At 46.7% G+C, this 119,436-nt stretch overlaps 2 protein-coding genes and 2 long non-coding RNA genes across 12 annotated transcripts; 2 read left to right on the forward strand and 2 right to left on the reverse strand.

Moving 5' to 3' along the window:
• Nucleotides 1–908: 908 nt before the first annotated feature.
• On the reverse strand, nucleotides 909–58,981 carry Vdr (vitamin D receptor). Of its 3 annotated transcripts, none has more exons than XM_087200071.1 (11): nucleotides 58,878–58,981; nucleotides 53,438–53,559; nucleotides 39,059–39,137; nucleotides 36,227–36,374; nucleotides 26,967–27,097; nucleotides 19,929–20,113; nucleotides 19,628–19,730; nucleotides 16,210–16,384; nucleotides 10,180–10,331; nucleotides 9,870–9,986; nucleotides 909–2,125 (listed from the first exon to the last, which is right to left on the reverse strand). In XM_087200071.1, the coding sequence occupies exons 4-11, from the start codon at nucleotides 36,370–36,372 to the stop codon at nucleotides 2,118–2,120; spliced, it is 1,017 nt and encodes a 338-aa protein (XP_087056197.1). In that variant the 5' UTR covers nucleotides 36,373–36,374; nucleotides 39,059–39,137; nucleotides 53,438–53,559; nucleotides 58,878–58,981; the 3' UTR covers nucleotides 909–2,117. The 3 variants fall into 3 exon arrangements, with proteins under 3 accessions (XP_087056197.1, XP_012934531.1, XP_004863171.1); XM_013079077.3 differs by lacking the exon at nucleotides 909–2,125 and adding an exon at nucleotides 5,032–8,335; XM_004863114.4 differs by lacking the exons at nucleotides 909–2,125; nucleotides 53,438–53,559 and adding an exon at nucleotides 5,032–8,335.
• Nucleotides 58,982–59,002: 21 nt separating this feature from the next.
• On the forward strand, nucleotides 59,003–75,725 carry LOC147821505 (uncharacterized). The gene is made up of 2 exons (XR_015446949.1): nucleotides 59,003–59,531; nucleotides 59,853–75,725. It is a non-coding gene; the product is annotated as an uncharacterized LOC147821505 (long non-coding RNA).
• An 88-nt stretch (nucleotides 75,726–75,813) lies between these two features.
• LOC147821506 (uncharacterized) lies at nucleotides 75,814–110,764 on the reverse strand. 3 transcript variants are annotated; one of them, XR_015446948.1, is made up of 5 exons: nucleotides 109,941–110,764; nucleotides 108,984–109,139; nucleotides 107,135–107,223; nucleotides 90,849–91,011; nucleotides 75,814–90,706 (listed from the first exon to the last, which is right to left on the reverse strand). It is a non-coding gene; the product is annotated as an uncharacterized LOC147821506 (long non-coding RNA). The 3 variants fall into 3 exon arrangements; XR_015446947.1 differs by having other exon boundaries at nucleotides 75,814–91,011; nucleotides 109,941–110,763; XR_015446946.1 differs by lacking the exons at nucleotides 75,814–90,706; nucleotides 90,849–91,011 and adding an exon at nucleotides 95,518–105,861 and having other exon boundaries at nucleotides 109,941–110,763.
• A 5-nt stretch (nucleotides 110,765–110,769) lies between these two features.
• On the forward strand, nucleotides 110,770–116,090 carry Tmem106c (transmembrane protein 106C). Of its 5 annotated transcripts, none has more exons than XR_002388873.2 (8): nucleotides 110,770–110,876; nucleotides 111,436–111,647; nucleotides 112,523–112,586; nucleotides 113,124–113,283; nucleotides 113,374–113,514; nucleotides 113,948–113,997; nucleotides 114,419–114,506; nucleotides 115,358–116,090. XR_002388873.2 is itself a non-coding variant. In XM_004863107.3 (8 exons), the coding sequence occupies exons 2-8, from the start codon at nucleotides 111,464–111,466 to the stop codon at nucleotides 115,452–115,454; spliced, it is 750 nt and encodes a 249-aa protein (XP_004863164.1). In that variant the 5' UTR covers nucleotides 110,771–110,876; nucleotides 111,436–111,463; the 3' UTR covers nucleotides 115,455–116,090. The 5 variants fall into 5 exon arrangements, 4 of the variants coding, with proteins under 4 accessions (XP_004863164.1, XP_004863165.1, XP_004863166.1 ...); XM_004863107.3 differs by having other exon boundaries at nucleotides 110,771–110,876; nucleotides 114,453–114,506; XM_004863108.4 differs by having other exon boundaries at nucleotides 110,805–110,949; nucleotides 114,453–114,506.
• The last annotated feature ends 3,346 nt before the right edge of the window (nucleotides 116,091–119,436 follow it).

Here is a 119,436-nt window from a genome sequence, read left to right on the forward strand (position 1 = left end):
CAATGCCCCTGTTACTCTTAATAAATAGGTTTTTAAAATGTTTGTTTTTATTTTAATGTGGTAAATATTGTTAGGTATTACTTATATAAATGCAAGTTCTTTGGGGTTATTTTTTATTATTTTTATTTTTGTGGTACCGGAGTTAGAACACAGAGATTGAACCCTGAGTTACCTCCCCAGCCCTTTTTAAATTTTGAGACAGTTTCTCTAAATTGCTGAATTGCCTGGGCTTGAACTTTTAATCTTCCTGCCCCAGGCTCCCAGATTATTGGCATGACCCAGCATGCCTGGCACTGGGGTCCTTACTTTTAAGTCAGTAAGGAGGGTGGGTGCAGTGGTATATGCCTATAATCCCAGCACTCTGGGAGCCTGAGGCAGGAGGATCATACATTTGAGTCCAGCCTGGGCAGCTAAGTGATTCAGCTTGACCATCTCTCAAAATAAAAAGGTCTGGAAATGCAGCTCAGTGTGAAAGTCCTTAGTTCAATCCCAAGCCACAGACAGACAGACAGACACACACACACACACACACACACACACACACGCACGCACACGCACACGGACACATACACACAGAGAAAGGGGTCCTAAGACCAAACCATCTGAGAACTGGCAAACTGGCAAGCTGGGAGATGGACGTTCAGAGGTGGGAATAGCTGGACACGATGGTGGCTTGAGTTTCAACACCTAGGACAGGACACAGGACCCTGGAGAGACCGTGATGGGATTTCTACTGCAGTGAAGAAGCATGGTTCTACTAAATGCTGAGCTTGAATGAGTGAGAAATGATGACACAGCAAGTACACAGATCAAACCTGATCTTGAAATTTGTACTGATTCTCCCTTATCTGGGCCAGTCTTTATCAGAGAACACTAACATTAATTATGGGTCAGAAACGCACACATAGTGAAGTCCAGGTGGGGAGGGTATTTATTTATTTAGAGGTACTGTAGAGGATGAAGTTGGCAAAGAACATAATTGAAAGATTTGGGGATAGTACAGTAGTAAGTACAGTCCCAAGAGTTTCAGGTTTGTCTTCCCACGTCGGTCTCCTTCCCCCACCCCCCAAGCTGGTTCAGTTAGGGCTAATTCGGCTCATTAAGTAGCACACCTGCCCCCTTGTGGCCATATGGCCCAGTGACATTCCCCCGCCCGCTGAGATCAGGAGGCGGGGGCAAAGAGAGCAGTCCGAGATCAGTGTGAGATCAATCCAGAGTCCCGCAAAGATCATTGCTCAGAGCGTGAAGAAAATGCCACCTCCTTGATGGACACTTCTTTGACCATCCCTCGCTCTGCCATCCAGTAATAATGCAGCTGGCCATTCCGATTGATGACTACATGCCCTGTACTGTGATAGATGCTTTTCACAGATCACAGCACAACAGCAAACCTACAAGGTAGCTACTATGGTTGCTTTTTTGGGTGGAATTTCCTTCTTTTTTTCTTTCTTTCTTTCTTTCTTTTTTTTTTTTAACTGGGGATTTAACCCAGGGTCTTTGCACTGAGCTATATCTGCTCCTCCCCTCTTTAAATTTTGAGACAGGGTCTCACCAGGTGGCTAAATTGCCCAGGCTAGCTCAAACTTAGCCTCAGCTTAGCCAAGCTTCGCCTCCTGCCTCAGCTTCTTAGAGTGCTGGGATTACAGGCATACATCCACACACCTGGCTTATTGGCTCCAAAACTTGAAGTGGCCCAAGGTGATCTAATTAGCAAGTGGCAGAGCCAGGAGTGGAACCCAGCAGTTAAATGGTACACTCTGGCTCCCACTGGTACTGCCTTAGAATCATCTGTTTGGGGTCTGTCTTCTCCCCCCAGACTGTCTTATTCATCATTCTGGCCTCAGCACTGAGCCCAGTGGTGTGTGTCTGTGCTTAGCAACACTGGAAGACGACACAATCACGCGGGACTGCAGAGGGAATCTGCAGCCTCACTCTTGTGCACAGGTGGTTTCAGGAGGCCGGACCCCAGTATGTCAGGTGCTCCACTGCTATGACTCCAGAGGTGGCATGGGAAGCCAGACAGCAGGTCCCTTATTCATGTCGCTGGTGTGAGGAAAGATGAATACCTCCAGGTGTCCTCAATAGCAGGGATTCAGGTCTTCCAGGATCTGTCAGCATCACAGAGCTAGAGAAAGGATGTGAAGAAAGAGGACGGTGGGAAGCCCATTAGCTCAAGCATGTCCTTTAGGCCAGTAACACCCTCTAGTGGTAAAGCTTAGGATGATCTCAGAAAAAAAAAAAATCATAGCTGGGGAGATTGGAAATACCCTCCTGGGAAGGTAGCTCCTGAAACTTGCTATCTCCTTCCCAGAGTCACAAAGATGGGCCTAGACCTCTTCTGGCCTCTTCCAAAGTCACAGTAGCTCACTGCAAAAGAGCTCGCCTGGTTACACAAAATGTGAAGAGATATATCCCAGTTCTATTGGTCATACGCTGAAAAGAATGGCCTAGCTCGAGTCATGCTCTTGTAGGGACAGCCTGCATCCAGTGACTCCTGATACAGAAATAGAAAAGCTCATCTTCCTCACCTCAACTCAAGGTAATCTATGGAGCTGTCTCAACTTCAGAGCTCCCCATGAGATTGAGACCTTTGTTGAGACTGCACTTCGGCACAACTCCCTCTGCCTGATCTGAATTCCTTCCCTTCCACTAAAGCTGATGATCCTGAGACATTTTCCCAACAAACTCCCTGTATGTCTATCCGCAGTGCAGAGTCTACTTCCCTGCAGCCAAACCTGCAGCACTGTCCAGTGTAACTTGTATGCTACATGCCCATACAGACATTGAAAGCACATGTCTGGAGCAGTGAGCACCAGGATCCCCTCCCTCACCAGACACCAGCTCCGCACCTGCTGTGCTTCTTGGTGGCTCAGAGCAGATCCCCAGCATCCATGCAAGCTCTTTGCACACAGTGAGGACCAGTTGCCCAAAGGATGTTGGTATCATGACACATCTCCTTGGTCCTGCTGAATGTGCCAGAGGGCATTTAGCCTCCTTGATCCTGCAGGGGCCTAGGGGCAGGCAGACAGACCCCATATTGCACTGGCAGCCCCTAGGGAGTCCCTGCAGAAGTTAGAGGCACTGATCGTGGGGCTCTGGCCACTCCAGGGAGGTCCTGATTGCTTGTCCCCAGCACTGAAGACATCAATATGTTCCACACACCACTGACCTATTTATGCCTTCTGATGCTCTGGGTCTGTGGATCTCATGGCTGTGGGGTAGTTTTTTGTGTGTTTCTTGTGAGGAGAAGAACTATTCACAGTGGTCTAGGTGCAGCTTACCTGCTAAAGGGGAGGAGGTTCCTTATATATTTTCCATGTTATGTTCTGCGCATGAGATCAACAGAAGCATACTGGGTCAGTGTCCTCAGGGAATCACCCAAAGTTGATACTGGGGAAGACTGCATGGTGCAGACCAGTGCAGTCCAATAGAATTTCTGCAATGATGAAAACGTTCTGTGCCTCACTGTCCCTGAGGGTACTGAGCCCTGAAACTGTGGCTTGTGTAACTGTGAAGCTGCATGATCACTTTAATTTCAATTATTTTCAATTTAATAGTTCCACGTGGCTAGTAGCTACTCTATTGAACAGTGCAGATATAGGACCAAAATTTGGAAAATGAAAACTCCAAATAATTTTGGCCTAATTTTAAGAACTTCTGGAGGTACATTCTTCTCAATTTACCTGGAAAAATTGATTATAACACACAGCCTTAGACATTTTGTGTTTCTCTAAAGCATCTATTAATATACTGAATCAGACTCTCTCTCTCTCTCTCTTTCTCTCTTTCTGCTGGAGATTGAACCGAGAATCTCACACAATTTAGACAAGTGCTCTACCACTGAGCTATATCCCTAGCCCAAGATTTAAAAAATTCTCATATGTACATGTCTTCAGCCAAATACATGCCCACCCATCATCTATGTAGCTGTTGATTTCATTTCTCTGAATCCATACATTTTTTCCCATTACTGGGGATTGAACCCAGGGGTGCTCAATCCCCGAGCTACAATCCCAGCCCTTTTCTGAATCTTATTTTGACAAATAGTTTTGCTAAGTCAGTAAACTGCCCAAGCTGGATTCACAGTTGCAATCCTGCCTTAGCCTCCTGAGTAGCTGGGGTGATACAGCCTGTGCCACCATGCCTGGCTAAGCCCATTCATTTTTCATGACAAAATAGCCTAGTCCTATCCCCAATTCTTCTCTCCTTTCTAATCTCACAATGGCAAATTTTAGCCTGTGCTTTGAAATCTTTTCAGTTGTTTCTGAAAATTAACCACATGCACAGGTTCCTAGGCCAACTTATCTGAAATATATATATCAGTTGGGCATCATGATTCCATTTAAGATCACAAGGCTGTGTCCTCGGTTGGTGGTTCTCATTTATGCGTTTAGCCATGCTAGCCTTCATCACGCATCTTTGCACAGGGGGCTGTATGGGCCCTCGCTGCTCTGGGCCCCTTGGGAGTCCTACTTCTTATTTTTTTTTTTGGTACCGGGGATCGAACTCGGGTCCTTGCACTTGCACAGCAGGTGGCGAAACCACTGCGCTAAATCCCCGGCCCAGGAGTCCTACTTCTGGTTAGGAGTCACCTGCAGTCCTCCAAGTCACGGGCACAGCAGCCATCTCTATGCATGACACATTTTTGTCAACAGCCGTCTGTTTTCATGTTGAGGTTTTCAGGTAAGTGCCACACTTCATTGGGCCTGATGCATTGGCACAAAGACTTCCTGAGAGTAGAGCACTCTTCGATGTAGCATGTCCAGTTTCTCCTCTTGGTGCCCACTTTAGGAAGGGGAACCTCCCTGAAATCCTCTTCGGGAGAGTACTGGCAACACGGTCGTTTGTCAGATCCCCAGCTCAGTAGGACACAGTATAAGGTAGCAGTTAATGAACGGCCTCTGGAGCCAGCTGCCCAGGATCCAAATCCCACCTCTCACCACCAGTGGAGCCCGAGACAAGTCATCTCCTCCATCTGATGGAAGTAACAATAGCCCGTCACTCTTAGGGTTCTTGTAAGGATAAAGCAAGTTGGTTTTCATAAAGCATTTATTTACAGCAGTACTTGCACAAAGTAAGTACTATGTAAGTACAAGCCATTTTTATCACCATAAGCAAAGATTTTTTCCATTGGTTTATTTGACAAACTCCTGGCGAACACTTTTCTCTTTGGAAATCATTTAGGAGGCACTCTGTCCAGCCTTCCTCTATGCTTGATGTCTAGCGTTCACCGCATTTGGTGCACATTCCAACCTTCTCTGCTGGCTTCACTTGCTTTCCCTACTACTCTCATCCAGTTCACCAGCAGGAAGATTTCCCTGTCTCTGGAAATCTTGTTTATTTCCCTTCGTAGTGTATACTTTCCTCAATTTTCAGTAATATATTTTTAAAGTTTTAGCTTTATCAATGCCTATCTTCATTCATACTCTTATTCTAAACAGACTAGATGATACCATTTTCTCCCAATTCAGACCCCTGAAATGTCCCTTGTCCTGTTGTTCTTTTTTCCCAGCTCCTAGACTTTCCCTTTGGAAGTGGCCTGGGTGGTTATGGGTCCCTGCTCTGAGTACCTGATGTTCTCAGGGGTCCAGTGGAGTTCCCTGGGAGGAGAGGGCCAGAGAGAGATCTGGGAAGGTATTATAAAGACCAATGCACTTTATCGACAGTATCACACAGGGCTGAGGCAGAGAGCCCAAAGGCCAGGGCCACAGGGAAGGCCAGGTATCAGACTCACATTGAGCCAGAGGCTGAGTGTTCCTCCTGCTCCTTCTGATGGTTCCATGGAGCTACAACCCAGAGCAGGGGGGAAGGAGTCCCACACCTAGACTTGCTCTGTCTGAAACCCAGGCCTTCTCCCAGGAGACTGGGGCAGCCACCAGCAGAATGGGAAATGAGGTGGTCCCAGTGAAAGTGGGCCCTGGACCCTGACTCCAATTTCTTGCCAAATCCTGCCTAAACTTTTAACTGATGAGATGAGTTTGGTTAAGTCATGCTCTCCTCCAAGTGTCAGTTTCCTTTAACAAGGGCATTGGGCTAGTTTAGCAATTTTCCAGCTCTTCCTCCCACTGAATAGTAAGCTAGATCAAGATGTTGTGCAGCTAAAATCAAAGTTGTTTCCCTTGTAATACAATCAAAACCAATAATAATCACGAATGCATAGTATTTTCACAATGTAAGCCCCCCCCATAAACAGCTCTGAATTAGTGGTGCCTGCTACCCTTGCTATCTGAGCAGAGTACAGATGGAGTCTGATTCTGAAACAACTCAGACCGAATACATTTACTGTGAAGCCGCATGTGCACTATTCTATAACAGAATGTGGCTCTCAGATATTTTTCCACCTGAAGAATCATGAGAAATGCAGGCAGGACTGGGTGCACACGGACAACTTTTGCAGTGTTGAGTCTGATTCCTTTTGGGGTCTTTGGGGAAAAACAGGTGTCAGTAGTGGGGGGCATCTTCTGGGGGTTTGGTAAGGTCAGCTTCGTACCTCCCTATCGCCACCTCCAATGCCCGTGTTCCCCCAAATCAAGCCGTCACCCCAAGGCCCCTCCTGGAGTCCCCTTGGGTGAATCCCCTCTTCACAGGCCCCACATACCTATGGCAAGGAACTCACCCTGGGGTGAGTGGCCTGAAGGCTCCCATCTCCTGGCCTGGGCTGGCTACAGAGGAGAAGTAAAGTCTGAAGTGAGGTGGCCCAGGGCCCTACCTCACGGGCTCCATTTCACTTCTGGGTGATGGAGTGAGAACAGGAAGGGGATCGGCCCCATGGTACTCCACCACCATGTGCCCTGACTCGCCCTCCTACACCTACATCCTCTACCTCCTGAAGCTCCGACTGAGCACTAGCACCTGCTTTTGCATCTGCACAGCAGTCTTATGACTATATCGGGGCAGCTGAAAGCCCAGCTCCTCCATGCCACCCTGCCAGGTGGAGAAGATGTGGCTCCTGTAGGTGAGAAAGAGGGAGGGCCTGCTGCTCCAGACTTCTGGGGCACCGTGGGTGAGGGAAGAACGAGGTTGTTGGGGGCAAGGTAGGAAAGCCTGCTGTCCTTGGTGGGAGGTAAGGCACTGGCAGGGTGAGGAGTGACAGAGTGTGACAGGACTCCTCTGCCACCTGGAGATAATCCAGTGCTGCCATACGGACGGCTGGAGACACAGCTCCCCCTTGACCAGCTCCTTAGATTCAGGCCCCGGGCTTCACGAAAGCTACAGCCCAGGGTCACCATCTGCAGCCCTTCGGGGAGACTGGCTTTGTGTGTTCTCCACTGCCCAGGCCCTGTGTTCCACCCTCCTGTGGCTGCCCAGCAGATGGGTTCCCAGCCAGCGGATCCAGAGATGCGGAAGGTGCCCACCATGCCAGAGCTGCTGCCCACCCGTGAGAGGGTTACAATGGCAGAGATGAAGGGGGGACTGCAGGGTCAGCCCGGTGTCCCTGGGCCAGCGGGGTGGGTATGGGGAGTCGTGACCTTCGCTATCTTGGATTTGCTCATCCTTGGAGTGTCCCAGGCAGACGAGGGGTGGGGGGTGGTTTGTGTACATGGGGGGCCCCATGGTGCCCACTCGCCTGCGACAGAACAGCACAGATTAGCAGCACGGTGAGATGGGAGGAGGGGGATTGTGGGCTGGTGTGGACCCGGGGTGGCTGGGGAGGGCCACGCCCCCCAGGCTCCGGACGTGTGGACCCAGTGTGGAGGAAGGGTGGGCGTCTCTGTCCCTGAGGAACGGTGCATTTCTCCTGCCTGCCTTCCCAGGGCACCAGCAGCAGCCACGTCAGGAGTGCAGGGGCCTCCCTGGGCAAGGCCCTGCCTCCAGTCTCTGCCCTCTGGCCCCACTTGAGTTTCTTTGTCAAACAAACTCCTCTCCTCATGACTGACATCTCAAGGGACTGGGGGCTGCCAGTGGCCTGCAGGAAAGGGGGACCTGGTACTAGGCCAGGTGGAGAAAGGAGATGGCAGAGGAGGAGCTGAGCTCCAGGAGGGATGGGAGGAGCTTCCGGCCACTACCAGCCCCAGAGCTGGGTCCTGGGCCCTGGAGGAGCAGCCCCACCCAGGTGCCGCTGCAGACCATGCTAGTTAGGAGATCTCATTGCCAAACACCTCGAGCACAAGGGGTGTGAGCTTCATGCTGTTCTCCGGCTGGAGGGAGAGGGTTCGGTACTGCTTGGAGTACTCGTCATTGAGGCTGCGCACGTCAGCCAGCTTCTGGATCATCTTGGCGTAGAGCTGGTGGCTGCCCGGGGGCAGGTGGCGGCAGTGGATGTAGGCCTGCAGCGTGTTGGACAGTCGGTCCTGGATGGCCTCGACCAGCTTGGGATCCTGCACCCCAGGTCGGTCTGAGACACAGGAGTTGGGAAAATACACAGGGGCTCTGAGCTGGGTCCCTTGCTGCTCAGTGCCGATACACCCACCCACCTGGATAAGCCAGCTCAGCACCCCAGGGCACCCTTACGACTGCTGCCCTGTGATGTCACCATCATGACTAAATCCCCCAGTTACTTCCCACTGCATTTATGATCAAGTCCTTTTGTGGGCATCTGGTCCTGTCCCACCTCCTCTCACTCCTGCCTGTGCTCTGTCCTTGCACCAGTGCCCCGATGTACCCTCGAGGGTGTCACTTCTCCGTTACCTCTCCTGGGACTCAGCTCTTCTTTGCCTGACTGACTAATCCTTTGGGTAGCTGATTAAAAGGCCTTCTTCAAGCCAACGTGGTGGCAAATACTTACAATCTCAGCACCCTGAGACGCTGAGGCAAGAAGATTGCAAGTTCAAGCCCACCCTGGGCAACTTAGTGAGTGACTTAGTGAGACATTGGCTCAAAAATTTTTTTTTAAAGGATTAGGATGTAGCTCAGTGCAAAGGCCCTAGGTTCAATACTCAGGACTAAAAAATTTAAAAAACCATTCTTCAAGAAGGCTATTCTTGACAATCCTCTACCTCCTTGCCCCAGACTTTATTAGCTCCCTGCAGCTGTTCTACCTTTTCATAGCATCACATACAGTTTTATTTTGAAAGCTCTCATCATATTAGCATTAGTTGTTAAATGGCATTTGTTTAATGTTTCCTCCTAAGCTTCATGAGAAGAAGTCTGCGCCATTTGCTTCTGACTCCCTGTGCCGAGCACAGTGCCTGGTACCTAGCAGGTGCTCTGGAAGTCACTGCAGAGTCCATAAATGAATAAGGGAGCTGATGCTGGCTCCGAGTGGGTCCAGAGAGCATACATCTATTCCTCGGGCCCTCGGTCCAGGAAAGCATCCTTAAACAGGGACCACTAGCTTGTTCCCTGAACGTGGTCCACGCTGAGGTAAGGCTGCCCCTTCGGGCTTCATCACCACCAAGATAACATCACCAAGGCTACCGTAGCTTCTTTCTCAGCCTATTCTCCATTTCCCACCTCTAACAAGCAGAAAAGGTCAGGAGTCCAAGCACATGGCTTCCAGAATCAATCAAATTGTCCAGGCAGAACCACTCATCATTCCCCAGGGTTTTGTTCCCCGCCTCCAAGGAACCTCAAGTGACAGGAATGTCGAGCTCAGTTTGTGCAGCAGCACAGCCTGAGTGTTAGGAACACCCAGGCCTGTCAGTGACCTAGGGAACTCTGCTGGTGGTCTGGGGGACCCTGTTTATCTGGTTCCACAGAATCCTGTGCATCACTTGTGATCTCTGTAAGGCACAGCCAAGGGCAGTGAGGGACTCAACATACACACAGTGTATGGGTCACGCAAATGCAGCAAAGTGAGTGTCTCCTCACTCGCCTCTCCTTTTCCTCTCTGTTCCCTTGAGATACCCTGCTGGCCCTCAGGAGGCCTTTGTTCTTCATGCTCTCCACTTTCCTGAGGGCCCTGAGTTCCTCACTGCTGGGCTTCATACCTGGGGAGACAATGCAGATAGCCATGAGCAGGACGTGTTCCTCCTCATGCAAGTTCAGCTTCTTCAGCGCCATCTGGAACTTGATGAGGGGCTCAATCAGCTCCAGCGTGTGTCCAGCTATGAGAGAGAGAATGGCCAGGTGCCATGGGAAGAACTGAGGAGCCATCCACCCCACCTCCAGCCCCTGCTGGCCTTGTTCTCCCAGTTGTTGCCTAGCACCCTTCCATATGCCCCATTGGGACCTAAGGCCCTGGGGGGGAGAAGCCAGAGTCTGGGAGCTGGGAAAAGTGGAGGTGGAGTCCAGACGAACCTTTGGTCACATCAGTGACACTGTACTTGTAGTCTTGGTTGCCACAGTCCCAGGACATGTCCTCCACGTTGAAGGACTGGTTGGAGCGCAGCATAATGACCTCAATGGCACTTGACTTAAGCAGCACAATCTGGTCCTCAGCAGTGAGATCTCTGCCAGGAGATGGGTGGGGAGAGGTCAGGTTACTGTAAGTTGAGATCTTCAAGTTCCACAAATCAAGTTTGTATTTTGACAAGTATACACCTGCCAGGTGACCCGCATGTGCCTGGGTCCTCCACCTAGGAGTCGGCAGCCTGGTAGGAATGGACAAGAGTCCACTGAGTGCTCCCTTGAGGGAGAACAACTCAAGACCAGTCATGTGCCAATGTGAGCCATGAAGTAGCTCAGTTATGAAGATAAGGAAAACTCAGTGACTAAGCAGCCAGAGCTATTTGGGACAGGAATGAGAGCCTGGGGATGCTCCCATGTTGTAGCATGAATAGGGTACTCTGAGAACAGTATGGCCCCAGTCATTGTTAATCACTCTCACGTTTCCTTTTCCTCCCCTCCTCTTGTCCTCTTGTGATTCTCAGCCAGCTCTATCTCCAGAACCCCTCTGGAGCCCTTTCCCTTATTCCTACTATCATCAGGACTGCTCTGGGCCAGAGCACCTTTCTTTTATAAGAGCTCCCTACTGGGATCTGGACTCAGGTTTTTCAAGTCTCTCTTTCATCTTTCCTACTGCTCCTATGGGTAAATGTCACTCTCAGGCCTAGAAATCCTCACTGATTTGAACACCCCAAGGTCAAACCAAACTGTTTGTACAGCTCCAAACTGTCTTTCCCATTGTAGACTTCACCATTGGATTTCTTTTTTTTTTTTCTCCTGGTACTGGGGATTGAACTCAGGATCGTGTACTTGCCAGGCAGGCATGGTGCCACTGAGCTAAATCCCCAGCCCACCATTGAATTTCTTTATGACCCATCATATATCACTTGTGCTCTTACTTGACCATTCTCTCTCAGCTCTGTTCTTTATTTTATGCCTGTCTCTGATGCTTATTTGTAAGTTACATGAGGGCCAAACTCTTAGCTACCTTACTGGTGCCTGTATGCTGCTCACTAAGCCATGAATACAAGGGAATCAGTAAGTATGTGCCAACGGTATGAGAGGACAGTGGCTACTCCACTATTCTGAGTTATGTGCTAGGCTGTCTGAGTAACAGCATGGAAAGAGCAGAGCCCACAGATCACTTGCTTCGGGCTTTTCTTCCCTGTCTCTTCTCAACTGTCTGGTTCCTCCTGGATGTCCTGTGCACAGGCTGTCACCCCGCCAGGGCTGCACTTTGGTATGCAGCTACAGGATGCAGACAGGAACGGATGGGAGTTCTGCATCCATGGCTGAGACATGACAAGGATGAAAAAAGGGCATGACTAGGGAGGTCAGCAAAGGATGTGGGGTGAGAAGAAATCACACAGTGCTAAGGGTGGAAGGCCTCTCTGGAGGCCATGTGGGCAGCCTCTTCCTCTAGCCTGACTCACACATGGCTCTGGGCCAGCTCTGCAGGCTTCCCCTGGTGCCAGAGAGTGCTGGACCTCTGGAGCCAGGCAGAAGGTGGTTAGAAAGCTCTGTGCTAATGACCTCTTCCTCTCCCGAGCTACAACCCATGCGATGACACACTTGCCCACTGTTGTAATTTTGTACTCTGAAGGCGCCCAGAACCAGACTCCTCTGTTAGCCACGAGGCTTCCCTTTAACTGTGGCCAGTGGGTTTTGATTTTTTAAAACAAAACTACCATGTCCTCTCTTCATTTTCTTCAGGATAGATAGTCCCGTTACTTGGGATCTAAACTTCTCACCATCCTTGTCACTTTTTTCTTGGTGCTCGGGCTACACTTAAAAAATAAAAACTAACACCACCTCCAATTTGGTTCAAACTCAGTAAGTAAAACATTTATTATTAAATCTTTGGAAAACACAGGAAAATATAAAAGCAAATAAAAATTGCTTATAACCACAGTTAACATTTTGGTGTATTTCCTTCCTATCTTTTTTTATGCAAATAGAAACAACTTAGTTTATACTAATTCTATATTCTATACTATAACTAACATAACTGAGTTTATACTAATTCTGTATCACACTTTCCATAGTGTTAAGATTTTTTTGGGGGGGGCACTGGGGATTGAACTCTACCACTGAGCTACCCCAGCCCTTTTTTACTTTTTTTTTTTTTTTTAAATTTTGAGACAGAGTCTCTTGGAGTTGCCCCAGCTGGCCTCAAACTTGTGATCCTCCTGCCTCAGCCTACCAAGTCACTGGGCTTTCTTGTATATGCCACATGCACAGCTCCCTAATAATTCTTTTCCCTGGTTCTAAATATGTATAATGTTATATCAGTGTACTACAGGTTACTGAATCAGCCTCCCATTTATCTGTTTTAGGACAGTTTGGTTACTTCTAATGTTTGCTCTTTTTTTGGAGGGGGATTTGAGACAGGGTCTCACTATGTAGTTCAGGCTGGCCTTGAATTCCCTATGTAGCCCAGGGTGGGCTCAAAGATGCAGTGGCCCCTCTGTCTCAGCCTTCCGGGTGCCAGGATTACAGGCATGCATCATCATGCCCAACTTGTCAATTTTTCCTCTCATAGGTGATTTTGTGGGGGATATCTTTGCACACAGCCCTGTGTTCAGTGCCTGACTCAGGATGGAGGACCAGAAGTGAACAAAGATCTTGAGTCCTTGGTGCCCAGAGAGTTCAGTGAGATCACTGCTCACTGTGACCCAGACATGCTGCTCTGTGAGGCAAACCTACAATGACCTCATATTCCTGCCCACAGCCAGGAAATATAGGGACTTTCTAAGCGACACAGCCAGAACCAGGGATGGCTGTGGGGGGAAGCCAACATGGAGCCACAGGGCAAACCAGTGAGAGGCCTTGTTCTGTGGTGACAGGACCAGCCAGGGCTCAGTGCCTCTGCCCTGGCCTGTGTGCCATTCAGGTCCCTGCCAATCACACGCCTGTGGCTGTCTGAGGTGCCCTGGGTGGAGGTGTGTCCCTCTCAGCCTTTCCACCTCATGGGTAGAGTCACGCCCCTCCGGGCCAGGGCTTCCCACGTGGCCTAGCAGGTCTTCTTTCCTTTCTCTGCGGCTCTGTGCTCATGTTTGTTTATCTCTTCCACCAGACACCAGACCCCTGCAGGCTAGGGACTGCACCCTAGGCAACTTTTATCCCTCATGGTTTGTGTAAGAAAGCCACTGGTCCCATGGAGAAATAAACGAACGTGGAGGATGGAGGATGAGATGAAGGGAGCTCTGTGGCCCCTGGCTGTGACTCTGGAAGGGTCCCTGGAAATGGCGGTGGCAAGAAGGCTGGGGGCATTTAGTCCACAGAACCAGGCCCCAGCTGGGGTGGTCTGGTCTTCTGTTGCCTCAGTCGGCAGTGAAGCCTGGGGTGCTCGGCCTTTTCACCCGAGGCTGCTCTTTGTCATTCTCCCACCTGCTCCGGACACCACGTCCTCACACATCTGTCTTGCAGCATCCACAGAGAGGGAGGTTGGCAAGGGGAGCTGAGAGGTTGAAGGACAGGTGGTGGGAGGAGGGAGTGGGCCAAGGCTGCTCTGCAGTGCAGTCCACGCCCAGCACAGCACAGCCTGTCTGGCACCCACACAGAAGTCTCATCCCGCCTTCCCCACGCCCGCCGCTCCCACCCAACAGGCAGCCAGATCGAAGGCACCTGGGACACAGCCACTGTTCTTCTGCTTCCTGGGAAAACAGAACCCCTCATTGTGGAAGCCAGCAGAACCAGAGAGCTGCTGAGTCAGCCCCTCCTGGCCCCTGGCTCTGGCTCCCGTCCAGGTCCACCAGCTCCTCCACCTGTGCACAATGTCCACATCAGTGTCCTCCAAGCCCTCTTGTCAAGATCTGCTTCGTTTTTATCTGCTCTGAGATTTCTGAGGTCAAGCCAGAGAGTGAGAGAAACCAATCTAGGGATGTTTGGGATGATTTTAAACCACTTGCACCAACAGCTGGGCAGCTCCATCACCTGCACACACCTACCTCAGTTTGCCTGCTACTTCCAGGCAAGACTAGGAAACCCTGGGGAAAATGAGGCTCGAAAGGAAAGGACTTCAGCTCAGTCTTGGGGAGAGAAACTGAAGGTAAGAGACAGGGGTCAAGAGTACGGGACAAAAATGGAGACCAGGGGCCTTTGTGAAGGGAGCAGGCTCCCAGTGATCCGGTTTAACTAGGAACTTTCTTCTCAGGGCCCCTTACCCTCACGTGCGATCCGAGCTACTACTTAGCACCACCAGAACTTAGAATCCAGAGAGGCCTCACAGGTCAACTGTTCAGCTCCCCACCAGAGCAAGAAAAGATGACTCCTGCATAGGCATTGCTGCTCAGAATCAAGCTGAAGCCAGGTGCTACAATGTAGACTTGGCACCTTGAAGTGTTTTTTCTCTAGCTATTTACACAAAACAAGAATTTGGAAGACAAAGAGTCTGCAAACAGTAACACCAAGTGCGGAGGAAGGAGGTGGAATGTGTGCTCAAGGGAAAGTGTTGTCGGTTGCAAGGGAAGTCTCTGGAGGGTAAAACCAGGCCTCTCACAGCCTGAAGACTCAGTCCTTCACCCCGACCTCACTGCCAGGCTGCCCTTACTCCATTCCTGCCATCAAATGTGTTTCAGTCCATTTGCTGTATCTCTCTTCACTGTAATTTTTGCATTAATTCAACAGAAAAGCTTTAGAGAGTTTCAGATATTTGGGTTGGGGAGAGACATAAAACAGCACACAGTTGTCAGGGTAGAAACAAACCGAAATGGTTTCATTCCATCGTCCAAAGTGTGGGGATGGAATGGCTCTTCAGCGCTAGCTCGCAGAGTAATGCTGTGAATTACCATCATCTGGCTGGCAAAGTGGTTGTTTAGGCAATAATGGTGGCTTTTCTACACAGCAGAGAGGGCCTCAAAACAGTAAATGGCACCTCATCAGTTTTATCCAGAGCTGGCTAACACTAAGTCATTTTCCAGCTCCCAGGATCCTATCACTGAGCCTGAGCATTTCTAGAAAATATTCTGTCATTTCTGCTGCAACTACAGCTACTGCTGTCACTTGAAATGATGATAATATGGTTTGATATTGATTTATTTCCTTTTTATTCTCAAACACATCGTGTGTATACTTTATGGCAATGTACCCAGTGAACTTCTGGAAAGAATGAGGATTAAAAATATACATAAACACGTAACTATCAATATATCTACTAAAAGTGACAAAACTATTGTTCAATACGTTACATGAATTAAAGTATAAGTGTTATATATGCTATTATTATTAAAACAATAAAACACTCCAGTGAATGATTAAATTTATATGAATCATCTATAAAGGAGAATCCCTATTCTACTAAAACTCCTTCTATATCTCTATTTACCATTTGTTTGTTTGTTTTTGGTGCCGGGAATCGAACTCTGGACCCTGTGCTTGCAAGGCAGGTGCAGAGCCACTGGGCTAAATCCCCAGCCCCTATTTACAGTCTTTTTGCAAAAGGATTTAGTATGATTAAGAAATAGTCTTTTAATATAAATTTGGATGAAGAATGACCAGATTATATATGCCAGTAAAACTGCCTCCCTCGAGATTTCTAGATATTTCACAAGTCTACATGCTCTATACTTTCACTTTCTTCCGGGAGCAGAACAATACAGTACTGTAGGTTGAAATTAAAAGGCCAATTAGAGGGTTAGAGTCCAACTCGCTGGAGTGGACACAGCAGGGAAATGGAAGCTGAGGCCTCACTCTGACACTAGAAGGGGATCCTGCGTGGCCATTAAGGCTCTCTGAGCTTTCATTCCATCATCCAAAGCGTGGGGATGGAGCAGCTCTCCAGGACTAGCTTGATGGGCTACACTCCGATTCCCAGGACTCTCCTAGAGTCTGATTTAGAGATCTGGGCTATGGCTTAGGGGAAGCCACAGATTAATCTCCCAAGCCTTTTGCTAGCTCAGTATAGGATTCTGATTGTTCCAAGACATTGCAGAAGCTTCTTACCTGAATCCTGGGATCATTTTGGCGAAGCCGATGACCTTTTGGATGCTATAACTGACCAGGTCAGCCAAATGAGGCAGCATGGGGAGCTGGGACAGGTCCAGAGTCACAGAAGAGTTATCCGAGTCTTCTTCTTCATTCAAGTCCAGGTTGGAGAAGTTGGAAGGCTCCACCAAGTCTGGGGAGGATGAGGGGGGAGAAGGATCTGTCTGAGGATACGCAGGCCAGGCCTCTCCTGCCTGCCCCTTTGAGGGCTGAGTGAGTCCTAACAGCAGAGCCATCTCCAGAGCCCACAGTGACAGCCTCCCTTTAAAGGTCATTTTATAGATCCCGGCTTCCCTCTGGCTCTTGCCTTGTCTCTTGTTTCAGCAGTGTGAAACAGTCAAAATAAAAAAGCCAGAGACATGAAGAGAAATAAGTCTTCCTGGAGCCACACTTTTGTAATCCACGTGTTGTTCCTAATCTTAATCAAAGATGAACTTGGGACCTCCCTTGGGATCAAATACTACAAAGGAGAACATCTATATGCTTTGCCTGTAACTGAAAACAAATATGGTTAAGTGTTGATGCCAGTATTTGTAAAAATACAGGGAATTAGGCAATATTTATGGAGTGCTCAGGTGCTGCAGAAGTTGTAAATCTGAGCTGGTAATCTAAAAATCTATTTGACCTGAGGAGTCAAAAGGCCACAGGTATATGTAATCTTCAACTAGTAATCTTACTTCCATTAATTTATCATAAGGAAAAAATTTGGAATAAGCATATATATTTATCCACAAGCAAAGTATTATCTTACTAAAAAGCTAAAAAGCAATCTAGATATTCAATGATAGGGGAGTCATATATTTTATTATATCTCAGAGTACTAGGCAGACTTCAAAAACTATTCTAGGTGCATTTTAAATGACATGGAAATATGATACAATTTATTATTAAGAGAAAAAAAGTGAGTCACCAGACTACATAGCACAAATCCACTTCTGAATATAGATACGCATTATAAAAAGATGAGTTAATGTCATAGTATTGACAGTAAATTTTCTTTAGGCAGTAAAATTAAAGATTATATAATAAAGTTTATAGGTATTTTAAATTTTCTATGATGAATGTGTATTACCTTTTAAAAAATTTTTATTTTATTGGTACATTTTAGGTATACAATATAATGACATTCATCACTGGAAATTTGCACCTTTACATAGTCTTGGTTCTTATTTTTCCCCCTTCCCCTGCCCTCCCTTCAACTCCTCCATCCCTCCCTATTTACAAAGACGTTGTTTCCATTTTTTCGTTTTCTCATATTAATTCCATTCCCTTCTTTCCTTTCCCCTACCCCTCCCATTTCCCCCTCCCCTTTGCCCCTTTTCTTCCTATTTCACATTATCTATTATACCTTTTAGTCCTTATTTACACTTTCAGTTTTTCACACTAGAGAAACTATTCAGTATTTACACATGTGTGTCCTATTTATTTCACTTAAGAGTATTGCTTCAATGTGCATCCATTTAGCTATAAATGTCTCTAATTTCTCATTTTTTTATGGCTGAGTAGTACTCCATTTTACAAAAAACCCACATTTTCTTGATCCAGTCTCCAGTCAATGGGCGACTGGGCTGCTTCCAAGTTTCAGCTATTACAAACTGTGCTCATTTTTTATGGCTGAATAGTACTCCATTTTATTAAAAAACCACATTTTCTTTATCCAGACTCCAGTTGATGGGCATTTGTGCTGTTTCCAAGTTTTAGCTATTACAAACTGTGCTGCTATGAACATGGGTGCACACATATCACTGTGGTATGATTCTTTTAATTCTTTGGGGAAGATCCCCAGCAGTGGAATAGCGGGGTCAAATGGGACTTCCAGTCCTAGTTCTTTGAGGTATCTCCATACTGATTTCCACAGTGCTTGCACCAGGCTACACTCCCACCAGCAGTGGAGCAGGGTTCCTCTTTCCCCACAGCCCCACCAGCATTTGTTATTGGTTGATTTCATGATAGCAGCCATTCTACACAGTAAACCTTTGTCTGAGGAACAGCAGGCGAAGATTTTTTCCCACATTGTGGGTTGTCTCTTCACACTGCTGGTGGTTTCTCTTGCTGTGCAGAAGCCTTTTAATAAGAAGAGATCCCACTTGTTGATTGTTTGTGCTAGTTCACGGGCAACTGAGGTTTTGTTCATAAAATCTTTTCCTACAACGATGTCTTCAAGGGTTCTACCTAATCTCTGTTCCAACTGGTTTAGTGTTTCTGTTTTAATATTTAGATCTTTAATCCATTTCGATTTTAATTGAGTGCATGGTGAGAGATACAGGTCTAGTTTTAATCTTTGGAAAGTTGAAGCCCAATTTTCCAGCACCATTTGTTAAAGAGGCTATCTTTCCTCCAGTTAGGTATTACCTTTGTACACTATTATTTTAATTACAAATTTTAACTTGCTTGAAATTTTAAGTAAAAATATGCTATACTGAATGTACCATTGGTGGGGTGAGCAATTAACCTATGAGAAGTTATTGATCAATTAACCTATGGGGTGATTATTTAAAAGGGAAGTAGAGACCAATGTGTATCTTATACAAATCGACCCTCTTTGGTACAGATGGATATGGCATTTGGTGAAAAAAGCAGAATTTACACATGGCAGGATCCCTGTAAGGTGAGAGTTTCACAGGCCTGTCAATCTATGCAGTGGTCAGTGCTTCTCAGCCCCCGCTACTGTCCTCCTGTCACTTCCGGGTGGGTAGACACATGTGCTCTCACTGCTATCTCCATCTAGTTGGCCAGGTCCCCTCCTACCTCTCTGGATCCAGGCACAGACAGGTCACTGAGTCTGGAAGTACCCTAGCTGAGGGCTGCAGCTGCCCAGAGGGGAGGGAGGGGTTCTACCCTGCTCTCAGGCAGGTCCTCTGTGGAGGATACCAGGGTTGGAAGAGAGATAGAAGGAGAAAGGATGAGGGTAGAGGGAGGGTGAGGCAGGATGAGGAGGAAGATATAAAAAGGCCATAAGAAGAAAAGCACCATGCATCTCAGACTCTCAGCTGGGCGGGAGGAGGCAGGTCCTCCAGGGCCATGGTGGTCCCCTAGGGTTGGGCAATAGACCTACACATTCTCCTTCCCACTCCCGACCACCTCCCAAAATGTCCAGGGTCAGGGAAAGGAAGCAGGTGCCCCCAGGCAGGGAGCCAGAGCCTGGCTGAGCAGAAGGACCTGGGCTCAGAAGGCTGGGCCTGCAGCACTGGCATCCCTGAGAGGCCTAGTCCCCAGCACAGCCCTGTGCAAGTCAGCCCCCTTCTGGGAGAGAGCACTTTTCTGAGCGCACTGCCTGGCACAGGTTTACATTCCTGTCAGGGAGTTCCACTGGCAGGCATGCCTAAGGGCAGTGGGGTGGTTCCCCTCACTCAGTGGTGGCAGGACCCCTCCTTACCTAGAGAGGCAGTATAGAGATCTGAACCAGATGAGGAGGAGTTCCTGGAGAAGCTGGGTGTGGGCGGTGGATGACAGCTCCCTCTAGTCTCTCGGACTGGAGGCTGGGAGGGAAAGATAGGGTCTCAGAGGCCCCCGTTCTTTAGGCTCCCTTCCTGTCTTAGCCTTGACCTCTAATGGGAATGGCTTGGATGAAGATCAATGGACTGGGAGGCTTCCCAACATCACAGGCCCCTGGCCCTCCATCCCGACAATCCTGCTGTTCTACGTCATCTCACCCTCCCTGCCAGGAGGCTGTGTACCCGGAACTGGGTGAAGTCAGTGTAGGTGGGGTCATAGGTCTTGTGGTGGGCCTCTAGCAGGATGGTGATGATGTGCTGCTGTTCCTCTGACAGCTTGGGCCGCAAACTATCCTTCAAGGCCTCCTCCTCCTTCCGCTTCAGGATCATTTCCCGCTTGCGCTGCACCTCTTCGTCGGTCAGGATGACTGCAGGGAAAGGCGAGGGAGTCGGGAGGGCCGGCCAGCAGCACCTCCAGGACACCTAACTCCAGCACGACCAGACTCTCATGGCCGACGCTGGCTGTTTAGGGTTTGGGGCTCCCTAGGGGCCCTGCTACTATGGGTGATTCCATACCCATGTGGAGAAAAACTGCCTTTTGTATGTTGCCTGTAAGAGGAAAAAAGAGAATTTGAGAGGCAGAGTGGTCTGACGTTAGAGTCTGTTTTCTCAAGAATAAGGCATGGGGCCAGGTGTGGTGGCAAATACCTGTGATACTAGCTACTTAGAAGGCCAAGGCAGGAGAATCCCAAGTTTGAGCCTAGTCTGGTCAACTTAGCAAGACTCTGTCTCAAGATAAAATAAAAAGAGGGTGGGGATGTAGAATGCTTGCTCGCATGTTCAAGACCCTCCCTTCAACCCCCAGTACTACAAAAATAAATAAATAAATAAATAAATAAATAAATAAATAAATAAATTGTAGGGCATGGGGCTACCTGTTCAAACCTCTTTTTAAGTGTTTGTTGTCTCATTAATAAAAGGAGAAATTTGGATCGTATCATCTCCTCTGAGGTACATTTCTAGTTTCTTCCTCTATAAAATATCTGTGCACACATGTGCATGGATGTGTGTGTGCCAAGTGTGTATGTGTAAGGGGGGCATGAAGACACCTCCTTCAAAGGACAGACTGTTTTGAGAACTGGATGGCGCTCAGCTGAGCACAGATGCTCACTAAACCTTGGCCCTCTCCCTCCCCTTGCGCCCTACCATGGCCCATGATCCTGAAGGAGACATCAGGGTAAAGCAAGAGTGAAAGGGGAACCGTGTGTCACTTGTGGTGCGGGAATGATGCTAATTTCCCCACATGGAACCCAGGTATCTCTGGCCAACACAGAAGACTTTGCATCTTCGGTTCTCTGCCAAACAACCCCTTCTCTGGCCTGTCCAGTCTTGAAATTTCTGCTCCACCAAGCTTTGGATCCTCTTGGAGTGCCTGAAGTCTGACGCCTACAGCTCTAATCTGGGATGCCCTCTCCAAGTCACTAGCTGGTGTTCAATTATGGGAAACCCTCTGCCACCTATGGGCTTGTGCAGGGGCTTCTGCTGTACTGCTCTGGGGCATCTGCCCAGGAGGGCAGGGTGGAGCAGAGATGCCTGGCAAGGCAGCCAGGCAAACAGACCTCCTGGCCAGGGCTTGCAGACCGCTGATGGCAGGAGTGGGCACTGGGGCCCTCAGCCTGTAGCTGCTTGTTCTGTGTTGGAGCTGCCAGGGTATCTGCCCACAGAACTGGGGCATTTCACAAGAGCAGGGAAAGGAACCAGAACCCCAGAATGGGTGGGTTCCAGGCTTCGACAAAGGTGGGTTGGCTCAGGCCCCTTGGTAAGACAAGGCTCAGAGAAGTTAGTAGCAGTGAAGAAGAGCCTGCACTGTGCGAGTGTGTGTGTGTGTGTGTGTATGTGTGTGTGTGTGTGTGTGTGAGGGGGGATGGACAACCAAGCCACAGGCATGGCAGGAAGGAGAAGCCTATAGCTAGGTAAGGAATACCTAGAGGAGGGCTGGGAGGAGGCCATGCCCCAGTGAGTGACTCACCTGCCCAAAGAGCTGCCATGCCTCCTCCCACAGAGGGTATCTGCTCAGACCCTAAGAGGTCAAGCAGGGTGGGAGAGAAAGAAGCAGGGTACATCTCAGGCAAAGGAAGGGGTGAAGGCCCTTACTGGGCAAAGCCCAGATTAGGCATCTGATCTTTGCTGCTCATCTGAGAGGTGGAGTGCTAGGGAGGCCAGTCTCTGCCAGTGAGACCATGAGCGTCCATAGGCATGTTGCTCAGCTAACTGGGCTTCAGTGTCCTCCTGTGTTCTATGATATTACTCTCCTGCTTAGGAACTTTTGCTGGCTCCATACTGCTGACTATGTCCAAGCCAAAGTCAAGGCTGTCCATGATTTGGCTTCTTCCTAACTTCCCGGTCTCATTCCCTGCACTCTGGACACAACTTCTGCTTCAGGCTGGTTGTCGCAGCTGGCCTGTGAGTGTGACCTGCTCACACCTGTCACTGTCTTTCCACCTGTGTTGGGTGCCTGGACGGCTGGGGCCTTTCTCCCTGGTGGCTGTGAGAGCCCCATCCTTCCCTCAGTGCCCAGCCATCCCCTTCTGCCACAAAGCCTTTCTCGACTGCCCTGATCTGCACTGAGCTCTTGTTTCTTTTGCCTGACGCAGTCTTTTCTGCACATAGTGGCACCTAATTGTCTTCTATTCTTCAAGACTCATGATTAGAACAGGTTTGAGTAAATGCTTACAGAGAGAACCTAAGAAGTTCAAAATCTCCTTTACTATACAGTGAGTACTTAAGGGCAGGGTCCCTGACTTTCCATTCTTGTGTTTTCCCCACAGAGGTAGCCCAAGGGGCTTCCGGGCTTCCGTGTTTGCTGGGTAGTCTGCACGTTAAACACAGCAACACAGCTTGCATCCACTGTGCAAGCCATTTTCCCAGGTTCAGGGAAGGACGAGGAGTACCCCAAGCCACCTGCACCCTGTAACATCGGGTATGACACACACAGCAGGCCAGGCCACTGGGGAGCTGAGCAGAGCTTACTTCTTCTTTTTTGGTACTGGGGATCGAACTTGGGTCCTTGCGCTTGCGCAGCAGGTGGTGAAACCACTGAGCTAAATCCCTGGCCCTGAGCTTACTTCTTTTACTTAAATAATTGTGACTGAAATATTTGCAAGACAGACTATCATGTGATGCAATACCCGTAACATCCCATAACCTTTTCTCCATGACTCAGAGACATCATTCTGAATGACCATGGAACTTTGCAGGACCAGGTGATGAGCTCAGAGTCACAGCTTTGGAGCCCCTGTGCTACTTTCCACAGCTTCCAGGCTCCGCCTCTCTGGTAAGCTACAGGTCATCTCTTCTTATTGTTGCCTGCCTCAAGAAGTTTGCCTTCCTCCCCTTACAAGGGGCCTCTGATCTGTTAGGAGACAGAGATCCTGGTGACCAAGCTTGTTGTAATAAAAAGATGATAATGGGCCGGGGATTTAGCTCAGTGGTTCTGCGGCCTGCTGTGCAAGCACAAGGACCTGAGTTTGATTCCTGGTACCAAAAAAAGAGATAATTATAATGGATAATGTACAGGTTTTTTTTTTTTTTTTGGCTCAAACGCAGGACTTTACGCTTGCGAAGCTGGCGGTGGAACCACTGAGCTAAATCTCCGTCCACAATGTACAGTTTTTAAAAATGTACTAGACACACTTCTAAGTGCTTTTTGTACATCAACTCACATATATTTAGTCCCGGTAATAACCTCTTAAGGCAGGGGCTATTATTATTCCCATTTTGCAGATGAGGAACTGAGGTCTGGAGAAGCTATATATTGTGCTCCAAGTCACACAGCTAACAAATGGTAGTGCTGGTATTCAGACCTGGCAGTCTGGTTCTGGAGTCAGTGGCTGTTGCCACAATCCCAAACTCCCTCTGATTAAGCTAGTTGTGACTGCGCCTAGAACTCTGGCCCTCAGCCATGGAACCTGACACCCAGGGTGTTTCAGTCCATCGGAGAAGTATGAGAATTCAATAAAGCAGCAAGGTTTGTCAATGATTCAGTTTAAGAAGACAGAAGATTCACGGTTGAACGTGCACCATCCTTCTCCTGAACCACTTGCCTGCAGTAGCAGTCCAGGTCCAGGGGGGCGTGGGCAACACTAGAGGTGGAAACTGAAAGCCTCCCTCAGGCTGCATTGTGTAGGGACTCAGTGAGCCCTAAGTTTCATGAATATACAGACTGATTTATGAAATAATTTGGGTAAAGGGGTTAATTTTAGAGGAAATTTTTTATCATGTTCTCAAATAACTGATAACTAAAATATCATGTAAGAAGACACATGTTTTGAAGTGAAAATTCACTGACAGAATAAGCTAAGAGGATTTATTGTTTTGTGTTTTGAGTATTGTGGATTGAACCCAGCACCGAGGTATCCCAGCCCTTTTTATTTTTTATTTTGAGGCAGAGTCTCACTGTTACTCCATTACCCAGGCTGGCCTCAAACTTTCAATCTTCCTGCCCCAGCCTCCCATGTAGCTGGGATTACAGGCACACATAACCCACTGCACCCAGCAAGAGCTAAGACTAAAGAGTTTAATGGGCTCCTGACGGAATGAAGTGTGTGAGCTTTGCTACAGTATCTGGAGACCATGAAAGCAGTTCACTGTTCAACAGCTTTCCTGACTTCCTTCTAAGTTCCTTGTTGGGTGGGAAATGGCTTTGCCCAAGTTATTCCCACTCAAGACATGTTCCCTGACTAATGAAGTCTAGAATCAAGTTGGGAAGAGATCTATAGACATGAGTAATTTAAAAACATTTCAAGATGCCAGTGGTAACCTAAGGACAACAAGGAAGAGGACATAACATTTTTTCCAAATAAATGACACAGACAATATAAGGTTTGGGATAATCTTACTGAGCCCCACAAGACTGGCCTTGCAAGAAGACAGACCTATGTTACATGGAACACTGGCATCTTATTAGCTCCAAGATCTCATGCTTTAATTCCTTCCAGCTTTCTTAGCTACTAAGAAAAAGAAGTATTTATATATTTAGGGATTGTTGTAAGAATTTAGGAAGAAAATGCATGTGCTTGATACAGTATCTAGTGAGTGCTCAACAAATACTGCTCATGCCCTTTCCCTTCCTCTCCCTGAACCCTGGGTTTTTAGATCCCTCCCTATGGTTTTACAAATGTTGAGATACTCGATCCTCTTAGGGGAGGGTAGGCCTTGGGGACAAGAGCCAGCACCATGGATCAGTGAGCAGCCCTCCCAGGCCCAGACACACAAGTTGGGGTAACACAGGCAGGGTCTACATCTCTTGTGGGACACCCGGCCTTCAGGGCAGTAGAAAGGAGTGGCCCTGTGCTGGCCCCACAATTTATTCTAATTGGAGCTCTGGGCCCAGAGTGCCCAGCCCACCCACAGCTCAGCACAGCTCCCTTCACTGAGGTCATGAGAGCAGGTAGGCAGGATGCGTCAGGGGATTCCATGGAAGTAGGATCAGTCTGAGGCATTGTGCTGATTTGGGAGTGAGGTTCACTTCTGGACAGATACTCCCACCATGTAGTGTGGTATTCCTGGGGCAGGAACCCCTGATTTAGCACCTGGGGCCTGGTGGTGCTCCTCACCATGGATATCTTGCTCATTATGGGACCCAGAGGGGCCTAAAAGGGGGACATGAGTTGGATTCTAGTCCCAGATTGGCCATCAAATTGCTCTCTGACCACAGTTCTGATGTTTTCCTTTTCTGGGCCTCAGATGGTCTCTGTTTGTCCTCTTCTTGGTTAATAGGACACCTCCTCCTCCTGAGATACAGGGCGGAGGCATCTGGGGCATCAACTAGGATGGCCCTAACTCAGTGCTTACTGACCCACACGTGGAGCCCTTGCCATTCTTGGATGGCTGAAGCCTTCGAGGCCTAGGCCCCCTGCCCTGAGGAGGTACCAAGCTGAGTAGAGTCAGGGCAGGTGCTGAGCCCTGATGCCTTGGTGCCCACGCAGTGTACCCCATGGAGCAGGCTCCCTAAGGATATGTGCATATTCCATAAGGTATCCAGATTTTGGGCCTCCATATTCTTACTCTCTCCAGCATAAACACAGGAGTCGGGGTGGGGCAGGGCCTGGGTAGAATCATTCAGCATGTCTAGGCCTGTACATTCCAGTGGGAGTGGGGAGGAGCAAGGGCCTGGGAACTCCTCCTAGGACTGCCAATGGTGGCTGGGGAGCTGGGATCAGGAGTGAGGAGCCTTGGTCAAGGCCAGGAGGAAGCCCAAGATGAGGGCCCTGACTCTGCCTCTGTTTCCAGCAATAGTAAATTTTATTCCCATTAAGGAAGAAATTTCCCACCCCCTAAATCCTATCCTATGACTTTCCCCCTCTTCCTGACATCTGTCCTCACCCTACTTTTCCTAACACAGCCCCATAGTGAGGAGGGCTTCCAGGGGCCTGTATCTGAGCTACTCCTAGGATTCCTCAGGTCCACAGCTTGGCAGAACATGACTCTGTTCTAGAACTGGGCTGCGTTCACACTGCAGACAGGGCCATGTGTAGGGGCTGGGCAAAGATGAACGTGCAGAAGGCCCCTGCAGGCCTGACCCAGCCCCCTTGCTCCTGCCCAGGGAAGGCTGGCGAGCCCCTTCCAGTGCCTGCTGCATTCAGTGTTTACTCTGGTCACCAAATAACTGTACTAGAGCTCAGATGCAAGTGTCCAGAGATGCAACTGTCCAGAGCTTGTCTTTAGTGGTGGGTCAGAACATCCCTGTAAATCTGCTACATTGCTCCTCTTTTCCAAGCAGGACAAGCTGCACAACCCGGGGCTTGTCCTAGAGCCCTGGTAATTCCTCTCACAGATCTTTCCCCCTAGTTTCCCTGGGCACAAGTCTCCAGATCACTAGAGTCTTGAGTATCAATCACCCTTTCCTCCAGGAAACACCTCCCAGGGAACAAATAGGGAGTATGACAATGCTAGAGGAAGCCTGTGGCTTGGGGGTCACAAGGGAAGGGACCATCCTGTCCTCCCTTCTCTCAGGCCTCACTCTGAGGGGTCTTTCCGAGTCTCTGAAGCACAAGCACAAGTCCTAGAGAGGTTAACAGGAGCCATGGGTATATTTAACCCAGCAATTCCCAGCCTTGCCCCTGGCTGTTGTTCTGCTCCCACCCGAGCTCCCCGTATGGGACGTGCACAGCCACAGAAGAGAGGACACCTCTCTGGTGAGACTTGTGTGATAGTGGCCAAAGCCTTCTGGGGACCCCAGTCCAGCCCCAACCTCTGCTGGGCCCCTCCCTGGTCACTCACACTCCTTCATCATGCCGATTTCCACACAGCGCTTGAGCCGGCAGGCCTGGCAGTGCCGCCTGTTGTCTTTGGTGATTCGACAGTCCCCATTGAAGGGGCAAGTGAACAGTGCCTTCCGCTTCATGCTCCGCCTGCCGAGAGAGCACACACCCTGCACTGGGTCACTGACTTTCAGGCTCCTTAGCCCTGGCTATGAGTAGGTCCCAGATCTCTGTTTCTACCCTGGAGGATGTGGGACCCATCCCAGCCCCTGGGCTACTTGGAGTGACCTCAGCACCCTGATCTGGGCTGTGTGCACCAACTGGCCTCTCCTTTTTCCTTTAGAGCCTACTTGGCTCCCATCATTGCTTTTACTTACTTTTACAGTCCCCTGTCCCCCTCCCTCCTTTTTAATTACACAGGAAATACACAAGTGAATTTTCCTAGTAAAATTTTATAAAATACTGAAATCTGCAGAACAGCCCTCATAATGGCTTTTAATTAGAGGCAAACATGCTAGTCTCAGCTCCAGAGTCCAGAGATGTGAGACTGGAATCCTTGTGATCCCAGAATGGACACATGCATAGGTACACAGAGAAGGGGGAAAAGGGCTCACAGTCCAAACCATCTCTCTGGATGTCCAGACAGCCTGTCCGGAAAAAGAAGAGGCCAGGCGAGCAGGTAGGAGTCCTGAGGTTGGACCTCGGCTTTCTGCCAAGATGACTATAAACTGCAAGCACTGCAAAAAGGCACTAAATAAAACTATGAAAAAGTTTTTTAGGTAGGAAGAACCCCCCACCAAGCTGCCCCATTCTGTGTAACACTGTGTGTGCTCAGTGTGTGTGGGGAGTGTACAAGTGTACACCCTTGCATGCATATGTAAGCTCGAAAGCTCATTTCCCTAATTGCTCATTCTCTTCCACTGTGCTGTGGACTTTGGAAGGCTGCATAGAGGATGGATCCTTTAAAGTTTCTCACCATCCTCTTCTAGAGGCTCCTGGTACTCATCTCAGCCCCAGCAAGGATAGACCCCACCTTTCTCCCAGGGCAGGTAGCAAGAGTTAGCTGGGAAAAACAATAGCCTAAAACTGTGGCAGCATCCCTTGCAGCATGAGTGGCAGCATCTTCCAAGGAGCTGCTGAGTGGAGCTGCCCGAGCCTCAGGGGCAAAGGCCCAGCCCACTGCTTCTCCTTCCAGAGATGAGCAAGTGATGGCACCCTATCTGGTTGCTGGATGCTAGCTACGATCCTTGGTAAACAATCACTCACTGCTCAAGATTAAGGGGACACACTCGGGGTTTAAGACAACAGTTGACAAGCTCAGATGGGGATCAGAGACTAGAGCGAGGCTCTGCATAGCCACAGGCAGTCACAGACTCTTACACGCACAGTGACCCCAAGGGATGCTTAGTGTGAGCCCCTTATCTAACAGACGGGACTGCTGAGTTTAAGGAATTTATCAATCAGGCTATTCAGCACAGAGTGAGGACCTCAGGTCTGGAAGCCTTAGGGGTTCCAGGCTCAGCTTCCAGCTTCCTGGATAGTTTTCAATCCCAGAACTTCAGTGAAGTTCAGGTTATAGGCAAATAGTTTCAGGCAGCTCAGAGCCAAGAGGGACCCAGTGCCCAGGCAAGGAGCCACTGTCAGTTTTGGGTCTTGGCTCTGGTAGCCTTCTGTGATGACCCTTCTTACTCCAAGGCAGCAGCAGACCTAGGATGTGGGGAAGGTGGAGCAGTGCCAGACCATTAGGGACAAATCTATCCCAGCCTGGAGAGAGACTGAAGGAAGCAAGAAGCTTTTCACTTTCACCCCTGTACCTCTACTACAGGGATGTCCCTCTCAGAGGAAAAGAAGAATATGAAAGCACTCAGGAACTGTTAGGGTTACCCAGGAGTGATGCTGTCACTATTTCAGGCCAATCTGTGTATCCCAGGATGAGATCTGGGTACCTCAATGCCTTTCCCTCCTTTTTCTCTGTGGTTCTCAAGGCTTCACCTGCTACTACTCATGCCCACAGCACTCTACACCTACTCAAGACCAGAAGTTTCTAATTCAGAGCAAACTCTCATTTCCCTTTTTTTTTAATAACCAGGTATCTTGCCCACATCTGAGTGGCTGCTCTATCCTCAGACCCACCCACTGTCCTGTCTGGCTCCAACGCTTCCTGTGAAGTGTCCAGGCCATGGGACCAAGAGGAATACAGCCAGGGACACTAGCCAAACCTTCAGCCAGTCCCTTCTGGGGTCTAGAGCTTTCTGAGATCCCATGAGAGGGCCTGGGGCCTTCAGGGGCCCACCTGTCCTTCCTTGGGATTTAGGGGCCCTGCCTCTGTTCCTTATGGCAGGGGAAAAGCCCTCCAACCACAAGGTTACCAGGAAAAATATTTTCGTGCTTCACTGTCTTTTATTTGTTTTCTAAATCTTACTCATGTTTTAAATCTGAAGCCCAATTTCAGGCTTCCACACACCAAATGTTGGAAAGAGCCACTCAGCACAACTTCCCTTGAGGGCAGGAATGGGCCCTAATGAGGCTGGGGGTCAGAAGACTAGAAATGCAAAGGTGGGTTAAAAGAAAATATTTGGGGGACTCACACCAGTTTCGTGCTTCCAGTTATGAGTTGTAGTATGAAGCTCAAGAGTATCACAAAGGAGAAGAGAAGGGAGAGGAGGAACATGAGATGGAGAAAGAAGAAGAGAAGAACAGAAAGCCTGCAGCTTTCTGGAGCCCAGCACAGGAGCGCACAGTGGGGACTGGAGCAGAGGAAGATTGCAGCCTGTGCCCTTGGCCTTTGCATGCAGCCCCTTGGTGTGTCTTCACATTATTGGAGCAAACAAAAGCAGCCTATTAATTTCTGGAGCTTTAAAACTACTATATTTGAAAATACAGCAACCAGCTCTTCCCTATTACTCTCAAAACAGTACCAGAGCAAAAGAGATGGTGGCTAGGAAGATGGAGGTTGGATGTCCTGCTCTGGAGTGTGGGGTCAGTGTTTGGGGGATGGAAAGTTCATCCGTTGGCTTTAATAGCCAGTCCCGTGTTCTTCCTAGAACCAGACCTAGATTCCTGGGCTGGCCTTCCAGGTGTTTGTGGTGGAGTACGAATGTTTACTGGGCTACAAGTAGGTCCTGTTGGTTTACAGGCCAACTTATCCCCTGTCCTGCTGCCTGCCTTCTGAGGGTGCTTCCACACATGTGGTTGTCATCTAGTCTCTGCCCACAAGGAGCCAGGGAAGCCAGACCGCTCAGCCATGGGTCAGTGTTTTGTCCTGAAGATCCACACCCTAACCCACTTTCCTCCCAGTGCTAATTGCCTACGAGCTGGTTTGGTTTTGAGAAACAAGAGCCTTGGGATTTCATAGGGGCATAAGGTCTCATCGGCTCTCTGAGCCTCAACCCTGTCATCCTCTGGATGGTTGGCAATTATATCCTAGTTCAGGAAGGGCGACAGGGGTGGGGCAACCAGCTAAATATAGACATAGTTTCTAGAAAGCCAGGGGTGAGAGAGGACATTGACGATTCTCATGCCAGAGACCAATTCATCAAAACATGAAAGAGACAAGATGCTTACAAAAGTATCAAGTGCCATGGGCTGGGGCCTCAGGGATGGGACAGGAAGGCCTCTCCTCAAGTGGGTGGCCTCTGCCTGCAGCGTGGGGTCAAGTGGTTCCCGTGGGCTCTGTCTGTTACTGAGTATCACTGAGACCTCGGTGGAGGTGGGTACAGTGAGAAATTACCATTTGGCATATATTGGAGAGAGATTGTCTCCATTGCTTTTAAACAAACTTCAGGGATAGGCATGCCTATTTTACAAGTGATACAAAAAAGTACGGGAAAGTTAAATAACTCGCTTAATGTCCCTCCCACAGTTAATAAGTGCGAAAGCTGGGCTTAGAACCAAGACTGTTTGACTCCAAAGCTTCTGCTCTTTTTAATACTAAGGTCTTCACGAGAATCTGCCAGCTCTCAATCAAAACTAGAGCAGCAATCAAAAGGATGCCTCCCTAGAGCCAGGAGCAGGAAGCTGAGGCTGTCTGAGGGGTCCTCCTTTGTCTGAGGGCAAAGAAGCCCCTGGGTACAGGCAGTCCCGAGATGGTTGGTTTAGAAGTGTAGAGAAACTTCTAAAGCTCCACTGGCCGTATATTGTCTAAGCACAGAGCATAGTCTCAGAATATGCTGAGAGGGATTTGATGTAAAGAAGCCCAGATCAGAGAGTTAAATTCCTAAAGAAATAAAACAATGAACAAAAGGAAATGTAAGATATTCATCTTTTTGCAACTGTCTTTCTGTCAGTTCCCGTGATCTTCCCTTCCTCAATAAGCCTTTTGGCCTCCCCCCGTCAAGCTCCCACGAACTGCGCTGGACCAGCCACAGAGAACCACACTCACTCTCTCTACTTCACAGCCTCGAGCGTCTATGGAGGGAAACCACCTGACCTGGACAAGGTTCTGTCCCGCAGCCTGTGTCCATGGAATGCCCGTGTAGCCCTCCTCTCACCCTTTCTACTCACTCGACTGTCTGTCAGCACACGGAGTTTTAGGCCCTGGGCATTTGCTCCATCTCTCTGCTTCTTTTCTCATCAAAACTCTTCGAAGAGCTACAAATATCAGTTAGTTGATCTTTCAGAAAGCCAGAACATTCCTCATGTTCCTGGGTCCTCACCAGCCTGCCTTTCACCCCCTGTTCTCCTCAAGGCCCATAATTAGCAAGGTCCCTGAGGACCTTGGTGACTAGCAAAGAAAAACACATTTCTGTCTGTTATCTTGAAGTTTGTGCTGCACAGCTTCACAATGTCATAATTAAGAAGGTATGGACAGAGAGGAAGAAAAGAGAGAGAGACAAACAATGAACTGTTCCTTAACCCACCTTAGTCTCTTAGACTTCACCATGAATCTTTGATTTGTTTTTTGCTTTTTGCAGACCTGGGAATGGAGCCCAGGATCCTTGCACCAAACCACATCCCCGACCCTTTTTATTTTTTAATTTGAAGACAGGATCTCACCAAGTCACTGAGTTACCCAGGCTGGCCTCAAACTTGTGATCTTCTTGCTTCAGGCTCTCAGAGTGCTAGGATTATAAGCATGCACCTTCCATTTATATTGAAACTTAGATAAACCTATCCATGACCAGAGATTCATCTATCTATCTATCTATCTATCTATCTATCTATCTATCTATCTATCCGATTTTTTTAGTAGATCCACCCCTCCCCCAATTCCTTGGCCCTTATTTATGCTATGGTTAACATATAGCCAAGAAGTTCTAACCATCTACAAGTTTACTTGAACAGATCTTTTATTCACACTGAAAATATTATCTTTCTTTGACCATGTCTACGTGCTCCAGGGTAGTAGGAAGTTGATACCACATGAAATAACGTGTACAAGGAATTGACCAGAAATGCCTCCAATTCCTGAATATAGGTCAAGAGAACTGGGCTCCAACCTTCTAACCTTCACATTCACTCTCTGGTTTGATTATGAGTCTTGGACTTGCCAGTATGCCATAAGTAGCCCTCGGAGCACTTCAGTTTGACTATCTCAGGAGCTAAAACAAACATTAAATGACCAGTCTCCAGAACTTGAAAAGCAGCCAGTGACCCCACACTAAAGCAATACTCTCTCCTGAGAACTTTCATGATGTGGTTGAGGGAGCTCTTTAAGGACAAGGACTTGGGCACACTCATCTCTAGGTTCGCCTGACACAGAGAAGACACCAACCACTTCCTGGGATCAGAATTGCACAAACAAATATAAGGGACAACAAAATTCTTAAGCAACCATTTGTACTGGGATAAAATGGAAAAAATTGTAAATAAGATTTGGATGGAACAAAAGAGGAGTAATGGGGTGGGGAAAAAAGGAGAAATGATACAGATACAGTCTTGTAATTCACAGTAGTTATGATCTATAAAGTCACTGTGCACACTGGATTAGTGAGTGTGCTCCTGCAGAAAATATGGAGTTAGGTTCCTGTGAGCCTCTGGTGACAACATCTTCATCAACTGATGAATGCATAATCTTGGTGTGTATGCATTTTCTTCTAAAGAAACCTTATTTAATATATGTGCAATATATTTTGTTGATTTAGTAATAGTGAACCAACAGCCAATAGCTCATCTCTGAATAATGCTTCTCTAATATATGTGCTTCTCCATAAGGTTCATCATGAGTTTCTCGTGCTTAAGAACACTAGAGAGCATGTTGGCACTATGCTTGGGAGCCACTTTCAATAGTGAAATCACCAACAAAAATCACAAAAATACAAAAAAAAGTAGCACTAAGTAGATTGTTGAAAGGGTGCTTGTTTTAGTGTGAGAGCTGAAACAGAAGGCAGAGACATCACCTTGTGCAACTTCTCCTGGAGACAGGTGCCACCTCTGTTTGGGACATGGCCATCAGGACACTTAGCTCTTTATGGCTTTGCCCATGTTTGTAAAATGACCACAAAGGTGCTACAAGCTTTGATTTTGGTAAATTTTAGCAAGTTGGCAAGTTTGCAAATACAGACACCCCAAATAATGAGGGTGGAAGATAGGCATATGTGTATGTTTATTTAATTTTATTTATAGACAGACAAAATTGAAGCCAAACCACAAAGATGTTGGCTGTTTTAGAAAGGGTACCCTGGCTCAGTCACCTATACAGGGGGGTAATGAGAGAAGCTAGATATGAGTATTGAATGTTTAAATTAAAAGTTTACTGCAGTAAATGATACATTGCCATTAATTTCACTCAAAACATGCCCCCTCACTTCAAACACACTTATCCCATCATTCTTGCCATTTCCTGAACCATTTCTAGAAGTCCTCTTTGACAAGTGTCTTAAAAAGTTGCACTGTTGTGGCTGCCTCAATGTCCTGAATCTATCAAAACATTTACCTTTTGTGTCATTTTCACTTGGGGAAGAGTCAGAAGTCACATGGTTCCAAAAGATTCAGTGAATAAGGTGGATAAGGACACATCATAATGTTTTGTTTTGTTTTGTTTGGTACCGGGGATTGAACTCGGGTCCTTGTGCTTGCGCAGCAGGCGGCGACACCGCTGAGCTAAATCCCCGGCCCACATCATAATGTTTTTAAGAGCCTGCCTTTCCATTGGATGGCACTCAGCAGAAGCATTCGCTGTATTTTTGATTCTACCTTGTAAAGATAGTCATGAAAGAGAACTCCAGAACTGCTTCAGAAAGTGGCCAGAATGATGGGATATGTGTGTTCAAGTGAGGGGGAATATTTTGAGGGGGATTAATGGCAATGTGTCCTTACTATAACAATTTTTTTTAAAAAAAGACTAAACATTCACCGTAGTTTTTGGTCATACTTGGAGAAGGGTAACAAGACCACAGCACCGATTGCCTGTAACAGCAGACCATTCAGGAGTGGTGGTGGCCATCAGTTAACAACTAATTCTAAGGGGCCCTGTTGAGAGGGACTTGGGTGGGGGGTATAATAGTATCACACGCCCACAAGCAGCACTGCTGCACTATGGGTCCACAGTGACACACATGTGCAAACGTGCCATCATTGTCCACTCTGCCATCTCCAACACTCAGCCATGGGCATGACAGGCCCTGTCCTCCCTCCATTCAGATGCCTCCACACTCCTGTCCAGAGCATCATGCACCTAGTGGTCGGCCAGAGGGCAGCAACTGCAGGCGCATAGGAGATAGTGGTGCTGTAGTGAGAGATTTCTTTAAGTTTCACTGAGAGCATCAGTGTTGGCCTATCAGGCTCAAAAATAATACCTTTACATTGTACTTTATGCTCTTCAAAGCACTTTTATACCTGGCACCTCATTAATCCTCAGCTTACCTATGTACAGCAGAGGGGTCAGATATTACACACACAGGCAATTAGTTAACTAGAACACAGGGAAGTCAAGGAATTTGAGCAATGGCATATAATTAATTAATGGCATGGCTAGTTCCAGCCTACCTGTTTCTGGCTGGTTTTATGATGGGAAGCAGGCCCTGATGTGTATACCCATTATCTCTCCAAAGGCAGCTCCCTCGCTCTCAGGCCCTGGCAGGAAAGGATCCAAGTGGCACTTGGCACGCAGGACCCAGACTCCGGAAGGCCCACCCTACAGAAAGTGTGGGCTTCAGCCCTGAGGACTGACAGATCCTCAATAGGACATAGGTGCAGTGATGCTGCTGGTCTGGTTCCTCCAGGTAGGGTGTAGCCTTCTGGGAAGCCAAGCAGGCAGACTATGCCGGGCCACACAGGCAATCAGCACCCACAGCAACTCCACTGCCCAGGTACTGCTCAAGGCCTCGGAACCCTGGGCCTGCTGGCTCCCAGGTGGAGGGCGAGTGAGTTGGGACCCCCGGGCTGGAGTAGAGTCCCCTACAGGGCCTGCCCTCAGAGTGACTCTACCATTGAGGCCAGGCAAGCTCATCAGTTCAGACAGAAGCCGGGCTAGCCTCAGCTTCCTCCCTCTGGTCGGGATTCATTTCTGCCAGTCTTGATGTTTAGAGCTCTGTCTTCCTCTTTCCCCACCTCCGGTCCAGACTGTTACCAGCTCTTTCCTGGGTGCCCTCTTCCAGGCCACTTTCTCGCTCCAATACATGCCAGATGTCCATTTCTCATGGTCTCCCTTTTCCCCCTCAAGCCAACCTGTTTCTGTCCTCCCTCCTCAGTGTTAAAGAGGAACATCCTTTGGCCTTTCTAGAACTTCGTTGCAGTTTGTTTTTGGAATCCTGGACTCACGGGAGAAACACCAGCTGTGACCAATGGGCTAAGAATGTAGGTACCGTTCAGCACTTTCTGGGTACCTGCAGTTGGCATTCAGAACTGAGATAAGCCCGCCACACGTGAAGGGTTGGGCATAGATCAGGCATGGTGGCCTATCTAGGGGTACAGCCTCCTTTGTTTCAAGGAGCAGTTTGGGTTGGATGGGAAGGCAAGCATAGAACCCAGGCTTCAGGGCTTTTCCAAAGACACATCTGATTAAACTGCTAGATTAGAAGCTGCCATCATCATCAGGAAGGAGGCCCACTCAGAAGCATGGACATGCGTAAGTGCAGGGGTCTGGTGTTAGGGCTAATGGAAAAAACAAAACCTCCTAAGAAAGTGACTTCTGAGAGGGCCAAAGACTCAGCTGAGCCAAGAGGAGGAGGAATAAGAAACCCTTCACCAAGACCCCACTGCTCACAGTGGATGTGAGAGTTGACTTGTTCTGTGGACCTGGTCAGGAAGGGGTCATGAAAAGCACAGGGGTCTTCTTCCAGGGACAGTGGTGCTCTTGTCCCTCCTTTTCCCTCAGTGGGAGCCTGGCAGGAGACCTACCTGAAGAAGCCTTTGCAGCCTTCACAGGTCATAGCGTTGAAGTGGAAGCCCGTGGCTCGGTCTCCACATACCCCACAGATCCGGGGCATGTTTCGGTCAAAGTCACTAGGGTCAGGTAGGGAAGTGCTGGCTCCCATTGCTTCCATGTCTGCAAGAACATCAGAGAGGCCACAGTCAGGGTCAGTGTTAGTGCCAGGGCCAGCTTGCATCCCTTGCAACCCCATTCACCATCATGCTGGAGAGCTCAGCACAGCTGCATGGCTCCCTAGAGCCCAAGCCAGACTGCATGGTATGTCTTTCCCTAGCCAGCCAGTGCAGCACAGAGCAAGGCTGGAATCTAAATGCTGCATTTCTAGGGCTCCTGGAGCAGGGCGTTCCACTTCTGTGTACCTTCACTGTCCTCATCCGAAGAGGGATTCACTCCATGGGGTATGCAGTGAAGGGTGATCTTAATGCCGCTGGTACCTGTCCACCCCATAACAGATAGCAACAGGTCACAAGTCTCTATGTGGCTTGCTGTGCCCTCCAAGAAAAAACTAGAGTGTCTTCTAATGTCCAAACCCAAGTCCTGTCATTCCAGGTCTCGCTCCTTGAATCCACACAGCTCGGGACCAACTGGCCTAGAGTCCTTGGTATCCTGGTACCAAGCTATTTCCCCTTACTTTTTTGCAACAACCTTTGACATTACTTTGAACATCCTTTTGAGCAATATTAGTCATATACAATTAACTAATTCTGTTTTCAGAGACGGTGTTTACAAATAAGTTTATCATCTAGAGATGGATTTCACACTTGAGGGGAAGGGAGGGAAGGGGCAAAGTGTAACTGCTCTGGGAAGCCCCGCTCAGGAAACGGCTGACTCCACTCATCCATGAGGCAAATTGGTCTTGGCTTTGCCTGCTGCTTCTGATCTGACTTCCGGGGTTAGGCCCAGGGATGACTCTGGGACACCTCAGGCCTTCCCAAAGTGCTTTCAGACCCTGCTGCTCCCAGGACTCCATTTTATCCTAACCTTCGCAAGACTATTGTGGGTTTCAATGGCCCCTTTGACCCAAAGCAAGAGGGTCACCCAGGTCAGGAGAAATAGGAGAGAAAGCCAGGATTCCATTTCCTCCCACCCCTAGGGGAAAGAAGTGGACTGTGGGCACCTTTGGAAGGCGCTGAGCTACTTTTCAATGGCCGAGCAGCCCACGATCTCTGAGGCAGGATCTGCAATGTCAGAGCTCTTCAGAGTCTTGAGTCTACTGTGTCATCACAGCACCCCTCAGAGGTAAGGCCAGAACACCCAGACTTTGAGGCATCTCTAGTGGGTGCTACTGCCAAATGCACAGATACTTAATTGAAAACAATGTTGATAAAGAGCTCAGTGCCAGGGGAAGAAAAGAGGGCAGAGAGGCAAAGATACAGCGTTGGCACAAAGGGAATCCTGGTCAGACAGACATAGCTCCCCTAACATTTCAGCTTTTCTTTTCCTGGAAACTTTAATGCAATAATGGTGACACTGTTGCCTTTCACTGCTAGGTTTATACTTGTTAAAGGAGGGGAAAGAGAGAGAGAACCAGGCATGGCAGCACATGCCTATAATCCTGAGTTTTCAAAAGGGCAGCAAAAAGGTCCGTAGTGTGCTTTCCTAGCATTTGTAAGACCCTGGTTATCCAAAGCACTGCAAAACAATAAGAGTGATTAACAGAAACCTTTGAGGAGATGAGACTAGGGAGGGTATTTAGAAGCATTATGTATTAGCAATATTCTATTTCTTTGTGTGGTAGATATATGATATCTTACTAAAATACAACATCTGTTTTCTGTGCCCTTCTATATGTATATGAGACCTTAATTTAAAACTAATTAAAAAGAAAAGAAAAAAATGCTTCTGCATCTGTCAACATCATTCTTATAAATGAGCCCAGGTCCTAGCTGACTCCTTCAAATTACTAGAACACATCAGGCATCCAAGATGTGGCCAGTGATCCCAGAGCCCAATATCACTGTGGGGTAACAGCAGAAACTGTCTAGGATGCTTGTGGCTTAACCCTGGATTGACTGAGCTGTTGTAACTCCGAGTCATCATGATGCTGCTACACTGTCTGGATCACCCAGGCTCCCCAACACCCCATGGATTTGGTGAAGAATAGAATGGGAGGTGGAGAGGAATATCAGTCAATCAGTTTAACGAGGGCTAAGCCCCACATGGCCTCATTTGGGGACGTTATGATGCAAAAGAATTAGAACAGCACAAGCCATAGGATGGCCAAGTGCAGCCCTGCAGTGGGGTGAGGTACTGTCTTGACATCAGGAAGTATCCTAGCTGGGGACAAGGGCCCAGATACTGGGCTGGTCCAGACAGAAAGGTAGATCCAGTGGCCAGAGGCCCATAGTGAGCAGGCTCATTGTAGGGGAGCTAAGAGGAGACCCATCCCTGCTTGGGGTTATTTGCTGATGCTTGGAAGTGAACATCCAGAGCCAGAGTCCAAATGTGGAGGTGAGGCCCAGGACTCTATGGTCTGAGAGCTGAACGTTCCAGGAAAGACAGGCAGAGACTACAGAGGGCAGGGGAAAGAGGAGGAGGGAGCAAGAAAGGAAATGTCAGAAACACAGGACAGACTTCAGGGGTCCTTTCCTGGAGCCAGCAAGCCCCTCCTGCTTGAGCCCTCTCTGAACTCCTACCCCAGCCTGGATCCCTGTGGGTCCAGCTGCAGATTCTTCTGACAGGAGACTCATATATGCAAAGGCTCAGGTAGAACTCCCTTTCTTCCTCTTTCCTATGACCCATCCTTGCCCCTCATAAACAAAACAAGCCAGGGAGTTCGTGGCTGGTGGAGAAGCACCCACCTGAAGAAGCAGAGGACAGGTACAAGGAGGCCAGCAGCACTCCTCTGTGAGGTCACAGACACGTCCAACCACAAGGACTCTGAAATGAGCAACAGGAGACATGTTATTTAAAGCACTAGCTGACCTAGCCAGTCTTCTGAGGAGCCAAACAAATGTGTATAAGGTCCTTTCCAGACACCTTAGTCCCCAGACTTGACAGAAGTGAAAACTTGACAGAAGTGACTGCCTGGGAACAGGCAGGTCCTGTTGTTTGCAGCAGTAGCCAGCATGGCTCCCTCTGGGGCAGAGAGTGCAAGGAGCAGAAGGAAGAGGGTGAGGGAAGCACCAGCACTGGGCAAAAGGAAGGAACTTCCTGCAGACATTCCTCTTCCTCCCCCAGCCAGAGACCTGTCCCTCCCACTGCTCTGCTCCCAGATTTTGGGGATGCTCTGGGAAGGAGAACCATGGGGTGGCCTGACACACTGCGGAGAGCAGACAGAAGACAGCTGCCCTAGGCAGGACTGCTGAGGAGTCTCGAAAAAGCTGGGAAGGAGTGGGCTCACTGGAGCCCAGAACTCTGGCCTCCATGTCTGGGATCGCCCACCTGCGGACATTGGTGTAGGTCGGGCAGTGCTGCAGGGGTTAAATACAGTGATGCAGGGCTTTGAAACAGGATGTTTCTTGCCACTTTTAGCTCCTTACCAGACATGTTCTACACCCCCGGCCTTGGGGAAGGTTGAGGTAGGGCTGATCCTATGCCCAGGCTCTGGGTCTTTGGGGCATGACGGGTCACCAAGGTGGGGCTGGCAGAATTTCAGCCTTCCCACTTCTAACCATGAGACAGAGAAATACACACACACACACACACACACACACACACACACACACACACACACACACACTTCTGCCCTTCTCTGATGCCCACAGGAGGTGACTGGGGAAATACACAGATATGCAAGTACCAGAGCCCACACCTGGCAAAAGCAGTTAGGCCAAACACCAGGTAGGGAAGGTGTGGTCTCTCAGGTTTTGCTTCTCTTCAGAGCCCTTTCTCCTGAGGGGGCTGATTAGGCAGAGAAGGGGAGAGCCCAAGGAGCTTCCAAGACCTGGGCCCAGAGCTAGAACTGCCAGCCACTGAACCTGTTTGCCACCTGTCAGGTGCTGCCAGCCCTAGGGAACAGACAAGGAAAACACTGGTGGATGAGGAGCCAAGCCAAGTGAGGCTGGCCTGCTCCCAGGCCGTGGGTGGTAGGGTGCGCCTGCTGCAGACGAATGTGCCGCTCACCTCCAGCCAGGCTCTCCTTTGCTCCCTCTGCTCCCATAACCCATGTACCCCAGATGGCCACATTCTTCTTGGCTCTACTCAGGCTTCATGGATTTCTTAGGCTCCCTTCTTGCTCCTTAGGAAGGTGGAGGTGAAGGCAAAATGGGTACAGGAAGAATCAACACTTTCCTGTCCTCAACTCCTAAGGCTTTTCAAGTTTAGAGGTGCCATCTAGGTAGATCATTACCCTTGAACTTAAAAAAAAGGTTACAATATATCTACTGTGTGCCAGGCCTAATAAACGCTACATGATTTATTCCAAATCTTACCATAGTTCTGTGAGGTGTGTAACAGACCTATTTCACAGAGGGCAAAACCAAAGCTCAGAGCAATCTGGCTTGTCCAGAGCCCCATGGCCAGGAAACTGCTGGTACTGGGCAAACGAGGACAGGTTGATTGCAGCACCCCATTGCTTTTCTTGCCTCTTGCTAACTCCTCCCATTCCCAGTGACAGTCATCAGAGCTAGGTCCTCCTCCACAGTCTTCATTTAACCCTACAACATTGTCACGTTAGTATGGTTATTATCTCTACGTTAGGAATGAGAAACTGAGGCACAGGGAAATTGATTGTCCTTAGAGCCAGGATTTGGATCAAGGCAGTTAGCTGAGTCTCCACTCTATGGCATTTCCTGAGAGAAATATTTCAGCCATTTCCCCAACCCCAAGCCCTGGACATCCTTTGCTTCCATGAAGTCATGGAGCAAAGCAGATAGCAATCCGTAGGTCATGAGGGGAGAACACTGGAGCTCTTTTCCTTTGAAGGGCCTCCCGGCCTGGGGATGGCAGGCCTTAGCCAGGATCTGCTGTCAGCTGCCCAGCCCACATCTTGGGAAAACCCCATCAATGGACGATCCACTCCTTCCCACTAAACTTTTCACTATTGAATGATCCTTTAGGAGAGATTACCCTAGATTTGGACTCTGGTACAAGTGCAACTTGATAGGAAAGTACAGCAAAAATACAGGGTGAAAAAAAGGTTAAGTGGAAAAAACACTTTGTACCCACTTGCCATGTCATACATGCTCCATACCCACCAGCAATCATGTTCTGAATACTTAGGATGTCCCACTGCTTTTGCTGGGGCTGTCCCCAGAGCCACTCCCTCCTGACCCTGCTTTAGAAATACTGGAGTCCCCAGTACTGAGCCTTGAAGAAGCAGAGGGGAGGAGCCAACTCTGCAGAAAGCCCTCGCTTCCATTCTTCAGGGTCTACGTCCCACATCAAATCCCTGCCTGACTTTGACCCCAGTCCCAACCTTCCCTTAGCAAGGAATAAGATCATCTATTTCCTTCCAGTCACTGAAGCCACAACCATAGCCTCTCCACATGTCTACCTGCCAACTCACATAGTAGGGACCCCACCTCCTGGCAGCTTCAGTTAAACCAGTATCCCTGAGGAAAGCCTCACCTGGGACAGTCTTTTGGGGTATCCTGGGCAGATTCTTAGAAAGACAAGGATTAGAATCCTTGCCTCCCCTGGGGCTCAATTTGCCTCTACCACGTTGACTGAACCCTCCTTAGAAGTCTGAGGGTATAGAGCTGTACTCTGAGGAGGACCCAAGCATGGGCAAGAGGTTGACCATTAGTTTTTTCCAGCTCCAAAAATGTGCAACTCCAAGACCAGAGTTCCCATTACATCAAGGCCTTCAGTGAAATTCATTTTTCAATGAGCCCCCAACATACATGCTTAAGCAAGTGAGATCCTCTCATTTGCAGATGCTAATGAGCAGAGAAGGCACAACAGATATGGCCCCAATGGGCCCAAATGGAGTATGGGCACCCAGGAGAGAGGTCCTTGGTCAGCTTGAGACTGGAGTGATTAAAACTGGCCTTTCTAAGTGTTGGCATTAGCTCAAAGCTCCCACTCCTTCTAGAAAGAAATGGAAAATAAAACAATTTCCTTGCAGAAAAGAAAATTATTCTTTAAAAACTGACATACACAGAGTGAACCACACATTGGGTTCTCTGGAACAAGCAGGCCTGGATACCCACCAGCCCTAACTGCCATGTACTTGAGTGCACATGGCCTTTTCTTGGTGTTTTTCATTTCATCATCCTTTTGACTCTGCCCAGGAAGCACTGAGCACTGTAGAACCTACCTAACTTTGCACTTACCATCTCTTTATTCTAGCACATGATAGGCAAAGTGATATCATGGCCAGCTAGGATGACACTTTTTCTTCTTTATCCACCATCCCCACCATACACCCACTTTCTTTGTTCAGAACAATCTCAGTATCACCTTCTAGAAGCTGAGAGAAGACAGAGTGAAAATGAGGAAAAGGGGAGAGGGTTAACTGTATAAATAGACCAAACCCAGCTACTTCTTACCCCATTGTCTCCATAGCTCTTCTATACAAGCATTTTTAAAAAATGCTTAGAAGTTATTTTCTTTCTTTCTTTGTTTTTTTTTTTTTTGCAGTATAGGGGATCAAACTTAGGACCTTGCTCTTGCTAGGCAGGTATGGTGCCGCTGAGCTACATCCCTGGCCCCTAGAAATTATTTTCTACAGACCACAATGCCCAAAGTAAAATCCAATACATACCAGTTATCTCAGAAAATCTCCACACTGGAAGGTACCTTAGCACCACCAAGTCCTCTGATATAAAATCTCACCTAGAACAGTCTAGCCAAATGGTTTTCTAGCTTTTGCTTGAATATTTTTCTTGATGGAGAAATAGCACCCATGGCATTCATTCTACTCTTTTTGGATTGCTCCATGCTTGGCAAGTTCTTCATCATGCACCAATGATATGGTCCCTGTAGCTCTCAGTTAGTTGCTGGTCCTAGGCCAGTTCTTTGCAGCCATATACGATAAACCTCCCAAGCTATTCACAGGGTCTCAGAGGAAGGCTTGGATGGGCCACCACATAGAGTCATTGTGCAAATTAAAAAAGGGACCCATTCATTCTTCAAGACATTGTACTTCCATCAATTATAAAACTGTCATGCAAATGTAAAAATCTACAATGTTTATGTTGTGAATGGGGAAATAGGGGAGGAAAAGGAAGGAAGGAGCCTCATTCAGTTTGGATCGAGATCCCATAAACTTCTCAGATATGATCATGGACCCTGAAAGAGTAGGAAGGAAGGTGGTACATGCAGATGTGCCTGTCTCGTGGCCTTTACCTGGAGGGCACAGGGAGAGGGCCCAGGGTGGTGAGCTAGTGGCTGTCTATGCTCCCCCCAAGGCTGCCCAAACCTCTCTCTGCAGCTCTGTGGTTTCTGGGCAAGTGGTTTCCAGCACTGCACCACTAAGCATTTATCAGGCTTACCAAATAGAGTTATCGACCACAGTGGGGGAATAAGTGGCTAATCTCCCACTAATGGCAGGAAGGAGGTTACCCCTGAATGCTTTAACCCTTTTGGAAATATAGATCATCTTTGAGAACCTATAAAAGTCATGGAAGGCCTGAACAAAGTCAGGGGCTAGAGGGTCACTGCATACAAACCAGGCCACAAACTCATTCACTGACTGCCCTATCTCTCCTCAGATTCATAAGCAGCCATCCCCATCCTCTGGGTTATCAGTGAGGAGTGGACACTCCCCATGTGTTCATGAAGCTTCTCAGAGGTAAGGCCAAGTTGGAGCTGAACGAATGCAGAGGTGGGAAGCCCTAGGCAGCGAGGCAGGAAACACATGGCTTACTTAGATTGATATCCACTCCTTATCAACAATTATTCCTGCAAGCTGCTTTTTTTCCAGCGGAAAATCGGCCCTCAGCCCTGTCAACAAGATTTCTAGGCTGATTATTGTTCTTCAGGTAACAGGCTGGCTATGCCTTGTCACTGCTGGAAAGCGTGGGCTGCCACAATGGCCAGTAAAACATGGAGAACGAGCTAAGTTGTAAAACCAATCACTCTGGGGTTACAGCTGAGGAAATGGAGGGAATAAGAGGGAAAGAACTCATCCAAGGCCACATAACAAGGAAGTGTGCTTCCCCACCTCCACCCTGCTCAAGTCCTGAAAAATCTAATTGCCAGCCTAAGCAGCTCCCAGGGAGTTAATGGGGAGGAGCAATGCACAAGGTAGGTGTGTGCACATTTCATTCTTTGGAACAGGAGAGCTGTGGCAAGGCTCTGTAAAGAGACCCTACAGCATGATCACCAACACCGGCTCCATCCTTACACCTAAGACCAAGAATCAGAAAGGTGAGCGAGGTCACTCATTTGCTCCTGGCTGACCAAGTCCAGCCCCTGGCTCTAGGCTTCTTGGCCAAAGACATGGACCAGGACTCATGACAGTCAAGAAATATTTTAGAGGGAAGTGGGATATACCTGGTCTGATCCCTACTCTGGATGGGTTTTCCTGAGATACTACAATGGTAGTGTTTTCTAAGGAAAAATTGTGGGACAAAGATGAACTTGTCCAGTGACTTGGAAAGCAAGAAATAGAGGGCGGGCAGCACCAAGAATGTAGAGCCAAGAGATCCTACCTTCTCCTGAAATTTAGCCTCCCCCATCACCTCGTGCTTGTCCCCTGTCACACATCTGTTCTTACCCTACCGGGACCTGAAGCATGTGAACTTCTGAGATGTTTCCTGTTAGGGCAGTGGGAGCCCTCAGCCCACCCTTCCCCTCACTGGTGCAGCAGAAGGCAGAGCACAGGGAAAGGCTCAGGCAAGTGCCAAGGGGCTGGAATTGGGGTGTGGCCCTGCTGAGAGTCACCTGGATGCTGGATTAGCTCAGGCTCAGTGAGCCTGGATTCCTGGCTGCTCAGCTCCTGGAGGCCAGGGATAATTCTTTATCCCGGGGTACATTCTAAGCCCTGTGTCAGAATGGATGAAGGGTCCTCAGGTTCCCCTGGGATGGGCAGAGCTGAGAACTTCTGTCCCATTTCGGGCTGATCTATCTGAAGGCATTTTCCCCATTCTCTCAGTTATCAGAGAAGGGTGGACACTCCTCATGTGTTCATGAAGTTTCTCAGGGCTAAGGCCAGGTAGGAGGCTCCCATTTGTCCCAAGATAACACCAGCTGCTTCCTGTTTTCCAATTAGAATGATTTTTCCCTTTTCAGAGCTCCTATTTGGTCAAGCTTATGGCCATGATCTGTGTAGATTTGCTCTTGGGAACCATGTTGGGGGTCTGGGGAGGCTGTGGGCATTTCTTCTTGAACTCTCACTGTGGAGGGCATTGGTTCAGGCCTCGGCTGCCTATCTTTTTTTTTTTTTTTGGTACAGGGGATCGAACTCGGGTCCTTGCGCTTGCGCAGCAGGCGGCGAAACCACTGAGCTAAATCCCTGGCCCTGGATGCCTATCTTTGATGGTGACCTCTGCCTGGTTTTAAGCACTGGCTACGTGGCAAGGCCTGAATTAGATGCTGGTTGCTCGCAGTGGTGAGCAAGACATAGATTCTTGAGGTTTACAGTATCAAGAGGGAGTGGGGAGGGACAAGCAGGACCCACCGATTCATGAGACACATGCTGCAATGAAGATAGACACAAGGAAAACTGGGAGTGCATCAAAGCCTTTGCCTTATCCTGCTAAGAAGGGACAGGAGAAGGCTCTCTGGAGGAGGTCACCTCTCCACCTGTCAATGGAGACAGAAAGAAGCAGGAGAGTTCAGCATGATAGTGGTAAGAGGGTAACAAGGTCACGGGAAGGGGGTGGGTACTACATGTGCAAAGGCTGGGAGGCAACAGGGAAAAAGCATACTGGAGTGAGTCAGAGGCACTGGGAAGAGAAGAACCACATGCTTTGGTCCTGGGGATTGAACTCAGGCCTTTGCACTGAGCCACATCCCTGGCTTCCTGCCCCCTTTGTAAAGTTTTTAAATTTTGAGACATTGTCTCACTAAGTTACCAAGTTGTCAAGTTGTCCAGGCTGGGTATGAGCTTTTGATCTCCTGTCTCAGCCTCCCAGAGTTACAGATATGGACTACGGTGCTGGCAAGAGCCCATTCATTTTGGAGATACGTAGGAAGTATATTTCAATCTTTCCTTTACTAAGTACTTCTAGGGAACTCATTGTCCTGGCTGTGTCCAGAGGTCCCCCCAAAGCCTCATGTGGTCATAGGTGGGGCTTTTTCACAGGTGGCTGGATCTAGAGTGTGTGACACTGGGGGTGATTCACGGTGCAATGCTAGGCTCAAGGGCACTAGGATTAAGGGTGTGGGTGCCACCCACCCTAAGTAGCCTGGATAAGATAAAAGGGCCAGAATGACACTGTTAAGGTCCCTTGTTGCTTTTGCTATCTTCTGCCCACCATGAAGGGTTCTCCGTGTGCCACCCTGCTGTGGAGCCAGCTGATTATGGACTGAAACCTCTACAAACTGTGAGCTAAATAAACCTTTCCCCTTTCACTTTGCGTGTCAAGTAGCCTGTCTCAGCAAAGAGAGAAAAGTAACTAAGACACCCACTGAGTCATGAATACCAGGAATTTAAAATGACTGTAATGATACTTTGGAACTGAAGAGCTTCAGATTTCCATCCCAGCCTGACGGTTGTGAAGAAAATAAAAATGGGGCTTCTCTCTCATTGGTTCATTGGGAAAGGACCCCAGGGGTGAGCCAAGCAGCAGGGCTCTTCTGCAGCACAGCTGAGGACCCTGGGTTGTACACCCAGAGGGTGTACAAGCCCTTGGGGGAACCCTTAACCTTGGGGATAGGGTCATCAGTAAATGAGCTTGAAGGAGGAGGTGGAGGACAGACTTCTGGAAAATTCAGCCCATTTCGAGGGGGGAAAAAGGTGTTTCATGAAAGAAAATCAAAAGAACAAATGGTTCGATGAGGGCAGACAGAGTTGGTGAACAACACAGCTGCCATATCACCAGCCAATCCTTCCTTCATTCATCAATCTGTCCAGGGTGGCCAGATATGGTTGCTGGGCACAGGGAGAGATACCACATAACCTCTGGGTGCCCAAACCTGCCTCCACCAAGCCACTCAGCTCTCTGCTGTCTGTGCCAACAAGGTCACTTCCGTGTTGCCAGGAAATGCTCTAAGGAAGGGCATCAGGCACAAAGACATGATGGTCACAAACAAACTGTTCTACGGTCACAGGTGGAAAATCTCTCATACATAGAGGCACAGGCCAATCCACACCCTGAGACCAAATGTCCAAACTCACTGCTGGCCAGCCCTGCACAAGCCTCACATTACTCGCAAAGTCACAAATGAAGATAATGCTCTTATTTCTACACATCAGGCCCAATATTATCTCTCTGGTCTGGAAGGTTCCTCCTCAGGGCCACAAAGTGATGGGAAAGAGCTTCGGCTTTCCTAATCCACCAACCTAAAGCTACATCTTTCCTAACTCACCCAAGGTGGTGGGTCCCACCAACCCTCTCCAAACCACAATCCATCTCCCCAGGCCATATCCCTTTACTCTTTTCCTCTTCCTTGTTTTTCCTTGGTACTCAGGGGTGAAGGTGGCCAGATTAAATTCACAGGGCAGCTTTCAGTGAATGCTGCCTTGGGGCAGAGGAGGAGATCAGAGAAACAACTTTTTGTCTCAGGCCTGCTGCCCACCTGGGCCTCTGTGCCAGGTAACAGAACTGCCACTCTCCTCACTCAAACTGTTCCCAGCAGAGGCAAATGTCTATAGAGAAAGAATTTGATGGAGCAAGTCAGCACCTGGCTCAGGTAAAGGACTGGTGTGTGAAAGCCAGCTGCAGGTGCTGGGCTGGGCTCCACCGTGTCAGCTGGAGTTGGTGCCAGCCAGGCAGCTTCTAGAGGTGGAGGCCAGTGGCTGTGGCCCTTCTCCACCGCAGGGGGAGAGGTGCCTGCCCCTCTACTCCTACTTCCCCGTCTTTTCCAAGAACTCCCCCTGACCTAAAAAACAGCTTTGCAGCCAGGCTCTTCAGGATTGAAGTTTAACAGAGACAGAAACAATTCCCTTGAGTGAGCTATTTTCTGCCCAGCTTTCAGAATAACAGCTCAGTGGACAGGCAGTGGGGGTGGGCTTGGGGAGAAGGCTGGCCTTGGGCAGCATCTGCTTAGGGGCCTTCCCATGCTCACTCCTTACTCGCCCTGGAGATGAGTTTTTCAGAGAAGTGAGGACCATTATCAAAGGCTCTCAAGGGCACTGTCTACCCCACCTACACCCACCTTGGACTCAAGGTGGGGAGGGAGGGCACAGGTTAGGGAGTGCTCCATGGCTCCTGCTGTCATAGAACAGAAGGAAAAGAAAGAGGGAGAAATCACTGCTACTTAACCAAGTCGCAGAAAAAGGACACTCTACCCATTGCCCGTCTCACAAGACTGTTCTATCTGCTGAGATAAAATATTTAAAATGCATTATAAAAACTGTTACCCTATAAAACATTAGTTATTATGTTACTGTTGTCCCAGATATTCAAGAGTAGTGGGGGGAACACGTTAGGTGTAAAACGAAAGCTGACAAAAGATTGAAGGCTCCCACAGAACATGACTGTGGCTTTGCCAGATGAGGTCCTTTCAGCCTGGGAGAGCCAAGAATACAGCCCAGGAGTTGGGGGTGGGGCTCAGTGGCAGAGCACTTGCCTCGCACCTGGTCAGCCCTGGGTTCAGTCCCGAGCACCACGTGAAATGCAACACAGAGGGCTTTCAGAGCCGTCTGCTAAGCACCAAGTCTGTTCTGAAACCCTCTACTGGTTGGTTATCTTTGTTTTGTTTTGCCTGGAGACTCTTTTCTTGTTTTGTTTTTTGGTACTGGGGATCGAACTCAGGTCCTTGCACTTTCAAGACATGCAGTGTGATCACTGAGCTAAATCCCCGGCTGGGGACTCTTTTCTTAATTGTTAGTTTCCTATTTTTCCCCCACATGAATTTCCTTCTAATATCTATGAGGAAACCCATGACTGGGAAGACTGAGTATAGAAAAAAAAACCGAGAAGGGATAAAACTCATCTACAGGATATCACGATTCTAAAAGGTTTCTTGAGGGCCAGCGGCACCATGCCTGCCTTGCAAGTGCAAAGTCCTGAGTTTGATCCCCAGTATAAAACAAAACAAAACAAACAAACAAAAACAAAAAATAAAAGGTTTCTTGATAACTTACCATAGAGAAACACTCTACTTACAAAGCTATGGCAACTTGCACAGAGAGCAATCATTCATTCCCCCCTTACAGGGGATTTCTACTCTATGCCACAGTCACCTGCTAGAAGAAACCAGCAGAGGACACTGGAAGCTGGTAAGCTAAACCTGCCTCAGATGTGTTCCGATTGCTCATCCCCATCACCAACAGTGATTACAGATTTGTAAAGTTCATTATCAATGTTTTGAAAATCAAGAGATTTCACTTTTCCTACAAAGAAATTGGATCAAGTGGTCACATTGGGTTGCAGTGCCAGGGACAATCCTGCTGGCCTAAGGAGGGCAACCTTGATAGATCAGGCTTGTGCCCTCCAGCCATTGTGCCAGGGTTTGCACCCCTGCAGCCTCACTCACTACCCTGGCTCCGGCCCCTGCCCCAGCCTGGGCAGACACAGCCACAGAGCTGGGTGGTCAGGGAGACACAGCCAGAAGGACAGGCTCTGGAGGCAGCCTACCTGGCTGGGTCTACTCCCTGTTACATGAGCTCTCTAAGCTTCTGTTTCCTTATGTGTAAAATTAGAAAAATAATAATTCCTACTTTCTTGGTCTGTGAGGACTCAATGAGATCCTGCACATCAAGAGCCTTGCACTGTGCCAGGCACATAGCACCTGTTCAGTATATGCTGACGCTTTCTATTGTGCACCTTGCTACAATCACTGGCAAGAATCCATTTGAGCTGTAGCCCAGCTCTTTAAGATGATTTACCAACACAGAGAAACTTTCCTTCAGCTCTGTTTTAGTTCAGGGGACCCAGCCTACATACAAACATATTTTCGTCCAATAAACACCCTTTGAGTGAATCTGAAGTTTTAGGTGTTGAGCGGTGGTGTTTCAGTGATGATGTTGGATCTGTTTGCTCTGAGGGCCCACAGTGGAGTGGGGTGATCACAACACTGTCAGGTGGACCTAACCACCATGCTCTCCCCACTCAGCCCTGCCAGGAAGTATTCAGGCACTTGGCATTCAAAGAAGACCTGGGTGGGTCTGACTGTTTTCTCCTACTTCTATCCTCCAAACTTTCAGGGGCTTCACTGAGATTTCCAACAGTGAATGGGCTCCACCTCACCTCCCGTTTCCCAGGCTGCTCACTGGATTTCCACAAAGCTGATCAGATCGCAAATGCAGTTCATTATAATGGAATTTTACCTGGGGCAGCCTATCCTCCACTTCTTAACATCATGGCACCCAAGATGTGAGTGTGCTTGCCAAATAGGCTGGGCAGAGGCAACTTCCCACCTTTGGCAGAAGTCCGGAAATTCAGAGCAGTTTGGAACAAAGAACTCTGCCCTGAAGGTGTTTTCCAGAATCTGCCCGGCCAGCTTGGAACTTCCTGGTTCACCCTGGCCGGACACTATCTGCTGCTTCTTCTCCAGCCCTCCTCAGACAGCAGGGGAGGGGAAACATAGCTGAAGAACTGTGGCACTGCAGGAAAAGGCAGTGGACAAGAGAAAAAGGGGGCATCCACAGCAGACTGAAAAAGATCTGAATTGCAGTTCTGGGTCTGACTTAGAATCTCAATGGCTTTGAGCACTTCTTAATTTCTCTGAACTTCAGTTTCTTCTTCCTAAAATAGGGATAAACTTTCCTACCTCATAGAAGTATTGAGGGCTATACATGAGAAAATCCATGGAAAACATTTAACACAGCCCTGGAACATAGTACGCTACAATAGCCACTGGCAAATACAATTTTCAGCTATTATATAAGATGGCAACTCCATAAGGGCCAAAGGTTGTTATAGAGACAGACATGGGGTGGAGATGGGGGTGGTGGTGAAGACAGAAGGTTAGGCAGGGCCCTGCACAGGTCTGATAGCCAAAGGAAGGCACAAGGCAGAGGCACTAGCCTGCCTCTGGAGCTGACAGGCACAGACTGGCTGGGTAATTACAGAGCTGGGGGGGCCCACGCAACTGCCTGGCCAGCCACATTCTTTTGACCTGTGGGTGGCTGAGTGGGCGGGCAGCTGGCTGTTTATGTGGCTACCAGGATTCTGGGTACATCCAACACCTCTTTTCCCCAGCACGCCTAGGCAGGGCATTCAACTTTGGGAGGGAAAGGGGTTCTCTGCAGGTATTTTCAATGGCACCTCCTCTGTCCCTCACCTCAGCCCTCTACCTGCTCCCTGGTTCTCAGATGGGACAAGTCTAAAGGCCAAAGAACAAGGTCCAGTGGGGACTATTAAACTTCAATCCACCTTTAAATGATCAAGAACCCCTGGAGAGCTGTGAATCCCATCATAGCCCCAACCCCATCTGCTTAGATTAGCTAGCACACCCATGGTTCTTTTACTTTATGTCCTATTCTCAGAATTCATCCTCCAGGGAAAAGAATGTCTCTCCCAATCCACTGGACAGAAAGGCAACTCAGGTTCCCAGTGCTGACACCAGGCTCTTGGCTGAATTGAAGAGACTCCACTGAGCAGTGGGGAGGATGAAGAGCCATGAGATCCCTCAGCCACTGGTGGGGGAAGCTTCCTGTAGACAGGAAGGGCTTCAGCTGCACTGGGGTCTAGCACAGGAGTCTCAGAGTCAGACGGTTACATGCACAAGGTCACCTATGGGCAACAGACATCAGACAGGTGTACATGTCAGCCAGAAACCAGATCCTGGGTCATGGGCAATACCATCATAGTTAGGAAGGGTGGTAGAAACTCATCTAATACCTTTTCATTTTAGAAATGAAGTCTCTGTCAAGTTGGAAAGGATGGAGAACAATAGGAGCCTTCATGCACTGTTGAAAGTAGTGCTTTTTGGTATAACCACTGTGGAAAACACTTTGGGACTATATAGGAATGCCAAACATGAGAGTCCATGTGAGCCAGCAATTCCATTCCCAGGTGTATGCTGTAGACAGACACTTCCACGTGCCTCGGGAGACAAGCACATCATGTTTCTAGTGGCATTGTCATATCATAGAAGCCCCAAACTGGAAACAAACCAAATGTCCATCAAAAAGAGGGAGGACATGCACATTTGGATATTTTTTCAAATGGAATACTACACAGCTGTGCAAACTAATGAACTGCAGATACTCATCAATATGAATGATTCTCAGAACATGGTACTGAGTAAAAGCAGAGAATACATGTACGTCAACTTCAAAGCCAGGTAGAACAAAACAATATGTTGTTCTGTAAAACATATATAAATGACAATTTACCAAGAAAGGCAAGGAAACAGTTAAGCAGAATTCACCTGGAGGTAGGGAGTAGGGGGGAGCAAATAAATGGGGAGGAACAAAGGGGCTTTTAAAATACTGTAAATGCTCCATTCCTAACGTAAATGATGAGTACAGATATGTATTATTCTGCAATTGCTACATTAGTATATTATATACTCTTGGGTGTGTGACATATTTATTTCACAGGGTTTTTTTGGGTACCGGGGATCGAACTTTGGACCTTCTGCTTGCGAGGCAGGCGGTGGTACCACTGAGCTAAATCCTTGGCCCTTTAGTTCACATTTTTAAAAAGTAACAGAGAAAAAAACCCTAAAGACCAGGAGTCCCAGAGAAGTTCAGGAACTTTCCCAAGCTCATTGTCTAACAAATGGCAAAAAGAGAAATCAAATTCCCGAATCTGAACTTAGTCAGGTGCCAGGACAGCCATTCCTGGATTTTCATGAGCCTCTAACAATCAGGTTTCTGGGTGAATCACTGTGAAAATAATTGCAAAAGTCTTTTTTTCCCTACTGTTAAATTTAAAATGTCTTGAACAAAGCACGGTGCATAGTAGGTCCTCAGCCCGCACCTGCTGAATCAATGTCTACCTGTGTGTGCCTTTCAGGGGCCCACTGTACCAAGCACTTGACTTACTACCTTAATCCTCACACAATCCAACAAGGGAGCTATTATTAGCCCCCATTCACAGGTAAGGAAACTGAGATTTGCAGAGATTAAGAACCTTGCCCAAGGTCACTGGCTAGAAAGCAATGCAGCCAGGATTTGAAGCTGTCTAATTTAGACTCTGTTCCTCTCGTTCTGCCAGGCTGCTGGCACGGCTTCTAACAATGCTACCTAAAATTTCCCCCTCCGACATACTGGAGACAATCACAGCACTTACCTCAGGAGAAGCTATGCAGGTTAAAGGAGACAGGAGACAGGAGATGGGGAGGGTCTGTCAGAGGAGGCCAGAGTCCATTTTTCCTTCCCAGTGGGCTAGGTCCAGCAGCCTTTAAGGGACAGCTTCCAGGAGGGGGGAAAGGTAGGCAGGGTGAGAATAGCTCCTGGTTGGCCAATGAGACAATGGTCTAGTTTTTTTTTTTACCTCATTACACAGTATGTTATCAATTAAGTGACTTTTGAAGTTCAGAGTGTTTATTTGCCTTCCAGATCATTCAAATCTTCCTTGCTTCCACACAACTCTCTGCACAACATTATGCCTTTTGCATTCTTTTATCTATTTATTTTTGTCATTTTGAACCTAAGTAATATTCCTAAGACTGCCAGACAGGCACCAAGATTGAAAGGTGCTGGCAGAGGGGGCCTTTGGAGATGCCACTGTCCCCTGAGCAACCTTTGGGCAAACCAGGATTGCTTTCAGGTCAATTTTTTCGAACTAGTTAGTAAATCTAACCTGCTCACAAACGTTTATTGCAGGCCTATAACAGGCAAGACATGGCACTAAGTACCCTGTGGCTGCCTTGCGAGTGCAGAGGTAGTAGGGTTCTGTGGAGACTGAAGAGCATGGGCTTTGCTTGGGAGGCTGCAGCAAGAGGATTGCAAGTTCAAGGCCAGTCAGGATATCTTAGGGGGACCCTGTCTAAAAAAATTTAAAATAAATACATAAATAAGTAAATAAATAAATAAATGGGGATTTAGCTCATTGCTCCTTAGGTTCAATCCTCAGTGCTAGGGAAAAAAAAAAGAAAAGAAAGACAGAGGCAGAGAGAGACAGGAAGAGAGATCATGGACTTCAGCATCCTGCACACCTCGCTGCAAGTCCTGACTCTTCCTCAATCTGTCATCTTGGCATGTGGCTTAACCTCACTGAGCCTCAGTTTCCCCATTTATAAGGTGAATAGAGCACTGGTTCCTGTCTCACAAGGTGGTGGTAGGCCCAGGAGGCAGTGTTTGTAGCATGGCATCCAGTACTGAGTGTTCGGTGAACCACTGTTCCTGGAGCTACAATACTAGTGCCAGCAGGTGGCACACACTGGATGTGTCAACAGCAAAGCCAGAGCCTCCTGGGTGCTCCAGTGCCTGGAATATCTCACTTTGCAAAACATCTCAAAGCTTCAGCTTGTCACCCAAAGGCCAGTGAGAGGCAGCAGCTTCCCAGGAACGGGCTGCCTGGCCCTGCCCAAACTCCACTTTCCCGCTGGTGCAGCTACCCACACCCTGTGCAGGACCAGGACTCTCCCCTGTGCAGAATGAGGACTTTGTGTGGCATCTGGTTCTGGGAACACTGCTTAGTCTATCCTTGGCACGGGACCTGCAGGGCAGGTTTGTAAATGCATGACACATACTCAGACTCACAGAGCACCTACTGCTTCTGCCTCTCCCTCCTGCCATTTACCCACCAGCCACTCCTACCTGCCTCTAGCCAGCCCAGGGAGCCTTGCCACCTCACATCCCCACAAGTTGCTTGAAAGGTGGGATTTCCCAAGAGGCCTTCACTTGCTCTTTCATTTGTCTTGATGAGAACAACTTCCTTCCTGCCAGACTAGAGGAGTCACTACAACATCATAAAGGAGGCTCCACTCCCCTGGTGCCCCATGCCTTAATCACATTGGACCTCTGGGGACTCTCCAAGGAGCCTTCCCTAAGCATCTGATGGACCACAAGGCCCTAGGGCTGGGGAGTGGGAGGGGGCAGTTTCTCTTCCACATGTCACCACCACAGGATGCTGTTGCAGCCACCAACGCTTATAGCTTGGGTTGAGCAGGAACTGTCTGTCCCCACCCCAGACCATTTCCCCAACGGCCAGACCACATTGGAGAGTCAAAGGCTAGTGTCCCAGAGGACAGACTCCATGCCTTGCTAAGCAGCTTTTCTCTTCCCCTGGTCTCCACTTTGGTTGGCATTTTCCTGGACCTTTTTGGTTTGTTTGTTTTTGTTTTTTGAGACAAAGTCTCACTATGCAGCCCAGGCTGGCCTTGAACACATGGCAATCCTCCTGCCTCAGCCTCCCTAGTGCTGTGATCATAGGCATGTGCCACCACGCCCAGCTTTTCCTAGTTTTTTTTTTTTTTTTTGGTGCTGGGGATCGAAGTTGGGACCTTGGGCTTTCAAGGGAAGAACCACTGAGCTAAATCCCCGGTCCCCTCCTAGATCTTGATTACAAATGACCTGTGCCTTTTATCTACATGGGCAAAGTTTGACTACCTTTCTCCTTCTGGTGGTAACCCACTTTAGAGCCAGATTTTCCCATGGGTTGGTGTGGAGCTCTAGGAAGCCAAAAGGACAAAATGAAGAGGATGCAAATGGGAGAAAGGAGAAGGGGAATCATAAGTATGAGTCCTGGCTCTACTGTGAATCCAGTTCCCCCGAGGGAAGCTGAAGAAGAATTGATAGGCCTTTCTGTCCCAGTCTGAGGTAGGGGTCGGGCAGGAAAACCGAAGGTGATGCCAATTACAAGTCAAGGATGAAGGGAAGTTGCACAAGGGTAGGCTGGGTCCCTGGACAAGGTGGCAGGAGAGGCGCTACTCCTAGGGAAAAGACTGGAATTGGATGATGATCCCCGGGAGCAGGTCGGAGTGGTGGAACTACTCTCAGAATGAAACTACCTCCATTTCCCCTCTGCATGAAGCCTCCCCCTGCACTACCATGATTCACTGTGTCTCACTGCTGCTAGGTTTGGAATGGTATTCTCTACGGTGATTGAATGTTCCAGTTTGCCCTGGACTGTTTTGGTTTGTGTCCACTGTCCTGGTGCAACCATGCAGAGCCTCATATTCACTCTCAGAAGAATCTGTGTGGATGACATATCATACAGTCATTGCAGCACATCCAGCAGGGCATTGACACAGGAAAAGGTTAGGGAGAAATCAGAGAAAAGAATAATTAGAAGTGAGACCATGGTGATTAGGAATAACAGCCAGGCTGGCTTCAGTCCAGTTGGGTCTTCTCAGTGCTGGACAGTGGTAGAGAGAGACCATGTGCCTGGGGGCTGTTGCCTGTCCTAGGGCTCTATCCTCTTGGGAGCAGAGGCCTGGTTTCCTGGGATATGCATCCTGATATCCCTTCAGAGGGCCTGGCACCATGCTGGGCACACAAAAGGCTCTGAGCCAATCTGGTCATTTCTTTGCTTCTCTCTACTTGCATGCCAAATGCACTTAAGGCAGTGATAAATGAAAGCTATAGCCCTATAAACCTCTACCCACCAGCAAACCTAGTTGTCATGCAGGCGCTCCTGGCCATGCAGGCACAAGACCCCACCCCCCACCCCCTGCTGCACAGGTAGCAGCAGAGGTCCAGAGGCTGACCTTGGCTAGCATGGTCACTGCTTCTGTAGAATGTGGAACTCCCCCTGTCTTGGGTCACCACTTGTTCTAGCCCACCAGGCTTTAAGCCTTCCCCCATTGAAGGTGTGGGCTTTGCACACCTGCTATCTGTTCTGGAGATAGAGGTTAGGGGCCCAGGAAATCTCTTGGAGCTTTGGAAGCATCCTCCAGGACTCTATCCCAAAAAGACATCAATTTGGAGGCCAAATAGGGGAAGGAGACTGAGAAACCATAAACACAAATAACCATGCCACCTCGAACACCACCGAGACCTTTCATAGTACAAAATCTGATGGCCTTGACCAAAGAGGACTGAGGGGGTCAGGAAACCTTCCTAACTCTCTTCCTTTCCTACTTCATTTTCCAGCCTCTCCTTCTTGGTAAGGCACCAGGTCATAACTGCTAAGGACCAGCCAAACCCACAGCCACAGGACCCAGGAAGAGCACAGATTGTGAATTCCCCAACTTCTTGCAATTTGACTCAGCCCCACAGCCTGGTTGGCCTTCCTGGATTCTTTTCAAACAAGTCTTGAGAGGCCATGTGCTCTGGGTCACCCATTTCTGTTCAAGGATGTCTAGAACTCAAAGCAAAACCCACAGAGAAATTTTCACTCTTACTACCTCCTGAACTGGCTGTACGCCAGTCCTGAGAGATCTATGATTATATCAGAGAGATTTATGATTCTCTCCAGCATTTGAATGGGGAAGGGATGGGTGAAAACCCCTCAACGTACAACACTCTCAGCTCATGTTCCAGACAACCCATCCCCACCTCAGCAAACATCCCCAACTCCCCAGCTTGGGTTAAAGCATTTGTTTCATTTTCTGGCCCCAGAACCTTTCCAATTTCTTCTCCATGCCCACCTCACTAGTGGAGAAGGGCAGCTAACAAGATCACTAGGTGGAATCGGGATGAGGGATGGGAAAAGTCTGCAATACCAAGATGCACCTCCCAATCCTACAGAAGGATAAGAGATGTGAATTTACCACAAAGCTACAAATCCCTTTACAGTCAACTCCTTCTGGAATCAGCCCATAGCATTATCCCAATGATCCATAGCTCCGGGCTATCTGAACCCCTGCCCCTTAGCCCTGTCTCTGAGGAAGAACACCTTCCAGTAGGGAGCTGCAGCAGAGCTGAACTCTGCCCAGAACTTCTGCAGTGCTCAGAAAATGCCTGCCCAATTGCTTGCCTGGGCTCTGGCCCCTCTGGCTGTAACTGAGCCCAGACAGGAGGCTGGCTGACTCACTCACCGCACAGAGGAGAAAGGGGAGGAAGAGGAGGAGGAGGAGAAGGGTGGGGGGGAGAATGGCCTAGTCTCAGAGATCCAAGGCTCCCCCAGTGCATACTGGCTGGGTCTCAGCCTCTTGTCCATGGGAGAGGGTGCAGCTGTCCACTGGCCTTGGAGACCATACACAATTCACAATTCCCACCTAAATTCTCCCTCTGAATCCTCACCCACCACCCACAGACTCCCTCTCCAAATAGAAACTGTTCCCTAAGTCTCCTCTTCGATTACATGCTTGCCCTTGAGTTCCTCTGGACATCTAAGGACAAGCACTCCTGAAAATATAAATCTAGTGACTACAGCCAATTAGGTGTCAAATCATTGGTGGTCCACCATCACAGGTGGCCATATGGAGCTCCTACAAGATAATAAGCAAAGCAACACACTCTCCACCCCCAGAAGACCTTGGCACCCTCGGCAGCCAATCACTCCCTTCCTTACTCCTCCACTCCAAGCCAAGGCGCCGGACAGAGGAAGGAAACAAATGCTCCTTTGGCTGCCCAAGTGCTGAGCACGGTGTTGGTGGAGCCCTTCTGTCTTGATCCTTCCTCATCACCCTAGCACAAACTTCAGTTTTCCCAGACCTCGGGGTCTGCTCAGTGTCTCAACCTCATGGTAGGACAGCCGGATCTCAGCCAACAAGTTTGCTCCTAAGACTTTGACTCCAGTACTTGCACCCGGGAACCCAGACCTCGAGACCCCCGACGCCCTTACCCCCAGCCTAATCCCTATCCTAGGACCTCCTTCCCCACTGCTACCGGGTCCGCACCTGGTCCGGTGGGTGGACACGCTGCTCCGTGCTCCCGGTGCCTCCGGCTGGGCTGCTGCCTTTTGACAAGCAGAGACAACCCAGCACCTGGCCCCGCCTATCCCAAGCCCCGCCCAGAACCCGCCCATGCCGATGGCCACGCCCACATGCCCGGTCCTCTCCTGCGGAGCCTTCCAACCGCGCTCAACCATCTTGACTAGGAACCAACCACCGTACTGTCTCCTTCGAGCCTGATTTGTGAAACTTTCCACTGCTGCCGTCCGTAGGGCACGACGTGTTTCTGCCCACCATGGGCCAGAGTTTTCGATGACTTCGTGTGTGCAGATCCAGGCTCCTGCCTGCGATGATTGGCGTCGCCTTCCTGCCACCCCCGCAGCCGTGGTTCTACCCAGCCTCCCGGGGACGCCTCTGCCAGGTGCGTCACTCCCACCTGGGTCGCGGCCCCGGCCTGGCCGTGTGCGTGGCGCTGCGGGACGCCTGCAGAAAATAGGGAATTCAGCCCGTGCCCACAAGTGAGGATAAAGGAGCACGCGGGCCGAAGTGGAGCCTGGAGTTGTTTCGTCGCTGGCCCGCCGAGACTCTCGATCAAGTGGACTTAGTCTTTGCTTCCGTGGTTCCTGGTCCCCAGTTCCTCCTTCCCACCATGACGCTGGGGTAAGGGGAGGTAGTAAAAAGTACGTCCCGAGATGTGGAATTGTGGATGGCCCCATAAAATTCGCCATAGAAAAATTTGGCTAAAATGACTTTCCTCTCTGCTTTCCTGTATACGCACTAGATGCTAGGAGAGAGAGGGAAAAGATGGGGTTCCCTCCTTCTTCGAGTTCACTGTCCAGCGGGTTAATGTATAAATAGTAATTGCAGCTGAAGTGCACATAATATTCCAGAGTAAAGATGCCCACAAGGTCATCCCTCATTTGGTGAGCTCCTTCAGGCAGGGAAGATACTGCATTTGCATTTACATGTACATTTTTACAGAGGAGAACGCTGTGGCTTGAAGGGGCCAGGCCGAACAAGTGGGAAACTGAGGAAGAGAGAGGTGAAGTTATTTGGCCAGCATGATTCAGCTGTTCCATGAAGGATGAATACTGAAGCCCAGCAAGTCCACTGGTGCAGGGAACTATTTGTGAGACAGCTATGCCAGGCTGTATGATAACCAGCCTTTCTCAACTCTTAATTATTAGATCCTGAGAAAAGGACTGAGGCTAAATAGAAAGAAGAAACTTAAACAGTCAAGTTCTGAAGCGAAGCACTGAAGCAGGTGATTAAGGTGATAGCAGGGAAATTTTCTTCCTGGGAAGCCTTAAAAAGACGAAAACCAGAAGAGACACATTGTCATGCTATAGACTCAGTGATCTATACTGAAACCAAACGGTCCTGCTAAGTGCATCCTATCTGGAAGGAAAAAATTTAAGGTGCCAGTTTTAGGCCATACCTGTGCACTTCATTTCACAGAATTGGGGGAAAAGCAGAGCCCGGCATCTTGGCCTCTCTGTCTGGCTCTGTGTGCCCGTAAGTGGCCAGGGCAGGTATGGCTGCAGTTGGGCCACAGGCTGAACCTTATCTCAGCCCACGAACCTCTTTTCTGCAGCCTGGCCACTTTCCTCCAGGCTGGTTGACACACTCTGAACCCCTCACCATGGTGCCAGAGTTTGAGTGAATCACCTTGTCCCTTGGAGGTTCCCAGAGACCCTGTCCCCTTGCTTAGGTTTAAGCTGCCCAGAGGCTGCTTTCCAGGTAAAAGTGGGCCCTTTGAGGTCTCTCTGAACCACTCCCATCTTACTGTTTGCTTTCCTTTCTTAGGACCTGTCTTAGTTACTTTTCTTGCTCCTGAGACAAAATACCTGACCCCCAAAGTTAAAGGAGGAAAGGTTTGTTTAGCTCACAGCTCGTAGAAGTTTCAGATCATAGTTGGCTGGCTCCAAGGCAGAGTGGTGTGGCAGAGGGCATCACAGAGGAGAAACAGTCCACAGCAAGCAGGCAGGCAAGAGCAAGCTGGGAATGACCACAGCTCTTTCTATCCCTTATATTTTATCCATGCTACTTAAGGTGGATAGTATTCACATCCTTAATCCTCGTGCCCTTGATCCTAGCATTGCACTATGAATCAATTCCAGCATCACAAATTCTAGACCCAGCCACTTCTGAAAAAGCCCCACCTATGACCACATGAGGCTTTAGGAGGACATCTAGACACAAGCCATAACAGGGCCTTTTTCCCTTTAAATATTTTATGCCTATGGGTCTAGGAGGACTGAAGGAAAGGTTGTCTCTCAATGAATCCCCAAAGAACAATCTAAGGGACAGCGTTGTGGGGTCATAAAGGAGGAAGGGACCAAGGTATCCTTTTACACTTAGTTCCCCTGTTTTCAGTACTTTTTTTAAAAAATTAAGCTCACAAAAATTAACTCATTTATTTTTAGGATGAAAAAGGGCCTAGGACTGTTCTTTTTTATTTTCTAGATGGTAGAAATGGAATGAATGAATGGAAGACAATGTAAAAAAGGAAAGTAAGTCAAAGAAAAGTCCTCCCGGGACAGTGTTTTCAGATTCTAGTAAAATATGAATTGTTACCATGACTTAGTATATTCATGCATATAGATAAATTTTAAGAAACAAGAAGTGCCTCGTAATATTTTCTATTATTTTCTCTATCGTCCCTCCCCCCTTTCCTCATTTCTTCCTCTCTCTCTTTCTCTTTTTCGTTTTGGGGTCTACAACATTGATTTCTGGATTTTGACCCAGTGTTTTTTTTTTTATTTAAATATTAATTAGTACCCTTTAGGTATACAATTCGTTTACATTTATCATTGGGTGCTTGTACCTGAACATGATGTATCTTGGTTATTTTTTCCCCATTACCTGTGCGCCCTTCACCCGCTCCACCCTTCCCTATTTCCATAGGCTTTGTTTCCGTTTTTTTTCTTTCTCATAATTTTTCCTTTCCCTTCCTCCCTTTCCCCTTCCCCTTGACCCAGTGTTTTTAAAAATCTTTCCCTTGGTCATGGGTTATACTGAATGGACTGTTCAAGTAACTGATGGAAAGGCTCCATCCCAGAATTTGATTCTAAATAACATGAACAAATCTATCTTGCCACGATATCCTCTTATTTAGAAACTACAGATGAGAGTCCCAGAAAGGCATTTCTGGGACCAGCATGACTTTCAAGGAGCACCTTCAGAACCCCACAGTGGCTCCATGCTGGCTCCAGGGCTTTGGAGGCTTCTACCCCAAAATCATATGGTTAGGGTGAGGCCACCAAGGCAGCCTGTGTCACCCAGAGTTTGCTTTTGTGACCTTAAATCAGCCCTGGCATTTTCCAGCTCTGGGAGGCTCTTTTGCCCTGGTAGATCTTATGGTGTTTCAGAAATCCTGACTTCTCCAGGACAGGACAGCTCTGGGAAGTCATCTGCTATGCCATGGGAAGTGAGAGTGCCATTCAGCCTGCTGTGCACTGCCAGGTATTTGCTCCTAATCCATTTGGCCCCGGGGCTCCATTCTCAGTAGCCCAGCTCATGTCTTCATCCTCTGGGCTTTGGCACTTGTCTTTCCCACCTGCTCCCACAACCTCAAGCCCCAGGTTGCCACCCTGCTGCCCGCACACAGCGTCTGCTGGCAGGGTAATGTAGAGCCCGGGGGCCAGAGAAAGGCAGACAATCACCTGCACCTCCAAGCAGAGGCAGCTCAGAGCTCTCCCAGGCTCCCAAGCATTTGCTGGTCTCCTGCCCAAACTCCAGCAAACAGTGATGACTCTTCACCAAGCCCAAAGCCCATCCACTGAGGCCGGTGGGATACACCAGATGCTGGGGCTCTTTTCCCCTTACAGTGGGTTCTGCAGAGACTGTGATCACTCTCGTGACAGGTCCAGGATTCCCATTCTGGTCGTCTAGGACAGAGTGCCTTTTAGAAGGGCCTAGTGATGGAGGGAAGTGGAAAGACTCTGGGATAGGAATAAGCAACTCAGGAGCAGGTAAGAGGGGAGTTAGTGTCACAAAAGTGCCAAAGAGATCAGTAGGGAAAAGCGACAGACAAAAGAAGCCCCCTTTGTAGAGGAAAATCTTCAGGAAGGACGATTGGGAAATAATCTCTTTTTCTTCATACCAATGAGCAAAGCCCCACAAGCCTTGACCTGGGCACGCCCGTTTGTTTCTCCAGAAGAACAGGAAGGACATTCTGTAAGCAGCCCAGGAATTTGTTCAGTATCTTTCCCCTGGGGCCCCAACTCCAGAAACATGTGGCTGTTGACAGTTCTCCTTTGCCTTTGGCCTCTGGCCTGGGACAAGCACATTGCAAGACAAGGCTGCCCCTTTCTGTGGCATTTGCCTCATTGTTCTCTGTCATTTAAGATGTCACTATTGTTGAAGTTTTTGTTTCTGGTGTCCACCCCCCACTTCCAGCAGAAGTCACTCTGAACTGAATGACAGTGGTATGGGGTCACTGGGTGTCATCCACATGTCCTACAACCTCAAACGGTTTTTGATTGTAAAATCCTATTGGCAAAAAAGAAAGCTGCTATTTCCACACACAAATAGTAAAGTACCATCATTAGCTAATAGCTCAAGTTACACTCTACACTTTGGGTGAGATTCATCTACAGTAATGAATATAAATTCATGGTTCAGGTGGTATTCTTGATACTCTCTGAAACCTTTTACTGACTTCTCAGACTTTCCTTCTTTAAATTCAGATACTTTCCCCAGCGTACCTGCCAGATGATCATGCCACAAGGTGATTACCTGTGGTGCTCATGATCCTCTGGATAGTCAACATATTAAAGCTTCATGTTTTGAAGATAAAAAGCAAATAGAGAGGAAGCCATAATATCGTCTCCCTATCCCCAGGAGATTATGCAGCAATCCTCTTGTGGAGGCCACTGCTTGAGAGAACAGCAAGGGGGAACTCAGACCCAGAAGGTCCAGCAAGCTTAGGTGGCTCATCCAAGGTTAGTTCGTGAGCCACCAAACGGGTTCTTAGAGACAGAGTCTGCTGCCTTCAAACAGGGGTCTTGCTCTTTCCAACTCCTTGTTCCTCAGTGGAGCCACTCATCTGAGGGAAGGGAGCGAGACAGACTGCTTATGAGCTGCCGCAGCGCACCCTCTCTGGAGGTTCCTCTCAGCACTGTTGCGTTTGTATTCAGGACGGCCTGGCAGGGGACCTTGTCTTTAGCCTGGGCCTCTATCCACTTGGGTTTTGAATAGTTCTACCTTTGAAACATAAATGAATTTGGATCAGTGATCTCTCTGTGCCTGATAAAGTCCCTGGCACATTACAACAAGGTCACAGAGACTGAGACTTCAGAGAGTAGGAAGCCAAAGAGCTTGGACTTGTCCTCTTCCACACTGGCTAAGTGAATCGGGGCAAATGACAGCCTCTCTGAGCATCAGTTTTGCCACCAATAGAATGTGGATAAAAATACTCACAGATTGTTGACTTCAGAGAGTTGTTGAGTAGATAAAGTGAAATTGCCCATGTAAAACCTTTAGCACTCTGCCTGGCACATGCTAAGTATTCAGTGAATATTAACTTACTTCCTCATATCTGTTCATTGTAGTTATTAGTTGTGGTCGGTTAAAATTGTCATGGGCCTTGAAGTCTCAATAGGATATTGTCCTTTTTCCTTGGTCTTTAATTCTTATATCACTGAATAGAAGGAAAGGGAGGATGGAAGGAAGGAAGAGAGGGAGGGAAGGAGGGAGGGAGGAAGGAAAGGAAATGAGAGGAATACTTGGCCTTACTGTGATTTTTAAGAAATCTGTAGGTCTGTTAGTAATACTGTTGGCTATTCTTAAAATGATGGCATATCCCATCACTGAAGAATCTATCGGTCCATTTTGAATTTGTTTTTGTGCAAGGTGAGAGGTAGGGATCTAGTTTCAGTCTTCTCCAAGTGGCATCCAGTTTTCCCAGCACCATTTGTTAATATACATTTTTCCGATGTGTATTTTTGGCTCCTTGGTCCATGTTCAGATGGTTGTAGTTCTGTAGTTTTGTTTTTGTGTCTTCTGCTGTGTTTCATTGTTCTGTGTCTATTTTTATGTCAGTACCATGCTGCTTTTTAAAAAATTTTTATTCATTGGTACATTTTATTGGTACATTTTAGGTATACAATACATTTACATTTCTCATTGGGAACTTGTACCTTTACATGATGCATCTTGGTTCTTATTTTTTCCCCATTCCCAGCCCTCCCTTCACCCTCTCTACCCTTCCCTATTTACAAAGACTTTGTTTCCATTTTTTCCATTTCTCATAATTTTTCCTTTCCCTTCTTTCCTTTCCCCTGCTCCTCCCACTTCCCCTACCCCTTTGGACCTTTTCTTCCTATTTCGCATTATCAATTATTAATTTTAATCATTGGTACATTTTAGGTATACAATATAAGGACATTCATCATTGGAAATTTGCACCTTTACATAATCTCTCTTGGTTCTTATTTTTCCCCCTTCCCCTGCCCTCCCTTCACCCCTCCATCCCTCTCTATTTACAAAGACTTGGTTTCCATTTTTCCATTTTCTCATATTAATTCCATTCCCTTCTTTCCTTTCCCCTACCCCTCCAACTTCCCCTTCCCATTTGCCCCTTTTCTTCCTATTTCACATTATCTATTATACGATTTAGTCCTTATTTACACTTTCAGTTTCTCACATTAGAGAAACTATTCGGTATTTATACATGTGGGTCCTATTTATTTCATTTAAGAGTATGGGCTCAATGTGCATCCATTTAGCTATAAATGTCTCTAATTTCTCATTTTTTATGGCTGAGTAGAACTCCATTTTATAAAGAAAACCCCACACTTTCTTTATCCAGTCTCCAGTTGATGGGCATTTGGGCTCCATGCTGCTTTTGTTACTATGGCTTTGTAGTTTAATTGAAATTGGATATTGTGACACCTCCAGCCTTGCTCTTGCTGCTTAGGAATTCTTTGGCTAGTCTAGGTCTTTTGTGTTTTCATGTGAATTTTAGTATTATTTTTTTCTATTTCTGTGAAGAATGTCATTGATGATTTGATGGAGATTGCATTGAATCTTTAGGTGGCTTTTGGTAGATGGCTATTTTAATAATATGCTAATATGCTAATCCATGAACATGGGAGGCCTTTCCATTTTCTAGTGTCACAATGATGGCTCTGGGTTGATCATACATGGCCTTTACTATATTGAGGAATGATTCTTCAATACCTAGTTTCTTCAGGATTTTTAATCATACAGGGATGTTAAATTTTGTCAGAGGCATTTTATGCATAAATTGAGATGATCATGCGATTTTCATCCTTGATTCTATTTATGTGGTGTATTATATTTCTTGGTATGTGCACGTCGAGCCATCCTTGCATCCCTAGAATGAAAGCAACTTGATCTTCATGTGTAATCTTTTTAATATGTTGAATTCTGTTTGCATGTATTTTATTAAGAGATGTTCATCAAGGATAAGGGTCTATATTTTTCTCTTTTTGTTTTATCCTTGTCCAGTGGATATAATGATGATGTCGACCTTGTAGATTGAGTCTGAAAGCATTCTTTTCCTTCCTATTCATGAAATAGTTTGAGAGCATTGGTGTTCTTCTATTTTAATGGTAAAATTTTGCAATGAACCCATCTGATCCTGGGCTTTTCTTTGTTGGAAGACTTTTTTTTAATCACTGCTTCAATCCATTCCTTGTTATTGACCTGCTTACATTTTTTTACATCCTCAGTTCAGTTTTGGAAGGTTATATGTGTCTAGAAATATATTAATTTCTTTTAGAACTTCCAATTAATTAGAATATAGGTTTTCAAAGTAATACCCAATAATACTCTGGATTTTGGGATATCAGTTGTAACGTTCCCGTTTTATCTCTAATTGTATTAATTTGGGTCTTCTCTCTCTCTCTTGATTAGTTTGGCTAAGGGTTTATCAATCTTGTTTATCTTTCAAAGAACCAACTCTTTGTTTTATTGATCCTGTGAATTGTTACTTTAGTGTCTCTTATTAATTTCAGCAGTGATTTATATTCTTTCTTTCCTTCTGTTAGATTTGGTTTCAGTTTCCTTTTGTTTTTCCAGAACTCTCAGAGGCATCATTAGGCTATTTACTTAGATCTCTCTGGTTTTTTGATGGAGCTACTTATAACTATAAACTTCCTTCTTAGAACTATCTTTCCTGTATCCCAGAAATCCTGGTATGTTGTACTTTCATTTGACCGTAGGAATGTTAAAGTATCCTCCCTGATTTCTTCAGTGACCCACTGATCATTCAGAAGTGAGTTATTCAATCTCCATGTGTTCATAGAGTTTCTCTTATTGTTGATTTCTTGTTTCATTCCATTAGGATCTATTTCAATTTTTTTATCTGTTAATTAATTTAAAATGGACTGATGACCTGTGTATAAAACCCGAAACTTTGAAACTACTAAAAGAAGACATAGGGAAATACTTGGAGCCATAGGCACTGGCACAGACTTCTTGAATAGGACTTGCATAGCAAGAATCAGCAAATGGGACTACATCAAATTAAAGTTTCTGCACAGCAAGGGAAACAACCAACAGAGTGAAAAAAAAGCCTACAGAATGAGAGAAAATTTTTGTCAGCTACTCCTCTGACAGAAGATTAATACCCAGAATATATAAAAAAAATAAAAAAACTTAATACCAAAAAATCAAATCACCCAGTCAATACTTGGGCAAAAGAATTGAATAAACACTTCTCAAGAGAAATACAAATGGCCAGTAAGTATATGAAAAATGTTCAACATCTTTAGCCATTAGAGAAATGCAAATCACAAGTACCTTGAGATTTCATCTCTTCCCAGTCAGAATGGCTATCATCAAGGATACAAGAAACAATAAATGGTGGTGAGGATGTGGAATAAAGGAATTCTTGTACACTGCCGGTGGGAATGTGAGTTAGTACCACCTGCTATGGAGGTTCCTTAAAAAACTAAAAATAGAGCTACTATTTGATCCAGTTCTACTATTCCTTGATACATGCCTAAAGGAATTAAAGTCAGCATACTATTGGGATAGCTGCATACCATGTTTATTGTGGCACAATAGACAGTAACCAAGATATGAATCAGCCTGGGTGCCCATGAACAGATAAGTGGGTAAAGAAAATGTGGTATATATACACAGTGGAGTATTATTCAGTCATAAGAAGAATGACATTTTGTCATTAGCAGAAAAATGGATGGATATAAAAATCATCATGTTGAGTGAAAGAAGCTAAGACTCATAAAGACAAATATTGCATATTCTCCGTAATATGTGAAATCTAAAAAAGAGGACAATAGGGAGACTAATTAGACAAGAGGAAGTAAGGGGGAAGAAAGGGGTAGAAAGGGAGAAGTAGGGGGATGAATATGATCAAAATATATTATACATATTAACCCCCCCATGTGAAATTGGAGGGTGGGGCAAGGAGTGTTGAGAAGGAATGATGAAAGTGTGTTATGTCCATGTACAGATCTGCCAAAATGAAGCCCATTGATCTGTATAAGCAACATGCCCTCATAGAAAATGTGGGAAGAAAAAAGAATGTATTGATCAGGTGTGGTGGTACATAGCTATAATCCCAGTACTCTGAGAGGCTGAGACAGGAGGATTGCAAATTTCAATCAGCCCAGGCAACTTGGTGACTCAGTAAAATTCTGCCTCAAAAAATAAATAAATAAATAAATAAATAAATAAATAAATAAATAGGGTAACAATATAGTTTGGTGTGAAGGCCCTGGGTTCAATTCCCAGTACTGGGGGAAAAAAAAAGACTTTGGGTAACTCCTATGAGATCCTCAGCTTGATGTGTACCTCTATTCCTTATTCATCACCAGACTTCTCACCTGTTAAGTCACAGGGCGCTTATGAGCTGTCAGAGCTGGTCATCAATGAGTCTGTGACTTGGACTTTCCCAGGAAGGAAAATAATATCCCAGAATATTATGTCCACCAGATCCTCTGTCCTCTCCCTTCAGTAAAATCCAACAATGAGTAGTACTCCATTGGGTATAAAAACCATATTTTCTTTATCCATTCATCTGTTGACATCTCTGCCATAAAGAAGGATAAACTTGAGACATTTTTAGGTAAATGGAGGCACCTCAAGACCATGCTTTTAGATGAAATAAATTGGACACACATGTTTAAATATCACGGTGTTTTTCTTGTATGAGAAACAGAAGGCACAAATAAGGACCAAAATGGATGACAGATGTTGAGAAGTAGGAAGAAAATGTTCAAATGGGAAGGAGAACAAGGGAGAAGGAAGGAGGAAGGAACGGAAGGGGATAAAAAAGAATTGAGATGTGTTATGTACGTGTACCAACTCCCCATGATGAATGCAGTCATTATGGACTGCATACATATACTGATAAAAAATAAAAAATTTCAATTTTCAGCTGCAAAAACAAAACAAACATACACAACAACAACAAAAAAGCTTTAAGACCTGGTGAAGAAGGTGCAAAGAACATCGAAGCAAGCCATTCAAGTGCCTGAACATGAGAGCCCAGGCTGTGGCTTCCTCACAGGGCCAGAATGGAGGTTCTGAGCACATTGCTGGACCAAAACAATGAATTCAAACAGTGTCACCTTTTCTCTGTATCCTTGACATAATCTTGGTGTCCCAGTTTCCAGCCTTCTGTTTCTTTTTCCAGGAACTTTATTCTTGATCTTAATTTGAAGTGACTCTCAGAGGCAAATGCAAAAATCTCCACTGTTCCTTGTAGAGATATTTGAAGGAACCCAGCCATTTCCACCATGTTGGGAGTAGAAACTAGACAATCGAGTGTCTCTACATTCCTGACCCACCCCATCTTCTCCTTGATTCCTGGAGTCTTCAACCTCAGGTTGATCTGGCCCATCCTGGAGGTTATACTAGTGCATCCTGGCCCAATAGAAAGGCTCCCCTGGTGCCTACAGCCGGTTACTTCCTTATCAAAGCCCTCTGGGTGAGGAGATACAATGCCTGCTTTGTGGATAATAATGGTCTCCCTCTACTCATTTGTTATCGTCTTTCAATAGGTGATTGATTGACATTTGATCCCTGATAATTCAGAATTTATTGCATGTTTCTTTGTCCCAAGTAGCACACATCCTTTTAAGGAGAGGGCATTTGGGTGCAAGTGATGTTGGAGCAGAACGGACAAAGGATTATATGTGTCATGGTTGCATTGCCTTCATCATAACCCCAGCCTTGAAAGGGGTGTTTCATTTCTAACAGAACAATGGATTAGATACCTGAAGGATCCTCCCAAGTGAAACAACTTTCTAAACTTTTAACTTTATCACTAAACTTGCACTAAAGAAAGAAATCTGCAGAATTCAAAATGAAGTGGAAGTGGCCATGCAGATTGATAAGTCAGACCAAAGCTCGGCTCCAACCTGAGGGTTTCTGTGGGACTCTGAAGACTCTGAGCTTTCTTTTCGATGCAGTTGAAGGGCATGGGCACAGAAGACAAAGCCAAGGAATCGTTCTGCATCAAGCTGGACCCTCAAAGGGTCCAGAACTCTGGAAATTGAGAAATAAAGGTCCATACAGATAGGGACATTAAAGAAACTGGCCTGAGTCATTCTAGGTGGTGGGAATGAGAATATATATTCCCTTAAGCTTACAGCCACATGCCTGTGTTTCTCCATGTGTGCAGTCCAGATCCATATGGCATGCAGTCCAAAAAACTTCAAGTATGAAATTTATTTAAGGTGATGTATGCTGGTGCTGTTCAAGTAACTGGCAGAACCAAAAGTATCTCTTCTCTGCTGGTATCCCACCCATGTTTCAGTACTCAAAGACTTACTGTTGATGAAATTTCAAGGATAATTACAGCTCACAGTCAAAGTTGCAAAACACACACGGAAATAGATCCCATTGAGAGAATTAGCAGGACACCCACAAAAGGCTTCAGACACTAAAATTTTCAAACACAATATAAAAAAAACTAATAGGCTTTGAGAAATAAGAGAACTTAGAAAACAAGCAAGTAACAAGGGGGCATAAATCATTAAGAAGACTTGGAAAGAACCAAAAATAATTTCTAGAAATAAAAATAATGTGTTGAATCTTAAAACTCAGTGGATAGATTAAGTAGAAGATTGGAAATAGCTGAAGAAAAAATAAGCTGGAGGTTAGAGCTGAAAAAATTATGTACCTATAGTGTGTAGATCACGGAGACAAAGACATGAAAATATAAAAGCTTAGGGATAAGACAGGGAAAATAAAATCAAATTATGCCTAATTAGGGTTCTAGGAGGAAATAGAAGGACAGAAGAGGTAATATTTAGAGACAATGCTTGAGATGTTTCCAGAACCATGGAAAACATGATCTTTAACTTCAGGAAGCTCAATGAATATTGAGAAGAAACATTTTTTGATCTTTTTTACTAGTGTATGTTTGAGACACATAATAGGTACATTTGTTTTGGGGCATTGGTACATGTTTATATCATATCTTGACCATTTTTCAACCCTTTACCTTATGTTCCTACCCTACATCTCCCTCCTTCTCCTGATCCCTTTCTCTGTCTCCAAATAGTCTGCCTCTCTGTTTCCTACCACCTCTCCCTTATTTTACTCTTTTATTATTTATATTTTGGGTTTCTCATTTAAGAAAAGCCATGAGATATTTAACTTCCGGTGACATCAATGTTTTAAAAGTCACTTTTAGCTCCGAGTTCGATCCCCAGTACCAAAAAAAAAAAGTCACTTTTAGGAAACTAACCACTAAAGGAGAAAGAGACAACTGTGAAAGCTGCTGAGGAGAAAGGTAACCTGCAATGAAACAACGGTTAGACTTATGGCTGAGCTTTCAACAGCAATAAGAAACAAAATCAAGACAAAGCACTCAATAAAGTGGTAGCAATAAATCAAAACATTACAGTAACCACCATAAGTTGTAATGAAACAAATGTTCCAGTAAAGGATGAAGACAGATTGAATTTTTTAAATTCAGGTCTATTCTAAAAGTCAACCAGGAAGCTAAAATAACTTTAAACTTGTATGCATTTAATAACATAGCCTCAAAAAAGACAAAGCAAAATGACAGGGCAATAAGAAGAGACATTTACTATCACAGTGATAAATTTTAACACATAGCTAGCTCTAGGGAAGTGACATATTAAGTAAACAACAAAAAAATTAAAGAAGACATTTAACAGGCTTGATTTAGTGTTCATGAATGGAACATTCCATGTAACAATTGATGAGTAAATGTATTTTGAGCTCTACATGAAAATTTGCCATATGTTAGGCCATAAAGCTAGTCTCAAGGGTTGTTTTCATACTAATTGTATTCTTTGACCAGAATTCAACTAAAAAGTAACAATATCAAATAGGTATTATCAAATATCAAATAGAGTGATCAAATAATCAATGGACTAGATTCTGCTGTGGCAACAACATTAAACTTGAGTGGCTTTGACACAACAAAATTCAGGTTGCAGACAACTCTCCCGGGCAGTTGCTGTCTGTGTGGCTCAGGGCTCAAGACTGCAACTTGTGTTTGCCCAGTCCCTGTGGAAAGGAAAGAGCACAAAGGCTCCTTTCTTACATCCTTTCACCATGGCTCACTGGCCAAAGCAAGTCACCTGCTCACCACTAACTTCAGGAGTGAGTGAACATTAGGAAACCAAATCCAGTAATGTGTAAAACATTACCAGATTCAGAGGTGAGAAAATTACATGGTTATCTAAAAAGATACATTGAAAAAGTCTTCAATAAAGAGCAACATTAGTTCTTGATTTAAAAAATATATTTACCAACTTGGTATGGACGGGAGCTTCCATAATCTAATGAAAAATGGAAAAAAAATTGTATTGAACAATGAAATTCAGAAATAATTCTGTCAAAATTTAGAGAAATATAAGAGTGTCCATTATTACTGGTTTTATTCAGCATTATACCTGAAACACTTAACAAGCTGATGTAAGAAAAAGAAATGGAAAATATGAAAGTTAGAAAGGAAGAAGCTAAGTTCCATTATTTTAAGGTGATGTGATTATGTATGTAGAAATCCCAAAATCACTTACAAATAAATTATTAGAATTAATAAGAATTTAGCAAGAATGCTGGATATAAAATTAATATGTAAAATCAATGCATTTCTATGTATCATCAACTATCTGATGATAATTTAATGAAAAGAAGTAAGTTGAAAACTTTGTAAAATAAAAAGTTCCTAGAAATAAAATATAACAAAATGTTTTCATGTTTTTCATGGATAAAATTCTATAGAAACTTCTTAGACAATCATGTAAATGGAAAAATATACCATGTTTTGGCTAAGGAGACTCAATATAACAAAAATGCCAATTATTTATAAAATTTAATTATGAATTCAATGCAATTAGAATAAAAATCCTAGTGGGACTTTTCTTGGAAATGGATAAGCTATTTCTAAATTTTTTGGAAAAGCCAGTGTCAGATACATACAAAACATTCCCTTTTTTTTTTTTTTTTAAAGGACAATGTGGATTACTCTTCTGCCCAACATTAAGTCATACTATAAAGTTATAACAGTTTATATCATGGGATATGAGAGCAACCAAAGTTTAACAAACCAATAAATCAGAATTGAGATATAGACACACATGTCGGCCTAATTGTAACACAGTGAGAAAAATGGGATTATCCAGTAATTGTGGCTGAAAACATATGGAAGATCTCCCATATGGAAGATGGAATTAGAGCCTCACTTCAAAAGCAAACCAAATGCAGAGTGATGAAAGACTTAAATGGAAAAATGCAAAACTAGAAAAACTCTTAGAAGACAATAAGGTAGGAGAATACTGATAGGATTTTGGCGTTAAAAATGGATTTCTTTTCTATTTTCAGTTGTAGTCTAACATTTCATCATTTATTTTGAGACTCAGATCATTCCAATTCTGCCCCTGGGGGGAACGCCCTACAAAGAGCTCTGGGCTAATCTTGAATATTTTCTACCCCTAAATCAGCTATTTCTTCAGGGAGCTCTAATTCCTTTTATTAGAGAATGGTATTGGGAATCAAGATGATGAGCACCAGGTATGCTTGTGGCCATTGGGATATTCTTGCTTCTAGACTTTATCAGGTGACAAAACTAAGGAATATGTATGTATGCCATTCATGTGTATAGACACATATCTATAATTATTTTTGTATCTAGCCATTAGTATCTATATTAAGCCAAACATAGATTTATGTTAAATTCTCTAATTCTCATCCAGAGCCATAAAATTCATCCCAACCTTGTTTTTTTTGCATATTTGTAACCTTCCTGCCTAATAATGAGATGCTTGTCTAAAGTCCTCCACTTTTCATAAATAAATATCCATGATAAACAAATAAATATCAGTGACAGAATAAGTAAGTAGGAGAGAGGAGACAAATTTCCTATCCTGAAGGGTTTCAGATAATTTGTGCAGCTACTTCCCAATGAGATGGAGCCATCACCCTACTCATTCAGTACAGGTGGTGCATTATGACTTTCTTCTAACAAGCACATCATAGAAAGGGGAGGAAAATGGAAATTTACAGTGGAGAAATCTGACAAACACTCCCTTAGCCAAGGTGGTCAAGGCGACAGTGTCAGCAGTAAGTAATTATATAATGGCATATGCCCTTGATATGATGCAAATGACACTTCACTACTGTAGTCTTCTAAAACCCATAATTTCTGTTTAAACATGAAAAAAAGAGCATACAAACTCAAATTGAAGGACATTCTAGTAAATACCCAGCCAGTTCTACTCAAACTATCAAGACCATCAACAGTGGAGGAAGTTTGAGCTGTCCTAGCCAAGAGGAGTCTAAGGGAACATGAGGGTTAAATACAATGTAGAATTCAAAATGAAATCCAAGGCAGGAAACAAAAATCCAAATGGAGTATGGACTTTAGATAGTAATTTTATGTCAGTATTTTTATTTTGTTTTATTTTTTGTACTGGGGATCAAACTCAGGGCCTTGTGCTTGCCAGACCGGTGCAGTGCCACTGAGCTACATCCCCAGCCCAATATTTTTATTTATAAGTTGTAATAAATGTATCATAGTAATGTAAGAGGTTAGCAGTACAGGAAAGTGGGTGTAAGTATATAAGAACTCTCTGTAATAACTCCTGCAGCTCTTCTGTAAGCCTAAAACTATTCTAAAATAAAAGGTTTATTGAATGTTTAGAAAAGCAGGGTTTTCTTAAGACAGAAAAGGGGGTAAATTCAAAGGAAAAGACTGACACATTTGACTGTACAGGGCAGAATTTCTGTTATAAAGGCACAAAAAAAATAGTGGAGAAACAAGTCAAAGAATGGAACGAGATATTTGCAACACCAACCAACAAAGGATTAGTATCAAAGATAAATAAAGAACAACTCTGAGACAAAAAGAATGATATAAATTATCACATAAAAAGATGAGAAGATTCAAATAAGCGTTTTATGATAAAAGACAAGATGTGAACCCTAAACGTGTTGGGGTAGAGGAGTCCAACCCTGTTAGTAGTCACAAATGGAAAGTAAAACCACAACAACATGCCACTTCACACCTCCCAGATTAAAAAAAATCAGTCAACCCCAAGTTCTAACAAAAATGTGGGGCAATGGGAGTGCTTATCTACTGCTGAACAAAGAATAAATTGGAACCACCAAAGAAAACAGCTCATCACTACCTAGGGAGGTTAATGTGCTCCCTCCACCCTATAGCTCAGCAGTTCCACTCTGACATATGCACTTCAGAGAAACTTGTTCATTTGCACCGGGAGACGAGTACAAAACATTCACTTAAGATTATTTATAACAGGGGTGGGGATTTAGCTCAGTGGTTCCGTGCCCTGCCTCGCAAGTGGAAGGACCCAAGTTCAATCCCTGGTACCAAAAAAAAAAAAAAAAGAAAAGAAAAGAAAAAAAGATTACTTATAATAAGCAAAATACTCTCTGGAAAAAGAATGGATATCCATCAATAGAACAACAAAGAGATAAACCATAGCATTTCAAACAGTGGAATACCATGTGGCAGTGAAAATGAAAGCACAATTAACATCCTGTATTCATTCAGTGAGTCTCAAAAACATGAAATTGAAGAAAAGAGCAAGGGGCAGAAAATTTATATAGAATGGTTTGATTTATTGAATATTCAAACCCTCCAAAATTGTACAATCTAATATTTAGAGGTATATACACAGATGACCAAAGTATAAAGGGAAGGACAAATACAAAGTTGAGAGTAATGATGAATCATGCAGAGATAAATTCCCTTTCTTGATGTGCATGTATGGGTATACATTGCAATATAAGTCTTCGTATTTATATGTGTGTGATCACAGTATGCCCTTTGTGTATCTGGTGTGTGCCTCAATATTAATAAAACTAACTTGCTAGTAAAGGGTGGACTGCAGAGCAAGCTACGCAGACAGAAAGCTGACAGATGTCAGCTGGGAATATTCAGTAGGTAGAATCCCTTTCCTATTTTCCACTAAGGTTGACTTGAATATCCAGACCACCAAATTTCTCATGTTAAATTTGTATTTAAAGGCCTTTCATTTTCCTCTGGTCTTTCCACGGGGTCCTTTTCATTTGCCATCCTCCAGCTTTCCCTGCAGCAGCCCACACTCCCTCCAGAGCCCACGTGATGATCACATCTCTCTCCACCATCACTATGGAGAGCAGAGCTGTCACTGTCTGGACCTCTGTCCCAGTTCCCAGGCCCCTCCGGCTCTGCTTCCTGATCTGTCCTGTTATCCAAGGCTGAAGATCTCCATGGACTCTTGCCCTCCCACAGCCACCTGTCTTTTTATTGTTCTACTGTTTGTGTTCTTTTCATCTCAAAACAAGAAAAAAAATCAGTTCACAAGTCTGCGTCTAGACCTAGATAAAAGGATTTCTTTCCCCCACGTTATCTCCAAATTCAACAAGTTAATGATCATTGTTTTGCCTCCACAGTTTGAGAATATAGAGTAATGATTAAATGCAATGGTTCTGGACTCAGTCTGACTCAAGTTTGAATCTTAGGCCTGTCATATATTAATTGCAGGACCTTGAACTAATTATTCAGCCACTCAAATCCCCAGCCTTCTCACCTATACAGTATAGTTTTTCTACCTCACAGAAGTCTCATGAAGATTAAGTAAGGTACAGAAAATATTTCACAGGTTTTCTGAAATGTAGGAAACAATAAATGTCAGTTGGTATTGCTTTTTTTTTTTAATGTTACTGGAAGCTGAGTTCATGATCATGAGCAAACTCTTTCTTGTTAACTTTCCTAGAGTCTTAAATAGTCCTTTCTCCAAATTTCTTGCCCTCCTACTTTCATTTCTACTGCCTTGAATCAAAATGAGAGTCCAAAAAGTTAACCCAAAATCTCCCCAGGTAGATGAGAAGCTTGTCCACGTCCTAAAAGAACATTCTGTACCATTTATCAGCAATTCCTCTCAGTCCTGTATTCTTCTGCAAGTCTTGAGGTTCTTCCTGCTTTTGGATTTCAATTCTTTTTTACCAGGCTTATACCTGTTCCTTTATATTCCTCAGAGCAGATAAAGCTTTATCTTGAACTCTGGGATACTAGCTGAAACCCCTGTCTTGCTCTTATCCCCAAGAGCAGAACCTCCATTTGTTTGCCCTTCCCTGTCATTCAGTCCGACTGTTTTTGAAACGTTTTAGGCAGTAATAAAAAAGCCAACAGTCAAGAAGCAGATGGCAATAAAATATTTAAGACTTACAAAAACAATCTACAGAAGTAACTTTTATAAACTTAAAAAATAACTTCTGATCATGAGGGCATGTTTTATGATGCAAAATGAAAGTCAAAAGAGGATAGGAGAGGTAACACTTTCCCGTCTGCTAGCTAAAACCTGCAGTTCTACATTAGAGGTTTATTGTTTCGACTCGATAGAGTGCAAATTCCTCCAAGGGGAGGCACTCATTCTGAGAGAGAGGGAACATTTCAAGTTAGGTTTTACGAACTGTTCTGCAGCATACTAGCTTTAAGGGATATTCATAGAGATTTTTATACCAGCTGATAAGGTCTTGGTATATGATCTGGCCTCTTCCTACTTTTCACATCTCACCAAACATGCAAAAGTTCACCTCAACCTCAACACCTTGGGATTTGATGGCCCCTCTGTCTGTGATGCCCTTCCCCAGATCCTCATGTAGCTGGCTTCTTCTTGTCATTCAGATCTCAGATCACACGACTTGTTCTCAGAGCCTCTTCCCTGTGTACCCCATCTAAAGTAGAAACACCCACCTATGACAATCTTTAATGCAATCTGAAATTGCAAGTTTTACTAGTATGTTATCTGCTTTTCTGATTAAAATTAAAACCTATACCTATCCTGTTCATTATCTTAGCTCTTGTACTTAGAATAACATCTGGCACATAGTAGGAACACAGTCAATGTTTGGATGAATGAAACCAATGCTAAATAGATTTCTTCAATACAGTATTTCTCAGGGCTTTTCATGTACAAGTCTGTATTAGAACTCTTCAAGCAAGAGACGGTGTATGCAGGGTTTCCCAAACCTATTGAAAATTTTTTATATTGTTCATATTTTTGGAGACACTGCTTTAGGTTTCATAAATGACTATACCTGAAATGAATTTTAGATTTTGTCTGAAAGCCGGTATATTGAGTTGGAGGATTGGGAGGATCCTGAGACTACAAATAAAGGTGTACAGTTCATGGAAATGATCCTAGAAGTAAACAGTGAGAAGTAGATGGAGATCTCTGTCTAAATTTGTCTCAAAGTCTAGCTAATGGATCTCCCCATGAATATGTCTTTGGGTTAAGGCCTGTCTTATCCATTTGTTCCTAATGTTGGACTTGTTCTGCTGAGAAAAGTTACCACCCTCAACACACACACACACACACACACACACACACACACACACACACACAGAACATATAACTTCAATAAGTGCTCCAAATCATATCCTAGCAAGTAAATTAGAATGTAACTAGCAAGGATGTTATTTTGTCACTAGCAAGGATTCCTGTGCCTGTGACATTGTGGCTGTTCTTCACCGTGTGTGTGTGTGTTAGTTGGGATTGGACCCAGGGCCTTCACACAGAACTATATCCTCAGCTCTTTTTTAATTTTTTGAGGCTGAGTCTCACTAAAGCATAAGTTGCCCTAACTAGGTTTGCATTTAAGGTCCCCCTGCTTTAATCTGCCATCGGTGGCTGTTCTCCACTAGAGTATCTCAGTAATTTCCTTCTTTCTGCATCCTTTAAGGGTCAAAGCCAGGGCCGTGGGGGAAGTGCAAAGGGGGTCATTGGTCTACCACTCTCTTCCTGGGGTCAGTACTGATATGTCTTTGAAAATGTCTGTCTGAACTCCTTGACTGCTTTCATCTGGGCAGGAGGAAGATGAGCTGGGAAATGCAAAGGGTCCTGGTGGTGGGGAGGAAGAGAGGGAGCGGCTGTCTGGGGGAATGAAAATAACACCTCATCTTTGTCTAGGATGAACTGCAAACAAGTTCAGTACTTTAATTTGCTTGAAAAATAGTTTTGCTAAATGATTTTAAATTGGCTTAACAGTTCAGAGGAAAGAAAAATGATTTTACAGAAATAAGATATTAAAAAAAACCCATGTACTAGGTGCAGAAGTATTATGATTAACTTTAAAATGCAGGCACCTTACATTCTTTTTTTTCTGGAAGGTGATTGTAGAACCTGTCAATGGTGAGCCTTTGGAGAGAGGAACTTGGGTTGGGTGAGGTGCGGAGGGAGATTTTTACTTTTCATCTTATCTTCCTGTTCAGCTTGGGTTTTTATTTTATATATGACTTTTTAAAAAAGTTAATACAACTAAAAAGATGCACTTTCTTAACTGAGCCACCTGCCTCCATTTTGGTACCTGGGCCTGGGGCAGGAAGAGAAAAGAAACATGGGGGGTGAAGCAGAGGCCAACTTAGAACCCTGGCCAAACCACTTGCCTTCCCTGAGGGGCAGTCAGCCAGGCCTTCTTCCTGAAGGCCGGGAAGGACTAGGAATGGGATCATTGGCCCCCTCCTTGGGTGATGGAATAAAGGCAAGAAATCTGGTAACTTATTGACATACATGCTATTTCAAATAGAAAAGGATTAAATGTGTTTCATCCCCTTGGCACTAAGCAGAGACCTTGCCTGGTTGGACTCTATCTAAAACTTGAAACACATTTCAAAATATGTTCTCTCTGGTCTGTTTTAATTAGTGCCTGCCCTGCAGGAGAGAACGAACACCTTCTAATCAGGTGACTTTTCCTTAAGTCATTGTATCCTCTCCCTCCTTTCCTTCTTTTCCTTTTTTCTTCCTTTTTTTTCCTTCCTTTCTCTTCCTTCCCTCCTTCCTGTCTGCAACAAGTTGAGTACCTATCAAGTCAAAGACACTGGTGCAATGAAAGATACAGAGATGAGTAGCACACAGTTCTTATCCCCAGACTGCTCACTGTGCACTGTAAGACACCGACTGAAGTGTCAGTGCAGTGGTGCAAGAGCTGTGCGTGAAGACAGCGAGACGTTTGCGCAGTGGTGGGAACATTTGTGCCAAGAAGGGAAGGTGCGGTGAGTAGATCTGGGCACGGCCCGTAACCTCCAACTTGGTGTCAACTTTCTTCAAGGTCTTTATATGGCAAAAGGGAGATAAGCCAGGTGGGTCTAATTTCATCACATGAGCCCTTTCAAAGCAGAGCATTTTACCTGGCTGGTGGCAGAAGAAATGTCCGAGAGATGAAGTGTGAAGAGGGCTCAGCCGGCCATGCTGACTCACAGGTGGAGGGACCTCAGGAGAAGGAAGGCAGATTATCTCAAGAACCTGTGAGAGACTTGGCTCACAGCCAGCAGAGAAACATGGGCTGAATTCTGCCAACAACTTAACAAGCTGGGAAGTAGATTCTGCCCTAGAGCCCTCAGATAAGAGCCCACCTGCCTTTACATCGATTTTGGCCTTGTGAGATGCTCAACAGGGAGCCTGGTGGAGCCTGCCTGGACTTCTGACCTACACAGCATGAGATTACAGCCGGGCGTTGTTGTAGGCATTTATTACATGACAATGGAAAACCAAGGGAGAAGAGGTTTCTTTTTTGTAGGGAAAACCATGAGCAAAATGACACAGAGTGCTCAGAGACCTTGAGGGACAGCAGGGAGCTCGGTACCTTAGGGTGAATGAACAGAAAGTGCACAAAACTGAGTTGGAGCCAGATTGGGAATGTCATTGATTTTCATGCATGCCAGGAAGATTGGCCTTTATTCTATCTATCTATCTATCTATCTATCATCTATCTATCTATCTATCTAATGGGGAATTTAACCCAGAGAATATCAAGCTACATTTACAGCCTTATTTTATTTTATTTTATTTTAAGACAAGGTCTCACTAAGTTGCCCAGGCTGGCCTCAAATTTGTTATCCTTCTGCCTCAGCCTCCTGACTACCTGGGATTATAGACATGTGCCACCATGCCCATTTCAAAGCCTTTATGTATTTATTCATTTATTTTGGTGCTGGGGATCGAACTTGGGTCCTTGTGCTTGCGCAGCAGGTGGCGAAACCACTGAGCTAAATCCCCGGCCCAGGGCCTTTATTTTTGATTACCATGTTCTATGGTCCTCTTTTCCCCTAGCAGCTACATCATCTCCTGCACAACACAAGAATATTTCTTTTATTTGATTAATGTCTGGGATACCTATATAGTTGTTTTTTGCATTTTCTTCCTTTCCTTTTTAGTCTTTTTTCTTTATTTTCATTCTCTCTCTCTCCTCTCAGGCATTGAACCCAGGGCCTTGCCCAAAATAGGCAAGTACTCTACCTCTTAGCTATATCCCCAGCCTGCTGTATAGTTTTTTCACAAGTCTGTCTATCTTTCTTTTCTTTTCCTTTCTTTGCTATTTAATATTATTCTTGCTTTTCTCCCTTAGAATTGTTCCCCTTCAGGTAGGAGGATGGCCAGGCCTTGATTGTGTCCTCCTGCCCAAGTCCACTAGCACCCACCACCAGGTCTGTAAGAAGGAACCGGCTGATGATGGGAGAGCAGAACAAGTTTCTCCAAATGGGAGAGAACGTGAATTCGAGCATAGGTGTCTCATTTAGGCAGTATGACAAGAAAACTTTGAGCACTAGCCCAAGAATCCTTTTGGTCATAGAAGTGCTACCTGGACCGGGATTTAGCTCAGTGGTTCCAGTGCCTGCCTTGAAAGTGCAAGGTCCTGAATTCGATCCTTGGTACCAAAAAAAAAAAAAAAAGAAAGAAAAAGAAAAAAAGAAGTGCTACCTGGGAAATGAAGGAGTTGAGATATATCAGTCAGGGCCCTAAAGGAAAATGGAATTCACCCCAGAGTGTTCAAATGAAGAGACTTTGAAGAAAGATCATTGGTCAGAGGTGTGGGCAAAGATATGGGAATGAAAATGGAGGATGGGAAAAGTAGGAAGGCACTGCTATCACTTTGACTTGGATGGCAGGGATGGGGAAGAAATAATACCAGAGCCCAATGAGAACTGGAGCCATGGAGAACACGGAGCACTTCACAGGAAGTGGCGCCATCTTTACAAGAATCGTTCAGCAGGGGAGCCCAGGGAGGTGAGTCCCAAGGGGAGAGTCTGCTGCCGCCCAGAGCAAGGCCAAAGGTGGGAGCAGATCTGAAAATGAGCAGGAATGAAACACAGAGAATGATTAGCATGTAAGGAAACCAAGAGGCTTATTCACCTTGTCGTGATGTGGATGGACCTCACGTGACCCGAGCCATGCATGGACTCAACCAGGACCAAGTGAACCCTAGGACCTTACTATGGCTATTCCCTTACTGGTGGGGACCAAAGAAGAAACAATCTAAAGAGGAAAAATCTCCTGTGACAGCAAAGCTCACTTCCTGGCCCTCTAGTTCAGGGACACTCTGTGAGTACAGTCACTTCCCATGATGGGAAAGGAAGCATCAACTTGAGGGTATCATATTTCATTGTGGGAGCCTCTAAGCTGGAGAAGTTAGGGGCTTCCCAGAGATCCAAGCCTGAACTTTAGGGTCTACATACCCAGAGCAGTGGGAAACCATGTCTGGAATTGTGGGCTGACTGACCACTTCTGCCAGGGCTCTGAGGCTAGGTTTGGAGGGAGAGGGGTAGCAAAGATATCACATAGGGGAAGGATGTGGTTGAGCCCTTCTTTAAGAGCACAGCTTGTTATCTTTGGGGTCAAGAAAATTATAGGAGACTGATAGATTTACTAGAACAGCAAGAATCACACCAGTTTTTTCAGCTGTAAATAAGGACATTCTTTTCTCAAAATATCCCCCTTAGTCTTAGAAGGATCCTAGGAAATCTTCAGAACAAGGAAACACTTACACGTCAATTTGGGGAAGAGCTATAGTTAGCACTATTGGAACAAATGGAACCCTGGAGTGGTCCAAATTTTCCCTTAAGCCCTACAAGGCTTCCTCGTCCAGCATGGACAACCCTCTGCCTCCTCTCAGTGTTTTGGCTCAAAAAAAGTTAAGTATTATTTGTCATCTCTGGTTTAACCTCACAGCCCCAGGTTCACTGGGGTGACACTTTTCTGGCCTTTGGGACATGAAGGACCAGCTCAGCAACTGGGAGCAAAACTAAGATAGACTGAACCCCCAGATACATCCTTTGGCCAAAGTGCGGCCTCTCCTCTCTCCAGATGATATTGTGTGGCCTGGCCCCAGACATGGGGCTCTCCTTCAACCTCAGGCACTGGCCAGGGCAGTTCTTCCCAGGGACTTGGCTTGTTTACTCTACCCTGTGGCCTAAACTCCCTAGTGAACTCAGAGAAACTCCCCCACCCCCACACAACTGGTCTGACCCAGAAATTGCACAATCAGGTCCACTACACTGGTCCCTAGACACAGGGAGACCAGGCGGAGTTAGGAGGTGAAGATCAATGTGGCCAGCAGGGAGGGGGAAACTGAACCCAAGACCATGCTGCCCTGAGGTCCCTGCAGTCTGCCACGTGAAGAGACTTCATGACCCAAGCCCTCCAGTCCTGCTACAGCTTCCCAGGGATGCCCGGAATCTATGAGCCTGGTATGAAGCCCTCAGCATGACCTTTGTACCCATTCACACAGCCAGGAGAGGTAAGCAAGGGGCTAGGGGCTCAGTAGGGATGGGTAGCCATCAGCAGGCCCTCTCTGGTTTGACAACCATAGACAAGTCAAGGAGCAGGCATGACTTAGGGTTTATTAGTGTTAACATCAGCAAGAGAAACCCACTGTAAGCAAGTGACCCGAAGTCAAGGATCTCTGCCCAGTGGCAGCACCTCTGTCCTTGCCATAACCCTAACCTAGGCCCCAAAGTGCTACCTTGTGCCCCCTGGAGCAAATTCTTCCCCCAAGAGGCACCAGGTGCAGGAAAACTTCCCGTCAAGAAGCCAGCTTTCAATTTCCTAAACTCGTTTTGTTAGGTTCAAGTCTGCCCCCCACCCCACCCTAGTGCAATTACACAGCTCACCTGCCATGGTGGTAATCAGTAATCGGGACAATTACCCTAACTGCCGGGTGCGAGGAGGAAGGGACCCACCCACACACTGCTGCTGACTTTCTCCCAGAGCTGTTTGCCTACCCTGCACTGGGGCTGCTGCCTGGATGCCCTCGGGGACCTTGGTGCACCCTCTGCTCCCAACGACTCCCCCTTCACTCCCACTTGAGGAGAGAAGGCCTGAGGGAGGTTGAGGCGGGCAAAGAGCACCTCCAAATCTCCACCATGCTACAGAAAGCCATGGGTGACTGGGTGACTGGGTGATACTGATGCACAGCCTGTCGAAAGATATAGTTTGTGTGCTGAACTGCTAGGAGAAAACCTGAGATCTAAGTGAGTAAAAGCACCCTAGAATTCAGACCCATGCTGCCCTGTGCTGTGGACTGCTGCCTCCAGCCCAGTGTTCTTGCTGCCTTGCTCCCAGGGCTAAGGAAACTATCCTTGTCTAGACCAGTCATGACCTACTAATGCTACCTGGATGGGTAATGTCTGGGCACACTTGGGGTTGAACAGAAGTAAAGGGGGAAGTTACCAAGATGTTCCCCATTCCTATTTCAGATGGGAGGGCTAAAGAGCCCACACTCTGGGGATTAGCACATGTGGATCCCATAGCAGTGGCAGATGTACAGATGTGCCCCCTGCCCCAGGTTACTACCTTGTACCACATCCTGAAGTACTAAAAAGTAGGATGATTGGCCACAAGACATTGTATAGAAATTGTTTCAATGTATTATTTTTGGTCACTGATTTATAAATTTGTATTTACAGATTTTTTTCACTTTTTATTTACTAGTACATGTTTGCAGTTCATAATGATTACATTAATCATGAGAAGTTGATACTTGTACATAACACATCTTTTTTTTCCCTTTTTCTTCCCTCCCTCTATCTCTTGGTCCCCTTCCCATTTGCAAAAGATCTCCCTATTTCCTATTATCAGTATTTTATTTTACTCTTTATGTTTTAGACTTCTCATCTAAGGGAAATCGTGCAATATTTAAGCTTGTATGGCTGATTTATTTCATGTAACATTATGGTCTCAAAGTGCATTCATTTTCCTATATATGACTCAATTTTATCCTTCTTTTTTGGCAGAGAAGTATTCCATTCTGTATAAATACCACATTTTCTTTGTCCATTCTTCTGTTGGGTAGACATACAGGCTACTTACAAGATTTAGCTATTATTGGTTGTGCTACTGTAAGCACAAGTATGCATATATTACTGTAATATGATATCTCTTAACTTTTTTAGGAAGATTCTTAGAAGGAGGGTATCTAGGTGAAATGAAATTTCTAGTTTTCAGTTTTTGAGGAATCTCCATACTGATTTCCATAATGGTGGTATTAGTTTACATTCCCAACAACAATGAAGACATGTTCCTTTTCCCCCCACAGCTTTGCCAGCACTTGTTATTATTTTATTTCTTGATGATAGCCAATTTTTCTGGAGTAAGAAGGAATCTCAGTGTTGTTTTAATTTGCATTTCTCTAATGGCCAGAGATGTAGAACATTTTTTCATGTATTTATTGATCATGAGTACTTCTTCTGAGAAGTATCTATTCATTTCAGTTGCCCATTTTTGATTGAGTCTTTTATTTTGGGGGGATCTAATTTTTTTTTAGTTCTTTATATATGCTACATATTAGTCCTCTGTCTGAGGAATAGTTGGCAAAATTTTTTTCCCATTCTGTAGGTTTTCTCTTCACTGTATTTGTGGTTTCCTTTGCTGCACAGAAGCTTTGTAATATGATATGACTCCATTTTTTGATTCTTGATGTTATTTCTTGTACCTTGGGGTTCTGTTTAGAAACACCTATGCCTACACCTATGTCTTCAAGAATTTTACCTATATTGTCTTCCAGAAGTTAAGTATTTGTTTTAATATTTAGATATTTGATTCATTTTGATTTTAGTTTATTACATGGTGAAATATACGGGTCTAGATTCAGTCCTCTGGGTGTGGATAACTAGTTTTCCCAGCACCATTTATTAAAGAGGCTATCTTTCCTCCAGTGTATGTTTTTGGCCTCTTTGTCAAAGATCAGATAGCTGAATGCCTAGGCTTCAGGATTCTCTGCATTCTCTATTCTGTTACATTGATCTGTCTGTTTTTGTGGAGTATCATGCAGCTTTTATCACTATAACTTTGTAATATAACTTGAAGTCTGAGATTGTGATGCCTCTTGCTTTGCTCTTATTACCCAAGATTGCTTTTGCTCTTCTGGCTCTCTTCTGGTTTCATATGATTTTTAGGATTGTTTTGTGTGGTTCTGTAAGGATGCTGTTGGTAATTTGATTGAGGTTGCATTAAATATGTATATCAGTTTTGGAAGTATGGCCATTTTGACTATATTGGTTCTGCCTATCTAGGAACAGGGGATTTTGTTCCATTTTCTTTTTCTTTTTTTTGGTACCAGGGATCAAACTCAGGTCTTTGTGCTTGCAAGGCAGGTGGCAGAACCACTGAGCTAAATCCCCGGCCCTTGTTCCATTTTCTGATGTTCTCTTGGACTCCTTTTAACTGTAGCTTTACTATACTTTACAGTATTATAGTTTTCATTGTAGAGGTCTTTCATGTGCTTGATTTGGTTAATTCCTAAGTGTTTAATTTTTCTTGATGCTATTGTGAATGGTATTTTTTTACTAACTTTTTTCTCAGTAGGTTCGTTATTAGTGTACAGGAATGCTATTGACTTTTGGGGGGGGTACTGGGGATCGAACTCGGGTCCTTGTGCTTGCGCAGCAGGGGGCAAAACCATTGAGCTAAATCCCCGGCCCAATGCTATTGACTTTTGTGTGTTGATTTTGTATCCTAATACATTGCCAAATTTGGTTATGAATTCTATTCTAGGAGTCTTTTGGTGAATTTTTTTGAGTCTTCTATGTAGAGGATCATGTTATCTACAAATAATAAATTAACTACCTCCTTTCCTATACATATCCCTTTTATTTCCACTTACCTGATTGTTCTGGCTAATGTTTCAAGTCCTATGTTGAACAAGAGGATGATAGTGGACATCCTTGTCCTGTTTCTTGGCTTTCAGATTTTCCCTATCTAACATGATGTTGGCAGTAGGTCTTTTATTATGCATGGACGTTGGATTTTATCAAAGGTTTTTTTTTCTGCATCTATTGAAATGATCATGTGATTTTTGTCCTTGCTTCTGTTTATGAGATATATCACATTTATTGATTTGTGTAGATTGAACCATCCTTGCATCCCTGGGATGAAGCCTCTTTGGTCATGATATATGGTCTTTTTGATGATTTGTTGCATTCTCTTTGCCAGTATCTTGTTGAGGATTTTTGTCTATGTTCATGAAAGAGATTGACCTTTAATTCTCTTATCTAGTTGGAGTCTTGTCTGGTTTTGGAACCAAGTAATGCTAGCTTTCAGGAATGATTCTGGAAGTATGCCTTCCCTTCAAATTAATTAAAGAGTTGACAAGTATTAGCATGTTTTTGTTTGGTTGGTTGGTTGAGTTTTTTGTTGTTTTGTTTTGATTGTTGAGATAGGGTTTCACTATGTAGTTCAGGCTGTGATTTAACTCATTATATAGCCCAAGCCTGCCTGGGTGATCCTCCTGCCTCAGGCTCCTGAGTGCTGGGATTACAGGCATGCACCACGATGCCTAGCTCTTTCCCTGAAGTATATGTAGAATTTAGCAGTGATACACTGGGACCTGGGCTTACTTGGTACTTTAAAAAAAATTTTATGTCAATTTTATTGCCTGCTATTGGATTATTCAGGGTTTTAAAATCTTTTTGGTTCAGTACTCACTTCAGCAGTGCACATATTAAATCTTTGTGGTTCAGTTTTAGTAATTCATATGTATCTAGGAATCTATTTCTTCTGAATTCTCCAAGTTATTGGAGTATGTGGACATACATTTTTAATAGATTAGTTGGAACAAAGGATATGCTTTCTGAGAAAAGGATATGCCTCTTGTTAACAAGAAATCTTGGTACCTGCTGTCATTTTCCACCAATTGGAAGGCTTTCAAGAAACATGAGCCACCTTGCCCCTGAGAAAAGTTCCTGATGAGCTGCAGTAGCTGCCAGTTCAGTGAAAGTTGGAATAGTGATGGCCCTAGTGAACAGGGTCCCTTTCATTTCACCCCTCAAATCACTCCCACCTCTCCCTGGATTCTTGTATGTCACCAGGGTCCTATCTGACCCAGCCCTAAGACAGTCACTTCTTGCAGGGCCAGAAAATATGTCAGCATTAAGAACAGCTAGTGTGCTCTTTCACTAACCTGGGCTAAGAATGTACCCACATTTCATCTCCTGCAGACTCCGGATTGCAAGTGCATGGCAGACCCCCTTGTCTCCTGCCTTCTAGGGCTTTATGCCTCAGCCTTCCCCCAGCCCACAGACACTTAGATGGCCTCCATGGTGCCCAATCTCTAAGCCAGGAGGCTGGGAACTTCACAAATGATTCGACCTCTCCTGTCAAGCCCAGTTCACCCTTGTGACGACTCCAAGACCAACCTTGTGGGGAGGAAACATAGGACTCACAACAGAGACACTACTGGTACTTCTTCAGTCTCCCCCAGGAACAGTATTTGGTCACCTGATCAGTGCATCTACCTATACTTCCCCTTTCCCCACTCTCACTCAAAAACTTCAAAGAAAAGCAGAGACATTCCTGCCAGTAGGACTCTTCAGAGCAAATTCCTCCATAGCCAGTTTATCTTGGAGCCAGCCTAGCAATCTGTGGATGCAGAATTACATGTGTATACACACGTGCACATACATGTGTCTGCCTGTGCAATCAAGGAGGAAGAACTTGGAAGGAACCATGAGACGGGAGGAAATACAGAAACATAGGGTCATAGGACAGAGGAAGGCTCAGGTGGACAAGTCCTTGGAGAGCAAAGAGTTTCCCTCAGATTTTTTTTTTTTTTTTGGTACCAGGGACTGAACTCAGGACCTTGTGCTTGTGAGGCAGGCGATGGAACCACTGAACTAAATCCCTGGCCCTTGATTCAGATTTTGAGATGCCAGTGGGGCTCACTGTGTGAACTGTGTTGATTCCTTATGCATTCCTCTCACCCGCTAAAGAAAATACACATCCAGGTAAGACCCATGTGTGGAGTGTATGAGCCCAGCAGTGGGGGACAGAAGTACAAGGGATAGATCCAGGGCTGATAGATGTTAGCAGCAGATGGAGGACTGCACTTTAAATGGAAAGTAAGGCCAGGACTCGGGAGAACTGTGAGAGAATAATTTATGAGTATTTTTATGGGGATGGCAATGACATCCTCAGCTCCTCTGGATTCAGCCTGTTTAAAACTCAGAAATACCAAAATCAGGGCCGGGGATTTAGCTCAGTGGTTTCACTGCCTGCTGTGCAAGCACAAGGACCTGAGTTCAATCCCTGGTACCAAAAAAAAAAAGAAATACCAAAATCAGTAAATGTATATAAGGCTAATGGATATAACACATCTACTGAAGGACAGAGATTCTCAAATTAAAATTTTCACAAAGTCTATCTATATTCTATTCATAATTTAGAATAACAGAACAATGTTGGAAATGAAATGATATAAGCCAGGCGTGGTGGTGTATACTTGCAATCTCAGCATTCTGGGAGGCTGAGGCAGGAGGATTTCAAATTTGAGCCCAGCCTAGGTAATTTAGTTACCCAGCAAGACCCTGTCTGAAAAAAATAAAAAATAAAAAAGGTCTGGAAATGCAACTTAGTGCAAAGGTCCTAGGTTCAATCCCTAAGATGGCAGAGAGAGAGAGAGAGAGAGAGAGAGAGAGAGAGAGAGAGAGAGAGAGAAATGATATAGAAAGTTGATGTAGCAATATTCATAAAAGACTAAAGGAGTTTAAAGCAAAAACAAAAAACAAAACAAAACGACAACACCCTCCCCCTCAAAAATCCCACAGGCATTATGGAGATAAAAATGATCATTACTGAAAGATATCATGCCAGGAAGATATAGTAATACTAAATTTACGTGCATTCAGCAATATAGTCTTAAAATAAATGCAGCAAAAAAGTCAACAGATTTACAAAGAGAAATCAATGAACAAATTAGAGTGGAATATTTCCGCCCATCTTTTTTATTTTTATTTTATTTATTTATTTATTTTGGTACCGGGGATCAAACTCGGGTCCTTGCACTTGCAAGGCCGAAAATTTAGCTCAGTGGTTCTGCCGCCTGCCTCCCAAGCGCACGGACCTGAGTTTGATCCCTGGTACCAAAAAAAAAAAAAAGTAAGAGGTCAGCTAGGCTTGGTACACTCCTATAACCCCAGCACTCTGGCAAGAATTTCTCAACCATGTATTACATGGTACTATTTGTTACGAATGGTAAGTAAAAGACTGAAGCTTAGGAGCACTTGAAAAACAATAATCTTAGCAAATCAAGATTATCCTTATAATAATTTTCTTCTCATTTTTCTTGGATGAGATTCACTGAGTAAAAGAGAAAAGAGCAGAGTTACAAGGTATGATAAAAATAAGGTTATACCTAATTTTTAAAAACCTTTATGACAGTAAAAGACACATTGCCATTAACTTCCCTCAAAATCCTCCCCCTTGCTTTAAACAGACTTACCCCACTGTTCTTGCCACTTCCTGAAGCAGTTCTGGACATCTTCTTCCATGTCTTGAGTTGCACTCTTCATGGCTGCCTCAGTGTCCTGAATCAACTCAAAATGTTTGCCTTTCATGGTCAAGTTTGACTTCAGGGAAGAGCCAAAAGTTGCACAGTACCAAATCTGGTGAATAAAGTGGATGAGAACCCACTGTAATATTATTAGGAGCCTGCCTTTCCATTGGATGGCACGCAGCAGCAGCATTCACTGTACTTTTGATCATACCTCCTAAAAACACTTGTGAAGGAGGATATTCAAAACCGCTTCAGAAAGTGGCAAGAGGAGCTCCAGTGATGCAACCAGTTAACTCATGGTTCTTACAAAGAAAGTGGCAAGAATGATGGGATAAGTGTGCTTGAAGTCATGGAGAGTATATTGAGGGGGGTAATGGGAATGTGTCTTTTACTGTAAAATTTTTTTTAATTTAAAAATTGGTTCAGTCACCTTTTGTATAGTTGCAGTGGGGTGGAGGGGTGGTCATTGCCCAGGACATGCCAGAGACACTTGTCCCACACATGAGCATCACTTGCCACAGTTGTTGCAGGAAGGAAGCAGGTAATCTCTGGTTGATAATAATGGCTGTGCTCAAGCTTCTACACAGCCAATAATCTGGGCCTGACAGATTTTTACAACAGTCAGAGGAGTTAGTTTTAGCTTTCACAAACACACCCACGGGATCAGAAGCAAGATCTCCTGATCTTGCACAACAAAGTTTGAACATTTCTGTTGGAGAATAGAAAATGGCAAGGAATTCAGATCCAGCACAAGGAAGGCTAAAATTCCAGGCTTTTCAAGCTCTTTCAAGGCTTCTAGTCCTAAACCAGACATTTGTAGTTCTGACTCTCATCTTGACTTTGTTCACTAAGAAAGGTCAGGCTTAACCCTTATCAGTCATTGCTAACTCAGCATGTATTCAAACATCAGCTGTGTTTTGAGTAGGACTTAATGGGGGCAGTCGAGCAGGTGAGCACAGAGGCCGTGAAGGATGGGGGCATGAGGGAACTGGCTGCCCGAGGAGAATAGAGAGGACAAACTGCCCAGTTCAGAGTTCTGCCCAGGTTAGCACTCAATGTGTGCTGAGCTAAAGGCAGAGGACACAGCTCAAACAGGGAGGGATGCATCCGAGATGCCCTAGCACAGCTGGGAGCCTTGTGGCCTCCCTGGGTCAGGGCCAGGGCACACTCAGACTAGCAATCAGAGGGTGGAGGGAGAGACATGAAGTATCTGGCTCTGCAAATAGCAGCTTCCAGGGAAACTGCTGCAGTGAGTGAGCCCTGAAAGGAATGCAAGGATACGAGCTGCTATCGCTCCATCAGCCCTGCCTGCCAGGTCAGCAGGCCTGCCTGGGAGGCTTTGAAGGCAAAGCCAGGCAATCCTAACAAACATGTTGGAGGGGGATGATATGGTGTAGAGAGAGCTTTCAAATATGTCATCTCCTAAGAGCCTCACAACATCCTCTGGAAAGTGAGTATTTAAAACTGTTTATTTTGCAGAAGAGGAAACTGAGGCTCAGCAAAGATAAACTGTGGACAGACCTGGGATTTGTAACCCCTGTGTGTGTGTGTGTGTGTGTGTGTGTGTGTGTGTGTGTGTGTGTGTGTGTGTGTGTGTGTGTAGGGGTGAAGGTAGTACTGAGGATTGAACCCAGGGCCTTTGCATTGAGCTACACTCCCAGACCATTTTTCTTTTTTTTTTTATTTGAGAGAGGTTCTTGCTGAGTTGCCCGGGCAACTTGCAATCCTCCTGTCTCAGCCTCCCTTTGCTTCTCAAAGTGTGCTCCACAGACCAGCAATATCAGCCTCTCCTGGGAGCTTGTTAGAAATACAGATCTAGTGAGCCAGAATCTGCACTTCAGCAAGATTCTAGGCAAGTTACTCTTGCATGCACACTGAAGTTTGCGAAGCCATGTTTCTACCATAGCAGACTATACTGCTCATCAGAACCTGTTGATCTATTTCAGTGCTGCTTGCAGGGCATCTCAGTATTTCAGAGCTAGAGGTGACCTCTCAGGACAGTAAGGCCACTCCCATCATGGCACAAAGGGTGACATGGACAGATGTTCAAAGCAAACAGTAAAAGTGAGTACTAGTAAAACAGAGAAAACCCAAAATCTTTTTTATTTAATCAAAAATCTTCAATTACACAGGCCCTCTTGCTATTTCTTTGTGATTTTACATTCATCTGTTGGTTTCTATTTGGAGTTCTGCTTAAAAGCAGGTTTTCTTCACCAATTATATGCAATGTAAGCTAATAATAAACCTCATCACACCATTTGAGCACATATTCATCAAAACCGAAAACAACAAAACCAGGTGCAAAATGGCCTTGAGACCATGCTTGCCTGTTCCAGCTTCTGTACCTAAGTGTCCATCACATGATAGATAGCTGTAGAAAATCAGCCTGGTATGAAAGATTCATCTTGGATAAGCTGGGCCAGTTACAGATTGGTTGGTTACAAATACATATTAGATGTAATAATATGTAGAGAGATATACTTAATAATGAGGTGTGCAGAGATATCTGTATATGTGCAAGGGTACAGGCCACCCTGAAATTGCGCCTGCCCAGCACACATGCACAACCTTGGCAATTTGCTGGTTAATTGGCTAAGTATAGATGGCCAAACCAGATGACTCAGGCCAGTGGTAGGTTTTTGTACCTAAATATTCTGGTTTGGCTGTCTTTGTTCATAAAGTTAACCTGATACTTGCCAAAACACAGTTTCATTTATGTTCTAAGAAGGGGAAAAACCCTCATGGAAGTATTAACACACCTTTTAATATGTGCATGTACATGTAACTCAGTTTTGTTGAGACGAGATAATATGGACTCACACATCATCTCATAAATGGTAGAAAATCCAAGATTCCTGCAAATATCTCTGGGAATGTTTGGAGTGAGGATGGAATTGGGCTTGTGTTTCTTCCTGCCACTTCTGGCTGCAAGTTCTTGCTTCTGTGGACAACAGATCTTTGTGCCGGTGTACATGTGTGAATGTGTGTGTTAGTCTGGGAGACACTGTGTGTATGTGCAAGTGTGTTGTGTGTGTGACTGTGTAACTGTGTGATTGTGTGCATGCATGCACATGTAGCCCTGGGAATTGGACTTCTTGAGATTAGGAAAATGTATAAATGAGTCTAAAATGTGTATTTAGACTCAGTAGGTGTGGGATCCATAGCCTTGGATCATGGGTCGGTCTCACGGGGGTTCCCCATGCAAGGGGTTCCCCACACCCAAGCTGCATCTGCTTAGAAAGTAATTAGAAAACAACATGGATACATGAAGGAAAATAAAGAGATAAAGCCACGAGGGATTGGGAAGACAGAAAAAGAATGAATTGAACAGCAATTTCTAAAGTCACCTTCATAGAGACTTGGGCCATAACAACTTGCCGCAAATGGCACTGGGAGGGACAGAGACGGGCAGGAGTTTTTTCTTCTTAGGAATGGAAGACTGAAGAGGGTGAGCAAGAAGCATTGTGCAGCCCTTCTTTTCCCTGAGAATGCTGAGGCCCAGGCTAGTCAAGCTGTCAACAGAGGGGAAAGGCCTGACCTTCTGGAGGGAGGAAGAGGGTGAGAAAGACCTCTGGGAGTTCAATCTCATGTGAGCGATTTCCAAGCCAAGGAGAGTGGGCCCAGACACAGCACCAGAATTAGACGGCGCAGGGCCCTCGGGTGGGAGGGCTGCTGAGGTGGGTTAACATTTCACTGACCCCATTTCCCACACCATTCCCCGAAACTTAAAATCCTTCACAGCATTATGGTCACTAGAGCATACATTTGCTGTCACCGGGAGATGCAGACAAGATGGGTACTGATGGCTTGTCCTACGGTGTCCAGGCAGCTCAGGTGGGCTGTTAAGAAGTTCGTCGCAGGGTGGCACCAGTTAGAGTCCTCCCTACACTTGCCTCCTCCAGCCCCACCAGACTCTGGCCTGGCTGGGACAGCTGCAGTCCTCTTAGAGGGACTTCATCCCAGCTCCATCACTTGCCTCAAGTGTGACCTTTGTCAAGCTGCAGAATCACATATCTGTTTCCTTGTTGAGGAAATGGCAGTGATAATTTTGACCGTGTGGGGTTGTTGGTGGGAGTTAAATGAAACAAATCCCAGAACCCACCCAGCCTTGTGTCTAGGGATAGTGGGTGCTGGTGAAGGTTTGCTTCCAGGATGGAATCATGTTGTCCCATGCTCAACCCCTGAGCACTTGCGGACTGGGCCAAGTCTCACTCATGTCTGTGCCTTGGCACAGTGTCCACTTGCTTAGGGTATCCAGTTATCAACGGAATGGGCTCCATTTCACAAGTCAGAAGCTCATGGAGGAGGAAGCAGCTGACAGGCTGTCTGTGACCTTAGAAGGGCAGGGATCCTGACGCTACCCCCACTCCAGGACGCCCACCGGAGCTTGCTCTCTGCCTTACCCTCTCAGGCTGGGCTCAGGCCCAGATGTGCACACCCGGGCACAGCTTTGGCATCATCCTCTGCTCCACCTGTCTCCAGAGGCTCTGTCTGCACAGATTTTTACTGTGGGGCAGCCGAGTGCCAAGCTCTCGGCCAGCATCTGCAGTACAACAGTGCAAACGTGGAATGTTGTCCCTGCCCGCATGGAGGTCACATTCTAGAGTGAGTGGCAAAAAAGCAGTGAGTAAACAGATAAAATCATAATGAGTTGTAATCTGCGATATTATGAAAATAAACAGAGGGCTGAAGTGGAAATAGAGGAGGCTGGTTTGGACAGGGAGTGAGGAAAACCCAACCCGATGAGAATGACGGGCAAGAATGGGGCTGGTGGTGGGGAGCAAGGAGGCTGGAGTCTGGGTCTAGGAAAGGAACTGTAACCAGTAGGAAAGGAAAGACGCCCATGCCCAGCCAATAGGAAGGGGCTTAGGATGAAGCTGGGAGAAGGGGGAAAGTCTAGACAACCTAGGGCCTCACAGACGATACTCATGTTCGGAACAAATACACATGGGCACATTGAAAGGCCACAGGAGAAATGGTGTCACAACCTGAGTGACATTTAAAAGATAATTCTTTTTTTTTTTTGGCACCAGGGATCGAACTCAGGTGCTTGTGCTTGCGCAGCAGGCGGCAAAACCACTGAGCTAAATCCCCGACCTAAAAAATAATTCTTAATGCTGCCTGGAACTTGAAATGGGAAAGCTTCAAATTGGAAGGAGGCAGACCAGTTTTGAGGCTTCTGAAAAGTAAGGAAAGATGGTAGCTTAGGAAAATTGGGGTGGTAGTGGCCACTGAGAGACATGGTGGAGTTAGAAGAATATTCGATGGTAGGATTTGATGGACTGGATGATATATTTAATATGCACGTAAGGAGAAAACAAAGGTCACTGTCTTTAGCAACCAGGAAGATGAAGGTGATAGAATCAAACCCAGGGATAACAAAGTGAGAATCGAGGGTTCTCTGGTAGACCTCAAGTAGAAATGTCCCACAGAAACTGTTTCTATAGAGCTCTTTGAGGAGGAATGGGCTGGAGTGGGAGCACAGGGCTTGCCACCATGCAGATGGTGTCTAAAACCAGGAAACTGTGGAGAGAGAAGGCCCAGGACTGAGTCTGGGAGCAACAGCAAGAACATCATCACCTCAAGGAAGCACCTGGCCAGGAGCCAAGAGGGAGTCTGCAACAAGGTGGGAAGAGGTTAGTAAGTGAGCAGCGTGTACAGAGCCAAGTGAGGAGAGGGCCTTAGAATGGCCGGGAACAGAGGAGGCAGGGAAGTAGCCCTGGTGTTTGATGAATTCATATGGACAACTGCAGTGTCCGTGCAGATGGTGGAGGCAGAAGCCAGCCGGGTTGGGTGGAGGAAAGTGGAGGGAAGCAGAAGTGGCAAGGGGTGTGGGTCTAGGTGAGAGATACCTCGAAGTCGAGAGGCAGAGCAGCCGGGCACTGATGGGGATGGGCAGGGAGATCGCCAGAAGGTGGAGAGGCAGAGGGGAGTGGGGTAGCCCTTTCCCCGAGATGCCCCAGCACCCCCACCTTGGACAGAGTCCTGTACCAGGTGGGATGGAAGGAAGCGCCAGGTCCTCAGGGGGAGGAAGCCTCGGAGAGCAGGAGGACCTGCTTCTGCTCTGGAAATTGAAAACCAACACTGGTCACTGAGTAACTCCTGCAGAGTGGGGCAAAGGCACTGACAGAATCTAGGGGAACATAAATAACCTGTCCCGCTTGGGCAGTGAGATGGATCGGATGTGAGGGGCACGGAAGCCTGGCCTGCGGGGCCCAGTGTGGCTCTTCTCAGTCTAAACTTCCACAGGCTGGAAACGATGGTTCCTGTAGGCAGAGCATCACCAAGGAGAAGTCACCAGCGCAGGGCCCGGGCTGGCAAGTCCCATTTCCTCTGCCCCACAGCCACTGTCTGCTGCAGACTGCAGCTGAACACATCACTCTGACAGATGGACAGAACAAGGCTCCTCTGAGCCCCAGCCACCCAGAGAAGGCCTGCGAACAGCAGTGCCCCATTCCACAGGCCCTCACCCCCACGTGTGCCTGCCTGCCAGCCTCAGCTCATCGCCGTCCCAAGAAGCAGGCCTCTCCTGAACTCTGAAGGCTAGAAGCCACATCTGCCCGCTATACACACACACCTCCACACACCAGATTATAAGTTCCTCCCTGGGAATGCTGGTTTCTATGGCACCAGGCAGGGTGGCACATGCTTGTAATCCTAGCAATCTGGGAGGCTGAGGCAGGAAGGTCTCAAGTTTGAGCCCAACCTGGACAACTCTTACCAAGACCCTGTCTCAAAATTAAAATGAAAGAAAAAACTGCAGCCAGGAATGTAGCTCAGTGTGAAGTCCCTGGGTTCAATCCCTGGTACTGCAGTCAATCAAGCAATAAATGTACCTGAGTCAAGCGAGTGAGTGGTTGGTTTTTGAGTCTACACTCAAAAAAAGCAACAGGATGAAGATCAGGCCTTCTCCCTGTTTGCTTCGGCACCACTGCCCTCCCTCACCGTGAGACCCTCTGGCTTCCCGTCCTGTTCTCAGGTCTGTAAGGTTGCAGGGCGTAGGGCACAAATCTCTCTCCACAGCATGATGCTGTGGGCAGCCAGGCCTGCTGTGGGTTCAGCTCTGGGCCTGCCCTCCTCCCTCACCCCGAGAACAGCAGGGCTGTGAGGTGGCAGGCCAGGGAAGGGGGGCTGGGCCCGCTCTCCTGAGCAGGAAGGAAGGTGAGAATCACTGACCTGAGACGTTTCCATGAACTCTGGCCATGAGGGAGAAAAGAGGGGAGCGGGCACCAGGAGGCTGGCTGTGCAGCAGAAAGGGCAACCTCAGTTTTCTTATCCTAAACTTTTAGTCCCATCAGACAAGAGGCAAGAGAGCTGCCCTGAGGAAGCAGAAGGGCTGGGAAGTGCTTGCTACCACAAGCACTAAAGGAGGTGGATGTGTCTGGAGCAAGAGGATTTGTGGCCCCAACCAAGGGGGCCCAGTCTGGGGTGAGAGGAGACAGCTAATTCAGGAAGGACAGCCCGGGTCACCCATCCTCCCTCCTCCCGGGCCTCCACGTGCTGACGGGGGTCACCTCAGTTCAAGGAAGTACCAAGTTCCTACCCTGGGCCGCTGAGCCAGTCACCTCCCCTCCCCCACCCACAACATCTCCCTCGCAAGCTAATGGGAACAAAGACACCGAAAGTTTCCAGTTATAAAAATCGGGGAGGAACAATCAAGAACAAAGATCAAGGCTTCAGATTTTCCATGACATTGGTGCAGGGGCGGGGCACCATGCCTACCTGGCACAGTCCCCATCCCCAGTGCCCTCTGGGAAGCAGGAAACCACCTTCTAGGCCTGGGCAGAGCTAGCCATTAACATGGCGCCTCTCCTGGGTCAGCTGTGCAGGAGGTTTGCTCATGGGCCCTCCAGGCTATCTGCACAGAGCCTTCTGCACTCAGAGCCCCTTGAGCCCTAGTTCCTCCCAGCTCTGAGAGGCAGCCTAAGTCCTGGAGCTCAGGGACAAGGTGCTCTAGAGCAATTCTGCAGTGCTGTGCAGGGGTTGGGGACCAGGAGGGACAAGGGGGACAGAAGACGCAGAACAGGTGAATGAGGTGTGGACTTTGTGTGGGTGGAGTCGTTTGGGATGATGAGAGGGCCAAGATCTAGAATTCTTTTGCAGGAGGTCAAAGGGCAGCTGCACTGGGCTGTTCGGAGGGTGGGGCTGACATTCTGGAGCCAGGCTCTTTGTCCCCCACGCTGCTCTGTCCCCTACCCTCTCACTTCTGGGAGACCAGGGGAGGCGAGTCCACCCTGTTAAACGCACGACATCCTGCTTTCCATACAGCAACACACACACACACACACACACACACACACACACACACACAACACACAGAGTGAAATAAATCCCACTTATGGGGAAGAAGACCAGGGTATATTGTCAAAAAACAAGCTGAAAAATAATAGGTAGATTCTGATATCATTCTGATATCATCATAAATAAACTTGGGGGGGGGGGACTTAGCTCAGTGGTGCTGCCACCTGCCTCGAAAGCACAAGGTCCGGGAGTTCAATGCCCAGTACCAAAAAAACCAAAACTAAATAAATAAATAAACTTCACAGTACTATATTTGAATTTGTGTGCCTAAATAATTTAAGTAGCTATACATTTGAATATGCTCAGAAAAAAGTATAGAAGGATAAATGCTAAACTATTGACTAGAATTGAAGAAGAGAGACCTTTTTTGACCTGGGGATTGAATCCAAGGCCTTCACACTGACCTACATCCCCAGCCCATTTTATTTTTTATTTTGAGACAGCCTTTTACTAAGTCACTAAGTTGCCCAGGCTGGGCCTGAATTTGGGATTATCTAATGACTTTTTATAACAAGCCTCTATAGTTTTATAGTTAGCAAGAAAAAGAGGTAAGGGTGGGGAAATGGTCCAGAACAAGTCTGTGGATGAGCTGAGCACACACACGCATGCCCACCAAGCACACCTGGTCCCCCAAGGAGGCACATTGCTAAAGCTGGCAAAACTTGGACAAGCCTCGGCTCAGGCGCATTCCTTTGGCTTGTGCAAGCTTGGGTCCAAAGCTCTCTCAGATGCTTGCCCCATCTGGATAAGTCCAGGTTCTCTTGCTTCCCAATTTCCAATTTCTCTCCCCTGGGACTCCAGCATCTCCACCAGGTACTTAAAGAGCAGGGCCCCTGCATGTCAGGAGAACCAACAATTCCCAGTGGGAGGCACTGGTCTAACTATGAAGATGGCCTTTTGCTTTTCTTGGGCACTGGAGTGCCTGTCTCCAGGGCTGAAGTTGTCCCAGGATTTCCGGTGAACTCTGGTTTCATCAAGGAACCACCCTAGGAAATCAGCCAACCCAAGCTATGATCCTGTTCTGGCATTTGCTTGTTGGCTGGGCTTGGACTAGTTATTTTAACCTTTCCAAGCCTCAGTCTCCTCATCTATAAGATGGGCATAATAAGTCTATTGTGAAACTCAAAGGTGATAATATCGAAAGAACTCTAAATATTTTGGAAGGTAAACAAGGAAATGAGATCACAAAAGTCAGGATGCCGGCTCCCTTTGGGTGGGGAGATGGGGTTGGGATCAGGGGAGGACACAAGGACTTCTGGGATGCTCATCTTATCTGGGCAGTGGCAGCACAGGTGTTTGATTTGTAATTATTTATTACACTGTACACATATATATTTAATGCATGTGTGTTGTGTTTCACAATAAGGGTAGAAAAGGTACATACTTTGGAAAACTTCATGCTCACTTTAGATGTAAAATAGCATCAGGAAGTCTGGAATTCCATTTCTGTACCCTCTTGGACTCTCAATTTTGCCTGGTTTCTCAGGGAAATGCAAAGGGGTGGAGATCAGCAGGGCTGTGGCCTGAATTAGCCGGGTGCCAAGGATCCACTAAGTAAGTACAGATTTCAGCATAACTCAAGCCGGTGTTGTTCTCCTTACTGGGGGATGCCTGGCAGGGCAGAGGTGCCTGTGGGGTGTGGATCACTTGAGGATGTTCTTAAATAAGGCGGTCCATACTCTCAAAGAAGTTTCACCTTCCCGGGCCCTGGCCACCGAAGACTGCTGAGGATGCCAGGCCCATCCTCCCACCCTGAGCTCCTGATGGGAGTCATCCTTGCAGGCATCCAAGCTGCCTGCACCCCAAGCGCCCACCCCGCTACACTCACCACCACCCCGTATTCTCAAACGTCATGACCGGTGGTCCTCAGGCTCAGCACCTTCTTTTGCTGGTCAGGGGACCTTGCATAAGGCCCTGGGTCTTACTTAGCTCCCACATCCTGCTTTTCGGCCCCTGCTGTGGGCTCTCCTGGACTCCAAGGAACTCTATGCTGCCCACCATCTCCAAGATCCCCAGAGCCAGGTCTGTATGACGGCCTCATGCCCTTTTCTCACTCTAGCTGTGTGGCAAGGTGAAGGGAGCACCCAGAAGAAGCCAGGACGAGGAGGGAAGGCCCTCTGCCATGCACGCCCAAAACCCCATGCTGAGCTCCCCGACTGGCACCAGGCAGCCCTCAGGGCTGAGCCCACCCTGCCATCAGAGGCCACAGGAATGTCCATGTCAGTGCAGCCCAGGCACTGCCTGGTGACCATCCACTCCCTCCTCCCTGTCTCTCTCTGATTCGGCTTCTGCTTTTTGACTCTGGGATTTAGCTTCTCCCCTGTCCTGGATCTTTTGTGAGTCTCTGTGTCCACAGTCCTCCTGGCCAGCCAGGGGCAGCATGAACCTTCCTTCTGCGTGTGGGGCGGCTGGGGGGACCTGCCCTAGAGGTCTCTCCCAAGGAGGCCCACGGCCTGAGGGCTTCAAGGTAGAGCAGGGAGGAGCGGGAAAGGGGAAACGATGAAACCTAGGGTGCAGGAGGATGGGGAACAGGCTGAGCGGAAATGAGAGTTGTTAGGTGAAAGAAGAGCCACTGGGCAGGGCGGGGGGTGCCCGAGGCCTTACATAATCAGAGTGGAGAAGGAAGTTAAATCCTGGAGAAAGACAAGGTCCCAGGAGAAATCGGGGTGGCCTGCAGGAATAGAGCTTGATGTCAGGAAGCTCTTCCCAGTGTCTAACCTCAGACCTGCCTGCTGCAAACCTAACTCTGTTCCATGTGTTTATTTCTGGCATCCTCAAAATTTGAGCAGAGCACAAAGTGAAAACAAGCCCAGGCTGTGACTGTGAGGGGAACAGAATCTTTTCCTTGGCCTGTGAAGCCCCAGAGTTGACCGCCCCCAGCACCTGATAGCTCCCTAGCTCTTGGCGTGGCACAGAGACCAAGCTGTGGGCAGCAGCAGCTCCAAGCCATGTGGACAATCTTCCTTTCACAAGCTTATTTATTATTCTTTCCCCACCTCTCCACCCCTTCCCCGCCAGCTGCTTAAAATATTTTCAAACAGAAAAATCCAACCACAGCTGGAAACCAATCCTAAAGTTAGTCCAGAACGTGGGAGCTGCCAGAGAAAATTGCCGGGCCTCAGGCGGGGATGTGGGAAGAAGGTTCGTGGCCACAGAGCCAGGCCACTCTGCTAGGGCCTGCAGGGGACACACAGAGCAGGGGAGGGGACACAGGTCCCTCCTCCTTCCACAAGTGCTCAGTCAGTGAGGACACTGGGCAGCAGGCCCTGCCCCAGGACACAAACCGGCTTAATCAAAGAGTTATGGGTTTCATGAGGCGAGGCCCAGGCACAGACACTCGCATGTCAACCACATACATTATGGGGAGTTCACTGAGAACAAGGTCTTCGCCTGGGCACTTTCCATGCTCTCTTCAGGACCCAGTGATTGGCCTCAGGGTTTCCACCAAGAGAATGCTCAAGTCCCTTATATACAGTGGCCTCCTATTTGCATATAATCTACAGATATCTTCCTGCATACTTTAAATCATCTCTGATTTCTTAGAATACTGAATACAGAGTAAATGTGACAGAAGCAGTTGTTATACTATATTATTTAGGGAATGGTGACAAGGAAAAAGTCTGTCCATGTTCAGTTCAGATGAAATTTTAGAAAGAATATATTGATCTGTGGTTGATTGAATCCATGAATGCAGAGCCGGTGGATTCGGAGGGCCAACCACATTTGAAAAAAAAAAACTGCCTTATTTGAAAAAATGCATGTGTACTGAATATGAGCGGACTCCTTTCCTTGTCATTATTTCCTAAATAAATACAACAACTTTATATAGCATTTACATTAAGTATTGTAGGGCCGGGGGATTTAGCTCAGTGGTTCCGGCGCCTGCCTTGAAAGCAAAAGGTCCCAAGTTCAATCCCTGGTACCAAAGCAAAACAACAAAACAAAACAAAATACATTAAGTATTGTAAGTAATCCAGAGATGGTTTAAATGTATACATGAGGATGTACACTAGTTATATGCCATGACTATAATTTTCCGGGCCATTTTACTTAAAGGACCTGATCATCCTCGGTTGTTGGTAGCTGCAGAGGTCCTGGAACCAAGCCCCTGTGGTCACTGAGGACCAACTATATCAACAACGTGAGGATTCAGAGAGATGCTCCCTGGCAGAGGCCAGCATCTTCTTCCAGCATCTCCAGGGAGAAAGTGACTGCAGCTGCACCTGGATGGACACTGCTCTGGGGCAGAGCCCAGGTCTTAGATGGCAGGGAAAGGTGAAGAGGGGCAGATTCAGGAGCCAGGAGACCCACTCCCAGTGGCAGTGCCCACCCCTCAAAAGGCTGTCCTCACAGCAGCCCAGTGCCCACAGGGGACACCGGCCTGAGAAGGAGCCCCAGCCAGAGTGGCACAGCACCTTAGAGTCGCACTGCCTCTCTCTGGTGCCCTGGCCTGCTTCCCACCTCCACCGCCACTCAGTTCTCCCTCTCACTGCTTATCCCAGGCACCCTGCAAACCTGTTCACAGGGAAGGATGGAAGACAAAAGCTACACACTCAGAACTCTTCATAATACAAATATTTGGTGGCATCTAATTTAGACAGAAGTCCCCAGGCTGTCTAGTTTGGGATTGTTGGGCCCAGCAGGGTGGCCATGCAGCCTTGGGCTGCCCGGGAGATAAGGTGGTGGGCTGGGGAACTGGACTCTCCCTCCCTCTGCCTGAACCTCCTGGTCTCTGTGACTTTTCCTGGGCATTTGCACCCCAGGGCCTTGCTCTCTCTGGATCTATTTGTTTTGCTCCCTCTCACTCTGGAAAGCCCCATAAGCTCAGGGTGCTCTCTACTCTTCTTCATGCCTGAAGACTTGCCCCAGATGCCCGGGACTAACCCAAAAGTGGCTGAAGGAGCACTAGAACACTAGTGTGGCCAGTCTCATGTCTACCTCATGACATGAGCTGGGAAGGGCCTGCTGGGAGAAAATCAGTGTGGTGATCATAGCTGATGAATGTTATAGCATTGAATTTCTGCTTCCGATAGGCACTACTCTAGAAGGCTTTTGTGAATTATCTGATGGTTTTAACAATCCTACCAATGAGGACACTCAGGCACAGAAAAGGTTAAGGACCAGGTCATACAGCTAATCAGGGGCTGAGCCAGGACCCACACCCAAGCCTCTGGGCTCCAGTGCCTGCAGTTGTAAGCACTGACAGGGTTCCTGCTCTTTCTATCAAAAGGAACTGCCTGGAGGGCAAGGACCATGTCTTGCTCATCACTGTTTCAGTGCTGAACCCCAGGCCTGGCACAAGTCGTACTGGGAGTGAGGCACAAGGCTCTTGAATTCCTGGCAGACTGGATTGGCCTTGACTGGCAAGGAGTGAAGAGGGGAGAGGGTATGAATTCTGGAGTTGCTAACATCTAGGAATTTGTGCAATGCCCTCCCTTGATGCTCATGATGTAATAAGTGGAGGAATCTGAGCCCTTTTCCAGCTGCAGACTAGCTGGACTCCAGCCATAGCCTCCAGCGGCAAGCTTCTACCTGTTGCAAGGTGGGCCTTGCCTGGGGGCATCTAAATCCTTTCCTGTGCCACCTGGCAAGAGCAGACCAGGCCAGCCCTGGGCCTGCTGCTGCAGGTAAACCAGCTTTGATGGGGCTCCTTCCCTCTGAGCCCAGCTGCCTCCTGAACCCTTCTGCGGAGAGGAAGCTCCCCAAACTTCTGGTGAGTTTTAAGGAAGAGAGCTACCTGAACCTGAATACCCTGACTGCCGTCCTGCCGCGCCCCCTGGTGGAAGGAACAGATGGTGCCCCCGCCTGGACTGTAGTCCCTGAATCTCACCTCCCTGCCTTTCCTTCCCCTCTCCTCAGTCCTCCCTCCTTCCACTTTTATGCATTCACCCTTGACAGAATTCTTGCCATGCAGTGGGGACACAGAAGTAACCATGACACTGTCCCTATTCCAAAGTGCTCTCCTTAATCATTCATTCATTCAACTCCCTCACTCATTTATTCAACAAATGTTTATGGAGCTCCTATGCTCCAGGCTTTTCTCAAGGACCCCAGAGTTTAAGTCCAACAAGACACACAGCCTCTTGACAAACAGCCATGATTTAATGGGTAGACACAGGTGCTAAAGGGGCAGGGTCCACCCAAGGAGACTGACCCAATGACACAATTGATCAGGGTATTGTGGGAGCTCAGGATGGGTGGCATAGGCCTGTGTGCATGCATGTGCACTGTGTCTGTGTGTGCGTGTGTGTCTCTATGTATGCATCCATGAGTCTCTCTGTCTGTGTGCACATGTATTGGGGCTGTGTGAACGTATGTATGTGTGTCTCTGCATGTGTGTGTCTGTGTATACAAGTGCCTGTGTATATGTGGGTGGGTCAGGGCAACATCTGGGCTGGACTGAGCTTACACAGCCATGTAAGGTCAGTCTGGGTATACGAAATGGGATGTGGAATGGAGTGGGCAGGGAGAAAACATCCTCCCCATGGAGAATGGAAGGAGCAAGCACAAGCAGCAGGGGTATGCTTAGGAAGCTACAAATAACCCTCTGTGGCCAGGGTGTGCAGTTCATAGGAAGAGGGCAACTGGAATGAGGAAAGGGCCTTGCAGCTGTGTAAGGGGCTGGGGTCCACTCTTGGGGCTCTGGAACCACCAACGGCTGTAACAAACAACGAGATGAGCACATTTGCATTTTAGAAGAGGACCGCTAGAATAGACTACCAGACCCATGGACCATGGAGGAAGGACCAGGAAGGCAAGTGGCCAGAGATGCTCTGGGACTTATATTCCAGCTGCATGGTGCTGGGCAAGCCATGTCACTTCTCTGAGCCACAGATGACCCATCTGTCAAATAGAGGTGATGACACAAAGCCTAGAGTTGGGAAGATTAAATGAGGTAACGTGTAGGAAGCACCTGCTATGGTACCTAGTACTTAATGCTCAGTAAACTGCAATATTACGTTAGAGAGCTGACCAACAAGGCTACTGCAGTTAGCTCAGCAAAAGATACCAAGGACCTGAATGCAACCACTGTGATAGAAGGAGATGGGAAGAGGACACAGTGAGCCAGCCAGGCCCAAACCCCAGCTTGGCCCATCTGGGCAGAGATTCTTGGCAGAGGCCTTTGGGTGCTGGACAAGGAGGAGCTCAGCATGACATGGGCTAAACACAAGAGGTCCTTCCTTACCCTGCCTCCTGGGCTCTAAAGAGCAAGTTTCCAGAACTCTCAGGTGACCCTGAGGAGGGAGAGCAACCTCAATAAATAAGATTAAATTTGCTGCCCACCAATCAGGAAGGGGCTCCACACTGGATATAGGTTGGTTTATGATATTTTCAAAAAATAGGGCCTCAGGGGGCCAGGGATTTAGCTCAGTGGTCCCTCCACCTGCCCTGCAAGCACAAGGACTGGAGTTCGATCCCCAGTACCAAAAAAAAAAAAAAAGACAGAAAAATAGGGCCTCTTTTGCGTAGGTGGGGTTGTGAAAGAAAACTCACCTCCTATTGCAGACTGGACCCTCTCAGGGCTGTACAGGTGCACCTCGAGCCAGGTCACTGTGAGCACAGTGCAGGTGAGACCTCTCCGAGCCCCACAGGCAGCTTATCCAGCGGGAGCTGAGCAGAACCTGGCTCTGCAGACTCCCTTGGTTGACTGTGGCATTTAGGCCACATTCACAACCACAACTACATGATTACAAGGTGTGTGACTGTCAATTTCCTGAAACATAATCTCCCTGACCCCCACTGTGTCTACCTCTCTGGGTAGTATCCTCTCTGCACAGGGGTGGACCCCCATCTAGGACCCATTTGTCTGTAAAGCACCATCTGTACTCTCTTCCTAGAAAAGGTCTGTGAACTGCCAGCCTCTGACCATTCTCTATATGAACCAGTGCAATCAGGCAAAAAGAACCAGAACTTGAGGGCAGAAAACTCACAGTCCAGTTTGGCCTCGACCATCAAAGCTGGGGAAAAAAATCAGCTTCCTTGTCTCCTCACAGCAAAGGGGGTGTAACAGCTTCTTCACCTTAAAAGGAAGCACCAGGTAAATGGTAGGATGCACCGTGGTTTTGTGTTCTGAAGTGCGAGGGACTCTCTTCTCCCCCCTTTCCCTCTGGACCTGACTTAGTGACAAGAGCCTGGACCTACAGAGAGAGGAGCTTTGCCTTGCTTTAAAAACTCTTGGGCCAGAGCTTTGACTCTGAGATCTCCAATTCACACAAGAATAAACAGACTCCATTAAATAAAAAGCTTCATGTGCCCCTTAAATCTACCTGTGTACCACAAAGGCTGCAGCAGAGGCTAAGGCCAGGCTCTCCATGTGCCACCAAATTGTCAACCTTTGTGCACAGGACAGGGAAAAAGGAGACGGCCGGCTTGGTTCTGGTCCTGGTGTTTTCTCTTATTGGCTGTCATTTAACCTCAAGCAAGTTTCTCATCATGGAATAAATAAAGGGGGCAGAATGAAAAGCACAAAGTGCAAATCCTCAGCTTCTGGCAGTACAAAGGGAGCCTAATACCATCCTAAACACCCTCCTGCAGGCCCTGGCTCTGTCCCTGGGCGTGAGTGAGGAAGGGACACAGTAGTGAGCACAGCTCGTCCTGACCCCCCGGTTCCTCAGGGCCTTTGGGGACCAGCAGCCCTTCAGGGCTCACTGCACTCACCCAAGTGGCCCAGGCACAGGATGGGCCAGGAGTGCTGGGATGCCTGTTTGGCCCCAGTCTGCCCTGGCCCACCTGGGGCGCCCCAGTGAGCTCATGTCTGCAGTAACCCCGCTGCTCATAACTGAGTTGGTGAGACAAACCTGGAAGCCAAGTACAGGTGAGAAGTGATGGCTGTCTCCTCAGGAATGTGCTGCCCAATTAAACCTGCCTCACAGATGGCTCTGGTGGATGCTGGGACTACTGCCCTGGGCCGTGCTGGCCAGCCTTCAGGCTGAACGGTTCTGCAAGCATCTACTGAAGGCCTACTGCACACCAGGCAGCAAGCTGGGTGCTGATGAGACAAGGAGCACTAAAAGCCACCCCCAGACACACTTTCAGAAGCAGACTGTCAGAGGAACTCAAGGTTCTCCTGATGATGCCCAGGACTGCCCTTTCGTGCCCCATCAACCCCATGCCCTGCCTCTTCCTCACCACACTCCAAGCCCCTCTGAAAGCACCCCCAGCCCAGTCTTCTTCTGGGTTCCTCCTCCTCTGCAGTTGGCAGATCAGGCTGGCTCATGTCCCCTGCCTCTGGGGAAGCTGGACAGCCCACCATGTCCACATGCAGGGCAGACATGAGGCTTTCTGAATCCCATTCCTGGCATGGTATATGGAAGAGGCCACGAAGGGATGTAATAACTGTGTAAGAGGAAGGGTTCTCAGCAGAGATCATTCTCTAGATGCATTACCTGGAGGAGGCAAGTTCCCAGGCAGGAAGAACTAACTTTGAAGCCAGACCTCAGCTGAGCAGGGTCTTCCACTTTCAAAAGGGAAGTGCCCCAAAGGCTGAAGGTGGGAAAAGATTGAACCCTAAGTGTCGTTTATGTGGTATGTGGTTAAAGCAGTCCATTGGCTTGTAATAAAAATCCAGTCTTAGCCCTCTAGTAGTTCTGTGTATTTGATAGGATTGTATTCCTGTCAGGCTCCAAACAAATAGGCTTTTACAATCTCGGGGGGGTCATTTTTTTCATGTAATGAGAACTCAAAAGATAGGCAGCCCAGGACCTGATCATGGCTCCAAATGCTCAGGGACTGGACTCCTTTTATTCTTCTATCCAGCCTTCTGTAGCATGCATTTCCTACCTCATGGCCACAAGATGGTCTCTCTACTCCAACGTCAAATCCAAATTCCAAAGAGGAAGAGGATGGTCAAAGGACCAGTTGAATCTCCATCTCTTAAAGCAGCTTTCCCAGAAGTCCCACGCAACTTCTCATGGTCACCTCTATCTGCAAGAGAAGCTGGGAATACATTTTCTGTTGAGCATTTGCTTTGCCCCAACAACATCATGTTTATTTAAATAAGGACTATAAACTGGTATTGAACTGGTATTTCAGGAAGAATGTGCAGGCCAGAGGTGGAACAGTGGCTCCTGGTTGCTTCTGACTAAAGGCTCAGTGGGCTGGCTGTGGCTGGCAATTGGGCAGGTCACTAGGCTGCAGCAGGAGTGTCAGCATTCTCTGCAGGAGGATGCGGAGGGCACAGAGGTGGCAGAAACTGTCACTAGCCAACATAGATTCTTAGCCACATGTAAGATAGAAATCCAACACAAATTAATCTTGAATCTGTTGACAAGTGCAACTTAGATTTTCTTCTGGGCCCCCTAAAGGCGAGGGTCCCTATACATATTTCCAGGATGTTACCAAATGGCTAGGAGTTTTTGTTCAATTCATACAGAAGTCATGAACTGGCAAAATGTAGCTTTTTCAGTGTTAATAGCCCTGAGCTTTGAATGCCAGAAGCTATCAGTTCTTTTAGTGTTAGTGGCCTTCTTGCTGTTCAGAGCTAGCAGCTGCTGGCAGGCCTTGGGAACTCTTTTGGCTAGAGATAGAAGCTCCCAGTTATTCGTTATTGGTGTTTGTTGCTCTCTGGCTGCCAGCTGTCCTCAATGTTACCAGCCCTGGCCATTAGCCAGTTAGTGCCAGGGACCCTTGGTATTATTGGAAACCACAATCATGAATAGACAAAAATACTCATATGCCATCCAGAAGAGGCTTTTTTAGAACTCACTGTAGCAGAGGAGAAACAGTGCACATACTGACCTGCCCATGGGAGCTGCTTACATAGGGTGGATGAGGGGAGCAGAAGGGCCCCTACTGGATCTCACTGCAGAGGGCAGAACAGGGGTGGAGTCATCTGTGTTTGGTCCCTGAGTGAAACCTGCAGCCTCAGAATCAAAGTACCTGTTGTGCAGAACGGGGCGCCTCATTCCCATCTCAGAATCTCAGTTTGCCAGACGTACTCTCCATTGCCAAGCGAGTTCCTCATTCAGCCAATTTCAAAGGATCACTTTTCCCCCAAATAACTTCACCTGCTTAACGTCTGCCTCATTCCTACTGCAGGCTAAGCTCAACCCGGCAGCAGTACGCTGCCTTCAGTAAAAAAGCGCCCTCTAACCCCGCCGGTGCGTGCCTTTTTTGTGAAGGGCGGGCAAGCAGAGGTGCTGAAGCAGGGTTAGCACCACTGGCGTGCAAAGCCTAGCTCTGGGGTCCGTTCCTTCAAGAACCAGGCTGACTCCCACGGTGAACTAGAGGACCCTCCGCCGGGGACTCTCCAGCAGCACTGTCATCTACAGTACGGAGGTGGGATGTGAAGCGTCCGGATCCTCCAGGGGATCGAGGTAAGGTTCTGGGTGTTTGGCTTCTTCACACCTCCGTGTTTACGTAGCTCCTAAGCGGTAAGAATGGATGAGAATGGCTTTGGCCACCACACCGGCGGCGTCGTCTTCCTTGGCAGCAGAGAGACCCTGCTCTGGAACAGTCATGCTCTTCCTAGCGTTTCTAAGGAGCAGCGAAACCTCGCCAGCCAAACCGCTCTCTGCCGCCGTCTACTGGCGCCAACGGAGCGCGGCAGCTGCGCCTCGGAAGGGACGCCTTGTTTCGAGAGCGCAGGCGCAAGCGCAAGCGCAAGTGTCTTCCAAGCCACTCTGCGCTTGCGCACCGCTTGCGCTTGCGGACTGCTTGGAAGACCTGAAGCAGGTATTAAACCAGCTGGAGAGGCCAGGTGGCCTTAAGAGCGGCCCAGAGAGAAGGTGCTGGGATTTTGTTTCCTGTAGGTTCGGGGACACAGAGGCCCGCTCCTCCTGGGCGACTTTGAGGAGCTCGGAAGATCGGTTTTGGCATGGGGGCGTGACCTGAACCCGCCTCCCGGGGCTGGGAGTGGAGGGGGATGGGGATCGCTAAAGCCTGTTATTAATTTGTTGCTTGTTTGTCCGGTAAGGTTTTCTAGAGGAGAGCACAGAATTTGTAAATAGTGGGGAAGAAGGGGTGAGGCCAGACCAGGTGGGACCTGGGGAACCCCGCGTTCCAGGGCGGTGAAGGAGCTGGGCAGGTTAGCAGAAGGCAGGCCCAGTTCGCCCTGCTGTTTGTAGCACAGCTACAAAAAGAGGGTCCCGATAGAAATTGTGCAGGTGTTGGAACCCACACTCGGGGCAGCAATTTGTCATTTTTGTGTTTTCGCTTTTCTGGTAGAAACAAGCGATTTCTTCTGTCGTGGCCAAGTGTGGACAGTGATGCGCACTCACTTCTTTCCATCTAGGACATGACACAAGTCGGACATCGGGGCCATGGGGTCTCAACATTCTGCCTCTTTTCGCCCTGCCTCCTTCGAGCGAAAGAAAGATGACAGGGAAGATTTCCTGGCTGATCCTGAGCAGGAAGAAGCCATCGCCCAGTTTCCATATGTGGAGTTCACGGGGAGAGATAGCATTACCTGTCTCACCTGCCAAGGGACAGGCTACATCCCAACAGGTGAGAATCTGATCAGGGAAGAGATGGTTTCCCCACAAAACTTTCAAGGTCCCCACAGAGGTGTTTGTGTCTGTCCAATAGCTTTCTTCCAGGCACCAGTGTCTTTATTATTATTGACGGAATTGGAGCCAGCTCTGGTAACTTGATCAACTTGGGCAGATTCCACAACTTTTCTTGGTCTCCTTATATTTGATACCCTTTCTTTTCTTTACTTTCACTCTTCATTTTTCTTCTTCCTGTGCTTTGGAGTTTTCATTTTGCTTTACATTGTGGAATTTGTTGACAGGTGTGTTTCTTTATTGCTCTTGCTCATAGACTGGCACAGCTTTGTAGGGGGACTGTCTCGGATGCTTCATTACAAGAAAGAGAATGAATTATTAACCTGAAGTTTGCAGATTCCATCAGGTGGGGAGAAAGGGCAAATGCTCAGGAGTGGAGCCTGGATTAGGTACGGGATTGTCTATTAACTCAACTTGCTTTCTGAAAGTCTCAGTAGTATAGATGGAGAGTCAGGAAGTTTAGTGCTGGCACCAACCTTAGGCACCACTTTCTGCAAACTTTCATATTAAAGGTGAGGGAGAAGTGCTTTTGAGAGGTTTGATGACTGCCAAAGCCACGCTGTAAAGCCAGAAGAAGATCCCAGATTTCTCAACTTCTGTGGCACTGCCCTGGCGCCAGTAATGGATGTTTTGTAACTTGCGGCACTCTGTATAGATTTACATGTTTCTTTTTCACTAGACTTGTAATGTGAAACTAGTATTTTTGAAAATGCCTAATCACAGAGGGATATTTGCAATGGCAGGCTGCAATGAGATGCAAAGAGAAGGACTGCCAGTACTCAGGCTTCACTAAATGAATGTTTGGTTCTTTTCTAGAGCAAGTCAATGAATTGGTGGCTTTGATCCCACACAGTGATCAGAGATTGCGTCCTCAGAGAACGTGAGTTACCTGCTCCTCACTTGTTAATACCTGTCCCTGTCCCTCATTTTTAATATGGATGAATGCCAGTTAATTCTATTAAAACTATATCTGTTCTTGGGCCGGGGATTTAGTTCAGTGGTTTCGCTGCCTGCTGCGCAAGCGCAAGAAACCGAGTTTGATCCCCGGTATGAAAAAACAAACAAACAAAAAACTATATCTGTTCTTGTAAACACATTTCCTTGGTTACAATTTGCCCAAGGGATCTTTCTGCTCCGCATCAGAATCTGGGAAAGAAAATTGAAGCTATGTGTGTTCTGAGGGCCAAGTAAGGCATGGGACTGAAGGGATTGGGGTGGTAGGTGTAGCTTCTATGCACAGCGTGCAAACGGTGTCCAGATGGGCTGAGAAAGGCTTCTCCCACTTAAGTCCTTCTTGCCTGGTATCCTGGTTCTTTGTACTTTCACTTTCCCCTTGGTCCAGCTTTGCATGTAATCTTGATTAATCTGAATGTTGATATCCAACTGCCTCATTTGTTATGTGCTGAATCATTTCCAGTAAACAGTATGTTCTTCTGTCGGTCCTGCTATGCCTCCTGGCATCCGGTTTGGTGGTTTTCTTCCTGTTCCCACATTCAGTCCTCGTGGACGATGATGGCATCAAAGTGGTGAAAGTCACATTTAATAAACAGGACTCCCTCGTAATCCTCGCCATCACGGTAAGACCTGGTGCCTCGCTTCCATCATTGTGTACCTGCCATTCTTGGACCCAGCACACTCAGACTTCTTGTTTCCTTCCCCTGATGCAGGCCACCCTGAAAATCAGGAATTCCAACTTCTACCCTGTGGCAGTGACCAGCCTGTCCAGCCAGGTTCAGTACATGAACACAGTGGTTGGCACATATGTGACCAGGAATGTCTCCCTCATCCCACCACGGAGTGAGCAGCTGGTATGCTGTTCTTCCAGTCTCGGTAGTGTAGGAGAATGGGTGCTGTGGGAACTCTGTAGCTAGGTTCCTTTCCTGTGCCTCCTCTTTTGCACCTAGAGACACTGGTTGATGATGAAGACCTGGTGGATATTGTGATTATGAACAGTTATAGAGAAGGGGGAAAAATAGCTCTAGTATTTAAGTATTTGGAGCAAAAAAATTTGTAAGAGAAAGAGACTTTCCACAAATCCGAAAGAGGCAGTATTATGGTTGAGGTCCACTGGCCTTGAAAGGGAAGAGGTGGGAAGCATTTTTTAGAGGCTCATAGACTGTATCAAGGACAGTCTTGGGGACATGTTTTGTATGTGATGGAGGGATGGCCTAGGGACTATGGGTTGCTGAGAAGAGTGCTATTCTGTGCCAGTCTTCCCTGGTTGACTTGGTGTCTTTGCAGGTGAATTTTACTGTGAAGGCCGAGATGGGAGGACCATTTTCCTATGTCTAGTAAGCACAGTGTTCTATGTATATGCGCTTTCTACCAGAAACAGATTCAGAGTGATACTCAGTGGACTGGAGCTTGGCCCCGCCTGAAGTCCCAGCCTTGGCCTGTGGGCTCCTTAGCTTTGAACGTCTTTATGTTTGTTTGAAAAAGATGTCATTTGATACGTGACTAAAGTGCTTGGATTCCTAAGAGGACATTAAGGCCCTAGAAACATCACCAAGTTGCAGTGTTTCTGTGATGGGCTCGTCAAGACAGAAGAGGGTGTCAGTGTGGAAGGTGGCTCAGAATTGGGGGGTGTGGGCACCTAGGTTGGAAAGGTGGGCGTGGGGGCGAGAAGGCACCCCAAATAATTTGACAGTGTGCCTCAGCACCCCTCTACTGTTTCCGCTACTGGTTCTTCTCTTTTTTTGTTTCGTTTTATAGCAAACTGACCATTTCCGTATTTGCTCTTCGGTAGCTTCTTCTGCACAGTACCTGGTATCCTGGTGCACAACATGGTGATCTTCATGCGGTACGTCACTTGATTCCCTCTCTTGATGGCCTTTGTGTTTGAGCCTTGACCATCAGGCCCTGTGAGCTTTTACACCTTTGTCAGAGGGGTGTAGCCAAAGAGCGGCCCCCATTCCCACAGCAGACGCAGGACACCCTCAGAGTTCTCTTGATGTGGCGGCCAGGTCCCCTGCAAAAGCCACAGTGAACAGTGACTCACCGTGAACAGTGGAACCTGTCCTTCTCTCCATGAAATGGGGTCTAGTTTGATTAAACATGGGCCATCCCTTTGGAACCCTAATGAGACCAGTGAAGAACAGAAAAGCTTTCTCACGGCCTAAGCACAGACGTGTGAGCAGACTGACTCGCTAGCCACCTGGGTCACCACACGTCATGGACCTTTAGGGTTATGTTGGGCCGTGAGTGTTCCGTTTGTAGGCAACAGGCTGTGCTACAGACATGAAGTATGAAGATTGGAGCAAGGTTCCTTCGCTTCAGCACAGTAGACATTTTGGACCAGAGAGTTCTGTTGTAGGGGGCCTTCCTGGGGAGTGTAGGATTTTTTAACAGTATCCCTGGTCTCCACCTGCCAGGTGCTGCTAACACACACACACCCCTCATCTGTAAAAACCCAGAATGTCTGTAGACCACGCCAAAGTCCCTGTGAAGTAAAATCATCCCTGATTAATAACAGCTTCTTTATAAGGTCCCCTCATGACACAGCTCTTTGGTCATGGGAAGATCGTCTGACGTCCTGGTTATATAACTGTCAAGATTTGTGCCTGTGGCCCACAGGTATTGTTGCCTGAACTTGCAAGAAATTGGGCAGTTTTTCTTGCTTATTTCATCTCTTCTTGGTTTTCCTTTCCGTAGAACTTCAGTGAAGATTTCATACATCGGCCTCATGACCCAGAGCTCCTTGGAGACACATGACTATGTGGATTGTGGAGCAAATTCCACAGCTGTTTAGCACGTGCTCTTGGGTCTCCATGCCAGCACCTGTAGAAGAGAGCCCAGCATCTTTTCCCAGGGCCAGAGTTCATCACTGACCCCAGGTGGTTGAACCAGGGGAGGAATTGGCTCTGTTAACTCCCAACAAACATCTTCCTGCCACTTAGGGGAAAAGTCTCTACAGCACCGTGTGTGTTTCCTAGAGCCAGCAGAATCACTGCCCAGTGCCTAGGCTATGCCCAGCAAATAGTCAGTGCTTAATAAAGGTTTGAAGGATTTAATTCAGATCTCCTCAACTGTTCTTCAGGCATGATAAGCTGAAACCATATCATGGGTCTAAGTTATCGAGCCCTAGAGTAATGTGCAGATAGGACTGTTAGTGCAGCTGCAGGTCTATTGGTGCCTTATGGGCACAGAAGAGGCAGCAGAGAGGGACCCCTCAAACCCCTGAAAGAAGACAGCACAGACCCATTTGATAAGCATTTGTTTCATCTGTTCCCAGATGTCTAGGAGACCAGGATTGGGGGGGGCGTGTTGTGTAGAAAGTTACAGTTGTTTCTACCAAGAGTCTTTGTGAGCCTTGATTTACCCTTCATCCAATGGCTGGAACATGGATTGGGTATTTGATAGAAAAATAAATCCTGCTTTTGATTTATCTGTGTCTCCTTTGATTGTCTGGGGTAACCATAGAATAGTTGCCTGCCAAGTGGGTCAACACAGGATGCACTATGGGAAGGAAAGAGGAGGACCCCTAACTGGTCTCTGTCCCTGTGAGCACTTATAACAGCAAACTGTCCCACTTTCTGCCCGCCTGTCCAGGCACTTGGCTGACCTCTTGCTCTTCTAGAACAGAGCACATGGTGCCCCCTGGAGGTTGGGAATGGCAGGGCAAAGGTGCCTGGAGAGGGAGCACTGCTTCCCAGCTTGGCTTCCATCCTGAATAAAAGGACTGTGGCTTAAGTTTGGAAATTTCTTTGACTGCCTCCACCTGTTTGGCCACTAAAGGGTGGCCGTGGTTGCACGGTGGCAGAGACTGTGGTGGGAATCTTCAGTGGTCAGGTCCAGAGCTCAGCCAAGGTAAGCGCCATCCCTCCCAACACGGAGGTCTCAGGAGAGGCTAACAGAGCAGCAGCTGGTGACCAGTTGTATGTGAGGTTTCTTCTCCCTTTCTTAGTTTGATTTTCAGTATTTTCTTAATGGTCTTTACACTGAATCTTCAAACTAAATTTCCTGTTTGGCTGACGGCATTACCAAGTGACACAAGAGCAAAGGGTTGAGCACGGGGGTGCAGTGCTGACTAAGCCCTGCGATGCGTGTGCACAGGAGTGTGGCAGTAGTCACTGTTGATGCAGAATGGCCAGCAGTTGCACAGGAGCAAGAACATGCCCTGAACGTGTAAAGAGTCTTATATAGTCCGCTATAGTCTCTCTCTAGTTTTCCCATATCCCAAGTGGTATCTGTACCATATTTTCTGTGTAATTTTCAAAAAGCTCATATTGATACTGCAGTTTTTAATAACTTTTGTGACCTTGTGCTTTAGTAATACTGCTGATATTTCCTTAAAATCTGGTTAATATTTACATGACGGCGATTGAATTTTAAATGTGTAAGTATGATCTCAATATTACCAACTTCTCATATCTATGTATATTCTTAGTATCCTACAGTCCACTTTGGGATGCTCTGCATAGTTTTCTCATGGTAGCTGCCAATTCTTAAATATCCAGAATTTACTTTCAGCAACCCCAAGTTAGAAGGGGGAAGTGGTTGACTCAGGTGTCACTACTGTCACCTATGTGTTTCCAGTGGATCGAAATTTACAGAGTGGCCAGGTGTGGTGGAGCACACCTATAATCCCAGAACTCAGGAGGCAGAGGCAAGAGATCACTGTGAGGTGAAGACCAGCCTGGCCTACATAGTGAATTCGAGCCCAGCTTGAACTACATAATGAGACCTTGTCTCAAAAAAAAAAAAAAAAAATTTGTTTGCAGTGTTTCTTGGAGGTGAGGCCCTGCTGTTGATAGCCTCTCTGTCATGAAAGCTTGGCCTGCAGTGTTACCTCTTTTTTTATCTTAAACTATTTATACTGGCTCACCTGGCCAGAGACTTGCAGCATACAGAAATCTCCATCTCTATGCTTACACATTCCATGTATTTACTGAGCATCCGCCATGTGCCAGAGATTGCAATTCCTGATGTCTTTTGTGCAGAGACTTAGCTAGAAGTTTGTAACTCTGCTGCAAGGTTTTAGGCTGGCCAGGCCACGTATAAGCTGTAGTTTACTTCCACCAGCTATTCTGCAGCCCTGGTTGCCCCATAGCAGGACTCTTAAGATCCCTGGGTTAACTACCCCAGGGATTCTAGCCCAAAGTATGGAACAAATTATTAAACTATTATTGAGCGATTTGTTAAAAGCTTTTCATGAATCAGTTTGCGTCCCAGATGTTTTTGTTATTAGGCAAAATAATTTTTTTCCCTTATAAGTAAAAGTCTTCATTACTTTGTCAGCGCTCCTCTAAGATTTTGTGTTTCTTAACTCATTTAGAAAGAAACACTAGGTCAGGTGTGGTGGTACACACCTGCAATCCCAGCACTCTAGGAGGCTGAGGCAGGAGGATCACAAGTTAAAGCCTAGCTTAGGCAACTTAGTGAGACCGTGTTTCCAAACAAAAGTTTTTAAAGGGCTAGGGATGTAGCTCAGTGCGTTCAACCCCCAGCACCTCAAACAAACAAACAAACCAAAAGGAACACTGTGTCAGAAGTTGTTGCTTGAGTTACTCAGGACCCAAGGGGCTTGAGAATAATTCTTAGCTTGTGCTCAGGCTGCTGGATCCCAATCCAAAGCCTTCTGGTGCCACTTTCATAGAGGGCAGGAAGCTCAAGATAGGAAAATTGACCCGACCAAGCCCTCCCTGTCAGTGAGCTGGCTCTGTCTGTGCCATCTGCTCAGTCGGGAATTTGTCTGACAGGTACTGTGGCCGGAGAGACCTTCCCGGGGCCTCAGGGATGGGGGAATCAGCAGCGATCCTGGTGTTCAGGCTGGGCTGGACAAGGGAGCAGCAGGAGTGGGAAGCACAGTGCTGCGAGCCGGCCAGACCAGTGCATTTGGCCCTGACTGCAGATGCAGGCAGACACAGGGCTTCCTGTTCCACCCCCAGCCCAATCCCCTTGAGCTCCTCCTGCTCCTTGTCTCCACCACTCCCTGTGGAGCAGTTGCTACTATTTCCAGGTTTTACTAGGTGCCCGAAGAGGGTGGGCTGCCAGGAATCCCCTGGATCCGCATGGATTTCTCTTTCAGAGATCTAAGAGCATGGCCACAATCTACTGAACTAGTTTATTCCAAGTGGGAAGGGTAAGCAAGGCAGCAGAACGGGCCGGTGCAGGGGTGGGGGTGGGGGGGTTGGAATCAGCTCATCTACAGCTCCACGTGGTGTCCAGGGCAAGGGTCTCTAAGCATCTACATCCCTCACCTGATCTTCCCTTACCCTCATTAGTGCTCTCGGGAGATGGAGGCCTTGTTTGTTTTTAATTATGAGCTAGTTAGTCTTTGTTTTTAATTGTTGTACATTTCACTCCTTTCTTTTGCCAAGAGTTAGTCCTGGTAAGATACACTTCATTCAACTGAGTTTACATGAGTTGAGTTTTAATGCAAACAAATCCGACAAAAGTGTGTTTTATTTATTTTTATTTCTTTAATACAGAAATTCTCAACCTTAATCTAGAGAGGCAGGGATGGGAGGAAGGGGCAAAGAAAGCACGGCTCTCTGGTTCCTCAGCAGGGTCAGGCATCTTTGGGGATCTGTGTTATGAAATCCTGCTGTCGTGATTCTGATTGCTTTCCAGACTCCCATCTATTCCACATGTCACTACCACCATGGCCCTCTCAAGGAAAAAGGGACAACTTGCTCATTTCTGCCACATGTACCCAAAGCATTGGAAGGCACAACTGATGGTAAGGAAAAGGAATTCAGTTCGTTTGGAAGTCCAGGGTTCAGAGGAGG

Source organism: Heterocephalus glaber, unplaced genomic scaffold, assembly GCF_053883595.1.
Source record: "Heterocephalus glaber isolate CG9 unplaced genomic scaffold, H.glaber_assembly_v1.0 deba00001733, whole genome shotgun sequence".
In the NCBI taxonomy this organism is placed as follows: Eukaryota; Metazoa; Chordata; class Mammalia; order Rodentia; family Bathyergidae; genus Heterocephalus; species Heterocephalus glaber.

Coding starts and splice junctions, on each gene's coding strand:
- Tmem106c (XM_004863107.3), top strand. CDS start 111,464: ATGGGGTCTCAACATTCTGCCTCTTTTCGCCCTGCCTCCTTCGAGCGA. Junction 112,587..113,123: donor AGATTGCGTCCTCAGAGAAC/GTGAGTTACCTG, acceptor AATCATTTCCAG/TAAACAGTATGTTCTTCTGT. Junction 113,515..113,947: donor CACCACGGAGTGAGCAGCTG/GTATGCTGTTCT, acceptor GTGTCTTTGCAG/GTGAATTTTACTGTGAAGGC.
- Vdr (XM_004863114.4), bottom strand. CDS start 36,372: ATGGAAGCAATGGGAGCCAGCACTTCCCTACCTGACCCTAGTGACTTT. Junction 16,385..19,627: donor TCTCTATACTGCCTCTCTAG/GTAAGGAGGGGT, acceptor CATCCTCCCCAG/ACTTGGTGGAGCCTTCCAAC. Junction 8,336..9,869: donor TATCTGCATTGTCTCCCCAG/GTATGAAGCCCA, acceptor CCTGTGTCTCAG/ACCGACCTGGGGTGCAGGAT.